This window comes from Lagopus muta, chromosome 7, assembly GCF_023343835.1.
Source record: "Lagopus muta isolate bLagMut1 chromosome 7, bLagMut1 primary, whole genome shotgun sequence".
Taxonomy (NCBI): Eukaryota; Metazoa; Chordata; class Aves; order Galliformes; family Phasianidae; genus Lagopus; species Lagopus muta.
Genome location: NC_064439.1, coordinates 8602546 through 8746343, shown reverse-complemented (window position 1 = coordinate 8746343; position 143798 = coordinate 8602546). Strand labels below are relative to the sequence as shown.

The window sequence follows — 143798 nt, the reverse complement described above, 5'->3', positions numbered from 1 at the left end:
ACATATCCCTGCCCTGAGCTATGGCCTGAGTCCAGTGATGTCAACAGAAATGTTCCTGCTCCACCTCACAGGGGTTTGAATCAGATCCTTCATGTAACAGGGTTTGGATGTCTGGCTGTGCTCTCCATACCAAACCTCCTAAATGCTTCCCAGCTGACCCAAAGATTCCCTAACTGCCCCATCAATTTATGTCACACTATCTGGGAGAGTAGGACAACCTACGCCTTTTCCTTCCAAAGCTGCAGTGACCACAATTAAACACCATCCTACCCCCCACTTGAGAATATTTGTCTCCTCTCCTGTAACTTTTGGGACCCACAAATGTGCTCCTAACTCCAATAGCCCCCCTGTCCCTTTTATAAGAGAAACATAATGAACTTGACTGTATCATGGATGTGGAAGTCAGCAATCAGATGTAGATATCATCACTTTAGATTGGCTGATTTTTATTAAAACTCAGAATCAGATTTGATACTTCCCAGAATCCAATACAGCTACTTCCTTAATCATGAGGTATCAATTTTACGTTCCTATTGCAATAGTTTGCCATTCCTTTGGAACAAAGACTTGCACTTGTCTCTTTTCCAGGTACCAAACACCCAGATCACATAATAAATACAAAACAGAAAGAGTATTCTGAACTTTATGGAGGAAATGTCTAGAGAGAAACCCGTTTGTGGATACTGGACTAGGCACCGTAGAGACAAATCAATAACTGAGAAGAAGCCAGAAACGAAAGCAGATATTCTTGTGCAAAAGCAAATTTTCCAAAAATCTGGTACCTCTGACCTTCAGACCACTAAGACTGATTTTAATGAAATTGCTCCCAGGTTGCTTAACTGCAGTTGAGAGGAGAATGAATCCATATGTCTTCACTTTATATTAATTTCTAATACTGTATGTAAGCCTAAAGGGCTGCCTCACTCCAGGCAGCATGCACTGAATGAGAGTGCAATTCCTGTCCTGACACAGTTCACACTTCTGCTTAATCACTCTAATCAAACTATATTTAGTTAACAGAATTTAAGAATACCTAGTTTGAAGGATAAAAGATATAGGAAAAGCATATGGTAACTTGATTTTAGTGGCTGAGTCTTCACCAGTTTGAAACTTTCTGGTTTGGGTCTGTTTGCATCCCACCGTGCTTGGTCAGTTTGGTATCAGGATGCATTAAAGCTGACCATCGGATAATGACTCGAAACAGGAAGAGAAAACACCACAGACAAAACCATACACTGCCCTGCCCATGAAATATAAATTAAAAGGGACAGAGACACATCTGAATCAAACAGATTCTGGGAATCCCCTTGATGGTTCCCGTATATTGGGGTATCCAAGCAGCATCAGGGCTTCTGCACTGCTTTTTTGTTTTGTTTTGTTTCAGTTTTTAAGTGCTGTAGAAGCAGTCTCTATTTCACTTAAGACTCATAAATCTGTGTGAGCTCCTGCCCAGACTGAAGGGCTGGGTATTTCTACACTGCCCATTGAAGACTACCTAGAATACAATTCTGGCCAGATTCTCTCCACATGAAGAGAAGGTTTTCAAGCATGGGTTGTATTTGAGCACATTCAGGGCATGAGAAATCCTTTGTACCCAAGGGATGCTTGGTCATTCATTCAGCATCTCACAGCAGGAATTCTCAGCCAGGCTCAGTCAAACTATGCATGGATGTCTTGCAGGCATTTTACATAGGAGCCATGTGGGGGGAAGATGCAAGGAAGTTGAGTGGGAGATGATAAATGAACGTACAAGCCACAGTGTGTTGGGTTAGTCCACCTATAAGCTGAAAAAACATCCTAAAACCAAAAATGGTTAATCTGCAAGCAAATCAGGTGGTAGTGGCATTCAAACAGCATCCAGCAATGTTCAAGGACCCGAACTGTCAGACTTCAAATTCTGTCATCCCTTCCATCAGGTTCTTGAATTCTGGACTGTACATTGTTTCAGGTACTATCTTCTACTAGGTGCTCGTTGGGCACTTTATGATGTGTTACTTGTTTTATCCGTAGCCTGGGACAGACTGAACACACCTAAGCAATCTGTCTGCTGTGTTTCTTAATTCTGACTGTTTTCTGACTTCCATAGCATTGGTTTTGCCTACTTCTATTCTCCAAAATCACTGTCTTTTAATAAAACCAGAAAGTATATATAGATATAGATATAATTTTTTTTACCTGTCATTTGTTTGTTGGGATCAGTTAGGGAGGTAACTATGAAAAGGTCTGAATTCAGGAAGGATTTTCTAAATGCATCAACAATGAAATTTTTCCTAACAGGAAATAAGATTCCTTAGATTGATGAGGTCAGGGACAAGTTCCAGTTCCCCTTCCTCATCTGTAACAGCACCTTCCACTGTTCAGACAGAACTGGAGATTTCCCACTTCATCTTTTCCTTTTGATGAGCAGAGGTGTGCAAACATCCTTCTCTGGGGATCTGATTTCAAAGCTCTTCCAAATTTTAATTTTGTGCATACTTTCACTCATTGCCAACTATTTTCTCCTTGTTATAGCTATTCCCAGTTCAAAGTTCCCACTGTCAGCTTCTGCCTTTTTACAGGGATGGCAATGACTCTGCGGTCCCAAAGTAAGTTCAGGATCCTCCTTCTACCTCCTTGTTAATGGAGGCTCCTTCCCACTGCAACTTTTTGCTGACTTTGTTGCTTTCTTTCTGAGCAGTTTAATAGTTTCAGGGTTTGATGGTTTTTTGCTCTTCTTGCCAAAATCAAAACCATTTAAATGCTGCCTTGCCTCTCTCAATGGAAAGAACCTAGCATGCTAAAAAGTGGGTTTGGGAGTTCAAAACCCAGGCAAGAGGAGATTGCCAATGCTTTAAAGTCATTCATTTCCAAAACAGAGGGAAAAGCAATTCTGTCATGGCCTGTATTTTATTATCCATCTTACATTTGCATGCCAGGAGGACAGAAGGGACATGTTCTCTCCCCTGGATTGGCCAGAATAACTCATAGTACTTTTTAAAATCAATTATATTACAGAGCAGGTTTTCAGCAGTTCAGCCTGGAGCTGCTGTCAGGTCTTAGAAATAGAGTTGTCACAGACCTTGAGAAGCCCTTGATCCAACCCCAAAAACACCTACGTAATCTCTGATTGATCTTTTGCTGCCTAATCTGCTAAAAATGATTTTGCTGTATTAGACCTCACGTCTCTCCTGCTTCTGTAGTTATCCCTTCGTGCTTTACCAGACCTCTGATGGTGTAATCCTAACTGTGATCCTGTTTTGATTCTACCCACAACTTTCCTACATTTTGGTTTGATTGTAAAGCTGGAATAAGAGGTCCTTTTAAAAACTTTATTTTTAACTGGAGCAAACAGATATCTAGCCTCTGTAAGACTGCACTAGAAATGAATTGCAGAAGTTTGAAAGACAAGTTTGCTGTCTGTTAGATTATCTTCCACATTGCTGTGGATAAACATGGGCTTTGCTTTGCTCCTACGCTGCATGCCTGCAAGCAGATCCCCTTCATGGTGGGTCAACTGAAAAGCTGGTTGTGAGCTTAGGTCTTAGAAATAGAGTTGAAAAAAGGCTGATTGTAGTGATCCCTGCCTTTCCTAACCCGTTTTTTCTTACAGGTGTGTTGGAAGGAGATAGCTTATGCAGCGAAGACTGCAGGTGCCTTTCAGTGTCCAAAGGGGGACTATAAGATAAAAGGGGACAGATTCTTTAGCAGAGTCTATTGTGATAGGGCAAGGGGAAATGATGTCGAACTAAAAGAAGGCAGATTTGGACTGGATATAAGGAAGAATTTTTTTACCTTAAAGGCAGTGAGAAACCGGCACAGGTTGCCTGGAGAGGTGGACGTGCCATCCCTGGAGACACTCAGGTCAGGCTGGATGGGACTCCGAGCACTGATGGAGCTGTAGGTGTCCCTGTTCATTTGGATTAGGTGATCTTTAGATATCCCTTCCAACTCAAATGATTCTATGAAAAAAAATGTAAAAACACCTAGAAGGGCTGTCAGTCTCAGCATGCGAGGAGCTGGCTCAGAGTGAACAAAGCAGCCCCACAGAATGAACCCTAAACTACGCATTTAGAAAGGAGGTGGCATTTCTGCTGGAGCAGCACTGGTGAACTGTGGTGGCCACTGGCAGCTCCCCTAAACAGAAATGCACCAGAGGTTTTGGGTGGCCATTCATTCCTTCTGCTCCTTATGCAAGGTTTCAAAGTCCCATGTTTAGTGAAGTAAGTTGATAAATGATAAATGGCAGCGAAGATGAGAATCCCAACTGTGCCTCTAAGGACAAGTGTTCGGCTCTAGCAAAGCTGTCCACCAGTGCAACCACATCTCTCCATGCTACAGAGGCTGCTGCTTGATGGGATATTTAGCAGGAGGGCGCAGTTCACTTTATCCACTATGAGGTCTTGGGCAGCCTGATCTGATGCCTGACACAGTGGCTGGCAGCTCTGCCTATAGCAGGGGGTTGGAACTAAGTGATATTTGAGGTCCCTTCCCATTTTAGCCAATTTATGATTCTGTGTTTCACTTGCAGAACAGAGAACTTGCTCAAGAGCTGACTTAGTTAGCAAGGCCAGAATGCCTCCAGATAGTCACCAGCACTTGTTTGTGTACGAAATCGTCATTGCATTACAGCAGTGGTTCTAAAAAAGGTTAATTACTTAGATGAATTGAAAAATCTATGTTCATTTACAAATGGACATAAAATGAAGACTCAATTATGATAATTTATTTACATTGTCAACTTAGATGAAAGCATATCCAAAAATATTGCTGGAAGTGGGGCCCTGGGGTCTGATCCTTCAAAGCCTCAGCTACACCGGTGGCTCTTGGCACCAAGACCAGTGTGTGAGGACAGGACAAGGCTTTTGTTTCACCGAGAAATAATATTGATCCTATTTAAGAATGAGATGAGCAGGTAATTCCTTCCTTGCCCCAAAGTCACGCATATTTGGTTGGGATAGTCAGGAGTGTTTTTGTTCTACAGTAAATTCATAGCAAATATAAATAGACGCTTCCCTATATTTATTACTCCCAAGAGCCTTGTAGATGGATTTCACCTCACTTACCATACCACAAGCAAATTATGTTGAAATCCTTCCAAGATCTGAGATGATATGTTTATAAATTCTCCTTATTGAACTCTTGGCCTCAAGTAACTTTATTATAATAAAACATTTTGGTGTTTATTTTATTTTTTTAATGCATTCTGTTTACTGTGAGAGATGTGGCAGCAGTTTGTAATTTCCCATTCATCAGCTGGTTTTTATGCTGTGAAACAGGCGTAAAGCATAAATGCATCAAATAATAAAATAACACCCCAGTGTATCAGATATATAATGAATTTCTGCATGTGTTGTTGCTTTTGTTATGCTGATTTACAGCCCTTTTAATGTACACGGTCTTCTTAAACAACTTAGAGTAGATTGTTCTGGAACTAGGCCGTGATTCAAGACAACATACTGGGTGCTTGCCAGGTTTAGAGAAGTTATCGAAATCCCTCTGGGGGTAAACAATCATGGACTAAAGAGTTTACGTTGTTCAACATCCCAAAGACGTTTTCTGTCCACTGAACCTGATTGCTCAGGTGCGGCGAAAGCAAAATCAACACCAATGGAGGTGGGGATGAGTGAGCACCAAGAAACCATGATGTACGTATGTACATCAGTGCTTTGCAGGTCACAGAGCAGCCCTGAAATGGTTTGGTGGTCAATGGCTCAATATGCAGATGGACACCAGTGACAAGTGGTATCCCTCAGCGCTCAGTACTGGGACCTGGCTCAGAACTGTTGCTGTTAAATATCTTATCAGTGACATTGACAGTGGAATTGAATGTATCCTCAGCAGTTTGTGGATGACACTAAGCTGTGTGGTGCAATTGACACCCCTGAGGGAATTGGATGCCATCCAGAGAGATCTGGGCAGGCTGAGAGTGAGCCCAGGAGAACCTCACGGGGTTCAACAAAGCCAAGTGCAATGTTTTGCACGTGGGTCACAGCATCCTCTGCTATGAGTACAAGCTGGGGGATGTAAGGATGGAGCACAGCCCTACTGTGGTCTGCACCAGAAGAGAGCTCTGCCTTTCCTTCCCTGAACAGCCACCTGCACTGCCTGAAGCCAAGCAGCAGTAAGTTTGGTTGATGCCCACATCTGTCTGTTGCTCCTCAGCACCCTCAGATTCTCTGTACTGTGAGGTGCTCAGCATCCCTTGCCCCCACTGGGGCTGCAGAATGGTGAATGCCTGTAGTCACACTACCAGTACTGCTGCACCCAGGATTTGCTGCCAGCAATGTAGCTGGAATTACTACGGCTGTTATCTCCTTTAATCTTATCTCTTCTACAGGCTTCCCAGCGAGTGGTAAGGATCGCAGTAACATCAATTACACGTCCATTAGCATTACTGATATCACTTTTCTTGCAGCATTATCGAGATACAGATGTATAAAATGTCAATATTTCCTTCCCCTGCACTATGTTAATCGCACTGGACGTCGCCGCATGGCTGCTCATCACAGGGGCTGGGATATTTATGCTCATTTAACATTTACAAGCCGCCAGTCTGCCTGGGCACTGCTCTCCACACAAACACGTGTGAAAGGCTAATGGGCTGGGCTGAAAAATGGGTCTGACTCCAGTAATTTTCTAAACACTTGAAACACATTAGGACTCTACGACACAAGGCCTGATTCTACTCATTTTCAACTGGTGGCAAAATTCCCACAGTGTTCCCTGAAAACCAGGTCACATGCTGTGCCCAGTTCCTTTAGAACCCTGGGATGCATGCTATCTTGCCCCATAAAGTTGTACATATTCAGCATCATCAGGTGGTCCTGGACTTGCTCTGCTCTTACCCTTATAGAGATTTTGCTCACCTGGCTCCCACGTAGAATTTCAGGGACACCACAGACATGAGAAGTCCGACTGGTCATGAAGACCAACACAAAGAACTCGTTAAGAACTTCAGCCTTCCCTATATCTGAGGAGGCCAGCTCTCCCTTTTCATTTATCAGAGGGGGTATGCTCTCCTTTGCCCATCTCTTTTGCCCAGTGTATCTAAAGAATCCCTTCCTGTTGTTCACATCCCTCACCAAGTTGAATTTTACGTGCACCATGCTTTTGTGACTTCATCCCTGCACATTTGGACAGCATTCTTATATTCTTGCTAGGCTACCCATTCCTTTATTTCCATTGCTTATAATTTACCTTTTTTTTCCCCCCAGCCTGACCAGCAGCTCCTTGCTCAGTCATTGTGGTTTCTTGCCTCATTTATCCAATTTCTTGTTCTGGTGGACAGAAACCTCTTGAGCTCTTGGAAAGACATCCCTAAAGTGCTGCCAGCTCTGGTCTGTTCCCTTGTCACTGAGGACAGTTTCCCAGGGGATCTCATGCAGCAATTCCTTAAACAGCTTGATGTTTGTTCTCTTGAAGTTCAGGACCTGACTCCACTCTTTGCCAGGCTCACATTCCTTGAGATCGCAAGTTCAACCGCAGCTGCAGCACAGGCTGCCTCCAATCTTAACTTCTTCTGCAATCTCTTCTGAGTTGGTGGCACCAAAGTGAGTTCCGTGTTGGTGATGTCCTTGTTCATTGCAGAGGAGTTGGGCTAGGTGACGTATGAAGGTCCCTTCCAACTCAAATTATTAAATGATTCTATGATCTCTCTTTACATTATTGTCCCCTTTTCAGGCCTCTGTTGCAGCCCATGTCTGGCAGATTTGGGGCCAGGGACTGTGGCGTGGATGTGTTTGCCCACTACCAAACACACTATGGTGCTGAGCCATCACCCTGATCCATCAGTTATCCCAATAGCTGCTACTGCTGCTGTCAGAGCTTGTAACAGAGCTGGCCATTAGTGTGTTCTTTTTTCCTTATGGGAAAGTAATTTCAGTTGACATTGCTTAGTCTAAGTGTTGTTATCGTGGTATCATCCTCATTTTGCACTTATTTCACATAGTCCTGACATGATAACAATGTCCGCGTAATCTTGCATGGAAATTCCTTTTCAGTGTCCGTTGGTCTCTACTGATTTATGTGGACACTGCTTTCTTGTGTCACCATGAACTGCTCTCCATAGATTTTCTGTGTCATTGATTTGCCATCATCTCCACAATTCAATACAATTTTCCTCCGCTTGCATTTGATATTCTCGTGTTGACACCAAAGACCTACCTCACTAATATTGTATTAACATCGCTCTGACACAGGGACAAATCCTCACACTAATAACATTTACTGATAATAGCATCACCGTAATGCAGTTACCAGTAATTTGCTTCCATAGGATTCAGTCTCTGGACTTCACATCCAGACACCCTCTCAGAAGCAGTTGCATTGAGCGCTGCCAGCAATGCAGTGCTCTGTCTAAACGAGGAGCAACAACTGCACACCGATAACTCAGCAGATTAGATCTTCAAAGACCTTTGAGAGAAAATGTTTAAATCTGAAAAAAAAACGGAGAAGAAATAAACTTCCCATTCCGTTGCAGAATAAGCCCAGGGAGTTTTCAAGTTTGCTTTATGAAAAACAAGCAGAGGATCCTTGGAGCAAGCAGCCACAGCCCGAGGGTTGTGTCAGTTATGGGAGATCTCCAAAGTCCATCCTATCCTCCACCTGACCCAGACGGAGCGCTGCCCTGACCTGCTGCCCGCTCCCCATGCAGGGACCTCACTCTGCTTACAGCCAGAAGTTCTGGCTCAGACCTCAGCAATCTCTCTCAGCAAAATTTAATCAGTACTGATACGTTCCCATGGAAAGTTTCAGTTTCAATAAATCAGCATTTTCCAAGAAAAAACAACAACAACAACAAAAAACCATCTAGTTGGAAAACTCCCAGCACGCTCAGATCTCTGCTATCAGCTACAGAAAGTCAATATTGTTCTCCATCACCAGAACTGCCTCTACACTCCAATTTTGAAAGAAAGAGAAGCTAAGATCCCAATAGAGGGTATGATTTCTTGTCAGTACTGCCTACATGGATAAAGACCCGGGTTATCTCATAGGACATGTGCTCCAAAGTCACTTACAAGCTTTCAAAAGCTGTTTTTTCAACCCTGTGTCAGGGGGATTGGAACTGGATGATCTTTAAGGTTCCTTCCAAGCCAGGCCATTCCATGACTCTATTATTCTTTCTGCATCCACACAGGCCATTATGCTAACTGCAGAGAACCAGCTATTCACTGAAGAGCTTTAGGAAAGCTCAGTATTAAACTGTCATTTTGTCAATAAAACATCATTTCACCAATGGAACGTCCAGGTGTCCCAAATCTTTCTGCATAATTAATTCTCCTGATGCATTAAGGAATGTTATACACAATATTAATCAAAAAGTACTGTCAATATAAGGACCATATATAAACCCAGCTTAGAAAACCGCAGAACAGTTTGAAAGCTAAGCTCTTTTTTTTTCTTTCCATGATCCTTTCCATGATGATCCTTCAATCCAGGGAGATGTGCTATCAAGAATGCAATTAAGAAAATGGCACGGGGATCCATGAAACCAGCAGTGCAACTGAAAGGCTGTGAGTATTTTGTTTATTTCCCCAGAACCATTTTCTTATTGGCGGGGCTTTGCTGGGACCTGAATTTAAACTGCAGCTTCTGATACATCAGAATCACTCAGACCAGGGATTTGGAGGGAGCAGAATTTGTAGTTTGAGGGAAATTGTATGATTTTGGCATTTGGGTTTGTTCTGAATAAAAATAAATTGCCAAATGGTGTAAAATTTACTGAGAACACCTTGTCAAAGCAAATAAAAGCATTTTCTCTCTGCTGTAATTGAAACTCTTGGATTTTTCCAAAGTCACTTCTGCAATGAGAAGAGAGCATTGCAATCCCAAGCTCCTCTCCAAGCCCTGGAGAGCACAGCTGCAGCCTCTCCTGCAAGGCACTGCTGCTGCTTCTTCCCAGTATCATATCTGTCCCCCTACTGCCCTCTCCAGCCTTTTCCATCCCCATTCCTGTCTTTATTCTTATTCCCATCCCCATCTCCATTCCTATCCCTATCCCTATCCCTATCCCTATCCCTATCCCTATCCCTATCCCTATCCCTATCCCTATCCCTATCCCTATCCCTATCCCTATCCCTACCCCTACCCCTATCCCTATTCCCATCTCCATTCCTACCCTTATTCCTATTCTCATCCTCATCCCATCCTCATCCTATCCCATCTCTGTCCACATCCCATCCCCATCCCATCCCCACGCCATCTCCATGCCATTCTCATCCCATCCCCATCCCATTCTCATCCAATCTCCATCCCATCTTCATTCTATCCCCATCCCCAAGTCATCCCATCCCATCCACATCCCATCCCCATCCATCCTCGCCCACCCATCACTGTGCAACGTCTTGTTGCTCTCTGCAGACAGCAGCCAAAGGGAGGGAAGCATCCTCACATCCCAAGCAAAGATGAACCTTAGGATCTGGGCTATAGAGCTCACAAAGTTTCTGCTTTGGACAGTTTTATGACGTGGCCCAGGGCTGGGTTTGTGGGGTCAGTGACAGGAGGTGTGCCCCTGTGCCAGGGGAGCTGATCTGCTGTGTGCAGCCATAAATCATGGTTCAGCAGGCGTGCAGACACCACACCGATAGGGCAGGGACTGCGGTGCCATTGGTTCTTAACCTCATGCCTGCAAAGACCCGAGTCCTCCTTACTGAATTTAAAAATGATAAAAAAGAATCAGGCAGACATTTCAGCTCAGGAACTTCAGCCCTTGCTGATCAAATCTGGTGGGCTCAGAAAGAGGGAGAAGCAGAAGGGGAGTTTGGGGGATATTTATTGACAGAGCATGTTGGCAGCTCTGCCCACAGGAGCAGTAACTCAGACAGGGGAGTGCTGCCTCTCTCACTCCTTACAGACACACACGACGCTCTGGGGAGTGCTGTGACGGGATCTACTGGAAATACTTTGAATTTAATCCAAATGTATCAGAATATTTTGAGAAAACCTCCCGCCATTGTATTTACTTGGATCCCTCTGGCTGTAGTCAAGAAATGCATAAGCAAAGCAAATCAGTTCTGCCCCTAAAATAAAGCAGTTAGTTCCAAAATTAATAATATGAACTTTAAATGACTTTCTAGCCTGCTGTAAACAAGTTCATGTTCCACAACATCTTCATCAGAGATGGTATTAAATTCCATTACCTCCTTGTAATTATTTCCCATCCTCAGCATAGGAAAATTGATGCTGTGGTGCTATCTGCCCCCAGGAGCTTGGAGGTGCCACAAGTTGCCATGCTCTGCACAAAGCAGCCAGCAAAGCAGGGACACCGCTCCGATTTATCTCTGTTATTTGTGCTGGATATTTTCAGCATGTCTGCATTCTAAATGTATTTTAATGTAAAGGTTAATGGAGTTTTAATAAAGGGCAGATGGCCACTCTAATTGCAGAACACCCTGTGCACTCTTTTAAAAACCTCTTTAGCTGGCTAGACAGGTATTAATAAGTGTGAGCGCCATTAGAAAATAGCAGAGGTTTGAATCAAATGCTTCTTCAAAGTTGAATTTATTATTAAACCAAAACTGCAGTCGTTGCATACATTTTGCAAAGAAAAATTGTATCGCCAATATATTTCCCATCAAGCGATCCTGTGGATTCTCTATTATCTATTATCTGTACCCAAATTACATACAGTAAAGCAACAAATGTCGAATTCCCAATCATGTACCACTCCTTATCCAGATGTCACCTTTCAGCCTTTCTCCTCTTTATTTTTCCAGCCCTTGCAGCCCTGCACAGCCTCCTCCCCGCTTCCCCAGTTTGATCTTTTTTGCAAGAGCGCGATCCCGGCTCGCACAGCATTATGCATGCACATCACCATCCCTGGTATGCGGCTTAAAAAAGAAGAAAAAGGAAATAAAAGAGCACGAGCTATTTTGAAGCAGGCCTGGTGCCAAGCAGAGCCTTCAGCCTGCAGAAACCCAATGAGTGCAAAGTGTCTGGCTGAGTGCGCTCTGAGCAGCGAGCCAAAAGCAGAAGGGAATGGAGGAGCTACAGGTATCTACCCTGTAGGCTCCATCACCAAACCATTGCATTTTTCAAGTGCTAAGAGCCGAGGTCCTTGAGTCAGATCAAATCCCGTGTGTATGTGAGCGAATTGTGATGGGGATCATAGAATTATTAAGGATGCAGAGCCCCAAGAATTGCATCAGGCAGAAGCAGCACTCGGGGACTTGCTGCCTCCTGCCCATAGGGGCAACTCTATCTCATATTATCGGGTTTCTGACCAGTGCAAATCTCTGCATCTCCCCTTGCCCATGTGGAATGGAAGGATGGAGGCTTTTTCTGACCCCACAGCACCTGGAATAATTTAGAGCAGGCAGCAATTTTCTGCTTTGGAAATAATTTCTCTAACCTCTTCCTGCCCCCGCTCCAGACCCCTCTGCACAGCCCCATGCAGCCCCATCACCATCGCCCTCTGCAATGAGCAGTTACATTAACACGGGTGTGAAATATGGGCTGGGACGTGGTTTGGGGACGCATGATAGAATAGAAGTAAGTTTTCTATCATTTTATGAAGGGCATTAATCAATGCTGCATCACAACGAGAGCCCCGTGGAATCATGTCCCACTGTCTCCTAAACTCGCTGTGATTGATGCCACTCGGGTGACAGTGGGTACAATTGATGCTGGGAGCGGCCAGCATTGGGGATTTGCTGCATTCGGTGCTTTCTGAGCCTCCATGAATGGGAGGAACCCTCAGAACCCAGGCCAGGAGACAACAGCTTCTGTCACGTTATCAGTCTGCCCTTATGATTCACCTTTTATCCGGGGTGACATTTATGCTGCCCCTCTGACACGCACACGGGGGCCCCAGCAATCCCAGGGCTGGACGATGTAGAGCCCCAAAAGTGACACTGGGGCAGAGCTCTGCGATGGGACGATACAGCCCAGGCGGGGGAGGGGCTCAGTTGGGACATCCTCCATCTTTCAGAGCAGCCCTCACATCATCTCCCGTCACAGCCCGATTTTCCCAAAATCTCGCAGTTTCTTCCCACCTTCAGCACCGCCCCCGCCGCGGTTGGTCGCAAAGAGCGGCGCAGAGCCATTTCCAGAACCCCCCACCGCTCCCTTAAGGCTCCGCTGAGCGCAGCGCCCGCGGGCGGGACTTGCGCGGGGCGCGCAAAATCCGCGCAGGGCGAAACATCCGCGCCGCGCTCAAAACCCGCGCAGTTTGCGACATCCGCGCGTTGTGCGACATCCGCACCGCGTTTCCCGACGCTGCGCTCGGGCAGATGTTGAAGACGTATGAGCGCGGAGTAGTTAAAAGCCGCATTATATAGTTCTGCCGAGTCTAAAATCGCATGTGCTGACCCATATATTTTAAACTGTAAACGGACTCCAGTCATTTAAAATATTGCAACGTCGATAGGACTAATTAATTGGAAATAAGAAACGAAAGAATACAATTAAACGAGGAGAGAATCATTTTCTAATTTAATAGCGGGACATTTATAAAGATCACGAGCTAAAAGGCGGCCGATGATCCCATCGACGCGGCGCTAAATCAGCGCAGCCCGGGGGGGGGATTGAACGGAGGGAAGCGGCCCCGGCCCCTCCCGCGGGACCCCGCGCCCATTGCGCGCCCGCGGAGCAGGAGCGGCTCCCCGCGTCCACGCCGCCCTCCGATAAGGGGATATTTTATCGGTCCCCATTTCCTAACCGTAATTTATGGCGATAAAACAGACACCCGGGGTCCTCTGAAATTGTCTTTTCATAATGAATAAATTTAAGGCGGCTAATTAATATATAAACTAACCCAATTTGTCAGGTTGATTTGTATTTTAGTTAATTGTGAAAGTAATTACCACACGGGCAAATTAACAGCTTTCTGGAAATGACCAAGGCAGGGGTTTTATTTCCTTCCTGGGTGAAGAAAATTCATTTTTCCCAGCTCTTGATGTGATGAATAAAAGCCATAAATCTGCGTGATTGGTGCAGGCAGAGTCTAAATGGCTTCATATTTCATTTTAGGTTTAATAGAAATATTCATGCTCTGTTTTAATGAAATTAAATTGAAGGGGGGTGGACTGCGGGGCCGGCGCTGGGCGCTTAAAGGGGCCGCGCACGGGTGGGGGCTGCGGGTGGGGCGGGGGGAGAGCAAGGGCCGTCGGGCTTCGGTTAGTCAGGGAAAATAAAATAATAATACAATAAAACAAGGAAATTAAGTAAAGGAATGGCATTCGGTGCGGGGATTGCGGCGGGAGTAGAAATAGAGGTGCGATTTTGGCAACGGGGACGCGATTTTGATAACAACGAAATGATTGGGGTTTTTTTGCCCGAGGTTGTGTGAACGGTGAGGAGCGAAACTGTGGAAGTTGGTTTGAAGGAAAAAGAAAAAAGAAAAAAAAAAGGACATGCAAATAGATAAATAAAATACTTTTTAAGGGAAATATGCCAATACCACGGCCTACCCGCGCAGGGGCCGCTTTTTCTCCCAGCAGACGGATGCGGTGGGAAGAGGACGGGAGGCTTTCTAGCGGCCCATTCGCAAACCGGCCCCTTTTTGCAGGGCTGACACCTCCTACGTGTCGTTTTCCTCGGAGTGGACCCGGGAGGGAGACTCATAGAAGGGAGAGCTGAGGAGGAGGACTCAGAGATGGGACCTAATAGGACCTGGGGGGGGACACCGGGAGAGGTCACGATGCGGGGGGGACCCAGGGAGTGAACCCAGGAGAGAAACCTGAGGAGGGCACCGAAGGAAAGGACCCGTAGGGCTTAGGGTGGACCCAGGGAGAGCGCCCGAAGGGGGACATAAAGAGGGGACCCGGGGCTCACCCAGCCCTACTCCGCCTGTCCCACGCTTCCCAGTTCCAGGCAGACCCCGCCGGCCGTGCCGTGCCGGGGAGCTGAGCCCCGCACCCCCCGCAACTCCCCCGTAGAGACTTGTTGATTTCCCTTGAGCAAATCCGGCTTTGATGCAGTCGTAGCGAGGGCGGCGAGCTGATGAATTGACAAAAACCAATCAGCTTTATTGGGAAACAGGTTAAGGGCAGCGGAGTGTCAATAGCTCTCCGCCCGCCCCGTCCATTAGCCGAGCAGCCTGATTACACCGAGCAGACCCTGCGCTGCTCGCACCTAAATTGCTTTCATAAACGCGCCATTACCAGCAGTCGATGCGGGCGGCTCATTTAGAGCCATCCCGGGGCTGTCACATCTATCGGGGGGGGTTATGCATCATTATCCCACGTACGAAACGTCGCGGTATTTAGGCACCGAAGGTGCGGAGCGGCTCAGGGATCCGCGGGGCTCCACCAGTCCCAAGCGGGGCTGCGGCCGTTCCCACGGGGAGCCCTTCGAAGGGAACGGAGGGGTCGGTGTGCCCCGGGCACGGGGGGTCAAAGGGAGAACCGGGGCGGGCCGCTATCGCCGCTGAGATAACGGAGCATTGTTGGGCCCCGGGAGGGCGTTGGATCAACACAGGTGGGAGCTGCGGGAGTGCGAGGTGTCCAGAGAGGGGGGAGAGGTGGGGAATGTTAGAGAAGGAAAGGAAAAGGAACGAGAGGAAAGGGAAAAGGGGGAAAAGGAAAAAGAGGAAAAGGGGGATAAGAAAAAATAAAAGAGGAAAAAGAGAAAGAAAAAATTAGAGAAAAAGAGAGGGGGAGGGAAAGGGTAAAGGAAGGGAAGGGAAAGGGGAAAAAAAAAAAGGGAAGGGAAGGAAGAGAAAATAGAAAAATAAAAAGAAAAAAAAAGAAGAAGAAATAGAAATGAAGTAGAAAAGAGGGAAAGAAAAAAAAAAGGAAAAAGGGGGAAAACAAGGAAAAGAACTGAGAAAAGAAAGAAGAAAAAAGGAGAAAAAGTAAAGGGGAGGAAAAAAGAAAAAGGGAAAAAGAAAGAAAAAGGAAAAATGTGAAAAGAGAAAAAAGGAAGATGAAAAAGGAAAAAAATGGTGGGGAGGAAAAGTGAAGAGAAATATAAGAAAATGGCAAAGGGGGAAAAGAAGAAGAAAAGAGACAAAAAGGAAAAGAGAAAAAGGGGGGGGGGGGAAGACGAAAAGGAAATAAAAGGAAGTGGAAGAGGAAAATGAAAAAGAAAAATAATGAAAGGAAGGAAATGGAAGGAAAGGGAAAAAAATAAAGGAAATAAAAAGTGAAAATTGGGAAAAAATAAAATGGAGGGGAAAAGGGTGAAAAGGAAGGAAAGGGAAAAAAGAAAAAAGGAAAAGAAAAAAAGGAAAAGACGGGGGAGGGGGAGAGGAAAAAATGAAGGAAAAAAAGGGGGGGAAAAAGAGGCAGAAAGATGATATTGTTCGATTGGGAAAAAATATCTGAAGAATCGAACGCGCTCTCTGAACACGGGCTGCGCCCTCGGGTGGGGCTGCGGGATGACCCCGATGGGGCAGGAGAGGGGTGCGGGCCGGCGCCGGTGCGGGTGGGAAGAGCGGAGGCGCTGGTGCGCGTCCCGGCCGTCTGCAGCGGGGAGAGTGGGGGACGCGGAACGGAGGCGATGGAGGTGAAGGAGCGCAGCGGGCACCGCGCCGTGCGTGGCGCTGCCCGGCGCCGCCGTCCGCCTCCCGCCGCAGGGTCCCGCCGGGGCGCGCTCTCCCCGCGGGCGCGGGGCCGGGGCGGGGCGGTGCCGTCGGTGGGCGCGGCCCCCGCCCGTGACAGGTGCGCGGCGCGGCCAATGGCGGCCTCCGGCTCCCGCTGCCGCCAATGGAGGCGGCGGCGGCGGCGGCCCAATGGGAGCCGCCTGCGGGCCTTGAAGGGGCGCTCCGCGCCGCGCGGCCGCACTCCGCCCCCGCCGCCGGGAGACGCGGCCCGGGCCGCGGTGCTTCCCGCTGCCGCCTCCGCCGCTCCCATGGAAAAATCCAAAAATTTCCGCATCGACGCGCTGCTGGCTGTCGATCCCCCCAAGGCGGCGGCGCAGAGCGCTCCGCTGGCCCTGGTCACCGGCGGCTCCGGCGGCGGCAGCCCTCCGTCTTCGTCCTCCTCGTCGTCGTCGTCCTCCTCTTCTTCCGAGCTCCCCGCCGACTGCCCGCGCACCGACAGCCCGTCTCCGCCTCGCCTGCTGCCAGCGCACTGCGCGCTGCTGCCCAAAGCCGCCTTCCTGAGCGGGGGGGGGCCCGGGGGCGGCCATCCGCAGCACCACGCCCTGGGGCTGCACCCCGCGGGGCCGGGCGGGCCGGGCATCTACGGGCACCCGGTGTACGGCTACCCGGCTTTGGGCGGGCAGCACCCGGCGCTTTCCTATTCCTATTCGCAAGTGCAGGGAGCTCACCCCGCGCACCCCTCCGCCGACCCCATCAAGCTGAGCGCCGGCACCTTTCAGCTGGACCAGTGGCTGCGGGCGAGCACGGCCGGCATGATCCTGCCCAAAATGCCCGACTTCGGCTGTGAGTATGCGCCGCTCCCTCCCCGTCTCCCGAGGCTTCCTTTAAACGCTCCCTATCGGGGCCGGCTGTATTGTTATTACTACTTTAAAACGATAATTATTATAACGAGGGGATATCCGTCCTCAATCCCGCGCTATTCTTTCCTATAGGATTCCCCCCACTTCTTCCCATGCGCGGAAATGGCAGCGCGCCCCGACCGCTCCGCGCAGCCCCAGGACGCTGCAGGGGCAGCTCCGGGCATCCCCCCCATATCATCCTTGTGCTTATTGGCTTTTTTTTTCCTTTGACTGATGGATTTAAAACCCCATCCTCTGAGCTCGGGGAATTGCGCGCAGAGCGGCACCCGCGGTGTCGTTTGACGAAAATCACGCCAGGAAAAACTAGTCGCGATTTTCAATATATATGAGGTGTTTTTTTTTTTTTTTTCTTCTTGCTCTACGCGCGTTCGTGGAGACAAAACCTCATTGTTTGCTCTCGGATTGGGGTTGTTTGGACTGCGGCGTTCAGGGACGGGGGGGGAGCCCACAGAGGAGCGCTGTCCGAGCACTGCCCTCAAATAGAGGTGGAAGGGGGAACGGGGATGGTAAAATCGCACCGCGGTGCGAAAATAGCCCCGGGCCTCCGCTGCCCTCCCTGTTTTCTAAACCGAAGGAGCGAAAGTACCAAACTGCGGTGAGAACCGCGCGGTAACCCGCCGCATTCTTTTCATTTATTTTTTGTTAATGAAATCCTCGATTTGAAGCGTTATTAAAAGGGGGGAATGGGCAAATATATGGAATATAGAGAGTATGTATTTTTTTTTTTCTCGTTCCAAGGCCGTTTCCCGGCTCTCTGCCCTTATCGGTGCGCTCCCGAATGCGGTCGCTGCCGCATCCCGTAGCTCTCGGTTAGGGATTGGGGTTAACCAGCGTATCCCGTCCATTAGCGTTAGGATTAATTAACACATCCCTCTAATTGCCGCCGCCGGGATTTGTTAAAAGCAACAAATCGCCGCTCCCGGGAGATGCCACTTCGCCGCGATCCCCGGCAGCGTTTCGTTGTGCGGCCCTCAGGAGAACGAAGAGATTTTTTTTTAAATTATTATTATTTTTTATTTATTTAAACGACTTGTTTCACCCCCCCAACACACGCATCTTTTCGGCCTTATAAGGGATCCCCATCACCACCGCTCTTCTGTTCCCCTCTCGCTTCTCTCTCTTCGCTGCTCCCCCCGTCCCACTCGGGGCCGCCGTCGGAGCCGCCCCGCGCTGATGGCCGCGTTTTCCCCTTCTTTCCCCCCTCTCCCTCCCCCCCTCAGCTCAGGCGCAGTCCAACCTCCTGGGGAAGTGCCGGCGGCCGCGCACCGCCTTCACCAGCCAGCAGCTGCTGGAGCTGGAGCACCAGTTCAAGCTCAACAAGTACCTCTCCCGGCCCAAGCGCTTCGAGGTGGCCACGTCGCTGATGCTCACCGAGACGCAGGTGCGGAGAGAAATAAGGGAAAGTAGTGATAATTAAAAAGGGGAAGAAAATTTAAATTAAAAAAAAAAAAGGGATGGGGAGGGCACGGAGGGTGACACACCGAGAGGCGGTGGATGAGGAGGTTGTCTCCCGTTTCTAGGTGAAGATTTGGTTCCAGAACCGCCGCATGAAATGGAAGCGCAGCAAAAAGGCGAAGGAGCAGGCGGCACAGGAGGCCGAGAAGCAGAAGGGAGGAGGAGGAGGAGAGGACAAAGCGGCCGAGGAGCTGCTGCTGCCCGGCCCGGAGAAAGGCGGTGGGAGGCGGCTGCGGGATCTGCCCGACAGCGAGCCCGAGGACGAGGAGGAGGAAGAGGAGGAAGAAGAGGAGGCCGAGGCCGGGCGGTGCTGCCCCTATCACTCCTCCGACTGCTCCGATGCGGACGAGGAGGACTCGCAGCCCGGGGGACGGCCCGGAGCCCCCCCGCCACTCCCCCCCGCACAGCCGCAGTGAGCCCAAGGCCGCTCCGTCGGGGCCGCCCCCGGCAACGGAGCCTCCTGGCCCCGCTCCCCATCTCGCTCTCCCATCCCTCCCTGCCCGGAGGGGGACGCGGAAGGCGATCTCCCGTCTGCAGAGCGGGAGGGAGGATTCACACAGTGTTATTATTGACTGAGAAGCGGCCACGACTTGAGCCCCCGTCCCCTCCATGCCCTATCGGAACAGTTTCCTTCTTACTCTATATCGGGAGAAGTGTTTATGTCATGAACGTTAAAACTGCTGCAAATCTCAATACTGTCTTTATTTTTGTATATCGTATTTATAAAAAAAAAAATGAATTCCTCTACTTATGCATGCTAAATTATTACCCAGCCCCTCCCGCTGTGAGGTGGGGGGGAGGAATATAAATAAAGAGCGTTTTGTACTGTGGGGACGTGTGCGGCTCCTTGGGCCGGGGGGGCTGGGGCTGTCGGACGTGCGATTTCCACCCGCTTGTGGGGCTGCAGATCCAAAGAGGCGTTAATTCGCCTCCTGAGAAAGCGAGAGAGGTTGTACGAAGGGACGAGGGGTTCCCGGGGCCGAAGAGAGTCCCTCCGAGGGCCGAGCGAGGCCGTTCCGGGCTTTCTCTCTCCAATAAATCCGCGGATCAATCGGTTCTTGTCACAGCGGCGTTTCCCCGGCTCAATTAGAGAGCATTTAAATACAATCAACCGCCTCGGCCCCGCCTGCTCCCCGGGGCTCAACCCCGCTAACGAACGGGGGAACCGCGTCCGCGCAACGTGCGCGGGGAACCGCAGCCGCGCACCCGGGCGCAACCGCTTGTATGGGAGAAAAGGGGCTGAAGAACCTCCGAAACGCGTCCTGCTCCCCCTCCGACGTTTTCTACATAGATCTATGTCACGTTTTCATTTTTTTGCATTTAAAAATCATATATACTTCTATTCTTTTTTTATTATTATTACTGTTGTTCTTTTCATTCTTATTTTATCATTCTCGTTATTTTTAAAGCATCTTTTCACAATCCCTCCTTAACCTTCACTTCTCCCGTTCCGCGGAGCGCAGCCCCAGTTTTCCTCTGCACGCAGGAAACCCGTTCCCGATCCCGGATTGCTTCAAGCGTTGCTCCCCGGGATGGGATTTAGCGGCACTGCTGTTATTTATGACTTTACTGCCCGACACTCCTCGGGAATACGCTGTAATTCAAAGCCGCTCCCGGGGTAGAGCATAAATCTGGGTAGATCCCAGGTGTCAAAAACCTGATCGGGGGAAACTTGATTTAGGCTGATCGATGCCTGCTCCCCTTGCAGGGAAACAATCGAGTTACGGGCTCTGATTTAAATCGGTACAACGATTTCCTTTCGTTTGCAGGCCGCGGGGTTTGGGGAATGTAAAGCGAGAAAAAGGAAAGGAAAGGAGAAGAGAGATGGGTTTGCGATTTTCAATCTCAAATTTGCGATTTTCAATGCACAACTTCGGCGCAGCACCGCGGCTTCTCTGCCTACGAGCCCAAATGTGCCTCTCTGGCTGAGATCCATGTGCTCTTCCCCCGAGACACCCGAAATCGGGCAACCTGCCTCGTTATCCTGAATAATGGTAATAATAATCATAAGGAGAAAACAAGAGTAAGAAGTTAAATTTAAATATATATATATATATATATCAAGGGCGACCTGAGATCGCACCCTCAAAAAGAACTTCACTTCATTCATTAATTACCCAATTAGCCCCCCGCTAATGAAGCACACCGCGGAGCTGTGTGCCCGAGCCCATGGAAAAGCCGCGCAGGGTGCGGGCAGCCGCTGCCGGGCTCCGTATCAAAGCGCTGCCGGTGTATTGTGTCTGTCTCAATAAAATTAATCTCTTTAAAGCCCGGCCCCTACAAGAATACCTTCAGTGTTCCAGACTACAAGGGCAAATATGTTTTTCAGATTCTGTTTTTATGGACGGATTAAAGTTTATTTTCCATAATAGGGCACCTAATAAAACTCATAAAGCTCTGTCAGTCTTACAGCTGGTGGCCTCATTTAACACTTTCACTTCGTAAATCATTTTACAGCTTACCAGGTGTTTCCAAAACCGAGAGGAGAGGAAGGGGGGAAGAGAACGAGGAGGGGGCACGGAGGAATTAAACGCTCTGCAGTCACCCGGCGGCCCCTCTCACGGTGGGATGCAAAGGTGGTGATCCCGGTGGGGAGAAAATCCCTTTAATTGGGATTTTCCATGCTGAAGGGACGAGGCTCATGAACAGAGTGATAAAAGGAACGTGGAGATGGATGGGGGGGGTTGTGGGACCCCATTATCTTACGCTTCCCAACTGAGCATCCCCGCATACAGCCCAGCACGGCTCTAACCCAGTGCCCAATAGTGACCTCATCGCCCCAGTTGTGATTTAATGGCTCTATTTGTTCCCCCACCCATCCTCAGGAGGTAACAGGGCTCTTAAAGCCTCTCTGCCCTACTCGAGGAGTGGTGAGGTACGAACAAGGACCTGAAGAGAACGTTTTCCTTTAAAAAAAGCACCGTGCTTTAGGCATGGATGTCATTAACTGGCAATTTCATAAGCATTAAGTGCTAAAACAAAAGAACCCAAATAGGAGCCATATGGTCGAGATAAACCTGCTAAAAGTCTTTCAAATGGGAAACCATAAATATATAATCCCCCATGAAACTTCTGGGGATGGAATTCCTCACTAGCAGAAGGACTATTGATTATTTCTGAAGCCCAAACTCCTCCATTCATCCAAAGCTAAATGGATTAAATAAAGTTTTCATGCAGTGCTCAGGAGGATCCCATCCCACACCACATCCTCCTGCAGTGCCTTTTCCCCTTTCCCCTGCTGCTGGCACCCACGGCTCATAGAATCATAAAATGATTGGGGTTGGAAGGGACCTCAGAGCCCTGTTTGAATCCTGGGAATGGACATATAGAATGAATGATGGAATGAAAAGCTGTTGGGGAAACATGGTCTCTCTTTGGCATTGTGTGGGGTGACCAAATTCCATTCTGCTCATAGAATTCACGTCTGCCCATAACTCAATAGCAGCTGAGTGTGGTTCTGGGAGTTGGTGACCATGGTACAGCAGGTTGGTGTTGTATTTTTCACTGGTACTCGCATGGTCAGCATTCCAGCTGAGGGTATTGGAGTTATCCTGGATGAGGTAAGGCATTTTGGCCTTTTCTGGGGCTTTTTGATGTCACAGAATCACATAATTGTAGGGGTTGGAGATCAAGTATTCCAACTTCTGAACTTACTCTTTTGCCGTGAAGAATATGCTCCAGGAACTGAACAGCTTCAGCTCGCTGAGCCCTGGGGCTGTTGGTGAAGCAATGAAAGTACCTTCATGGATTGGAATCGCTCACAGCATTTAGGAGCTCAGAGAGATCCTTGTCTGATCACAAACTATCAAAATCTGGCTGCCAGCTTCCTTTTGGTAAAGACACAGATTTCTCTGAGTCATCTCTAACTGCTAACTAGCTGATGCTCTCCAACATCAGCAGATGAAGAGAACAACGAGCTCTTGCTTTTGTAAAGCCCCACAGAGCTCCTCAATGTGTAGCTGAGCTCCATTTTACTGCCTGCAGGACATTTGCAAGCACATCACAGTTTCCTCTAATTAACCCATTATTTGAATTATTATTCACAGGACCTCTGCTGATGTTCTTGGACAATTGCAACTGCTGGCAGCTGGTGCTCATGTGTGCAGCAGCACCCCTCGCTCTGCCTCCCCCTACCCACACCATAGGGATGGAGAATTCCCATCTCTGTAAGGGGCTGTGATTGCATCTTCCATAAGCACAAACCAGAGCAGGCAGCACAGACTGCAGCCTGGGGATGGGGCACAGGGCTGAGCCCAGCTGGGAACCCCGAGTCCCCCGGTACCTTTTTGGGAAGGTGAGTGGAAGTCTCCCCTTGCTAATTTCTGCAGTGTAACAGCAGCTGGCAATGTGCAGCACCCTGCACACAGCTGATGGCTCATTCCGGGCTTCGACATGATGAATCTCTAGAGCATGTATTGCTGCAGCAGGTGGGTGCAATTTTAGAAATGTTAATGAGTAATTACATAAAGGTTGTCTGCAGTCAGTGATGTTAATCACTGTGCTTTTGCCAGGGGTAATTAAGCCAGCAATCCAGAAACACAAGACAGTGGCTCCCACTGTCTGTGCTGCCTTCCTCCCTCCCCAGCTCCCATCTCTTGCTCTTCTTCAAGGATTTTCCTGCTTCTTTCCACCTTTTGGTGCCCATCTTCCCTGAAGTGCCCGATTGAGGCCAGAGGATGTCCAAGCTCCCACTTTCACTTATTCTCGGGTATGAGGAGAAGCAGACTGGGGCAATGCCAGGCAGAGAGCTGCTGCCCCTGCAGTCCTGCCCTGAGCATCCCAGCACCAAGCTCTGCTCTGCAGGCACTCTGCTGGGACAGCACGTGCCTGGAGCCTCACCTCTCCCTGCCCTCCACTTCATCACCCAGCTGCTATTTCCAGCTTTTTGTGCCTTTTCCTTTGCCTTGGTGACCTCTGCTGAAAGGATCACGGCCACTATTAATCACTATCGAGGAGCTGGAGTAACAGCTATGGCAGCATAACGTCTGTTCTTACAAAACATAGATTTTGTCCACGTTTTAACTTTCAGCCCATACTCAGGTGCTGTTCGGTGGATCTGGAGTGGGTGTCCCAACCATCCAGGAGCTCTGACAGGTGCAGGTAGTTCTGTTTTTCCACTGACCATCTGTCAGAGGGAATGCCTCAGTCATTGTACAGGCCCTCGTAGTGCTGGTTGATTTAGGGTGGTGCATGGGGACTGCTGAGTCACGGCCTGAACCTCTGATTGATCACCTGAGGTGAGCCATGAGTCAGCCAGAGGAGCACAGGTGAAGGCAATTCAGCTGTGTGCCAGAAGATTGGTGGAGCCTTGCTCCCCCCCTCCTAGACCTATTTAAGAGCTGGCTACCTGGGGGAGGGAAGAAGAATCTCTTCTGGAGATCTGCTCTGCTGGAGTTTTGTGAGTGAGCCCAGGATACGCGTAAGCTTTCTATCTATTTTTTTTTTTTTTTTTGTGGTTATAATCTGCTTTGCCTAAGTCTCTTGTTTATTTTGTAATTATAACATCTTAATATTCATTGATTATACAGAGTGGGAAGGTCTTTTATCAGCTGGGAAAAGGCAAAATGCCTGAAAGTGGAAGAGGCACTCTTTGGCTCTTCCAGAACTTCCTCTTTACTACACCCAGAACTGATATTTGAGCATCCATTTTAGCAGTAGAGGAATAATGCTGGAAAAGCTGAACGTGCCTCAGATAGCTTTGCATCAACCCTAGGCAGCCCCAGCTCCTGCCTGCAGGAACCATTTTGGGGAAAGCATCACTCAGCATCCATGGAGGTGTCAAAACTTGGCCAAGAATAAAGGTCTGCTTCTCCCTCAGCAGCCCAAAGGAGAGCTCGGAGAGCTCCCAGACCCAGAGAAGGGCAGTGCCATAAGCACTGGGTTGTGATGTTCCCATATTGCCTTTAGACTACAGACAAAAAAGCCAAAGCCATTTACTGCTGCAGCAGCAGGCTGCTGCCTCCATCTGATCTAACCATTTAGGTGGGGAAATCTGGAAAGTAAGAATCATTTCGTTAATGCTTTTAGGGCAAGCTGAAATAAAGATTAAGAAAAAAAAATCCATCCAGAACGTAAGGCTTTGGCTGAGGAGGGGAGATGATTTTGTGTATAAGGTGGAAGCTTAGAACATGAAAGCAAAACGATTTTCTTTTCCCAAGGTGAAGCTGAGTACATCTGGATCTCTTGTCTTTGTAGCAGAGCCATGCGCTCCCCTCTTCCCAGCTGAAGCTGATTTTTAGTGAAAACTGTGCCATGCTCGGAAACCTTTCACATTTGGAAATGAAACATCTATTTCATTGCTATTGACAGCAGGCTTTAATAGAACCATTCATAAAGGGTCTCTATTCGCAGTGTTGCCGTGCACCTTTCCTTCCATTTACATCATGTTTCTTTGCCGTTTCTGAATGTTTTCATTTTAAAGCCTTCTATCCATGCACTGGTTTTCATGAGTCAACCAAGCTTTTTGTCCTAGCCTATGAGTTTTAAGAAATTTTGGTACCAGTAGGGATCCATGAGTGTCACCAGAGGGTGAAGGGAGCTCCTCCAGGGGGTGAAGTCACTAGAAATGGTGGATGGTGAATGTCACATCTCTACTTACGATTTCTTGAAATCCATCCCATCCAAATCGCCCATGCCTCTTGGAAAAGTGACCTACGAATCTAATTGTCCTGCCAAACTTAATCAGAACAAGCATCAGATTCTGGACCTGGGATGGGGTAATGAATGTATTGGATATTAGTATGGATTATGGATTATTGGATTAGTATGGATATGTACAGACTGGGGGATGAGAGGTCAGAGAGCAGCCCTGGAGAAAGGATCAGGGGGTTGTGGCTGTGGGCAGGTTGGGTCTGAGCCAGCAGTGTGCCCTGCAGCCAAAGGGCCAACCGTGCCCTGGGGGCAGCTGGGGAGGGAATTCCTGCTCTGCTCTGTGCTGTGCAGCCTCACCTCCAGCGCTGGGTGGGCACCACGTTATAAGAAACTAATCAAACTATTACAGTGTCCAAAGGAGGGTCACAGAGATGGTGAAGGGTCTGGAGGCCAAGGGTGTGAGGAGCACTGAGGCTTCTGGGTTTGCTGGGCACAGAGCAGGCTGAGGGGAGGCATCATGGCGACTGCAGCTCCTCACAGGGGCAACGACAGGGCCTGAGGGAATATCATGGAGCTGTCAGGGGAAGGGCAGCTGGGGGTGAGGGAAACGCTGTGCCGCACTGGGAGCTGCTCTGAGAACAGGGCTGGGTTTGGGTGCTGCTGTGGGGCCAGGGTTGGACTCGGTGATCCTTACGGGTCCCTTTCAATTGGCACTAGTCTGTGATTCTGTGCTGACACTCATGGACTCGTTGTGCCGAAAGCTCTGCCGTTTGCATTTGGCAGCTGCTCCCGGGCTACAGCCCCCAGCACACAGAGTTCACAGTGCAAACCAAGCGATCCCAGATGTGCTGGGAGCACGGTGTTGAGTTGCACACCTTTGCTAACAGGGCAGACCTGCTTGCGTTTGCGCTTTCGGAGCACGGCTGCTATCAGCTCATCGTCCCCCCTGCGCGGGACAATGGAAAATGGGAAGTTCAGAAGCTTGGAGAACTTGGAGAGCTCAGGTGCAGAGCTAAAGCCCTGCCAGAAGGACTGGGGATGATTTATCAGCCTCACGCTCCGGCCAAAGCTGAAAACCAGACTTTACTGCCCTGTTAATATTGATACAAAAAACAGAGAAAGGGAAAAACATCACTGGTCAGCTTAAAAGAAAACAACAACTGAAGCAGTGATAATAGCTGTGAGGGGGTACTACTGCGCAGTTTTAAGTGGGAAACTTTCTGCTGTATACCTAAAAACAAAAACAAAAAAACCCTAAGCATCCGGCTAGCAGCTAAAGGCACCTAATGCAAATCCCACTGTTTTCCACCAGCTTGTCACATGTAAGGATTGGTGCAGCTGCTCACCTTTCCGGTATGGGATATTTATATCAATTCAAAGCCCTCTTCTGCTTCATTAAGAATTCTGCAGCATCTTTCTTAGTATGAAAAAGGGAACATTTCTTACAGGAGTTTGCCTGCAGGAAAGCTTCTCTAAAAGTCTCTTTCTACAGTAAGGGTGGTAAAGCACTGGCACAGGTTGCCCAGAGAGGTGTTGGATGCACCATCCCTGGAGACACTCAAGGTCAGAGTGGATGGAGCTCTGAGCACCTGATGGAGCTGTAGGTGGAGCTCACTGCAGGGAGTTGGACCAGATGACCTTTAAGAGCTCTAAGTGTCCCTCCCAGCTCGTTCTATGACTGTCTGCAAGATGCATTTTGTACATGTGCTGCTGAGCATCTACCCTGTGGTAGACAAAGCAGGAAGTATCAAAGCTGTCATACACTTCCTAGCTTCTTTCCTTATGTTCATCCTGCAGTTCTGCAGGGAGCTGTCTGCCAGCTCAGGCTTGTTGCTGTTATAGGGGCTGAGCCCAGCCATAAGAGGAGGCATGCTGGCAGGGCTGCCTTTGCTGGGGATGTTTTTTTTCCTCCAGGGTTTAAAAGAAATGTATTATCATCTCAGCTTTCCTTTCCACATGTGCCTTACCGCCTCAGGATGCAGTGGATTTTGGCTGCTTTCCTTGGACATTCAGTTTTTAGGAAAAAAAATTTATGTTTGTGCATAAATGTGATGCTGCAGGCAGGTAAAGTCTGCTTCCTTCAGAAAGAAAGCAATAGCTGTGAGTTAGAACAAAACACAATAGATGTTCAACATAAATAATAAGGCAAGTATGCTTTAAAAAAAAATAGCAATTGTAATTTTAGACTGTAAGGTTAAAGACATCTCCTCTAATTGCACAGCAACACCTGCACCGCCTCAGCCAGCTGCAGTGAGGGAATGGGCTCAGACCCATAAAACACCAGGCAGTGTTTCCACAGGCAGTGGTGCTCAGTTCTGATCACCGAGTGAGGCACACAAGCAGGACAGCCTGCTGCATTGAATTCCAGGGAGATGGATCGAGATCTGCCTTCAAGAGCAAAGCTGCCTCAACCACCTTCTTAGAGCAATGCACTGTATGCTATTAAACCACAAACAAGTTGAAATGCTGGACCCTCAATCCCTGCAAAAAGGTAATTAATTGGGTGGCTGCTGCGGCCCAGAGGGAGTGACTTTTTACCTGTGTCCCATGCATTCCACAGCAGACACAATTTCTAGAGGCTTGCACGGATTTTCTCCCATGCCCAGCCTCCAAAACTTGACCAGGTTTACCACAGTTGTTTGCAAAGGTGCTGTTTATGGGGACACCTCAGCATTCTGCCTTCTGCGTCACACAGTCCACCAAAACACTTCTTCTAATTAGTATGGATTTTGGAAAGACTTCATACTTTTCCTTCTTTTGCATCTAAGACCCAATTGAGCAAAAATGTGCATTCTAAGTGGTTAAAGCTGCCAGCGGTCTGAATCGGGCTAAAAAAAGCATCTTACTTTGCTCATTTTTTTTTAGTTATCTCTTATTTGTAAACTGTGTGCAAGCATAATCTGTGATTTTGAAACTGAGTCTCTCCAATCCCAGGATAACCTTTAACCAGTCTGCCCCCAGAAGAGGAAGGCCAGAAAAACACCTCCCTGCTGGGAGATGCAGACCTCCTCCCAAAAGTGTGTCTCACACCAAGCAAAAAATTCCACATTCAGCTCCAATTAAAAACAAGAAGAAATGTTCTTGTAATGCTAATTTGCTGCAGAACTCAAGACTTCCTTGCAGATGCCTTCTGGGAGAAAATTTTCCCAATGGGAACAGATCCAAAGAAAGAGAACAAATCAGTGGTAACAAATGGAATTAGGAAGCACTGTAACTGATGGGTCTGCTGAGCAGCTTGGGGCAAGACCACCATAGAAATTAAGCTGGCAGCCCTCATACAGGTAAACACAGTACTTACTACGAACTTAGGGAGTGCCTCCCACATTTCAGGTCACTCCCCTGCTGGAATAAAGACAAAATGAACAGCAGAACACTTCAGAAAATCAGTTTCATGTGTAGTTGTGGGGTGACAAAATAATCTGAGTGTTACACAAAGAAACATACACAAATTTGTAAGGCATTTGAATGGGAAGTGGAAACAAACCCTTAAAGAAGATACTCCCTTACTAAAAGACTACTATCATTCATGCCTAGAAAATCTGATCAGCACAAATAATAAGACTGGTAACTCCAATTTTATAGCTGAGTAAAACAGGTTAAAGGAGCATAAAACTGTATAATCTGTACACCCAACATAACTGGGCAAAGTCAGATCCCCAAGTCTTTTTACTACAACAATTCACAGAATTAGCTGATCAATTCAACACTTCAAGAAAAAAGTGTTCCCCAACTGACTCATCAGTACTTGTGCCATCTAGTGGCTCACTCCTTCACAAAAATGCACTAGTAGTAGGTTAAGCAGCCTGTGGTTAAGGCTGTTTAACATACAGTGGTCAGTCTCCTGAAAGCCTGAAATATGCACTGCTGAACACTACTGATGACCAGGAATACAACACAATAGAATCCAACCTCTTCTCCAGATACTTGTCTACACGAAGTACCCATACTTAAAGGGACATGACAAAAAACCCACCACATTTTCCCTCTCTTCAGAAACACCTTGTATCGCCTTCAGTTACTCCAGTAACTAGTGTGCTGAGCACAGTTTCCATCACAAAAATGGATACAAGCCTCTCCTCATTCCCAATAATTAGGGTCTGAAAGACTAAAGCTCGGCAGCTACATGCAAACCTAGTTTTTCTGCACGTTTTACTTGATAAACAGAACTACAGTTTGAATTTGGATTCTTTTGCTTGCAAAGCTCTGCTTGCAAGTTCCGCTCTGTCTTTTAACAAGCCAGTTTCTTCATCGCTGTTTTGGACTTGTGCATTTTTCAGTAAGAAGTGGGTAAGGAACAATTTCAAGCCTTCCCGTAGCATTCCCAGTTTGGGATTGTCAGATATCCTGTAAAGATACAGATGAAAACATAATATTAGACTTCTACATTGCAGATAACAAACAAACAGACAAACAACACCTCAGAACCAAACCAAACACTGAATTTGAAATTCCTCGTGTTGCAGCATAATGGCTGAAACAACTTCCTCCTAACTTTATCTGACATTGTGACTGCAATACAACTCACTTCCTGGAGTCAGTTGTAAATTATGGCTGTCTCCACTACAACCAAAATGGTGGAAGTCAATTTTAGATGGCTGTTTGCAGGTATGTTTAGAGTTTGTAGCAGATTAGGTGAAATGGAAGCATCAGGACGATATTTTAGTCCCTTCAAAATAACTCATGTCTTTTGAACACTGTGGAGAAGGACCATAAGGAGTTCCCTGTCCTGTGTATAAAAATAACATCTTCTACACAACGTTCATTAAAAAATAATAATAAAAACAAAACCTTGAAGCTTTCCCTCATTAGTGTGAGAAGAAAGAAAATAATAAGGAAGAATTACTAAAGAAATCTACTAGCAAAGAGTGAAACTCGGTGCACACAGATGGCAAAGCAATAAGGTATTCAGGGTTACAGAGCTCTGCTCATGAAAATCCTATGAAACGTACATAATAAGGCTTTCAGATATTCGATGTAATACTTTTCACAGCTGCATGTATATCACAACCTGCACTAACAAACAAGTGATACCTGCTGCCCCCCACCTTCCAGCTTCCCCCAGGCAAGGTTGCTTTTCAAGAGTGGATGTCTGGCCTTTGAGAAAGGCAGTGTATAACTCCAAACAAAATAGGCACAGCTCTTATCTTTTTTTAAATTACTACCAATGAAAGATTCTCTGATGACTTACCTCCCAAAAATATCATTAATGTCGTCATCATCAATTCTGACTAACAGCGTGCTTAGTACTTGTCGCAAGAAACGGACTTTGGGTTTATCTAGATCACCAAATTCAATTACCTGGTTTAGAACAGACAAAATTCATTCAGCTCAAGTATTTCAAACAACTGAATCTTCTTCACAGTGAGCAGAACTCTTAGCAAGCCTGCTGCTCCCATATACACCGAGTCTGAGGTTTGGCACAGAATTACCTGAGCACACTGCTTCCATAAAGCCCATCAAAAAGGAGGCAGTCAAGTTTCTAAGGAATAACTTGTCCAACAGTAACAGAGTACAAATATACACATTTTCAATTAGATAAGTACTTCAGAAGTACCTAGAATAATCTAGAATATTGCCTGCTTACCACATTGCAATCACTCTTCTAAATAAATTCTACAGTCTTCTAATTCTGAAATCCAAGCACTCTGCATATTTCTTCCTGGTCTAATAAAAACCAACAGCAACTAAAATGCATGGCACAAAATCCAAAGCCTGCCAATGAAAGGGCCTCAGTTCCAAATGTTACAGATGTTCTACATATGGAATTCTGCAGGGATTGTAATGGTTTGTTTACCCTGTACATATAGTGGGGATCCAGTAACACTGCCTCTGGCAACAGTCATGAGACTGAAATCACCTGTTCAAGGCAGCTTCTCAGTTTGGGAGAGCAGCAGCACTGGTTCCCTGGGTTACGTCAGTAAGACAGATGCATCCCCCATGAATTAGGGACTGAAGGGCAGCACAAAACATGAGAACTGTGAGTTTGGTGCAGAAGCCATGATGGCAAGGCAGTTACCCAAGCCTACTAGGCTCAATGGACTGAGTACCAGATAGAAAGATGTTTCTACATTGTGTTCTTCAGGATTTTTGTATGTCTTGGCCACCTCAGGCTCCCTTATCCCCAAAGAACAGCATTAGCGTAGGCAATGAAATTAATCTGCTGATTTTAGAACAACCTTTCATCTTTATGATAACAAACAGCTAGAGCACCATCTAGGTAACAGAGAATATACATTCTACACAGAACCTGTAAATGCAATGAGAGCACACAATTATTTTGAAGCATTTTAAAGTAAAATACACCAACCTTGAGAACTGAAAGTGGCAATGACTTTGTCCTTAGTAAGTGAACCAACAGTGATACCAAATTAGAGATGGCACTGGCTGACAGGTTTCCCAAATCTCTGATTTTGTCCCAAATACTAAACTGAAATGTCACCTAAATATTAAAAAGAAAAGAAAAGAAAAGAAAAAGAAAGAGAACAACCAAATCAACCAAATGACTGTTTAAGTGAGAAATAGCAAAATCTTTGGATCTTCTATTCTTTATGAGTCCTCTGTTCACCAGGAAATGTTTGATCAGACTGTTCAATTCCTTTCTAAACGTGCAAAACAGAAGAATGCAGACCTTCTGCAGAAGAAATTTTGTTTTCTGTTCAGAGCTGACTCAGAGTATACCTTACTGAATGCATCCATATTGCATCCATATGCATCCAATGCATATCCATACAGTGAGAATTTTTCCTCAGGATAATGAGATCTCAACAGGCATGCATCTACTGTCAAATGCCTACTTCTGTCTCACTACAATAAAGCACTGAAAGTAGAAACTTCTTTACCTGAAATCGTCTTTCAAATCCACAAAGTTTGCTAGCCAAAAATGCATAGAAGGGGTTATATGTCTTCTCCTGTAAGCAGCAATAAAGGACAACGTGAACAATTTCTCTCTCCTGCTGATCTTTCAACCCAAGCCTAAAATTTAGGCAAGAGAATGAAAATAATTTAGTGAGGGGAAAAAAAGACACAGCAGTCAACATTTTTAATACCTTCAAAACAAAACAGCACAAAAAACCCACAAACAAATCTAATTCAATTCTAGCTGTTGGGAAGTTCTTGAATAGAATCAAACCCTTTAAACTGTAAGCTAAATCTTTTATTTTTATTTTATTTTATTTTGGTAAGGCAACATGGAAGTGTTGGAGCATTAGTGGTGTTAAAGAAGTGGCTGCAAAAGCAACACCAAAGTGGACTGAGATGGAGTGATCCAAGTATAATTCCTTCCTGGGAAGGGAAAAGTAGCCCATTCCCTGTTTGAAGCTTTCCACAAAGGAAAACAGAGATGACAGGTCATCATGGAGTCTGTCACTGTTTGCACCTTTGAAAGCAGAAATACTGCAGTAAGCACTGCAACTCAGCGTACCACTACAGAGGATCACAGAATCACAGGGTTGGAAGGGACCTCAAGGATCATGAATCTCCAACCCCCTGCCACATGCAGGGCCACCAACCTCCACATTTAATGCTAGACCAGGCTGCCCAGGGCCCCATCCAACCTGCCCATCCACAACCTCTCTGGGCAACCTGTTCCAGCACCTCATCACTCTCATGGTAAAGAATTTCACCCTGACGTCCAAAAGGGATAAAGTATTGGTACTGTAGTATCAATCTATCAAAACAAAAGCAAGAAAACAGTATCAGTAAGAAGTTACACTGTCTGTCTCTTAACATCAAGGCCAAGGACGAATAGCCTTCCCACTTGAACATTTGACCACTCTGAAAGAGGGCTGAGGCACTTTGGCAAGGAACAGCAACTAACTCACACTGCACCTGTTCTTGTGAATAATATGATTTAGCTTCCAGGGCTGTCAAACACTTGGCAGCATTAAAACCAATTAAAATGAAGAATGCTTAATATTATAATCTGAAAAAATGTCAAACAAAATTATTTTCATTGCTTCAAGCTCAAGTTTCTTATGGCATTAATATAACTCAAATGTATTTTCTAACTAAGTTCGACCTCACTGGAACTTGCTCTACAGTCTGTAGAGTACAGGCTGTCACAGTTTGAGTCTAACAGCCATTGGCTGTATGCTGCTCCAGACACCTGCCATTACATTTGATCATAGATATGTACCAGAAAAAAATACTGTCATTGAGCCAAAGAATAGAATTTAAGGTTTTACAACTGAAAAATTTAGCATCATTTCTAGGTTGATTTCTAACAAGCAGTGAAAACTTAAGCCTGTTTTCCCAAAACAAAACAGCACTGTAACTGCTAGGTCTTGGATATCATTTATTTGCTCTCCTATCAGTCAAAGCGTGTCTGAGTTGGTTACAGAAGTCTTTTCAGATCAAAATATACAGGTTCTCAGCTACCTGGACCATACCTAAGTGATGAAGTTACACTGCAGTCACTCATTTGGTACAGTCTCCTTTTCCTTATTCGTTATCACTTCTAACATGACTTAGGTATTTTGGAAATACTCATGTTGCCAAACAGTTGTAACCAAGTAAAACAGCACTTTGAAATATGGTTTTGTTCTTATCTTCACTTGTTCAGAGACCCAGCAGTACTTCTTTTCAGACCTCGAACTCCTAAATAACTTCAATGCAAAGCTGTACAGATTCCAGAAGCCTGGCAATTTTCAATAAAGAAGCTGCAATCACCTCAACCATTAAATCACTCAAGAAGTACAACAGCCTCATGGACTTGCAAGTCTTGATCACTTTAAAAATTTCCCTCTATATATGGAATAACTACCTCTACAGTAGATATTTTATCACCAACATAAGCCTGCCTCCAAGCAGGTTAGGTACCATCAGCTGAAGCTCACAACTATCATAGGCTCCAGATCAAAAATAGCAACATGCAGTATCACCTTTTAGAAGTTGATACAGGTGATTACAGTAGATACAATCGCATACTCATTATTCTGAATTGCACAACACAGTACAACAGGATATCTAAGACTTCCACATCTCCTTCAATTATTTTGTGAAATGCAGAGCATTTTCAGTCTTCATGCATATGAAATAGTTTAAGAAATAGCCTGTTCATCAGATTTAAGCAGCACTCATCACATGAGTATGTGATTTGGTAAGGATGTGCAGCCTTTCAGATAATGAAATGGATCAAGTCTCACTCCGGCTCCAGTCATGTTCCCAGCACTCACATGTTGAGCCACTTCAGGGAGCTGTTCTGGCTACAAGCTAATGGCTTGCTTTTGTTGAAAGGAGAAAGAGAAGCAAGTTACAGCAGCCTGGATTTAAAATGGTTTAAATCACCATTTCACCACACCTCAAGTCTGCCAGACACCTAGCAGCAGATGAATCAACAAGTGCAATTAAAATACATCTTTATGTATTTCTCATGCTCTTCTTCAAGAGACTGACATCAAATATATGAATGCACATTTCCAAACACTCTGGAAAGCATGCTCATGTTGAAGTTAATTCCTTCAGTGACAATTCTGTGTACTTTGCCTTATACTCTGCCAGATGTGGGCAGATTTTAAAGTCGTCCTCTATCTGCATTTGCTGCATAAAAATCATTATTGATGCACATCAGGCAATCTGCAGACGTAGTTCTTCTGACAAGCCTGTGTGTATACAGATTTGTATACTAGTTTAAATAGCACAGATGAGAGGCAAGGATCAATTTGCAAATTGAACTACCAGGCCTTGGCAAGAACTGCAGCAGCAGCAGCTAATTTCTTTTAATTGAACAAGGCCATATTAAGATATTGGAATGATTCCACCGCAGTCTTAAATCCAAGCTGTGTTTTGCAGAAGTGGCATTTAATCAAATATTAGTTGACTTTATTACAGAGTCTGTTTTGGTTTGGTTAGCAAATTAAATAATTGCATGCCATCCTGGTAAAACAATTCCTTTGAATTACAAGGCTGCAACAGGAAAGTTCAGACCTGATCTCCCCCTTACCAGTTACTAAAGACTTGCAATTAATACGCTGACAGACACAAAGAATAACTTAGTTTGAGCTTTTCTCTGATCAGTCTTCTAAAAAACTGTTTTCTAAGTGTTGTGGAACTGGTCTTAACATGATAATTGACCCTGGAGCAAATCCAAAGCTAATGAAGTCTCCAGGATGGAATACATTCTGCAGGAGGGGGGCTCAGGTGCTAGAGCACTACTGCAAGTATGGACAGAGATGTACAAGGTGGTAAGAGTAAGCCTGCAACAGACTGGGACCTGCTAGACTGGGATCCATATTTTTTCAATGGAAAAAACATAGAGTCTCTTTAAATCAAACGATGATGTCTATCACAGTTCTGAACATGAATGCCAATAAGAGCAGCTTACTTCTTACTTCTCCTGATTGCCAGTTAGTTCTGCCCAACCCCTAATAGTCCTTACAGAATTTTGATTCCCCTCTCAACCTTCTATCCATCCTCACGTGCATTCCTAGTTACACACTTCTGTGATCACATTATTGATTACATGTTGTTAAGCCCAGACCAGCAATGTTAGTTTTCCTACCCAGCTAAACGTCAGTTTAGTTTTAGTTCTGGGCTTTCCTCTGACTAAGTCAGTACTTACTTAAGTAGCTTTTCAAAGGCATCCATGAAGTCTTCACTTGTCATCAGTACACAGAAAATACTTCTTCTGATATCAGTGTTCATCCTCTGCTTACGAGCAAGCTCCATTATCTTTGAACTCACCTGAAAGGGGAAAAAAAAAAAGAAAAAGCTTTAAGAGAGTTATTTCTGTGCAGCCTCCAATAGGAGCATTAATGAAAATCTCCGGTAAACGGTAAAGCATGAATCCAAGGGTCCTGAACTTTTGTCCAATAGAGGTATAGGCGTCATCAGGAGCTTTTTCAACTACGGAAATCTACTTAATTGTGCCAATTACTTTTAAGAAGTGCTTCTCTAATGTATGGGACCATGCCATTACCATCTCAACAAATTACTTTTAGAACCAGCTTAGATATATGCCATCCATGGACAGACAACACTGCATAGAAGAATTCAAATAATCAAATTCACTTTAAGTGCCTTCTTCCATTTCACATAACAAGTTACTTTTGCAATGCCACAGTTAAAATTGCACAGGATAAAAAGAGAACAAACTATAACAAAGTATGACAAGAATAATAGCTCTTACCAAGGTCGTGAGTCCAATACTTTGAAAATTTTAAGAGCAGAATTTACAATTCAGAAGTTTCACCTTACAGGAGTCCACAAAGTGGTTTTTGTGGGCTCCAAAATGAATTATTCACCTATCTCAAGAACATTCAGAAGAACACAGACAACAATTAGATTTATAACCAGTCCTGCTTGAACTTACCTTTCCAATATGCAATTTTTGCTGAGTCTTGCTGTCTGTGTTATTGATCATTGGTGCTCCACTCCAGGATGAGCCTATGATCCACCAGCGACCAACCTGATCTGCGTTGAGGAGGGACTCCAGGGAGACACGGAGCTGTGTTTCTTTTCCAGAACTACTGCTGTGAATCTTCAAGAACAAAAACAGTGTTTTTGAAGACAATTTTAAGATACTTTATCTACTTAAAAATTATTTTTAAATAAATGTTATAAATAAACACGGAAAAGTTGATCTCCAAAGGATCTTTAATTCAATTCCACCATCTGTTCTTCCAAGCAGCAGCCTGTAGAAAATTTAACAATTTTCCTTTAGCTCTAGTTTCTTAAAGATGAAGCTGATCAAATTTGAACTGAAATCAAAACCAAATTGTTTTAGACACTATCTACAAGGCTCCCAAATATGAAAATAAGGGAAAAAAAAAGCAACGCATTAAAGTTTTCAGAGCTTCCAGAATTATGGTCAACTTAAGAGCAGCATCTGTATCTATGCATTAAAAAAATCTTCAGAAAAAAATAACTTGTTCGATGACTCATTCCTTCTACACAATCATTAAACGTTCAACAATCTCTGTCATGGACAGAGACGTGGACTTTGCCTCAACGCCTCTGATTAAGTATTATGTATTTTAGCAGATTCTTCTGCAGAAGGCTGATTGGCAAGAGACTGTTCAAGTCCTAAAGCCATTTTTGACCACAAGAGTTGAAGATTGTTAAAAGGATTCCCAAATATTTACTTTTATATAAAGACACGCACACACACAATGTACATATATGTATTCTATAAACATAACTATCTCCTATGCTACACATCACAGTTTATTGCACATCATCAAGCTGACATAAGCCAGAAGTAATTATCTGTAGTGTAAGAGCAGCTGTGCTCTATCTGTCAAGAAAGTTCTCACCAACGTTCTTTGCAATTTGCGGAGTTTTTCAACGGGTTGAGGATCATAACCAGGAATCTTACGCATGTCATTATTCCTCAGTGCCAACATGGTCTCTAGCATAAAACGAACCTACAGGGAAAAGAAATAGTTGTATGAGTTACGTGCTGCAAGTTTGTTTGGTAAAGAAGTAGAAAATGTGTTTTAAAAATACTGTTTTGTGGGGATAAGGAACTGATCTGGCAACGTACTTTGAAATTCAGATGGCATGGATACAAATACAGAGAAGGACGTTTACTTTAACTCCTATTGTATTCATCTGGGTTCAAGCTTGAATTCAAAGTCTTAGATGCTAAACACCAAACGTTTTGAAGTGTAAAAGTAAGATGAAACAGAGGAATTATCCATTGCATAATACACACAACAGCTCTAGTTTCACCAGTTGCTAGACAGATAAGGAGAAAGTAAATAACTAAATGCAATGATTGAGCTCCAAATGAAAACCTGGAGTGTAGCAGAAAGCATTTTGGTAAATTAACACATGTACCCAAATACTTGGCAAAGCTGATTCAGAAAAGAAAATCCATAATATACACATACCCTAGTCTGATCCTTAAGTTTCTTCTCTGCTGCGTTTGCTTTGCCCTGGGCTTCACTGATCAAGTCCTTCAAAGCCAATGCATCATCTTTTCTCAAGGAAAAGCCCACGTTTTTCAGAAGAAACAAAATGAGTTCAATATCTTTTTCAGTGAAACTGCTAACAAGTTTCTTCAGAATATCAAAGATCAGCAGGCAATGAACTACATGAAAGTTATAAAGATGGGCGACCAAGGCAAGCAGATTTTCACATTCTTTCCCTTCAGCATCACTGCGACTGAGTTCATCAAATTTCTTCACCACAGCTTCCAAAAAGTGAGCGCCGACCTGGCAATAATCCCATGAAGGAAAACAATAGTCAGCATTTCAACACTGGTAGATTTCACAGACATCTGCAACACACTCATTTCGGGGACACTGACACTAATTTTAAAGAAATATTGTTGTTCCCGTCAACAAATATGGATGTACTATACAGATATCATTGTGTCACATTTTCTTAAAGCATATGTTACTTAACTCATACATGCCACACAGATGCCTTTTAAAGTCCATGCAAAAAGAAGCAAGTGCTCTGAAATTACAGTACACACACATCACAATTTGCTCACACAGTTTTCACACACATCTTTCTGCTGCTGGACTGGCACGTTGTTACTGCTAACCATTCATCCAGTAAAAGCTGCACGTTCAAAACCACATGCATCATAGTTTAGCATTCCAAACCAAAGTATTTAATAGGTGGTGAAGTAGAACAAACCCAAACATAACAAGTTTTCACTTGCAGTGCATGAGCTTATGCTGATTTTAAAGTGAGAATAAGACTCAGCCAGCTGTCAGAGGTACAGCTGAAAAAAAAACCAACCCAGAATCTGTATTTAAGAGGAAAAAAAGAATGCTAAGGATTGGAATTAAAAAGCATACCAAAGCATAGTTAGGTAATTGACAGTAATGTTAGGTAAATAACAGTAATGAACACATTACTGCTAGGGTTCAAACATGACTCCCCTCAGCCCACTCTCCTCACCATTACTATTGTGTTAATATTTGCTAGTTGTTTGTTGTTTTTAACTTGTTTTATACATAAGTCCTGGCAGTAGCACTGACTTGCATGCCAAACCTCCAGTAACTAAAGATTAAACTATCCAGCAATCCCACTGCACAAATGTGTACACCCAGCTACTACAATCTTAACTTTTGCACTGACCAAGCTAATCCAAAATGCAGCTGTGTTACATTTGTGCATAATGCATACACTATTTTATGGAAAAAACCAACCCTATGGCACTTCATAACATAGCTAAACGCTACAAACGTATTGAAGAGGAACTGTCAGGACACAGCTTGCAGTGGTGATTGAGCACCTGGTGAAGGGGTGCAGCTGGCTCAAGGAGCACAGGTAAATTGTTTGCACCTGCACTCCCCACTTGATCAGAAGGGCAGGATGCAGTTCCACTGGGCTCATATGAGGACCAGCCACTGAAACAGGAGAGCATCTCTCTGACTTGGGTTGCCTCCTCAGGAGCGCTGCATAGCTAAAAAGCCTCTTCACCAGCTGGGTGAGCTCTGTTCTTCTTTCTGTATATGGCTATTAGCCTACCTGTGAAAGCTTTGCCTAGTATTGCTGAGAACCTGTCAGAAACAATTTTGCTACTTCACAAACAGAACACTTATCATCAAAGATTTTGAGTAAGAGGGTCATTACTACAGAAGATAGGCAGCTGATATTCAGACTATTACACAGTATTCTAGTAAGTTTCATCTTCTGAGTGGATTACATTTCTTCTCGTAAAGTGGCATTGTAATAGTATCATGCATTACTTGTATTAACAACAGCCTTCCAGGAAGCAGAGAAACAAAAAGTTTAAAGCAAGGCTGTGTAGGGAAGTTGGTGTAACTGCATTCATCTGGTATTTAATATGGTTTCAGAGATCAGTTGTTAACATCAACACAGTTTGTGCACTGGATGTAGGATGAGAATGTAATTAGATGGGAATACTCTACTGAAACACCTCAATTCTCTAACAAAAATGTCACTGAAATTAGTTCAAATACTTCCTTTGTAATTTCAGCTTCCTGACACTAAACAAGACATATTATGCCTCAATCATCCAATAACTTTAAAAATACAAAAAACCTGAACTTCTGAGAAAGCTGCCATAATTCCTTAAGTTTTTGACATTCTGGAGTCCTTACACCTAGTTACAATTTGCACAACTGAGCTTTAAGAGAACCAAAGGGACTTTTTCCACTGATGCAGAAGGACTCCTGTAACTGCAGTCATTCTTACCTGTATACACACAGTGCACAAATGTTCTCCTAAGCATGTGAGAATATCTGTTCAACTACAGATTCTATTTAGTGACACACAATCAGAAACTAAAAGGCACTCCAAGTGGAATATGAATACGTTCCCTAACTTGTATCATTGAACAGTATCAGTCCCTGCCACAAGAATTACCTCAGTTCCTACTGTATGGTGAAGAACGCTGACCAAAAGGACATGTTCCATCATCAGTCTTGCAGGCATGGCAACTGCAGTAACACAAGCATTCATAAGGATACTTGTTAGAGTTTCATTCATGTCCTTTCTGCTGTTGGCCATGTAGAGCTCTTCCAGCTGTCCACTGATGGAGGACAAATTTGGCTCACTCAACCTGTCGAGAAACAAAATTCAGTGTTTGCTATTTTGTCTCTCTGCACGGTTCCACCATTCTCAAGGTATCTAACTTGCAACCTGTTTTATAAGCCCAGCTAGCTCCTCTAAAATGAGCAAGAAGATGAATGTAATGGACCTCTTCTATTTTGCTGTGTTCACTAAACTAAAACCCCCAAGTTTGTTTTATTCAATTTTAACATGGCATACTGGTGGGGGAATAGTAGGGGTCTCCCATTGCAAGGTTGTTGTTTTTTTTTAAATAGATGTAATGAAATTGACACTTGGAGAATTATAGCTAGCACTTGTGGGCAGCAGCTGTGTGGAATTCAGCCCAATCTTAAATTTATTTTCCAGGTCTTTCAACTTCTGTAACTACCAACTTTGAAAAATTTCTATCAACAAAGATAATTATTATTAAGGATAGCAGACACAGCTGCCAACTTAAAAACACTTTGCAAAGACAAAAGTTCACATCCATGCCACTTTTCTTTGAATGATGAGCACTGTCACATAGAATCAGAAAGATTAATGACTAGTCCTTATTCCATTACCTATTAATGAGACCATTCACCATTTTCTTTAGTCTTTCCAATTCTTCTTTCTTCTTGCCATCGACAGCCTCCTGAGCTTTTCTCACTTGAGGGGGAATGTACTTTGTAGCACTGTGATTACGATCCTTATAAAGAAAACAATCAGCAGATGAAATTAGTATTTAGAACACTTGAACTTAAGTATACATTTCAATTTAATATTCATATATCAGACTTTCTGAGAAGCATACAGTAATGCCAAAGGAACAGCCTCATCAGGAAAAAAGCATGCAGCAAGTTATTGCTTACGATCAGCTTGAGAGAAGCAAAAGAACCTACCTCTCCCCTTCCCATGAAGTTTTAAGTAAATCACTTTTAATAAAACGGACATCTTAGGTTGCTAGTTTAACCAGACAGACAACAGAAACCCCCACACGTGAAAGCCTCAGCTGCACTGGTGTTCTCAGATTAATTCAGTGCTACGTGGCTAAATGATGTTTGGCTTCCACTTCTCCACTTGCACTACAAAGCTAAAAACAAGCAAAATATCTGGGATGCACAGGAAGAAGGAAGTCCAATTTCCAATGCGTATTCATTGTTTTATGGGCTTTTTATGATCACAGGGAAGTGCTTAATCTGGCTCTGGTATGGTGACACTATTGTTCCTTTTATTTGTTGGTTGTGTGTATACAAACAAGGCTTTGTGTATTAGGCTGCAATGTGCCAGCATGTGCCTTTAGACTTGGTAGAAGCTCCGAAGTCAACGCTGCTGCTGCACCCAGCGTGGTTTTCACCATCGCCTCTCCACACTGGTCAGACATCAAACACCAGCGCTTTGCAGAGGTGACGTCAGATCTGCTTTGTGCGTACTGTGAAAAGCAAGTCTGTGTAATTTCAAGCCAGCTCCCTACCTCCTGCTCTTCCTCCTCTGGGTCCGAGGCCTCACTTCTGTCAGGCACCCGGCCGTCCTCGCGGGACAAGCTCTCACTGTCCCACCGCCCTTCCCCATCTGACCCCTCGAAGTCGTCAGAGGCCTCCACCAGCTCCTCGGGGTCCTCCTCAGTCTTCTCAGGGTCCTCCTCAGTCTTCTCAGGGTCCTCACCGCGCCCCCCCGGCTCCCGGTCTTCCTCCTCGTCGCTGCTCTGGCAGAGCCCTGCGAGGCCGGCGCCGGAGCCCAGGGCGCCCAGCACGTAGCCCAGCCCGTCTCGCAGGAAGCTCTGCGGCAGCTCCTCGGACGCAGCCTCCCCCTTCTTCCTGCGGCGCTTGCCGAGCCTCAGCTGCCGCTCCAGGCGCCGGATCTCCCTGTCCTCCTCCTCGTTGGCCTCCAGCAGCGCCCGTTTCCTCGACAAAGCGGCTGCGGACGGCCGCGGGGCCGCCACCGATGGCCGCGACGCTTTTGGGGCCGGTTTCTTCTTCTGTCGCGGCGGTTCCGGCTGCTTTTTCTCGGTGGCGGCGGACGAGGCCGGAGCCGTGGGACGGGCAGCGGGAGCCGGCCGGGCCGCAGCGGCAGGGATGTCCCCCGTGTCTCCGCGTCGGAGGAGGCGGCGGCGGCTCCGCTTCAGCCTGCGCTTCTCCTTCCTCGCGTCCCGCCGGTTCTTTCCGCTCGGCCTCTCCGAACCTTTCAGCGGGTGCGGCGGCGGCGGCTGGTCCCCGGCCGCCTGCACGAATTCCCGCACCGCCAACCGCAGCCTGTCCAGCTTCCCGTCGCCGCGGCGAGCGCGGCCGGCCGCCCGCTTCATCCTGCCCCCAGCCACGCCGCGCCTGGGCGCCGCCATCTTGGGTAACAGCGGTGCTTCGCTTCCGCCTCTCGGGCGCCGTTTGGGGCTGCAGCGCCCCCTGCTGGGCCGGCGCGGGGCGGGAGCGGCGTGTGCTGGGGCGCGGGGCGGCCCGTTGGCAGTGCGTTCCAAAGCTGTTCAATCCGTGACGGTCACAGAACCGAAATCACAACATCGAAGGGGTTGAAAGGGACTTCTGGAGCTCATCTAGTCCAGCCCCCTGCTGCGGGTCGGTTACACAAGTGTTTATCATAGAATCATTTTAGGATCGTTTGAATTGGAAGGGACCTTTAAAGGCTGTCCCTGCAATGAACAGGGACACCTGCAGCTCCATCAGGTGCTCAGAGCCCCGTCCAGCCTGACCTTGAGTGTCTCCAAGGATGGGGCATCCTCCATATCTCTGGGCAACCAGTGCCAGTGCTTCACTACCCTTATTGTTAAAAACGTCTTCCTTATATCCAGTCTGTATCTCTCATTTTATTTTGAAACCATTTCCCCCTTGTCCTGCCACCACAGACTTTGCCAAAAGAGTCTGTCCCCTTCTTTCTTACAGCCCCTTTAGATGCTGACAGGCTGCTCTCAGGTCTCCCCTGAGCCTTCTCCAGGCTGCACAGCCCCAGCTCTCTCAGCCTGTCCTTGTAGCAGAGGTGTTCCATCATTGGATCATTTTGTTGCCCTCCTCTGGACACACTCCAGCAGGTCCATTTCTCTCCTGTGCTGAGGACTCCTCATCTGGAGGCAGTGCTTCAGGTGAGGTCTCTCAGCTCAGAGGAGGGGGCAGGATCCCCTCCCTCTCCCTGCTGACCACGCTGCTTTGGATGCAGCCCAGAGTACAGTTGGCTTTCTAGGCTGCAAGCTCTGCTGGCCCGTGTCCAGCTTGCCATCCACCACCTCCCCAGGTCCTTTTCAGCAGGGCTGTACTCTATCCTTTTGTCCCCCAGCTTGTATTTTTTCCTAGTATAAATATGTTTGGTCCTTTCACTACAAAAGGGAAGCAAACAATTCCTCCCTCATAACCATAGTTCAAAGCCCTGCCACCAGCAAAGCAGGCAGGAGGTTCCTGTGGCCTCTCAACACATAGGAGCCCAGAGTTCAGCATCCCCAGGCTCACCACGACCTTCCCCATTCCTTATTTAAAACTTTTTACCACACTGCTCTTTCTGAGCATGCCAAAGGGCAACACTGACATCAGCAGCCAATGTCACTGGGGCACTTCCCTGATGGCAGTGGGCTGTGATGATGCCACTCCTGGGGATTGGTGGCCCAAATCACAGGCAAAGTAGATGCAAACTTGTCTGTCATTTTTGTGATCAGAAGGAATTAGATGTCCTGTGTCACTTTGCTGCTGTCAGCAGGAAAACCAATTGGCAGCTTGATCTTATTTTTAGTCTCCTTTTTTTCTTATGTAATCTGCTGGGTGTTTGCGTTTGGCCCCATGACTGTGTCCTCTCCTCTAGCCAGCTTTGAAATCTAGTGCTCAGTTTCAGTCGTGTTTGACAGTTCCCAGTTCAGTTCTCCAAAACACAGACTTTCCCCAAATTTTATGATTTATCAGATTTTCCATTGTAGGGGAAAAAGTTTCTCAGCTAAACAAAACTTAGACAGTAATATACATCACAGAAAATCCAGGCAAAGAAAACCCTGCACACGTGACTGAGACTCAGAAGGAGGATCAGTCTTGAATCTCCTGTGAGTACCAAACCTATAAGAAGTCAGGCTTCATTATTTTTCTCTCTCTTGTTGCATTCCTGAACTCTCTTGAGCAATGAAGTACTGGAGAGAACTTCAGTTTTAGCTGAAAATTTAACATGGTATTATTATTCTGCAGATTATTTTTGCTTTTCTATGCATGTTTCCATACTCTCTCAATGACATCATGTGTCCTAGATGACCCCGTGCTTCAGAAATCCAGCATTCTCAAGGCTGATGTGTAATGAATCTCTCCCTCGCAGTGACAAAATATGTTGCGTTGATTTGTCGAGGCACTCCTTTTGCTACATTTTAAACTATATATTATGCTCAAATTTATTGCTGCTCTGCTTTTTCTTCATCCACAGACAGCTCACATGCATTTTGCATCCTATTTATAGATTTATTGATAATACTATTCCATCAGCATGCCAGAATGGTAGATAGATACAGCTGAATATAATTTGAGCAAATATTAGATGCTTTTAAAACTAAGATTTGCATCCTTCTTCTGTCTCATTGTGTAATTTGTCATCCAGGGCAACAGAGCTTTCCAATAATGGGATATCTCATATTTCTTCAAAGAAAGAGAATGGCAATATTTGTCACTTACATGATCACCAACAGTTCATGCGCCAGAGGAAAACATTTATTTTGCTGAATACATAATCCAAAATTTGGATGAAATTGGACATGCTACTTCAGCAAAAAATACAGAAGTAACCATCACTTGCTACAAACACTTTCTAAGAATCAAGGTAAAGCAGAATTTGAGAGAAAATCTAAAAGTAATCATCAAGAAAATGCTATGCTGGAAGAAATAACAATCTGCGTAGATTTCACATTTAGATCTCTGCATCATATCAGCATCGCTTAGCAAATCTGAACTCAGAACTGGGTGAACATTTTATAATTCTTTGTTTTGACAGTGATCCCGCAGCAGAGAACAAGCAGTAAGGGCAGGTTTCCTATTCAGAATTAAATTGAACGTAATGGCATAATTCATTGGAAATGAAACTTCGTATAGAATTGTTGCTTCTGGATGTTTTTGCTTTCTGCTGAGATAACCTTTGTTAGCAGATGTCTTTTGCTATTAAATTTTATCCATGCTTGCTTTCTTTTTTTTTTTTCCCTTGCAGAATGATTTGGACACCCATCCTTTAGCCACCTGCCTGCTATTTTTCGTGGTCACCTCCCATAAGTCATGAATATGTTATTTAGTGTCTGTATTACACTGATAGGTAGGTATTTGCTCTTTTGTAATTTGCCACTGTTGAGAACATATTGCTATTTATCAGCACAGGAAATATCTATGTTGTTCCAGGAAGACTTTTAGGTTGATTTCATAGGGTCATTCTTTGTTCTTATCAATGGAGAAAGCTGCCTGATTCATGTAAAAATTTCTCTTTAAATCCAAAGCCTTTTTTGACTCTACAGTTAGTACCAGGATGAGTTTATTCAGAGCAAGGAGACCAGCAGAATAGCGTGAGCTTCCTTGAGACAGTTGTGACATCCTATGGCACCTGCTTACTTGATCTGCTGTTCACTCCATGTCATATTGCCACCACTGTGGTCAGCAGAACTGACATTTGTTCTTGTGTGAAAAAGAAGGGCTGGGAGAGATTTTCTGTGAGAGGATATTTATCCTTTGGAATATGTTTTCCAAAGTCTCAGATCAGTACAAAGTTGATGGCTCTTCGGTTCCATCTGTCTCAGAAGTTACTGGTGGGTGAGAGAAGTTATTTCCTTATTGCTTTAAAGACACATCTCTGTTGCTGAGATTTCTATTTATTTTTTTTCTTTTCAGAACAAAGTCTTACAACTTAAGTCAGGCATAATTAAAGTTGAACTACACAAATACGCTGTCCTGGTAGTTCCAGAATTTCCACAATCTTTGTATCTGGCCCTGGGCCAGTTATTATTATTATTATTTTTAAATTATCTTCCATCATTCTGACACTGAGACCATTGAAATGCCTCCTCCTTTATCACCAAGTTTGCCAGCAGAAGTTACCACCTGCAGCACCTTCACATGCAGGTGTGAAGGTATAGTACTTCCTCTTTTTTAGGCTGCCCCTACAGATTTTCTGATTAAAAGCTGTTTGCTGAGTTTTCCATATCATTTCTGTCTTTTAGTCCCTGAAATCAATGCCCTCTCAGTCACTGCTGAGTGGTGATACTCATTAACAACTATCTACAGTTTATGTAAACTTATACAGGCTGTTTTAATTGAAATGAACTAGGAATTAATTATAGGAGCAGCTCTACAAGTCTGTAACTCCCCCCTCACCCTCCCTCCAAAAAGAAGTAGGAAAGTAGGAGCTGAAAGTGGTAATCTCAGCAAGCAAAATTAGATCAGGGAGAAGATGTTTTCACTGACTTTAATCATTAATGTGTTTTAGTTCATTGGAAGGAAGGAGTGGGTACTGAAGGTTATTATTTAGATAAATGATCTGAAAGGCAAGCATAAAAAGACAGGTATAATGTGTGAAAGCAAAATCCCATTTCCCCAATCCATTAGCATTTTTAGTTTTAAACTATAAGGGGATTATCTAATACGTGACATGGGGATAACTGAAAGAACGTGATCAGATGACTTTCTTGTTATTAAAAGGAAAAGGTAGGTTGCAACTAAAATGAGGTTTTAAATTAGTGCTTTGTGCACATCACAGTCCAAAAATACACAGTTATAAATCAGGATAACATCATTGATCAAACTCCCACATTATGGTACTTTGCATTTCCTATATGACATTTATATAATCAATGAAATGCCTTTATAGAAGACTTAAAGTCTGTGCTGCAAGTTGACCTTACTTAAAGAGCACTTGTATTATGCTGTCACTGACAAGGCAATTTTCATCAGAGATGAAGTAAATATTTAACAAGGAACATTTCTTTTTTCCTCTGTTGTTTCTTCTTCTTTTTTTTAATTACTTAGTTTCACTGTCTTGCTTGTAACTCTCTCCCCCCGATCAATCTGTGCGCATTTTTGTTGTTTAATTCCGATGGGGCAACTTGAAAAAAAACACACGCTTGAGAGTAGGAATGGTGCCCTGGAATAGATACGTATGACTGCATGAGTTCAACAAATCACCTTTTTCCTATTCATTTTACTGTAAAAAGTGAAAGTGCTGGCAGTAATAAGTACCATGCCACTCACAGGAGCAATTCACCAATAGTGATGCTCAGTGTTACTGTTCATTCCACTGCTAGCACTGTCTTTTAACATGCAGGTTAATTGTTTTAAGTTAATTGTTTTCAGAGACAGTTTCCAGCAGCTTTTCTTTAGCTCAGAGGGTATTCTTAACTATTACCAAAAGTCTTACTCCATTATTCCTGCAGCTCTGTTAAACGTACAAAACATGATATGTATCTGAGTCAAGGTGCAATCAGGTACTTGGAAGCCTTTCCATGATGACAGCAAACTTTGGATCCAGTGACATGTGCTGTAACAGTAAAACCAATTTATACTTGTTGGTTGCTATTCCACACCTTAATATCTGTTCCTATAGTATATTACGTTATTGTTCTTGACAAAGCAATTTATATACAGTTCTAATTCAGGAACTCTACTTGCCAACTGTAACTAGAACATGGCATTTTAGTTAGAGACTTTCTTCTCTTTGCTTGCAAGCAAATTATGAGATTTATGTCTATTGCAGTTTAAATAGAAAGCAGAGAGCTCAGCAGAGCCTTAAGCAAATCAAAGTATCTGAACTTCTCAGGCTTTTCCCAAGATTGGATTCCTAGTCTCCACATGCCTTGAAGATGGAATCTTACCAGTTAGTTTTAGTTATCTGTGAATAGATGTTTACAGTTAAGCAAATTAACCTAGGGTCCCTCTTGACTCAAAGGAAAGGAAAAGTAGCTTCTAGAGGTGAGGAACTGTTTTAGAAAAAGATTAATCACTGTGTAATCTACAATGACTGTTAAGAGAGGCTGCAGAGATCAATCCAGCTGAAAAATCATTGTAGATATCTGCTGTTGAGTGAGATTAATCCAATCTTAGTTATGTTACATGTAAAATGACTTAGAAATATCTTCTTGTGCTTTGTGATGTTACGCCCGCTAACTCAGGCCTCAGATCTCTGCCTGGGAGGGCTAAGTGAGATTCCTCTGGATACATCCAGGTCAATTCCATGCTTCAGTGTGCTCTGTGAAAGAGTTTTTTCATAGACTGTATGCACCTTGTTTCCTTCTCTCAGCAGCCACATCTTCATCCACCTTGTGATGGCCGGTTTGTACCTCTGTCATTTTGGGATAACACCCTGTGATTTGCTGATGCAACTGTGACTGTGCTGAAAGCTGGATTGGTGAGTAGTTGTGCATTATAATAATACTTCTCATAACGTACTCATGAATGACGTTATAATCACCGCCAGTTTTAATCCATAAATCTATAATCTAGAAAGTCCTCACAAGACATTGATAATGTCCACCATCATCAGAACATTCCAGCCTGACAAAGCCTTTTCCTCCCTGACTGTTCCCACAAAGTGCTTTGAAACTGCAGCTCCAATTTAGCTCTGCCAGACAAGATGGAGTCACTTCAAGGGGAAAACTCATCTAACTCATTTTAAACTTCAGTTTCAGAATGAGATGGACAGCACCCCAATCTCCATTAACCAGATGATGAGATCTCCACTGCTTCAAGAGGCAGCTTTGCATGACAGTTGCAGACAATTGTTTAAGGCAGCCAGATAGTATTTGGCATTTTGCTGCCCAAAGGACGGGGCAGTGAAACAAAACCATGCGTATACAAATTCTAACAACCTCATGAGGTTGGCACATACCTGACTCTGGAAGCCACTCTAATATACTCCTATACCTGGTAATGTCTCTTTCAGGCAATCTTTAACTTTACAGATCAACTTATTATTTTTTTTGCAGCTGCTACAGGATAACATCATTCTGCCTTACTTGTCCTGGCAATACATTTCCTTACCCTTCTTTATGCTAACACCAGGACTTATGGCATAATTCACCAAATCCAAGATTTGATCCAAATGTAATTAATAAGTTGTTATTTGTCCTGGATCAGGGTTTTTTTGTTTGTTTGTTTATTTGTTTTTTGGCTGCAGAAAGAGGTAGACAGCAATAGGAAGGGGAAGTGCCCTTTCCAATGGCAGTACAGGCTGCAACTAGGCTAAATGAGTTATGAAAAGGCACCATTAGCAGATTACAAAAATGTACTGTATCAGGAAATCCTGCTGGTGGGACAGTTAGTTCCCATGTTGATTTAAATGAGAATTCATTACTTTACAAGTACAGCTGGTCTTTCTGCTGTGCCCATCCGTATTAACACCTGTGCCACATATGAAATAGATTCTGAAACACAGGTGAAAATAAGAACAATTACAAAACCCCTTTTAATATAGTTGCAGTGTTTATCATGAGCTTTCTGTCTCTTGTTCTCCTGAATTATTTTGCAAAAATAGCATGCTGACAAGTAAACTAATATAAATAACAAGGCTCTATACAACTGTGTGTGTGTGTGCACATCTGTATAGTTGGAATTTCTTTTCTCAGTATGATTTTTCTCCTTCCTCACTGATGAGTAAGGTAAGATACTTATTTTTAGGACAGTGCATATCTGTTTGGATTCACTTACAGAGCCACACTGCTAAACTTACTGCACTCCTCTCCTGTATATAACCATGGGAAAAGATGGTATGTGTTAGTATCGTGCAGAATATTACAGAAATAACTGGAAGGGTTTTATTTTTGATCTTACACTGGCAGTTATAAGTTCATTACTGTAGGTGCCATATTTTCATTAGGCATTTCTAAATTCTCACAATATGGAGACCTGATCTATTATGGGAGGATTCTGCAGTCCCCTAATGAAAAAGAAACAACAGAGAGAATAGATAATTGTGCTTTTGCCTATAAGATATGCCAAGATGTTTGCTTGAATTTACATTTCTTTAATTCCCCAATCATGCATGCATATAGAGTATGCTGTAGAGGAAGGCGAGCATACTGACAATTTGACCTTTTGTTTCAGTACAGAGGGTAACTAAAGAGGGTAAACAAAACAGCCAATTATTGATGCTATTTGTCTACAGGCGAGCTACCTACATGCAGGAGATGTTTCCCTTCTTTGGCATTCACAGAAATAGAACAACACAGGTTATACGACTCTAATGCTGCTTGGTAAATTGATCATGGCTTTTTCTCAATTTCAATTTGAGTATTGTTAAAACTTGATCTAATGTATTTGAACACAGGATCAAAACAAAGGTCAAACTGAGTTCCAGTCTTGCCATATTAACTGCCTCTTTGTAGTCCTGAGCTTAATCCCTTCGTTTGAATTTACGTTTTCAAAATACTTATAAATATGCTATGCGTTAACATGCACTACAGTGATGGTGAGAAAATTGTTTAGATGTTCTTTGTAAAGACTGGCAAATAGGAAGAGTGCTAGGCAAGAAGTGTTACGAGAAATAGATCTAAGCAGCAAAATTCAAGTTCTGAACCTAATTGGATTTCCCTAAAGATGAAGAAGCACTGGGATTTTTCACTGAGGGGGCATTTAGGTACTGGCATTGCTGCCCAGAGAAGCTCTCGATGCCCCATCCCTGGAGGCATTCAAGGCCAGGTTGGGATGGAGCCCTGAGCCTTAGCTGATGGGTGGCAACCAGCCCATGGCAGGGGATTGGAGCTTGATGATCTTTGAAGTCCCTTCCAACCCAAGCCATCCTATGATTCTATGATTTAGGGTTCAATATGACCATGATTGTTTTTGATTAAGAGAAGTAAGCATTTGATCTACTTAGATGGACATTTGGAATTCTGTATTTAACCACAACTTTCACATGCTCAAGTTCAACAATTGCTGTTTCTGCTCAGTAGAAAAGGTCATTCTCATTAGGTGACAATGCAAATTGGATACATCACATCTGCATATTTAAATATGCATATGAGTGTTCTCATTTTTCTTTGGAACTACAGACCTTTGAACCAAGTGGAATTTGTTCTACGCTAAGCTTGAAAGTGAACTTCTATGCAATAAAGATGATTGGGTGTCACAGGGCATCTGACATATTTTGTCTAATTGTGATTCCAGATATTTGATGGCAGACAGGAAGCTCGTGGCTGGATTTCACAAGAATGAAAAATTAGAAGTCAGCCTAGATTCCAGTTTTTGTGTTGGAACAGAGGTGATTAAGCAAAATTATTAGACCTATTCAAGGCCAACATCAAAAATTGTTTTAAAGACCGGTGTTAAAGATTGATGTTCGTACCAGCCTCTTGATGCAGACTGGGAATGCAGCCATGGAACAATCCCAGCCTCCAGCAATAAGGAAACAGATTCAAGGTCACTGCAAGCCTAGGTGCTTTATATAGCACATTTCAATGCCCACTTGGATTCTAGGCTGACCAAGGGATTTTGTAGTACCAAGCATTGACCTTTTAGCAGGTAATCATTGAAACTGATTATCAGATGAGAGAAATCTTGGCATCATTATTTGTGATGGACAACTCGGTATTATTCTGCAATAAAATTTCAAAATATTGTCACATTTTATTCTTTAGTAACTAGTTGGAATAAACACATGATCCAATATTACTCTGCAGTTCCTTCAAAAATAATTACATGCTAAAAATTGTAATATATCAAAAATTAATTACATTAAAAGTGCTTACTAATGTTTTGTTACTGCTCTGCTTCATCTTGGCATCTGCATGCCACCCATTAATTTATTTCAGTAAAAACTACAGGTCACATTGTGAAGTTCTTAATATATTTCTGTGTAGTTCAAGTTCCCCCTTTTTTTTCCATAGCGTGTCTTTGGTAAAGACCGAGATTTGGGGTGCAATGACTGTGTGAATGCACTTATGCAAGTAACAAGGGGAAATAGCTAAGGTAATATTTTACCTGTATTTCAGTAGAGTATTTTTTCAGTTTGTATTATTTAAACTTGCCAGTTTTTAAAATTAACTAAAACACGTTAAAGAGCTTAAACTGCATTTTTCTTTTGCTTTTTTTTTTAGCTATATACACATGCAAACTCATTTAAAAGAACACTATAAGCTGCTGCTTCTTTACAAAGGCAAAACCACCATCCGTAGTAAAGTCAGTAGATAGTGATTTTGTCAAAGAAACAAAAATAAATACCTTAATTCAAATTAACTCAGTGTAGCTATCAGTGCATTTTGATGCTTGTAGAGAAATCCTGTGGAGGACACTGTGCAATGCAGTATTCCGTGGCAGTTAATTTCTGTTGCAGGATAACAATGTATTTCAGAGAACTTTAAATAAAAACAGGCATGCACACACACAGATGTATAAATACACATCATTTATAAGTATACACACGATGTAATATATAAACATTCATAAAATTTTTTAAATGTACACTTTATAACTTTTTGCAAGAGTGAACCTTTAAATAAATTCTTCCAAAAATGCCATCAGCTTGTCCTGCTGACATTGTGTGTAACTATTTCTTATTCCAGGTGAGGACAGGAATTATTATTTGAAGTTTGTAGTTATTTCTTGACTCATGAATACTCTGTGAGGACTAGATGTGTGTAAAGAAAATGGACAGTATAGTTTCTCACACTTTCTGTTACTCTCAGTACTTAACATGGGATAGGCCAGACAGAAAAACAAGTTTGTGATTGCTTTCAGTGTAGGGTGTAGTTCACAAGCACTTTTCTCTGATAGCTGGAGTGGATGGATAATAAAGATGGATTAACATCTTTATTAATGATCTTGGTGAGGGGATTGAGTGCACCCTCAGTAAGTTTGCAGACAACGCCAAGTTGGGAGGGAGTGTTGATCTGCCTGAGGGGAGAAAGGCACTAAGGAGGGACCTGGACAGACTGGATCGATGGGCTAAGGCAAACTGTAGGAGTTTCAACAGGGCCAAGTGTCAGGTCCTGCATTTTGAACACAACAACCCCAGGCAACCTTACAGGCTTGGGGAGGAGTGGCTGGAAAGCTGCCTGATGGAAAGGGACCTTGGTGTATTGATGGACAGTTGGCTGAATGTGAGCCAGCAGTGTGCTCAGGTGGCCAAGAAGGCCAATGGCATCCTGGCTTGGATCAGGAATGTTGTGGTGAGCAGGACTAGGAAAGTAATCCCACCCCTTTGCTTGGCATTGGTGAGGCCTCACTTCAAGTACTGTGTTCAGTTTTGGGCACCTCAGTGCAGAAAGGACATTGAGGTGCTGGAGCAGGTCCAAAGAAGGGCAGCAAGGCTTGTGAAGGGCTTGGAGAATGTGCCCTATGAGGAGAGACTGAAGGACTGAAGCTTTGAATTGCACAGTATCTTTGGTGGGATTACTTTGCAGGTGCCAAATTATGTGATACGTTTCATAACATGAGCAGACAGAATAGGCTTTGATTCATTTATAGTTCTTTAGACCACAGAGTAGAAATCTGAGGCTTCTGTCAGTTATTTGACTGAAAAATAAGAACGGAAGTATGTACCAGTGAAGGGTGCAACTGAGATAGGGTGAGGAGAGTCTGGAAAGGTTATGAAAAGGAAAAGTTATGGAAAGGTTTTGATAGCAGTGGTAATGGGGGGACGGTTGGACTAGATGATCTTGTAGGTCCTTTCCAGTCTTGTGATTCTATGATTCTATGATTCTATGAGCATTCTAAGATTCTGCCTTCACCACTGCAAAGGAAAATACAAACAGTATAATTTGGGAAAACAGCCACATTCAATTATTATTTCCTTCACAGATTTGTGGAATGCATTTGAGATGAAATGTCACTTTGGTAATAGATTTGAAGAATGAAGAAGACTCATCTGAAAGAGGTTGTTTTCTTCTTTTGCTGATGAGAACCAGGTGTTAAATGCATAATGGGGCAGCACGTAGGTCTGAAATAATTTTCTATTTATGATAACTCTGGGATCATGGAACTCAATGTTTTACCAATGCCTACAAACTGCTGAATGATTTCCCATGGCTTTTACTATTCAGGATGAAATAACCCATTTCTATCAAAGTTTCCCAATGAAACCTCAATAACTTTGTACTATCCTTTGCATTTGTGATTAATAACAGAACAATATGATTTAGAAACAAAAGACCATCTGTCTCAAACATGACTTCTTTGTAACCTTAACAGCATTGAAAATAGTTCAAATAGATGCTGCAAGCTTATCAAGGTAACCGCTTTGAAGGGAAAAAGCTTCACAAAATAATGAATGAATGCTGTACCTGCTTTAAAATTGGAGAAACGTCTTATCTGTGTGCCCCTTTAGATGCTCTGCAGACTTCTGTCCTCTCATAGATGATACAGAGTCAGTATGTTGTGGTGAGCTCACCAGAAGCTCTTGAACTTGTCATGTGATGTGTAGAGCTTTATGTATTTTTCTGGCTAAGGTGGGACCAGAATTTTGGAAAAATCTGACTGCAACAGCCATGTCAATGTAGATTATGTAGAAAATGGGGAATTAGCTAGGAAGAGGAAAACCAAAGGACACTAATGCAAAGGTAAATGTATTATTACCTCCTTGGGCTGTTTGATGGATTAGGTTAGGAATTGGTTGGCTGGATGCAGCCAAAGGGTTGTGAGCAATGGTTCTGTGTCAGAGTGGAGGCCGGTCACAAGCAGTATTCCTCAGGGGTCTGTCTTGGAACTGGTGCTCTTCAACATCTTCATCAACAAAGAAAACCACCAAAACAACCAAAGTGTATACTTTGAGTACAATGTATGGTTTACAGGAGCTAAAATTAGAAATGTGGAAATATCTTAGACTTGGATGAGTCACAACCTATTCCTTGTTCTATCCTCCCACTAGGAAGACAGTATGAAATCCCTCTGTCCTTCACTCAACTACTTAGAGACACCCAAACACTTTGGTTTCTATTCACCATAGATAGGTTTTGCTTTATATGAATGCCAGAAGACTGTGCCAGGTCTTGAAAATCCTGCCATATTTTCATCATTTGGAGGCTATTACTTTACATAAGAAAGGAAGCTAAGCTCTTAAAACTAAATGAGCTGATTTGATATTTTTGGTAAAAGGTCTGCAATATCTGAGGCCTGTTACTGAAAATAAGTGTTGGCATATGTTACATAATTATCTTTTCCTAGTTTCAGCGTTTCCTGATAGACCACTGGTACAATGGATGAATGTTGTATGTTCTGTTATTAAATACTGATGATTGGAGCTCAGCTTGAAGTATAGGCTTTGACGGGATAACTGCACAAAGTCCTGCTGGTCAGGAGACCTTAATTGCAGTGGCCCTTTTGGGCCTTCCAGCCTCTGACACTAGCAATGACCTTACGCATCAAATTAAAACTTCAGCATGGTAACTGGCAGATATTGTGGAAGTCCATTTCATACATGGGAAAGTCTACTCTATGTATGAGTAGTGCATGAAGAAATACCTGCTGAAATTTGTTTGGAATGTCCTTGAGCAACATTGAATTCTCCAAATTATATGGTGCCTGTGGAACAAACCTATCCATTTTGCTAATGAGACAGAGGAGAAAGATAAAGATTTAAAAAACGCCTGCATCATATTTTATTAGTCACCCAATATTGACAGGGATCGAGGCTGTTAAATTCCAGAAAAGGATTACTTATTATCTTAACACTCCTGAGATGCATTAAACACATTTGAATTTAATTAGAAATGAGTATCCATGATTTAAGAATAAATCTTGCCCCTATTAATTTTAGAAATTAAGATGATTTATTCCCTTTAAAATTCCTAGCATTTTGGATAAAAGTCCTTCATAAAAAGTGCAGGGCTTTCTGTCAAAGACAAAATTTATACGTGTGATTTTGTGAACCTAACTGAAAAATGGTTGTAGTTTAATACTGGATAGATTTTTGAAATGCCTTCCATGTGGTATTTAACAGTACAGTTATCTTAGTCATGATGAGTCAGATACTAAATTTAAGAGAAAAAAATAAAATGGTTTAACTAATAGAAAAGTGGCTTTTATGGTTTAAAGATTTGGCATTGCAATCCATTTTCTCAAAAAATTGTTGTAAAATTGAATGCCGAAAAAATATGGAGGTAATGAAAAATAATTTGAGAATAGTTCCAAATAAGCATGTGGTCCTGCCAATTATTTATCTATTTATTTATTTTTAAAGGACAATGAGTACAGCCATGTTAGGTAGTCAGGAGATGATGGTATGGGTGGACATTTGCATTGCATTTATAATACAGCTAATGCATGGTCAAGTTTTACAATCAGTACTGAATTGCTGTAATAAGAAGTCCAGTGAAATGTGTTGAATGGCTCAAAAATCAAAGGAGAATATTAAAAAAACAGAGAAACAATGGAAGATAAGCAATCAGCAAAACTTGCAAAGAAAGCAGAAATCTAATGATGAGTGAAACTCTAAAGCCAGTGCAGAATGTTGTGTAGATGTAATGTTATAGTGCAGTGTGAGTAGAGCAGAGACTGTTTTGTTTTTAAATCATGCAATGTAAGTGCTTTAAAGATGAGAACTAAACACTGAGCAGAAAGCATATCAGAATAGAAAGCATGTGTTGGGTAAGAGCAGAAAAATTGTTCGAGATTGGTTGGACTGACATATGCTGCTGCTGTCATTCCACTAGTGGTAGAACAACACTAAAGCTTCTAATCATTATTTGCTAACACAGAAAATATTGGCTTCACTATTAAATGACTCTTTTGGATACTGTTGTAGTGTTGCCATGGAGCCAACACATGATATTGGCAAGATCATATCCCATATGAGCAAACAACATTTCCAACCAGTACAATAAGTATTATGCATACTTACTACTTAAGGAAGTTCACAAAGATGAGAAAAAGTATGAGCAAAACTAGATGAAAATGTAGAGAAGGAAACAAATTTTTTTTTTGTGCAAGTATTTATTCCAGTTGATAAACTACTTACTGCTAACATCACTGGCAGATGATACACACAAGAAAGAAAAGGTTGGCAAACACTGGAAAATAACAGAGAGGTGAGTTACAAAGATGATTATTATAATACAATTATTATTATTATTGTTGCTGTTGCATTATAATAATAATTAATAATAATAATAGTTTATTATATGTAATAGTTATTATTATTATTATTCAAAGTAATTATACAGAGAAATCTGAAGTGTTTGGGAAACAGAAAATAGAATGGGTTCAAATTCAATTAAATGTCAATGGATGCACGAAGAACAAGGAATCAAGATCTTGCCTATTGAACCAGAGATATTCCAGGAAAACCATGATTCAGAATAGAAATTATGGATTGCTGATGGTTGATACAAGATCTCAGTGAGGAAACACTATATTCCTAAAATGGATGTAGTGACTCCAACTAACCTGAAGGGACCACAAAACTTCCCTAGCTTCCAGGTCCAAATGCTCAACAAGATCTACCTGCAAACCACTCTTCTCCTCACAGATGGTAGGCATTCAGCCTATGTTTAAAGATTGCAAAGAATTCAAGGAAGAAAGAAAAAAAAAAACAACACATGAGTTCATGGTTGAAAATAAGGAGTAAATTTTCCTAGAACAAATCTTTTAGTTGACTGAAAAGGAGATTTTGAGGTGAACTGCTATGATTAACAGGAAATACCAAGTATTAAAGTTCTTCACTGTACTTGAGAAGGACAGAACAAGAATTGTAGTTAGAAGCTGAAGGCAGTAAAATTCAAATCAGAAGCAAAGTATGATTTTTAATGTAGATGGTAATTAAATATTGAACATACCATGAGGAGAAGTAGTGAGTTTTTATTATTTTGATCCATCCAATCTGGCTGCATACCTGTCAGAAACTAACTTCTGAGCTCAAAATAGACAGACTGATGAAAGCAAGGCTTGTCTAGAGACTTTGTTTTTCTTTTTTTGTTTGACGATTTATTGACCCTGGCAGACTACTGATAAATACAGAGTAGAGGGGGAGAAGCCAAGAGGGCCAACGGCATCCTGGCCTGCATTAGAAATAGTGTGGCCAGCAGGAGCAGGGAGGTGATCATCCCCCTGTACTCAGCACTGGTGAGGCCTCGAGTATTGTGTTCAGTTTTGGGCCCCTCACTACAAGAAAGACATTGAGGCCCTGGAATGTGTCCAGAGAAGGGCAACAAAACCGGTGAGGGGTCTGGAGCACAAGTCTTACGAGGAGCGGCTGAGGGAGCTGGGATTGTTCAGTCTGGAGAAAAGGAGGCTCAGGGGAGACCTCATTGCACTGTACAACTTTCTGAAGGGAGGTTGTGATGAAAAAGGGTCTGGCCTCTTCTCCCAGGCAAATAGTAGGACCCGAGGAAGTGGCCAGAAGTTATACCAGAGGAGGTTTAGGTTGAACATTAGGAGAAACTTTTTCTCTCAGAGGTGGTCAGGCACTGGAATGGCTGCCCAGGGAAGTGGTGGAGTCGCCGTCCCTGGCAGTGTTCAAGAGGCGCCTGGATGAGGAGCTACGAGATATGGTTTAGTAGCTTGTGGTACTGGGAATGGGAGGGTGGTTGGACTAGATGATCTTGCAGGTCATTTCCACCTTGCGATTCTATGATTCTATCATTCTATAATCACCTCCCTCAACCTGCTGGCAGTGCTCTTTTTAATGTACCCCAGTACACCATTGCTCCTCTTGGATATGAAGGAACATTGCTGGCTCATGACCAACTTGCTGTTTCCCTCAACACCCAGATCCTTCTCTGCAGAGCTCCTCTTCAGCATGTCAGTCCCTAACCTGTATTGATGCACGTGGCTATTCCTCCCAATTCCTATTTGTTGAACCTCATCAGGTTCCTCTCCGCCCAGCTCTCTGGCCTCTCCAGGTCTTGCTGAATGGCAGCCTGCTGGTGTATCAGCTTTGTATCATCAAAGCTGACAATGGATGCTATGCCTTCATCCAGGTCATAAATGAAGATGTTGAACAAGACCAGATCCAGTGCTGATCTTGGGGAACACTGCTTGCTACAGGCCTCCAACTAGACACTGCACTGCTGATCACAACCCTCTGAGATCTCCAAGCCAGTTGGCTCTCAATTCACCTCAGTGTTTGCTCATCTATCCCACACTTCCTAAGCTCACCTATGAGGATGTTATGGGATACAGTACCAAAAGCCTCACTGAAGTCAAGGTACACTGCATTCACTGCTCTCCCCTCAGGTACCCAGCCTGTCATGTGTACCCTTGTACCATGTACCCCGTCATGACATCCTAAAGGACTACCAAATTTGTCAAGCATGATTTCCCTGTGGTGAATCCCTGCTGACCACTTCTGACAATCTTCTTGCTTGGAGATGACATCCAGAATAAGCTATTCTATCAGCTTTCCATGCATGGAGGTGAGGCTGACTGGCCTGCAGTTTTCCAGCTCCTCCTTCTTGTCCTTTTTGAAGAGTGCAGTGACAGTGGTATTCTTCCAGTCCTTAGGCATCTCTCTGTTCTCCATGACCTTTCAAAGATGATAGAGAGCAGTTCTGTCAGCTCTCTCAGCACTCGTGGGTGGATCCCATCAAAATACATGGATCTGGGTGTGTTGAATTTACCTAGTTGATCTCTGACCAGATCCTCTTGACAAAGGGAAACTGTTCCTTTCCCCGGCTTTTTACCTCTGGGGCCTGGGATTCCTGAGGGGCAATCTTAGCAATGAAGCAAAGAAAGCATTCAGTAACTTCACGTTATCAGTGTCCTTTGGTAACAATAGTGCAGATATTTTACTCTAATGTTCATTTTGAAAGCCTATGAAAAACCATATTACTTTGATGCGTTTTTTACATTTTACTTTTGGGGATAATATATACATACATATACAAAATCCAGCATGTACCTATGTGGATCTGTACTGAACTAGTTTATATCCAATTTTTGTGATAGCATTCTCATTTTTAATTTGAAGTTCTTTTTCTTGACTGTATCAATTTTACGCCATATATTAGATGGGGAGCTAATGCTACTGTGTTGACCAGTGAAAAGATGCAGTCTGGGAATATCTGGAACAACAACAAAAATCACACTTGTTTCATAAAGAAAAAGAAAACAAATAGAAAATAGAGAGACGGTATGAATAAAAATGAAACCGGTCAGCAGTATTTGAAGTTGAATCCAGATTCAAGACTGATTGATCTTGCTTTCTTAAGTTACAATGTAATGACTGCTGTGATTTAGCTTACAAAATACATACTTTGCAATGGCCAAGAAATATTCTTAGTGTGCACAATAATTATATACATATATATATTGTTTTATACCACTTTTTCTAACTTTTCAATCTTTTTTTCTCCTCCATAAATAGATCTTGAATATGTAAGGTCCTGGGTATCATCTGTGGCATGTGTCTGCCCCAAGTTCCATATAAAATCAGTGATCATTCTCAACAACATAATAAGTTGGGCATTAGGCTTCAGTCTGGCCAATTCTTTGGTAGCATCTGGAATATAATAATGTGAGTAGTCATATCAATGGACAGAATAATGCCCCATTTTCTGTTTATTCAAAACTGCATTTGGCTGAATGATGACGAAAAGAAGCATCACTTATTCCAATGTTGCTTGGTAAATGGTACCAATTCATATTAACAGTTAAAAAGGGTGATCTAAAATTCATTGACAAATTCTATGAGAATGTTCCCAGTGAAGCAGTTCCAGCTCTAGTGATTTCAATTTTAGCCAATTCAACTTATTAGCTTGAATATCCCAGCATCTTTTCATGAGTATCTCAGTTAACCCAGTGTACATAAAACCTTCATTTAAGATTAAGAATACCAGACACTGTATTATCTTGAGGTAGAAAAACTGTTCTGAAAAACAAGGTAGAAAGCAAGGCTGAAAAAGAACAAAACAAACAATCTATTAAATCCTCTCAACTCTTACACACAGGGGTTAAGCACTACTACGAGTCAGTTTAATAGAAGTCTGCATTTCATTACTCTTTTTGGGTGTGCATGTACTTCTACATTGGCAACTTGAGAAAAATTTCTTGATTTTACTTAGAACAAACTAAGGTTCACTGAGGAGGTCAAAAGAATCACTGAGGACAGTTCCAACACTGTCATTTTTTTCTCTGTGTCTGAGGTATGGATGAAAGCCTCCAGCAGTCTTTTACCTACTCATAAAGGTACCTCAGGCTTCATTTTGTATTTTGTGTTTTTCTTTTGGTATGCTTCAAATATTACATTCGTACTGATGAGCCTACATCAGTGTGTTTGTCGCTAAACATTCTCATCAGTTTGTTACAGTAGCCTATACAAGACTGCGTGTCCTTTCATATAAATAGCTTTTGCAGTGGTGGCTACTGTGACCTTCCTTTGTGGAGCAGACACCTTGGAACTGAGCAATAACTTCTGCCCAACAAAGGAATTAAGCTATTTTTTTTCCTGCCTTTTCAGCAAATATAAATATGTTTCAAGTTTCTGATGATGCAGCTGCTAGAAATGGAAGAAAGAACTTTCCAGCCCATGATATGAAACAAATTACGTCCTGTATCTACTTGTTGGGTGAATTTCAAATTGAATATACAGCTGGAACTTCAACCACACTCCTTCTTCATCTTCATATCAGTATGTGTACTTCTTACCTGCTTACTGCAGGCCTAATCTGTGATTGTTCTCTCTAGTCTGGAGCAAGCCCTTCTCACATGCCAAAGTCTCATGCAAAAGTCATCTTGGCAGCTACAGATGCTTTCAGCACAGAGTATCCCTAGAAAAAGAGATGACTGAAGATAAGGGGGAGTAGTTGAAGAAAACACAAAAAAGTAATTACGTTATCTGTCAGATACAATCTATTGCTGTGGACTGAATAGCTTGAAGCAGGACAGCTTTTCCCAAGAACTGTGTCAAAAATGCTGCTCTCACTGCTCCTCCAGATGTATATTTAGTGGTCCTTTTGCACTGCTAAGGTCTCAGTAAGTACTGAGACACTCTCCCTGCACAGGCAGTGGACTTCAGAAGGACAGGTGGGATTTTTCTCACCTCTTACACTCACTTTGCGATTCTGCCTGCAAAATTCGTGTGTCTTTGAAAGTGCGGAAATAACCAGGATGAAACTGCAGCTGTGCTGAAGCAGAAGGGAGTTCTCTGTAAACTCAGAACTTCAAACAATGCATCAAACAGTCGAAGATGACTTTTCATAGAATCATAGACTGGCTTGAAAAGGACCACAATGCTCATCGAGTTTCAACCCCCTGCTGTGTGCAGGTCGCCAACCAGCAGACCAGGCTGCCCAGAGCCACATCCAGCCTGGCCTTGAATACCAGCAGGGATGGGGCATCCACAGCCTCCTTGGGCAACCTGTGCCTCACCACCTCTGTGTGAAAAACTTCCTCCTAACATCTAAACCAAACCTCTCTTGTGTCAGTTTAAAACCATTCCCCCTTTTCTAACGATAAAGTTTAATAAAACACTTCGATGTGTTCTTTTAAGCAAGAAAACGGGCCAGAGGCTAGGAGAGAAGCGTACACAGAACGAGTTTCCACAGATACCACGCACGAGAGCAAACAAGAGGTAAAGCCGCCCCGTCCCCGCCCAGCTCCCGCCTTCCTGCTAGGCAGACTCCCAAGCACAGCGCCCTCCTCCTGTCAATCAACGCGGAGCCCCGCCCCCCTTCCGCCCACTGGCTCCTCCCCTCCCTCGGGCGGTTCGGAGGTGCGGCCGCGGTGTGCGCGCTGTCGCTGCGTGGTGACGCAGCAGGAGGAGCTGAGGCGGCATTGCCCGCCCTTCCTCCTCCTCCTCCTCCTCCTCCTCCGCCTCCCATCGCACGCTGACAGAGCTAGCTGATCGTCGCTGGAGTCTCTCGATCGCCGGCCGGGCTCAGGGGGAGCAGCGGGCGCTGCCACCGGCCATGGTGGCCCGCCCGCCGCCGGGAGGACAGCAGCAGGCGCGGCGGCGGCGGCCGCCATTGCGAGCGGGGGCCGCGGGAGTATGAAGGATGGAGGCGGACGAGGTGTCGATCCGCGAGCAGAACTTCCACAGCCAAGTGCGGGAGTACACGGTACGCGCCGTCACCCTCGGCCCTTCCCCCTCCCGACCCTTCCCGGGAGCCGCTTTCCTCGCAGCCGTGCTGCCCTCTGGCTCGGCCTCCTCCGTTCCCGGCCCTGCGCCGGGCTCCCCGCGGCATCGCGTTCTCTGTGTGCCTCCGGCAAGGCGGGGCAGCGCGATGTGTGAGCGTGGATGCGGCTGTGTGCGTACAGCTGTGTGTAGAGGTGTGCTTCTGAGCAGCCCGTGCGTGCTGTGCTGCGCAGCTCAGCCTTTAAGTGCAGCCTTGTGTCCGTGAGGGTACGTGTGGGTTCCGATGGCGCTGCTTGTGCTGCTCGCACCCTCCTCCGGTTGCAGGAACGCGCATCCTTCGCAAGCGCTGTATAACCTTCACAGTTGCTCACATCTCTCAGGTCCGTCTCTGGGTGAAGGAATACAGCCCATAGAGCAGCACCTGTGCTGTCCCATCTTCCTCAGCCCTGCACCTTACATGCAGATGGAGAGAGCTGTTGTGGTTTCCTCCCAGATTGCCTCATCGTTATGTGCAGGGCTATTCAAAGCCCTTAGGGGTGTTCTGGTGGGGCTTATCTCTTGCTGCACATAGGAGGCAGTGTTTTGGTTTGCCACATACCATCCTAACTGCTGGGTTAACTGCATTCTTTTTGCAGATACTGTTGTGTGAGTATTAGGAGATTTCTTGAATAAAAATATAATCTCATAATTTAGTTTTGAGTGTTTTTCAGCTGTATGAGGAAGCAGTCTTAAATGTCACTGTCAATTTTGCCATAGGCCTACGTAACTCAGTTATTTAATAAGAGACTTGACTGGATCCCTAGTATGATAATCTCTATCTTTAAAATCCATGTGTTAACACTAACTTTCTTGTGCTGTGGTATTACACTTTCAGAATACCTTTTTCTTGAGAGTGCAACTCAAGTTGGTATGAGGAGAGCTGTTGTTTTGGAGTGTTTTCTGGCTCTTCCTGTTTGTGTGAATGATGTTAGGTATGTCAGGAGAGCCGTGACCTGTGAAGGAGCACTGAGAGACTAATACTTCTTTGTAAGGAAGTATTTATGTCCTCTGTAATGAAAGCAGAAGTGTATACACAAATCTTGCTTCTCTTTTGGATGCTAGAATAGTTTCCCAGTGTACGTTTTACCATTTGTGTTTTTTTTTGTGTGCTGAATCTCATGCTTTTGTCCCCAAAGTCTTGTTCTGACACCTTGTGTGCTATGTACAGTTTATGTACGTAGGGAACCAATTCTTTTCATTAATTTATTGAAGTGTATTGAATTCTTAGAGAACTAACTAATGCATACTGCAGCTACTTCTGTGAAGCTTTGCAGCTCTTCTAAGAGCAACTAGTCATTCTTCCTATTGGTGTAGTCATGTAAGTATTCACAAGGGAAAGCAAGAATGCACAATTCAGAAGTGCAGTGCTGCTGCTTGTGAAGAAAAAATACTCTGCAAAAACTTCTTCTCCAGCTACAGTTTGATCTTTGGTTTGGTGAATACCTTCTACATTATTGCTTAATCAGTGAGGACAGTAAGTTTTCACTTTTAAAACACACACAGTGTTGTGTTCTTGCCCTTAATTTCTCTATGAAGGCTGCAGTTGTGTGCACCTTGTAGCACTTGCACAGCTGCAGATGTGTATTGCAAGAGTGCATGTTGTCTGGCCTCCTGTTGCTTGTTAGCTTACAGATAATGAAATACACAAAGTATGTTGTTTACATGCACCATTATGCTTACAGCCCCTGCAATTAGTTCTGCTTTGGCTGGTCTTGAAGCTGCATGGTGAAAATCATGTTGTCAAACATGTAGATGAACATTTGTGTTGTGGATAATGGTGTGGGCCTTCACTGAAGGAGGGAATGTGTTCTGCTGTCTGATGTGCATGAGGCTTTTGTTCCAGCTGCAGGTGGAGTGGGATCACTGGGGTGGTAAATGAAAGGATTGAAGTTTTTGCAGTATTGAAGTGGAGGAAACCTGTATGTTGACAGAAACAGCTTGAGCTTATGGAATGTGTTGATATTTTCCTGACTTTGCAGACCTTGTTCTGTGGCATGACCTTTACTGGAAGCCAAAATGATGCATTCAGGAGAGGAAGGAAATCAGGGCAAGTTTGACGTAGTTGAAAAGAAAACTCCTTTCTCTTCTGTTTTGTGAATTGTATTCATCCTCTTTGAATGGTTTTGGAGTTTCTAGATCGTGCTTCCCGAAGGACTCCTAAAGGCATGCAAACCTTTACTTCAGTGAAATGCTTCATTTCTCTTTCATCTGTGTTCAGAGCAAGCAAGCTTCTGAGTTCCCATGAAGTTTTGCTATGTAATGTAAAACAAAGGCTTGTTGCCCTTCAGCTGGCAGTGTTTGACTTTTTTCTGTAGGTGCCACCTTCTGATAATTTCTCCATTGAAGGAGAAATGTATTTGATGTATGTTTATGGATCAAGCAAGTATAATTAAAGACTTTTCAAAAAATAAAATAAATCTTTAATCTGCTTTTGAGGTGACCTTCCCTGTGGTTTAACATGTGATTAAATTTAGGTGCCTCCACCTCTGAGCCACTTGTTTGGTGTGTCGGGATGGTTTCTGGTTTTTCAGGAGTACCTGTCTGCACGAGAATAGCCTGCCTTGTTCTGTTGCTTCATGAGGATGATCCCTTCCTTACAAGAGGTCAGGTCTCTCACGTTTCAAGAATCGTGCTGAATCTGGGTTAATCTGCTGCTTGTAGGGCCTGTTGTTTGGAATGCTTAATGGAGCAAACAACTGTCAGTCTTGTAGTTAGAATTCTATAAGGTAAATGTGGAGATTGATGACCCAGCATTAGAAACATGAGACATGACAGAACAATGGGTTTGCTCTAAGTCGGGTAAAGCCCTGCCCTCACGGAGCTGAACTCTGCTCTGTTCTGGTTGCATCGTTCTGCAAATCAGCAGAGCATGGCAGCATGCCTTCTCTATTTGATCAGCATGCATGTGCAAGTATTGTAATACGTAAATGCCAGGTAATGTGTGCTAGTCTACTGCTGTCTTTGTTGTACGCTTAGTGTACCTTTCTTGATCCTTTGACTCATTTCTTGTTTGCTGAGTTCTTGCACATCCATGGAAGCTATGTAAGCTTTTGGGGCGTTGATTTTTCCTTGTGTCCTATTTTTACATCTGTTTATACAACGTAATTAAAATGTCCTGATTGCTGCTGTAACTTTTCACAGCCAAACTTGAAGTAGTTAAGTGGGGGGGTTCAGTTTCTTTGTTCCTCTGGCTTTGAAAAATATTTGTTCCCATTTTGAGTTTTCTATTCTGCAATATTAGTTGGCTTTTTTTTTTAAAGTTTGCTAATTCTTGATAGCATTCTTCTGCTTAGAAAATTTTCAGTTTATAAAACCACACACATGCACTTGGTTATGAGGCTTCCTTGGCAAAATCAGTGGTGTGCCTGTGCTTATGTATAGAGTGAGGGGAAAATGTAGAGGAAAATAACTAGGTGACTGTGGAGTCATTAGTTAAAAAGCAAAATAGATTTGGAAATGATTAATTATACTAAATATGACATTAGGGGGGGAAGTCAGTCCTGGTAGAAGAAGTTTGAACACAAAAATGCTATTTTAATTCCTTCATGCAGGTATAAGCAAATACTGAAACAGCTTTGTTCTCTTGCTTTCTATTGACACTTTCTGTCCTCTTGTTGTGTTTCAGGGTAAAGAGGTGTTCAGGATTCTTCACTAGGATCTGGTGTGTGGCTGCTGCTGGTGTTTGTCCCGTATGTGGCTGTCGGAAGAGCGATTCCCCGGAGTGCTGTGTGCCTGCTGGCAGCCTGCTCTTGTTTGTGACCAGTTCTGCTTCCTTCAGCTTCTGCTCTGGACAATAGCTGTGGTCCTTGCAGAGCGGTGTTTATGCCAGAAGTGATGATATTCTGGTTGTGGGCCAAGAGGAATATGCTGACTAGCAGCACTGGTAATTTTTAAAAACAGCTTATTAAAAACAACTGATGTTTTTGTTTTTTGTAAAATGTCTTCTGGTTTGTTATACAGCCATATAGGGGACAAATGCCAGCAGTAACTGCATTACACTAATTCATGTAGAAGAAGAACCTCAAAGTTTATGCAAGTTTATTTTATTCACTAATGTTTCTTCTTTTATCCTTGCAGTGAATATTTGTGGAGTACATTATAAGTTGAACTGCTGCTTGCATCTCAAAGATGATTTTGCTTAGGTTTCTTAGTATTGCCCTTTTTCCAAAACATTCTTGGGGGGGGGAGGTGGGGGGTGGGAAGAGAGAAAGGAGTACTTGTGGCAGTGGCATGAGAAACAAGATAGAAGATTGCGCATAATAACATAATTATATATATATATATATATATACATATAAAATGCTCACAGCATTGTATTATCTTAAAAGTACACTTTTACTGGTAAACATGTGTGCTGTTTTGTACTTGTGAAGCAGTGAATCATCCTCTGGCTGCTGATACTGAAGATCAGTGGTGGTGGATCCATTTGGAATCAATAGGTATCTCTGAACTTGGCTTGGATGAGCAGATAGAGATGTGCTTATTCTCAAAACAAGCAACTTCTGGACAGTTCTGCTTTTTCTGTTTATACAAAAGGAGCAAGGAAGACGGAAGTGTTAGACGTTATTGCAGTTCAAAAGAATTCCTTTAGAAAGCTGATATGTTTGTTTGTTGTAGTTGACCAAAAGGGAGGCCAGTTTTGTGGCAGGAGTCTCTTTAAGACTTTAGATGGACTTAAATTCAATATTAAAAAAAATATATATATATCTGTATGGGAAACATAGACTTGATAATGTCAAGGTGCAGGTAGGATTTGAGACGAAGTTAAGAAACAGTGGAAGAACTGACAGCAAATGAGCTCTGTTGCTGATTATGACCACAGGTAAGTGTACCCAAAGTTGGGTTTTGTTTGGATAGCTGGTTGTGTTACACATGGACTGAATGAGATGGCAGGATGCATCTGAAAGAAAGGTGTGAATGTTTCAGGCTTTGCTGTGATGTAGGGAGGATGCTGGAACTTGTAAGTCCCAGACCCTCTGAGAGAAGTGTCTCCAGGGTGAGCCAGGTGGTGGTGAAAGGGAGAGGTTGGCTCTGGGTTAAAGAAAACTATTTGAACTGTACTTTTAATGCAGTGTAAGTTTGCTAATTCTATTTAAAGGTTTCAAGTTATCTATTAATTCATGTATTTTTAATGTGTTTTCACCTTTCCTGTATTGTCTTGTTTTCATATTTGATTTGGTATATATCTTTGTTTTTGGAGGTTAGTGATGAGCTTGTTGAGAAAACCTTAACTTCTGCAATGTCCCTGCAAGGCTGTAAATGTATACTTCTGTAAATGGCTAGAGGCACTGATTTCTTGGTAGTTAGTAGTGTGCAAGCATTTGCATGATGTGTAAGGTGGGAACGGGAGAGACTTTAAACATCATGATTATAGTTTGCTTTTGTGCATATAGCAATTAGCAGCTTTGGATGATGCATCACTATAAAAGCAAAGCATGTGACTAGGTAGAGATGATTTGGTACTGCTGCAGCTGACTTGTTGGTTGTTCACATGACAAGAGGTGGCTCCTATGTTCAGCTTTGATCCATCTCCACCTGTGCTTCCCGACTCTTAATTCCTGCCATTCTTCCCAGGTGTAAACAAAAACACTTGCCAAGTGGAACAGTAGGAGGAAGGTTTTCAGTGGCTGTGTGGCATTTTAATGCACATTCAGACACGATAGCAGCAGCAGGATGGATGTGTAGTGCTGTGTTGTTTTATATTACGAAAATTGAAACTCAGTAGTGTAACAGAATCACAGAAACACCAAGGCTGGAAAAGACCTACAAGATCATCCAGTCCAACCATCCACTTATCACCCACAGATCTCACTAAACCATATCCCCCAACACAACGTCCAAATATTCCTTGAACACCTCCAGGGTCGGTGACTCCACCCCTCCCTGGGCAGCCCATTCCACTGCCTGACCACTCTTTCAGAAAAGTTATATTTCCTAACATCCAGCCTAAATCTCTCCTGGCACAGCTTGAAGCCATTCCCTCTGGTCCTATCACTGTTTACACGAGAGAAGAGACCGACCCCCAGCTCACTACAACCTCCCTTCAGGTAGTTACAGAGAGATTCAGAGAGTTACAGAGAGCAGTGAGGTCTCCCCGGAGCCTCCTCTTCTCCAGACTGAACAATCCCAGCTCCTTCAGCAGCTCCTCATAAGGCCTGTGCTCCAGACCCCTCACCAGCTTTGCCCTTCTTTGAACTCGCTCCAGGGCCTCAGTGTCTTTCTTGTAGTGAGGGGCCCAAAACTGAACACAGTACTCGAGGTGCGGCCTCACCAGATCTGAGTACACAGGGACAATCACTTCCCTGTTCCTGCTGGCAACACTATTCCTGATGTTTTCAGCCAAGCATCAATCAATATCCCCAGGTCCATTTCCTCTACACAGTCTTCCTGCCACTCTGCCCCAAGCCTGCAGCATTGCCTGGGGTTGTTGTGGCCAAAGTGCAGGACCCGGCATTTGGTCTTGTTGATCCTCATCCCATTGGCTTCAGCCCAGCTCTCCAGCCTGTCCGGATCTCTCTGTAGGGCCTCACTACCCCAGGCAGATCGACAGTTCCAGCCAACTTGGTGTCATCTGCAAACTTACTGAGGTTGCACTCAGTGCCGTAATCCAGGTCATCGATAAAGATATTGAATAGTATTGAATTAATGCTACTACTTTAGGTAACAGTTGGTCAAGCAAAACCACCATCAGTTTAGTTTTCAACTCTTAAGCATGTTCTTAAATGTGTTTTGCAGGGTGGTGTTGCATGGTGTATTCTGCCTTCTCTTTCTTTCTGTGCTGTTTTTTCTATTTAGGGAAAAGGATATGTTGTCATGTAACAGCAGGAAGTGGAGGTACTCTCTGTTATGTCCATAGCCTTTTTCTTGTGTGTGCTTCACCTAGAAGTGCTGATGGATGAGTAATAACAGTGGCTTTTCCATCTGACATAGTTGCTGCTTTGAAGTTATTTTCTTCCTTTTTGTTCCATATTTCCTTTTTCATTTCACTTGAGCACAGTACAACACTGTCTTCTCTGTTTTGTTTCTCCAGGTTTACTTTGCCTACTTTAAGTACTGGTATGCAGTTAAGTGAGAAGAAGTGATCATTTGTCCATTTGGATGCTTTTCTAGTGAGAAAGTTACATATGTGTTAAATCAAGAAAATGTACTAAAGACTGTGAGCTCTTTAAATTAGAGTTTTGTGGTGGTTCCTTACTGTTAAAGCACTGTGTTCTGTAAGATACCCAGTTTTTTCATAGCAGAAGAGCATCACTGGCTAGAGTTGGGGTAGTTAACAAAAGAGTATGATGGTTTTCAGTCCATGGCATGAACTTTAGCTCCAAAGTTTTAGAGGTCATCAGCATGGACAAATTGATGTCAGCTGATCTTTATAAGTATTGGGATATGTACAAGGTAACTTGAGCTACTTCAGACTTTTGTTACTTGTGTTTAATATTAGACTGCAGTGCCAGCCCCTCAGATGCACGTAGCGACAAGCTGAAAAGCATGCAGTTCATCTCCAGCTTCATCCTCACAGGAACTGAGCTGTCTGGTACAGATCCAGAAGTACGATTTTCTGTGGAAGAGCTGGATATAAGACAACAAAGTGCAGTGCATCTCCAGAAGTGGTTTCTCTTCGTGTGTCCAGTGTCTAACCTCAGCAGGAGCAGAGCACTTTGTTTCCTAAATGAATGTGAAAGACCTCCAGGAAAGGATGGGTTTCTTTGCTTGTTGAGCCAGATGGTTTTTTCTTTTTCTTCTATGCAGAGAAACACAAATGAATTACTTACTGCCAGTTAAAAGGAAGACCCTAGATGTGGCACCACATCCATGTGCTTTGTTTTCAGTTGCTGGGTGGTGTTTAGAAGAAAAAGAAAACAAACAACACAAATTATTTTGCATAACTGTTGGGCTCTGACAATAAAAATTCTTACATTCTTGTTGGTTTCCTTTGCATTTGGGTACACCTGGTCAATCAAAGATTGTGTGCTTCCTTTGTAATATGAGAACATGCCATGGTTAGCTTTGACATAGCTTCCTAGGAGCAGCCTAACTAAAGCAGCACGATGACTGCTTTCTGCTTCTGTAAAATTAAAATAAATTTAAGGAACTGAAAAATCTTAAAGTCATAAGGTTTTTAATTAATGCCATTGGTGTCAGGAATCCTCATTAATCACAGCGATGTACATTCTGTCTTCACTTTCCCTTTGCATCTGGACGCGCTTAATTTGAGCTCCAGTGACAAAACTTTGCAGAAGATTTTAGGTTATGAGCAATACAACTTGTCCCAGATTCACTGCATTTGCAGCATCCTCACCTTTTGTCAGATCTTCTTGCAGAGATGAATGATGGCATAGAACGCTGTTTCTTGATGGAAAACATGGCTTGCAGCATGACTTGGATTTAATAGCATGTTGTGGTGTTAGCTTATGTATATTACTGTCATATATAATACTTTTCTGAAGGAAAGCTTTTTTTTTTTTAAGAATATGGGTTCTTCCTTCACTAAAGATACCAATGTACTTTTGTGCATGGTGTGCTTTTTAGAATGGTGTTCTATTTCAGTATGGCTACCTGGATGCTTAAGAGCTTTGATTAGAAATAAAAGTTATATGTGGAGTTGCCCTATTTTTAGTTTTTTTTTAAAGGGGGGAAAGAAAGAGTTGCTAAGAATTATTTTTCAAAGATGCATGACTGTTGTTAGATTGTTTCCTCTGCATATGGTAAGGGCTATATCCAGAGAATACATATAAATATGCTTCTTAAACTGAGTAGGTACGCCTTTGTAGTGGAGCTTTGAAGTGAATAAGGAGCTGGTAGTGTCTGTGACAACAGATGTCACATTAGGAAAAATGTGCTATTCACTTTCCTCAGGTCTCAGCAGGAAGAGCATTCATGCTCAGCTTTGACCACGAAGAGAACTCTTGCTGTTGGGATGCACTCGTTTCTTTAGGAGATCTGGTAAACACGCTGCATCAGTGGAACACAGCGCACAAAGGACCTGGCTACCCTGAAATAGAGGCAGTAGAGATTAAGGTGTGGTTTCTAAAAGGGGTAAAAAAGAGGTGGTGATGCCCTTGAGCCCTGAAAACAAGTTTCTATCCTGTGCTGAGAGCTGCTCAGCAGATGGGGAGAACAGCAGGGATGAATTTGGTGATTGGAGGATAACTCAATTGCTAACGTTTTTTGGTGAACAGATTGAAGTATTTTGAGTGCAGAAGGGATGGCGTAGTGCTGCTGGTAGCCATGCCAGGCAGCCATGAGCCTACCTGGAGCACTGCATGCCAGCTCACTCACTTGTAATTAAGAAACATGGACGGAAACTAGAACAAGTATGAGCAAGTACTCTTTTTTTTTTTTTTTTTTTTTTTTTTTGCTGCTGTCCAAAAATACCTTGAAACAAAGAGCAGTGTGAGGAGTAAGAGCCCAGGATTGCAGCATGACAGGACAGTGGAGTCTATTCTTTGGCTTTCATGGACAAACACATTCCTTTTTCTCATCCTAAAGGAGTTCTACTCTAAAAATAGTTAGGATGCTGGCTTTTGCTGCTCCCTTTGGAAAGCTGGTTGTAAACAGCTTCGTGGGTTCCACTGGTTATAAATTGAGACTGGAGACACATTTCTGAGTTTCCTTGACTTCTTTTGAACAGTGCGTAGCTTTAACTTGTGAACACCCTTACTTGTTAAGAACCTGAAGCTTCTACTGATGAGAATTTGCTGCTTTCTTTTCTTTATTTTAAAAATTCGATGTATTTTCAATAATAAACACCTCACCAAATATTTACAATGGCAACATTTTTTCTTCATTCTGACAGAAGTAGAAGGGTAATTACACCAAGATATATAGTTACACATTACTGCTGAGTTGTTAAGTAGCTGTCATCTAAGACCACAAATGCAGCGTTTGACAGTTCATGTTACTGGTCAGCTTTCTCCTGCTGTGCCCTGCAAATAGGTCGGTTATCTCACGGCTGTCTTCTAAGTACAGACCCACATTTTCACTGTAACCTTGCAATCACAGCTAGAGTAAAGGGCATCTATTTTATTTGAGATTGCAGTCATAGTTGTGTTTTTTTTTTTTTTTTTTTTTTTTTTTTTTTAAATAAAAGAGGGCTTAACAGTATTCTAGACAGAAACAAAGTTATTTGGGTCTTGTGGATTCTTTTCAGAATAATTCTACTTGACCCCGTGTATGTCATACCTAATTTTCCAAGGTGGATGCCTAAAATTAGATGCCTCTGTCTGCAGGCATGGTCTAGTTTCAAAGGAACTGGAAACTTAGAGAAGGACTCTTTTCAGCCCTGGCACTGCGTCATCTCTTACTGACAGGATGGGCTGTGTTGAAGTGCTCTGAAAACCCAAGGTGCTTCTCAAGGTTTTTGCCCTTTCCAGTTCAGAAGTATACCAGCATATTATTACTTTTCTTTATTAAACCACTTTCCGTTATTGAAGTTGCTGTCTTTGAAGCAGTCTCTGGGAAGCTGGGGCAGTGAGCTCTATTTGGATGAAATAGTTGAATTCAAACACATAGTTATGAAATCTGATTTTTAGCATCAGTATTTTGGACGTCACCACTGTGTGTTATCAGTTCAAAATGAGCTCAGTTGTCACTTCAGACCTATGGCATGGTACTATTGCTGGGGAGAGCATGTAAGGAAACTACAGCCATGCTCGGGCTCTTGGCTGTGCTTTGATTCTTATCTGTCTGGCTGCTTGAGGGAAATTACACCACAAGTTTACTTTTATTTGTATTTTTTAATAAGTCCTTCTTTCCTCCTAGGGAATTGGAACTTGATGATATTCAAGGTCCTTTCCAAGCCAAGCTGTGCTATGATTATAGGCAACAGATCTTTAAAGAACCAATTGAAGAAGTAGTTTAGGTGCTGCCTTGTGAAGCAATTTTGCAATTTCAGATCAAAGTGAAGATTAAAACTCAGTTTGGAGCAAAACGTATCAGTGTTCTAATGTCATGATTTGCAGATGCAGGCAGAACTGACTGAGAAGCCTATGCAGGCAATAGGGTGAACTCCCTTTGTTCATAAAACCTCCTAAAACAATTTGGGCTTATTCAGTTAACTCTGTGTTCTGAGACCTTGGTGACTGCTGGTATTGTGCACCAACAAAAGGAAATAGAAAAATAGTCTTAATCGTTAGGGCTACTTCAAGTAATTTCTCAGCCTTTGTGCATAGCTACTGTGTTTGCAAGCTAATAAAAATGAACTACACTGCTGGTATACAGCACCTTACTGTTCTTGTTCAAGTACTAAAGAAGATTAAGGGTCACATCATCACAGAGACATGCTTTACTGTCTTCTGACTGACTCATGTTTTTAATAGGCATCAGTGAACTAGATTAAGGAAGCAATGCTGAGCTGCTGAAGTCTTCTTCAAGAGACTTGATTTTTTTAGTTACCCCCTAAGACATGGAGGATTAAAATTGTCTTATCATTCAATTCCTTCCCTCTCAAATTTCTGAAGTATTTGTAGCTGTTTTGGCCTTGTCTAATTGTATTGAAGTTCTGGTGCCAAATCTTAGAGACTTAAAGTCACCCCAGGCTGCAGGTATGTCTGACCTAAATGAGCTGTCTGACTTGTGAGGAGAGGAGCTCTGCCCTTGGCTTCAGTGACTGTAGAGGAGACTGTTTGACTGGCTCACACATGGATGTCCACTGTGGCAGTCTTACTGGTGTATATTGTTGCCTAGAATTGGCTGGGCTCAAGATGTGATGGAAACAGCAAACAGCTGCTTTTTTCTTTATGTATGTTGATAGCTTATTCTGTTACAGATCTTCAAAAGCCCATTGTACAATTACCCCTATGTTAAATGTGTTACTGCTCTTTATATTGTCATAACTTAGATGGATTCAAACTTGAAAACAAACAAAAAAAGAAAACCCACAACCTGCAACAAAAGAAAAACCCCAAACACACACAAAACAAACAAACATAAGATACTGCTGCTGGTAGGGCTTTTTTTTTGTTTCCATTTTAAGGCAAAACCTGATGGACTTGTGGTGGATTACTATAGTAGTATTACCTTGAGTTGTTCTCACTGGTTTAACTTTCTATTAATAAGATGGAACCCATAAAACCAGTGCTAATTTTATGATAGTGGTACCAGTGCTTCTGTTGATCTGCATTGAACTTTAAATTATTGATACTGTATTTTCTTATTTTTTTATTATACCCAGACATTTTTTACAATTTAAAAAACACAACTTTTTTATTTCAGATCTGTTTTCTGCTATTTGCTGTTCTCTACATAGTGTCCTACTTCATAATCACAAGATACAAAAGAAAAGCAGGTAAGCATGAAGTTGTTAATATCTTCAACGTTTGTTTTATTTTTTGAGTGAATAGGTGATTCCTTTCCTCTCTGCTTCCACGAGAACAGCAGAAGAATCTGCCTGGATCTCTGATGAAATGTGTTTCTCTGACTGCTGTATCATGTCATCCTGTGCTGATCTGTTGGTATACGTTGCTGTCTTACCCTTTGTCTGCTCCCTTTGTCTCCAAGCCATGAGTTCTCCATCCCTTCTGTTGTGCCAGCTCTAGCACTTCTTGGAGCCTTCAGCGTGCATTAAAGGCAACAGATCTTTAAAGAACCAGTTAAAGAAGTAGTTTAAATGCTGCCTCATGGAGCAATTTTGCAATTTCAGATCAAAGTGGAGATTAAAACTCAGTTTGGAGTGAAGGGTGGAAACACATTGAAGTGTCTGTAAAGATCAGTTTGTGCCACAGCTGGTCCTTCGTGATTGAGTGAGAATATGTGGCTGGGGGGAGGAGGTGAGGGTGACCACAACCTGTTCCATTATGGCACTGTGGCAACCTGGATTTTAACTGTTTTGAAACAGAAGAAAGGGGAGAATTTCAAGTGGGAAATTCTGCTTCTATTGCCTTCAGATCTTGTTCTCCTTTCACGTAATCTTTACTAGAATCAGTGTCTTTTAGTGTCAAAATCAACTTCAGAACTCTAGCTGGTAAATGAAAAGGTTGCCAGTACTACTGAAGGGAAGTAGTAGATTTAGTGTAATGATTTTGCTTTGTTCAGGTGTAGTTGTTTTGGTGTTCTTCCTTAATCTGTTCTTTATGACCTCCTCACTGAATTCTTATTCCTTGAGATAATAATTTTTTCCCTTACTTTTGAAACGCTGTATGTCTGAAACTAATCTGTAATCTGTAGGGACCCCTGTCATTTTCTTCTATCTCTGCTAGAGGCAAATACCATACAAATATATACAGCAGCAGAATGTTTGACTTTCGATGGCTTATTTGGGACTTGATGCACAGTCAGTCATGCTGGAAAAACATTTGATTGCTACAAGATGTTGATGCTTCAAATTTGGGTAGAAACTGATTGTTGGACCTGTAAGAATAAAGTTTATTTCATAGATGGACTTGTATACAAGATGAAAGGTAAAATATTAAATAAATTCAGTGTTGTTTTTTTTTTTTTTTAAATGATGTATGCTCTTTAAACATAGTGAATAGTTAAACAAGTGAATAAAATGTAATGACTTGTTATCCTGGTATGTATCCTGGTGTGTTAGAAATCTGCTGCTGTTTGGAGGTGTGTAGAAGAAAGGGGAGAAAGAATTGTTATGACAAACTGTTGGCTGTAAGGATGCTTTTTCCTTTTTTGGCGGTTGATCTCATCAGCTAGTGAGAAGAAATGCTTGCAGCTGTCATTACTTTTTGGAAGTTTTGTGACTGTTCACACAGACAAATTTCATTTGCTTGCTGGACTCTTACCGATAAGTTTGTAGAGTTAGCACTTCTGGAGTTTTTTTGGAAAAGTTGCTGTTTGTACAACTCTTCTAGCCAAAGTAATTCATAAGAAATCCTGCACTTGATCTCTGAAAATGCTGTAAGATTCCCATCAAAACAGCTTCAGATTCTGCTCAAAGAAATGGAAGCAAAACTCCTGTTCTTATGAAATTATTCTAGTACAGAAGTACATGTGTTGGTGACTACACATTTAGTTTGAGTGTCCATGACTTAAGCTTGAAACACCTGGTTTGTTTCTTCTTAAGTTGAAAAATATTTTTTGAGTAACCTCATGGAAAACCTCAGACTTTAAAGGAAAAAACTCACTCTAAGATGGTATCGAATGCATAAATAACACCAAGAGGTACAGAAAAGGGTATAAAGAACGGAGGAAGGGTGTAAGTGATTGATCTCTTTTATTTCAAAAAAATTGGAATGTACAACAACAGATTTTCCTTTGCTGGCTCCAATTTATTTTTTTATTTTTCAGATGAGCAAGAGGATGAAGATGCCATAGTTAACAGAATATCGTATGTATAGCTCTCTTTTTAAGACTTTTTTTACCTGAATATATGATAGGAATTGTGTATGCTTCCAAATCAAGTAAAAATCTATTTGAAATGTGATGACAAATAAATGGTGCTTTCATGGGGCAGAGGAAAAACATTTGATTATGTGGCAACTTGCATTCTGAAAGGTGTAATGACAGAAGGCAGTTTGGTGTAGGGCTTCTTTCACCTGTGCCCTTCCTGGTAAGCACTGTGTTGGTCAGAAGGTTACACGAGGACCTGATGCTAGAGGTACAGGACAGTGCAAGGGTTGCATCTAAGTTAAGGTGTCTAAAGTGTAGATGTCTATATATGAAGTATGTCCCACTGTTCTACTCAATGGCAATCTTGTCAAGGGGAGCAGTGGGTTCTGGGGAGCGACTTCACTCTTAATGAAGCAGACATCTGCATTTGATCATCTGAAGAGTGCTTATAAAAGAGTAATGAATGGAAGTGAAACTCTTGCCAGGCCTGCTGGTCTGCCAGAGACTGTCCTCTTCCTGTTCTTTTTAATAAAGCTAGATATTAATCTCTCCTATTTAGATATATCTGAAGATTTAAAGAACATCTGTAAGCTATTGCTGCCCTCTCAGTTTTGTAATTTGCAATACTCTGTGGGTTTGCTACTGACTGATTATAATGTTCTTAGCTATTCTGTGGTGGTACTGTCATCTTGTTGGAAGGAGAGCTTCATTGCATGTTTTATTGATTTGTCTTGTACTCTGGGAAAGTGCCGAGTACATTTGCAAGCTGTTCACTTTTGGTTGTGCACTTGTGGCAAGCTTGAAAGGCGCACAAAGATGAAACAAATCTCAGACATGCTCTGCCCACTGATGTCTGATATTTTTCTGTGAATTTAAAATTCTCATTTGCCACAAGGCCTTCAGATCAAGAGAGGTAAAAACTACCTACTTTTCTAGCGTAGGAAGCTCTCAGCTGTAATTTAGAGAAAAGGTTCTCTCCTCTGCTTTAAAACTGCAGTGAATTAAAACTCTTCTAGATTAATGATTTTTGTGACAGCAGTGATCTTAGCCACACTGAATTTTTCAGCATCCAAAGAGTAAAATTTGTCTGGTAGCTGTTATGTCCCTGCATCTTCTTTCCTAGTTTAGCTTATAACAAATATCAATTCTAAATACTCTGTACTTTATAAGACTGCTGTGTAAGTCAGGACAGCATTAGCACTTCAGTATAATATCTTTTCAAAGAAAGTGGTGGGAATGTTATTTTTCAGAAAGCAATGACTGTCAATCATGCAGATAGGTATTTGTTTTCCCAGCACAGTTTTCAGGACTTAACAGGTGAGTTGGGGAGAAAACAGTCAAACTGCAGTAGCATCTTAGAATATAGTGTGCTAGGTTTTACAATTCTGGCTTAGAATAATTCAGTATCCTTAAGGAAAAGAAAAGTAGTTCAAACCAACAACAAAAGCATATAGCATTACCTTCTTCTGAAATGAAATTAGCCACACTGACTTTCTTCTGCAAATTAAGTACTGTGGACTGAATAATAGATTTGCAGAGACTATTATGGAAAAGTAACATTTCTGTAAGTAGCTTATTGACTTTCCTATTATAAACTCAGATAATTCCCAATTTCTTTGTTATGCAGCTTTGTTCTATCAGTGGATTTGTTCTGTGAGAATGTTTTTGCCATTTTTTCTGAAGAGCACAGTTCTTTCCAATGCCACAAGATGGCATTTCATTTGAATTGCATTTGATCTGAAAGGAATAAGATTGAATACTTTACCTAATCCTAATGATGCCTCTGTATTGACTTCACAGTTACCAAAAAGCCCCAAGCTGTGACATGATGTTCAAATATCTAATTTGTGAAAAAAGCAGCAATTATTTGTTTGATGTTAATATATTTGTGTAATTGTACCCATTTTGTAGACACTAAAAAGCTGCTCTGCTTTTAAAAAAGTATGGTAAGAATTTAGGAGGAAATTAAAAGGAATTATCAAAAGAAACTTCATGAATTTCAGCAGTTTACCTTGTAATTTTGAATGCATACAATTCCAAAGAGGATTACTAGTTAGTTACTAGCAATTAGTTACTAGTAAGTATTTCAATATAATCTGTAAACTACTTGGTATTAGAATTTGCTTTTTTGATGTGAAATATTGTGGAAATCACAGGATTGCCTTCAGATACCAATTAATAGGTAGCTAACTACTTTGTTTAACCCTGTTCAGAGCATGTTGATGTTGGTAACAGTGGTACATTTCTTTAAATTTCAGGCTGTTCTTGAGCACCTTCACTCTAGCAGTTTCAGCTGGTGCAGTCCTGCTTCTGCCTTTCTCAATAATCAGCAATGAGATCCTGCTTTCTTTTCCACAAAACTACTATATTCAGTGGTTAAATGGCTCACTAATTCATGGTTAGTACTCAGCATAATGTAATTAAAATGGATATCTTCATTATTTTTAAACTAATAACACTATTTTCATTTGAGATGTTAGATGAATTGTTGATATTTTCCTGGTTAGTTGGGTTTGCTGCTGGATTGTGCATCATAAAAATCTGTTTTCATTGTTCTGTTGTTTAATCCCTTCAAGCCTGAGTAATTCTTTAATAAACCAAATTGACTGCTTTGAATACGGTTGTAAATTAGACTTACCTGAGCCTAAGTAACTTGAAAACATTCTGTTAAACTTCCTGGTGTGTAAATGGAAATTTCATAAGCCTGTTGATGATGATAACTTTGTATATAAAGGGCATATTTCATTTGAAGAAACATGCTAGCTGTGAGCAGTTATGATTAGATAGCTAAATTCAACTCTTAATTGTTTGTAAGCAAGGAAAATCAGAATGTAAATGCATCAAGTGTAATAAAGAGGCATGATAAAAATGCAACTTGTTTTCATTGAAACAGTTCAAGAAGAGTGTAATTTCTGGAAACATACTTGCAGGGATGATGCCTTGAGCTTTGTATTCTTTCCAATACTGATGAATGTGCTTGAGTGTAAGAAAATATATGTAATGAATACTAACTAATTAGAAAACTTTTTGCACACCTCTACGTGTCTAGGGAAATAGCTAGTGGGAATGTGATGTTCTTCAATGCAGTTGGTAGGTGATAGGAGATAATGTGTTATTTCAGAGTATTAATTTATTTCAGAGGTACTTAATCTGAAATCATAAAATTATGGAATCACCAAGTTTGGAAAAGACCTACAGGATCACCCAGTCCAACCATCCACTCATCACCAATAGTTCTCACTAAGCCATGTTCCTCACCACAATGTCCAAATGTTCCTTGAACACCTCCAGGATTGGTGACTCCACCACCTCCCTGGGCAGCCCATTCCACTGCCTAATGAATGAAGTTAAGATGGTAATTGGGCTCTACATGAAATCGCATGAAATCTCATTTTTTGTTTGGTAATACACTTCAGTAAGACATCTGATAATATGCATAGCAAATTCCTGAATTTCCCCATCCCCCAACTTGGAAGGTTTCATTAATGAGAAGAAGTAAATTTACAACAGATTTAATGTGTGGGTAGGTAAAGCCAGGAGATAAAGCATATCATCTGTTATCTTTCTGAAATTAGTTGAGTATTATTTTTTTTGTATGATCTAGATAGCAAAACAAGAAAATAAGAGAAGTTATGGGATAAAGACATACTTTAAGGGAATGGACTCTGTACTGTTCAGGAAGTGGAATGTCGATGGAGCATGCCCCAGAGACGAAGCAACCCAGGAGAGATGCTTATTTCCAGGGATAACCTCCTTAAAGTGCTGTAAGAGTGCACCTGCTTGTGCATGACAGCAAGTAGGTGTGGTGTGATAGAGGCTGATTTGGCCTAATGGGAACTCCTGAGGTCAAATCTGAAGAGGAGTTTCATGGATGGTTGAAGTGGGGATGAGCTGCCTAGGAGGAGTATAGAAATAGCACCTGTGCTAATATTCTAGGGTGAAATTAGGGAAACCTGATTTCCTAACTGGGACATAGGGACACAAACAGCAAGATGAAGGAAAGCATCATCCTGTTGTTAACTTGAGGTAGTTCTTGCCTCAATCTTTGCTAGCAAGGTCTGCTTTAGGATTTCACGAGTCTCTGTGCCAAATTGTGGCACAGAGAAGGAGGCAGGGGAGGATATGGGCCCTGAGTGTTGTAGGAGAGGATTGTGCTAAATAATAAACGGGAACAAACAGATCAGTGGGTTGCATCCCTGGGTGCAAAGAGATTCTGGAAAACAGAAACCTCAGGGAGCTGACTGCAGTATTTACTGACCTACATGGGGATGGAGAGAAAAGAGCCAGATTTTTTTTCTGTTGCATGCAGTATGAAGCAAGATGTGTGCATGGATGGATAAAAGGCCATCCAGACAGACTAAATCCTTGGAAATTTTCCAAAATTTAACTGGCTAAAGCTTTGAGTAGCCTGACTGGACCTGCTGGTTATCTATTTTAAGTGAGAGATCAGGCTCCATGACTTTAAAGTTAGTGACACTTGTAATAGGGTGCTGCTAATTTAGCATGTCTCCTACCTGGTAATGGGCTATTCAGCTGTTCAGGCAGTTATATTCTTCTCTCTCAAGCATGGTAAAAGAGACTGTTTTATAGAAAATAATCTTTCACACTGTCTGAGTTTATTTTGGGGAGAATACAGTGTTGCAGAGGATGAAAGTTCTGTAGTGAGCAATTCTGCAGTACTCTATGTTAGAGTTCTTTCAGTACTTCAGAAAATGCAGGTTACTTGGAAATTTGCTGGAAAAATGTTGTTTTCAGATAGGAAGGCCTCTGAATTATCCTGTGATCATCGTCTTTTGATTTAATATGATAGTCATAGTCACAGAGTGGCCTAGGTTGAAAAGGACCACAATGATCATTGAGTTTCAATCCCCCTGCTATGTGCGGGGCTGTCAGTCACCAGATCAGCCTGCCCAGAGCCGCATCCAGCCTGGCCTTGAATGCCTCCAGGGATGGGGCATCCACAGCCTAAAGTTGCAGTGTTTATGCCTGCACGATGTCGTGTACATTTCTAAGTCCAATAGCAACGGCCAGCATGAGAGGCATTCACCACCAGTGTGTTTCCAAGTTTGATCAAAGCTGATGCTAGTGGTAGAGGTGACTGAACTAAACCAGGATTTACCTCAGTTGGTGTGAAGCCGTCAGAATTTCACCAGGTTTCAGGTATGACGAGGGGCTTCTCAGAACTTGGGAACAAGTCGGTGTTTATTTCAAAACTTTACCTTTGGAAGGGGCTCCCTCTTGTGGCATTCACTGGGTTTGCAGAGTAGTGTTGCTTTGCTTTGTAAAACCCTGTTCCCGTGAATGAACAGTCTACCTTCTTGAAGTGATTTATGAATAATATGTCCTGAGAGCTGATAGAGAAAATGTTACCATCTCTGTAACTGTCTGGCATTGCTTTTATGTATTTATTACTAACATTTATTATTAAATGTTACTGAATGGGAAAATTGGTATTGCTTTAAAATGCTTGTGTTAATTTATCAATTGCACGTGTAGTGTGAGATACTTAATTGTAATGTTAAGGTGTGTTGTTTTTACTGTTGGCTGTTGCTTTAGTTTTGTCATATAGGATGATCCCGTAGAATAAAGTATATGCTTTCAATTTTGGAAACTAGGAAGAGGGCCCTTAGCTAGGCCCAGATTAAATAGCCTTAACTAATGTGTGTTGAGCTAAACCCAGACAGGGTTGAGCTTCTAACAGCTGTGAAGTGTTCACTTGTGCTGTTGTTAGGTACAGCCACCAGGTGGAGGTAGAATGCAAAGAAACTGTCATGAATCAGAAAAGAATTGCTGAGGCTGTTCTATGGTTGCCAAAGACCAAGTTTTTAATTTTTGTTTTATTAACTTATTTCTTTGGGGATTTTCTTAAGTCACTGCAAAAACTTTTATGAAAAAAAAGGGACCTTCCCCCAAAGCAAACCACTAGAACTGCTTAAAGCTTTATATATGTTAAGATCTGCAAACATCTTAGGCAGTTTCATGGTAAAATCTATATAATAGTAACTGTTTATTTTCAGGGTGTATTTTAATTTGATTTCTTATCCTAATTTGTTAACTTAGAAATGTAATAGGGGAAGAAGGCCCTCTGTTCAGTCAGTGAAGTAGGTGGAAAGAAAGAAAAATGAGAACCTGTTGAAACGTATGCATATATGTTTATATATACATGTGTATGTATGTCAGCAGCACTACAGCACTGTCCTTACCTCTCAAAATGGTGTATTTCTGGTGTACCTTTGCAGTTTAACATTGTGTATCAGCTGCTAATGTGTAAATTTTAGTTTTCAACTTCTTAGGCATCGCTTGAGATGTGTGCCACCATCCCATCTCTTAAAATGCTCTGTACTATTATATGCATCCCTTAGCACTGTTTTGATCTGTAGATACATGTAACACAGCTGATGAAATTTTGACAACTGTGTATACAGTTTTAGTAAGCTCAGTTTGTTAGTGTCAGATGTATTTTCCATTAGAGAAAATATCTAAATTAGGAAGACTCCTACCTCCCCATCCCTCCCCAAAAAACCCAAAATCGGGTAATATTTCAGCTCAGAAACTCCTGTGCATTTTCTGGAGGAGTGGGTGTGTATATATGTGTTCATACATACATGTATATAAATATATACACATGTAAACAGAACTCTTGTTATTGTATTTCTGATAAGGACTTATGATTCTGTTCTTCCTGATGTTGTTGTGTGTTAATTTATGTTCTTTACATGGTAACAGGAGCTTCCTGACAGCAAATTCTAAAGAGAAAAATCCCCCTCTTTGTTAGCTAAGTTTAGCCACCTTCAGGCAGTCTGTTTTCTTTAGCATTTTTCAGTATTGTATTTCATGCATCTTTTGGGTTTTTCTTGTCTTATTTGTATCACTAAGCTTGTGTCCTGGCACTACCAACTGATGAAGTACGTTCCCTGTCATTTTTTTTTCTCCTTTAAATTTCAGTATTTTACAGGGAAAAAACATAAGTCCGGTGAAAGTCTTTTTTCTTCTTTTACTTTTCATTTTTGTTTCTATTTAAGGTGCAAGATAACTTCTAACCATTTCACATTTTGAACTAAATACAGGGATTTTATTCCATAATGACTTCTCATACCATTAGTGCACACCTCTTCCTATTTTTTCCAAACTGGACAGTTTTTAGAAAGGAAACAAGCCTGTTTGTAAGAAGGAAGGTGGTATTTTGATTTTTCTTTTCTTTTTTTTCTTTTTATCATGGAGGATGTTCTTTTTTGGATTTCAGATGATAAACTAGTCATGTAGAATTGTGGATATGCATGTGTTTTTCTCAGCTGCAAAACAGAAGCTGTATTTTCAGATGCAGTACTTGTAACACTAGCTAAACCTGATAGTTACACTAGTATGAAATTGCAGGTTAAGCTGTAATACTTAAGAAGAAACACAGCATCATGTAAGCATCTGATAGGGTGATGTTGATGACTGTGTATTTGTTCAGAACGTGCCCATATCAGAAAATCTTAATAAAGTAGATAGCCTTAATGAAGATCAGTTATCACTTCAGATTGCTTCTTAAACCTTTTCGCTTCCTGCAGATGTCACGTGTTTTACAGATGTTCTAGCAGTAGTCAGTTGCTGGCTTTTCTTCTAAGTCAGAGAGGTTGAAGTTGGAAGGGACCTCTGGAAATTGTCTTGTCTATGCCCTGCTCAATGTAATCTGTTGGAAAAGCTGCTCAAGGTAGTGGCCTGTTGGGTTTTGTATATCCCTAAGAATGGAAATTACAGAATGCTTATGGGCAACCTGTTGCAGTGCTTGACCACAATGGCAGTAAAAAAGATTTTTTTTCCTTCTTGTTTTTAGTTTGTGCTTGTTGCCTTGTCTCCTTTCACTGGAGACCACTACGAGAAGTCCAACTCTGCTTCCTTACCGTCTCCCCCAACAGATATTTATATACATTGATAAGATCAGCTCTTCTTTCTTGAAGATTAATTATTTTTGGGGTCCTTTGGGCTTGTTAGAATATATTCCCATTTGTATGGAGGAGCCCACAGCTGGATTCAGCATTCCATCACCTGTGCTGAGTAGAGGAAGGGTTACCTCCTTTGGAGTACTGATAGCACTTCTCCTAATGCAACAAAGGATGCAATTAAATGTCTTTGTTGCAAGAGCTCCTGTTCAACCTGGTACCTAACAGAACCTTCTCTACAAGGCTGTTTTCTCACCAGTTGGTCCTCAGCATGCTCCTCCTGTTGTCACTGGCAAACTTGCTGAAGATGCACTCCTTCCTATCATCCAGGTCATTAATAAAGATGTTAACCTCAGTATTCCAGGGGTGCACCAATGGTGCCAGGCTTCTAGTTTGACTTTATACTGTTATTCACAACCTTTAGATCACAAAAGCTCAGCCAGTTTTCAGTCTGCCTCACTGTCCAGTTGTCTGTCCCGTATTTCATGAGCTACACCATGGGAATGTTCTGGGAGATAATGTTGAAAGCATTATTAAGGTTCAGATAATCTACTCTCCTTTTGTAACTGAGAAGCTGCTGTAGTTGTTACTGCAGTCTTTTACTTTGGAGGTAGTGATAATATTTCTCAAAATGTTCACAGTTTGTCTAAGTTTCTCTGAAGGAAAAATGTGTGAGATAGTGAATACATAGAACTGATTTTTTGGTATTTGTTTGTGGTAAAGTACTTTTCTCCTGAAATTTATTTTTTGAATACACCAAAACGTGGGATATAGTGAAAGTAGTCAACCTGATTTTGCAGCCTGTTTCCCAAGATTTCACCCAGTTTCCTTCTTGAACTTGGTACCCACTTCTTGTTCAAAGCTTATAATACAGAATGATTCAAGTATTTTCTTTTTTAAGCAGTGACCCATAGATAGATATGTATCCATTACACTCTGGCTTCTGTTAGTACTTAAATGTTTGCTTTGTTGTTGTATGTAACAAAGGAAAATGTAACATAACTAACTTCTAGTATAGAGAAACTTGTAATGTAAACTTTTTCTTGTTCATTTCAGGTTTGTGGAATCTTGCTTCTCTTTTTTCCAATTTGTGTTTGTTTGTATTGATGCCCTTTGCCTTTTTCTTCTTGGAATCAGAAGGATTTGCTGGCTTAAAAAAGGTAGGAAAATGCTGTTAAATGCACGTGGAGTATTTGCAGTACATGTTCCATTCTCAGTCCTCATTTCTAGTGGAACAAGTTACAGATTTGGGAGGACTTCTGTGCTGCGCTGTGTATGCTTTTGTGAATGTGTGTATATAGATGTGCCAACTTGAACAAGCAGATGAAGTGAGTACAATATATGTGGTTGTGAGTAATCTTTAGGAAAAGTCCCGTGTATGCTGACATCAAGAAAACACAAGAAAGTGGTTTAACATGTGGTTTGTTTTTTAATAATGTTTTAACTGAGGCTTTTTTGAGGAAGATAATTTAGTGGGGATGTTTTTTAAACAAACAAGTTCAATCAATGCAGTAGAAACAAAGCAGTGGGAAGAAGTACAGGCTTCTTCTTGATGGCTGATTAAACAACATGAACTGGAGAAAACTGAGAAGTGTGATGTGTGAGTTCTAAAAGTCAGAATGTTACAAAAAAAAAGATTTTATTTAGAACAGTTCAGTTGAAAGAGAACTCCAGAAATCATCTGCCTGATTACTACAAGGCTAAGTAAAAGTTTAAGCATTTTGTTAAGTGCATCATCCAAGTGCTTCTTGAGCACTGACATGCGTGGGGCATACTGTGACCAGCATTAACCGTGTGTTAAGAAAGCTATCTTAAACAAGTAGAAAATAACAAACAATTTTCAAGTTTATTGAATGTAGTAAAGTTGAGAGGACTGACTTCTGATGAAGCATGGAACTTGGGAAAGCAATTTCTCAGTAATGTGATAATAATAATATATGAATAATAATAATGTGATCTAAAGAAATGAGAGACACAGCAAAATGAATTGCAAATGGTGAACATTAAATGACTGAAATGAGAATGACTATCTAGGGACTAGTTGAAGCACGTGCTTTTTTTAGTTTTCATCATCCAAAAGATAGCACTTTGGTTTTAATGGTACTGTGCTTGAGGGGATAGCACACCCTTTGGATGACAGTTAGTAGCAAAGGACTTTGGAAAGTGCCCTGAAATAAGGAAAATGAAAAGAATGAGCACAGAAGACTATTGAGATATCAGTGGTTTGCATGTAAAATCAGCAAGGTGACGATTGTGGTGGGGAGGAAAACAGAATTCTTGGTTGCGTTGACAAGGCCATATGCACAGAATTGAAGTCACTGTTTTGTTCTGGTGGAATTGGGGAAGCTTCCAGACAAGTGCAACATTCAGTTTGGGATTGTTGAGTTCATATAGATGCTTGAGGGAACAAGGGAAAACAAAGTATTCTTGGAAAGCATAGCATGAAGGAAACTTCAATTCGGAACAAATAATGTGAAGAGTTAGGGAATGTATTCTACAGTTGAAGCTTCTGGTAGATTACATAGACTGAGTAAGATAGCTCTGTCAGAATGGACCTGTGGGACCCTACTGGGATGGTGTATAAATACCTGTCTGGTATCCTGTTTTACTGACTGAACTGTAGATGTATGCAAATTACTGCAGTGTAAGCATGGATGACCACGCTAATGAGTTCAGTTCTGAAGTCTGGCAGTGGATTAACTGTTGTCTGTATTACTGTGTTTAGTTCTGCTTACCCAACTTTGACTGCAGAACGTTCTGCTTTCCAGTCCTTCCTTCTCTTTTGATATTCATAGGCCTTAATAACACATTCAGCAGCTCAGTTTGTCCTTTCAGTTTTCAAGTGGAGAGTGTTCCATTTTGCTTTTTTGCCTGTGTCTAGCTATAGTTAATGTATTTCAGAAGTAAGTTGGCTAGTCTTAGTGAAGCTTGTTCTTGGTTGGAGTGCTGACAAGAATTATTGTTTTTCCTTCAGGCGTTATATGTACAGTGTGTTCCCTTCACTTGTAGATTTCTGTTAACTGCATTGTGTATCCTAGCTGCCTTAGACTTGGAATTTACATTAAACTTTAAAAGTTATGTGGTAGCTGTTAAACATATGAATGAGGTTTGTTGGTAGCTAGTAACAAGATAAATAGGGTCACCTTTACATGTGTACACTTGGAAGCATTTACAACTCAAGATGAGATAAAACCATAATCTGTCTGTAGATGTCAATAAAAGAGTTCCCTTATATTTTAACACATTGGTCAACACTTTCTCTTCAATGAAGACTTTGAAACCATGATTGCCTTGTAAAATTGTGGTACTTTAAGCCAGTTTCTTAATACTTGTGCAAGTCTTGTCATTCATTGCATTATACTAATGGGCCAGAGAGGTTTAAAAAAAAGGTGCTCAAATGCTCCACTGAAAGCTATTACGGTTAATTGACAAAATCAGATTTCAGTGTTCTTCATTTAAAGGAGCATTTCATGCGTGTAGCAAAGATTGCAGCATTTCAGAGAAGAGTGAGCTACTGTAGATGTGAGGATGTTGAATAAAGAGGTTTGGTGCAGAATATATAATCTTTATTCTTTCAGTTGGGAGTTGGATATGTGGTATGGGGAAAACAGTTGATTTTAGATACCTGCTCAGATCTAATTTGGATGAAAGGACTGTTTCACTGGAGGCTTTTATGGACTTTACTTTAAATGGATCATTGAATTGCTTTTGTTATGATGAATCTTTGTTACAATGAGTAAGTAGGTCCTCTGGGATTTAGGTGTACAGTTAAGCCATCAATTTGAAGATGTCCTTGTAAGAATTACATGTTGGATTTTAATAGAAGCAATGAAAAATGAATAAGAGGTTCAGTTCTGAAATAGACTGATTTTTTATTTTGCTATTGGATTTCTTTGTTCAGCTTATACTGTGACAGTAATGTTTGTTCTCATTACATATGGGCCTGAATCCCTAAGTTTTATGTTTGTCTGCTTATCATGAATTATGCTAGAAGTTAATTTTAATCTATTTGTTGTCGCATGTTGCAAGCTATATTTCAGATAGCACAGAGGTTAGTATTCCAAGCTCTGTATACTTTTATTTCCATGCTCTTTTATGGAAGCATTGCCCCCTTAACTATTTGAAGTTTCATGAATCTGAATGGGTTTGATTAACCATCTTCCAATTTACTATGTCTTTTTTCTTGGTCGCTAGTATACTTTCTAAATGGCACATGGCCCCTCTTACAGACTCATTGACTTCCCTAGGGCAACAGTTTAAAACAACCAACCGCTTGCATATTATGCAGAGGAGAGAAATACGGAAATTAGACACTCACCATGGGCGGATGCAGCGCTGTACTGAAAAATCAAACTGATTCTCTGCTTAGCTTTTAATTAAAACCACTATTTTAATTCAGAAAGGGTATTTGGGGCCTAAGGGAGGGCTGACAGTGCACTTTCAAAGAGTTTAAGTGCTCTTTCTTGCTATAGTTTATTTCCATCTAATAACAGATGCTGTTATTATCTGGAATAATGTGTGTGTGTGTGTGTATACATCTACAGAGATGTGCAGAACTTTACAGTGTGAATTTGTGCACACATTTACATGTAAACAGGTGTGAATTAGGCTTCTCAAGACTATTGAAGTAATCAGAGTTCATTGTGTCATTGTAACATTTTCCTTAGCCAGTGCTATTAACTGGAATAGCCTGAAGTACCTTCAATATCTTGCACTAGAATTGAAAACTTCTGCATGGCTTTATAAATTTTTTGTCTTTGTAGAGTCTTTACATCAAGTTGTATTTTGTGTTTAGATCCTCTGGCAGCTCTTTGTCATGGGCCTTCATGTTCTGTAGTACAATTGTGGAACAAAGAAATGTCAGCTGTGTTCCTTTATGTCAGAGTTAACCTTGTTCTGTAGTGTTCTAAAAGAAGAAACTTACTTGTAGTTGAGCATCTATAGTTTGCAGTGCTGATGTTTCCGTGTGCGATAAGGCTGCGCAGAGAGTTACACGAATGCTGCTGTGTGAAGAAGGCAAGGTTTTTGAAGAGATAATTGCTGTACCTTCCTTGACCTTAAAATGTGCTTTCTCTTGATGTAACTTCAACTGAAATTTGTATTTGTTTGAAGATGACAAAGATAAAGATGTTTAGGAGTAATTTCCTTGTAAGAAAATACAGAAGTGCGATTTACCACCGTGAGAAACTGGTATAACTGGGTATTGCGTAATCAGGAGTGCAGAGTTCTAAAAAGGCTTTATGAAGTATTTTACCTTAATACTGATCTTTGAACTCGAAGTCACGGCATAAAGTTTAACATGAGCGACAGCAACATCCTGACCAATTATCCAAATTATCCAGACATCCCAAAATGTTCAGAACACAACACACAGAGTCTTTGGATTAAGAGGTTAACTCCTGGAACATCAAAGTAGTGCATGATAATAAAACCAAATAGTACAAAAATTTGAGGTAACTTCCTTGCTTAATTAATTAGGTAGACCAGGTGGAAGCGAAGAGGCCAGAGCTGGTGCTCAGAACGTCTATAAAGCTGAGCAACATGACAGCACAATGGAGGAGGAACAAAGATTTTTTTAATATACTTCTATCCTGTGTCACAGTTTGAAATTGTCCTGGTTTATGTCCCTTTTGGCAAACTTACATAAAAGTGACCCTGTACTGTATTTTATGACCAGATGACTTTTTTCCCAGTGGCTAATTTGTATCAGACCCTCATCTTAAAGACACACAGAAATGAGTAGGAAGTCCAAACAGGTTTGTCTCAATGAGCTTTCATTGCATGCTTTCATTATTTTTGCTCGTTTTTTGCCACTGATCATCCATAAATTGTTGGAAATGAGTGATTAAGGAAGTGCTGCTTAGTGTTAGTGGCACATGCACATTCTTGGTATGTTTTTTGTGGGTGAGAGGAAATCGCGTACTGCACAAACAAAAAGGAAAACTCCTGCTGGGAACCTTTCAAGGAAATTTAACTTGCATAATGTTTTGATCTTGGTGTTTATTACAGAAAATAAGAGTAATATTTCACCAGCTATTGTTATGTGTCAGCTAGGCTCTCCATCTGCTTGCCATTCCTTGATATCTCTTCCCAAAGTCTCATTTAGTTTATTTTAGTAAAAACACCACTTAAAAATGTAGCAACATGTTCATATGCTTAAGGCAGGTGAGATGGGCCGGTGTTCTGAACAGTTTATTGCATAGTGCTTGCTACTGTATTAAATTCAGTTGCCGTGGCTGCGAAGTCCTGGTTGTATTAGCAGTTGCATTAGCAGTTGCAGCTTAGCCCTTGAAAGTAAAACTTGGGATGTATGTTCCATTTTAATACTGAAATTCCCCGGTTTTCGCTAGTAAAGGCTGATTCTTCCCTTCTTGTGCCTTTTCAGAGCTCAACTTTTGAAAGTGTCCATTGTAAATATAATCACTTATGGGGGGGGGGGGGGGGCAAAAATGTTGGGACATTGCAAATGAAAGTTGTTTTTTTTTATTTCTGTAAAGATAAGCTGTTGTAACTTGCTGAGGAGCTATGGTATATACAGCTTACCAACATTTGAGTTGGTTGATATGCTTGTCATTGCTATTGATAGATTTTCCCACTCATGTTAGATTTAATAAAGAGGCTAAACTCTTCTTAAATGTTGCATGCTACGTGTTACAGTGTATTGCATTTCAAACTGGAAATTGTAATTTCCTTGTTTTTTCCAGGCTTAATATAAATAAAACATTCCTAGTTTTTTTATTAGTATTTACAGGTCTCAGATTTTACTGTAGGTGGAGAACACAGCAAAATATTTTTGGTAGGTGCTGAAAATAGAGGAAGTCTGCTCACAGTTGGTTTTGAAGTATTTGCTTCTAGAAACTGTTTTGCTAATCTCAAGAAGTATTTCATAGAATGTGATTTGTTTTTATAGCAAACAATCCTGGGGAAGCTTGCTTGGAAATCCTTCCTAATATGAGATGGTCTTGAGTTCACCAATCAGTTTTCTGAATTTATCCCACTTACTCTGCAAAAGTGAATGCAAGAGACTTGTACCTTAGTGGAAAACTTTTGACTTCATGTTTTGTGCTTATGTGTACCTCTATGGCAATAGCCATGGGCCACTGTGTGTAGTGGCTCACCAAATAGTCCCAGGGTACCCTGTTAGCAGTGCATGTTTATTTGGCATTTAAGCTCATATTTATTTGTCTATAAAATCATTCAGCATGAACTGAAACTTTAGGGCTCTGATGTCTATGAAATGTTTACTAGTATGTAACTGAATTATTGTACATTATATTGCAGCCCATTTACTCTTTCCATTAGTAATACCAGAGACAAAAGTTGTTTAATCAGTCACATCAAAGGCAGCTGTTTGGTTTTGTATTTTTGACATAAGCTAACATCTTAGCTCCAGATATGAAGGCTAGTTTAAATCTTTGAGTCATTTAAAATGACACCACTTAATGTTTATTAGACTATTTTTGATGTTTAGAAGCAGATCCTGCTTTTTTGGGGATTCTGATTTGGCAAGATCAGGGCTTCTCCTCCCTTACTGAAATAAAAGCATATTTAACTGGCAGTTATACAAACCTATAACATAATCAGTAAGATGCAAGGTGGGTAGCAGTTAAGGAACATATTTAATGGTAAATCCTGCAAAAAGAATGTGTGTCTTGACTCTCTATATGCCTCCTGCTTTCCTTGAAGTCTCAGAAACAGCAAGTGAGCAGTGATATGTGGTGATTTCATTTTTGATGTAGAAGGTGATTCAGGCACATTTAACACTGAATATGAGAAGTGCTTTTAAAATGACAGGAAAAAAGTAGATGAGGAGGATTAGCAGGCCAGTTAGCATGTCACATTGATGAGTATCTGCACTAAACTGCCTGAAATCATATTGAAATTGCAGTTCTGTAAAACCAGATCCTTTACTTGCAGTTCTGCAGAGGAAAGGAAAATTTTTTTCCAGCAAATAAATCGAAAAAGACTGAGGTGAGTGCATGGATTTTTGAGGACCTGTGATTGGAATATGTCACTATACTGGAGATTAGTAGAAGATTAAAATAGGTTTGTCTATTAAAGCGAAGCAGGGATCTCTGCTACCTGATCAAAATAAATGTAGGTAAGGTTAAGTTAAAGACAGAACCTGAGAAGTGCTATGTGTAGGTCAGAAAGAGCTTGGGAGTATTGGTTCTGTTCGTTTTTGTTTTTCAAAGTCTGGAGTTCCGTGTGTGTAATGTGTCTGTATTTAGACACGTAGGAACAAAGATTATGCAAGACAGCAACTTCTTGGTAGATAACATGCATTCCTCACACCCAGTTGTGTTTCAGTAAGAACAAGATAAAAACAAACTGGAGAGTCGGTGGCTAGGATGGAAAAAATTGTGGCCATTGAGAAGGAATGGCTTAATGAGAATTTGTATTTGTAGACATATAAAACATTTCATAAGGCTTTGTAAGACTTCTTAACTCCTTCAGGGGCATTACAAGCAAAATCTGACGTTTTTGTCACCATAAGGAGATCCATGATTTGCTGAAGGTGCGTATCAGTTTTGAATCTGGAGGCAACTGAGGAGGGGAGTAAGTGGATGTTGCTTGTTGCACACATTGGATCAAGATGTGAAGAGATGTGATCTGTGCTCCGTTTCACTGAAGCAGATAAATGTCAGTTGGTTACTTCCATAAATTAGAATGTACTTCTTTTTAAAATGCCTCAGAGCAAGTTACAGAAAATAGGGTAACCAGACATAAACGAAAAGTATACTTCACTCTGCATTGCTTTTCTGTAATACCTGCCACACTGTGACTTCAGAGCTGAGCAGTGATTCTGCTTTTCTGCAGTAGTTTATGGGTTTGAGGTTATAATTACTTTTTTGATGAGCTCTTCCACGTAGGCAGAAAAGCAAATTGTGCTGGGTTAATGTATGGTTGTGTAGAATTTTCGTGTTTGATCTATGAAAATCAATAGGATAACAGAATGAAACAGTGTTAGTAATATTGGAGTAAAAATGCTTTTTAATAAAAATATCAAACAAGTTTAGTGTTATTTCAAAAAGTAGATTTCTGACCATTACCTCTCTAGCATAGTGTGAGAAACCATATTAGATGACCCCTGCATGAGTAGATAGTCATCTGTGAAACTAATCAGGCTCCAGAAGTTAGCACTGGAGAATTAGCTATTCCAACTCATCTGAGCCAGGAACGAAGTGCATTGCTGAACTTTTTGCTCTCCCCACTCCTACGTTGTTCTGAACTTGTACAGTGCAGCTGTTACAAAGTTCTGCTGTACTTAACGTGATTATATTTTTGTGGAATTTCCATAATTCTTCATTAAAAGCTTTAACATGGAGCTGGAAATAAAATAACTTGTCAATCATTGCTTTCTTTAGGAATATATCTTCTGATTTTTTTGTTTGCAGTTTTTCTTTGAATTTAGGCTAATTTATGGAGTTCTGTGTAAATAAATATACACATGTTAAGATACTGTTTGTGAAGTATACAGATGGTACAGCTCTGTGTGGAATCTCTTTAGATTGTAAACTTGAAGCAGTAGGTTCTAGAAATATTGTAGTCCCATGGGAGCTATATTTTTTTGTTACTAAACTTTTTGTGTGCCAAAGTGTTTAACTTGGAATTGGAATTCTTTGAAATGACATTTTGGGTACTCTTTTTTAAGGCAGAAATGAGCAGTTCAAAATTATTTGAATGGGAATGTGTAGGAATTAAGCATGTCTGAATTAAAGGCTTCAAGAAAGCAGTGAGTTTGTCTCCCATCCTAGGCAGCTTCCACGTTATTTGTTTTCATGCACTTCTTAAAACGTTTCCCAGTTTGTTGAAAGGAGCTTCCAGCAGTCTGGTGCTCTGGTCAGTTCCTAGAAATGTGCTTTCTTGATCTTACTTAGCTATGCCGTGATCAGCATCAAATAAACCCTTCAGGTTTAATTTTATTTTAGAGCTTTAGTAGCAATCTGTATTCTTCTATGTGTCATTTGCTTCAGAGAATTCATCTTTATGGCTTCTTTCCACCAGACCACTATTATAAGTTCCATGTCTTCCTTTATATTTTCAGATGACTTATTTTCATCTTCTGCCAGCTACAAAGAAGGTGGAAAATATCTATTTTTCTTCCTATCACTTCTGCGTAGCAGGAAAGATTCTTATCCAAAAGTAAGTGATTGTAGGGAGGCTCACGCTGTCAGAAATCCCACGGCTCCCTTGTTGTTGCTGCAGGTGGCTTTGGGAAGTCTGGGAAACTTGGTAGGCGGAGGGAGTGGAGCACCAAAGACCCAATTAGTGAGAGCTGAGCTGGCCAGTGGAGCAGCAGAGGAAACTTGTGGAGGAAAGGGGCAGCACGGCCAGCCATTGTTTTACTCTATGTATCCTTTCACTTTTCTTCGCCCAAAAGTTTTGGCTTTGTGCTTCTACTACTGTGTCAATAGGAGATCTGCATCTGTCCTTTTTAACATGATCTTTGACGTAGTTGAATGATGCCTTGATGTGGGAAGAGTCAGACGTGCACTTTCCTCGAGTGGTATGAGTCCGTGTATTTGAAATAATGCTTTAGCTGCCAGACACCAATAAATCTCATGTTGCCATTCTTCCTGATGTTTGACTTGTCTTGGGTAAGTAAATAAAACCTAGGGTAAAAAAAAACAAAAACAAAAAGTGAGTCAGAACTGTCTTCCATCCTGATGGTGAAGATGCAAACCTGCAAGCAGTCCATTTAGCATCCTAGGCTAGTTGAGAGATGGACAGTTGTAGAGCTCAAAATATAATGTAATAAAGTGGGTATGATACTCTTCTGGGTCAGCTGAGAAAACAAGAGTCGTGACGGAGAGAGTCACTCCAGTGGGTGCAGTGGGTTTACTGCATCCAGGAGAGATGTCTTCACCAACCTATTAAATAGGCATCTTTTCTTGATCTCTGATTAGGTAAATTTGGACTTTTGTTTCCAGTATGGTGTAGGCCACACCTGTAATACTGCATTCATGGTTTTAGCTGGTACCCCAAAAATTGTTGATTTCTTTTTCCATCAAGATCCTATAGTTTTCACTTTGTTTTTATTTTCTGTGTTTCTTTTTTATAATCTTGATATTTTGTTAATTATACTGTATAACTATAAGCTTCTACAGAGTAGAGTGATTTCATCTGCCTCTTCTAGCTCCATTGGAAGAATGGTAACCACAGTAATCGCTTGGGAAAAGATACCAACAGAAATCAGCTGAAATTTGCTGGCAATGTTTTACAAATATGTAATTTTAAGGTTTGTGCTGTACAGAAAATAAATCCAGATTTTACTCTTGCTGTGTCGTGAAAAATGTTCATTTCAATCTTTAAATTCCTATGGGACAGAAATGCAAGGCAAGAAGCAGTGTTGGAGGAGATACGGTCTCCATTTGATCAAGTATCAGTATGTTAGATTTAGTTTATTTCTTTGTTGCCTGATGGTATGGTTCTCTTTTATTTATTAGGAAATATGTTTCTATGCTGTTCTGAATAGGCCAGAGCAAAGGATGTTTAAAGTATAGTTTCTAACTGTAGAAATAGTTGATCACTTTGCTAATGCTCACAGACCAAGAAAGAAAGGAGGTATGAGGCGCTAAAAAGGTAACATATAGAATGTCAAAATATAACATTCTTCAACCTGATGCCTTCCATAATTCTAATTCTGTAGTGCTTCTGGTTATGTTTGCAGATGTTAGAGTGGTGTTTGTTGCAGCCAGTGTCTCAACAAGCACATCTTAAGGTTACTAGGACTCTTTTGTCACATGAAAACAAAAGGTCTCGTGTGTATTTTAAATGTGCTGTGATGGCAGAAATGTTTCCCAGGCTTTTCCTATGGGTGAGGGCATAGTGTAGAAAAGAGAAGTAATGTTTACCTACCTTACGAGAGGTCAAGATGTCCATGGGGAACTGTGTTTAAATTTTCTGCACCATAGAAACATTGTTAGGATTCCTTGTGTGTAACACATTGTGATTTTTACTTCACTGATCATTATCTTTTTCCCCTGTAAAATCTACCCAAATCCATGTAAAGCTGTGTTTTTTGTAATGTACTTCCAGAAGTGTTCATCTTACAGGAGCTATAATTTGTTCACCAAAATTACTGTAGCCAGGAAGTGTTTTGGCACAAAAAACACTTCTTGGGATAGGCAGTGGTTCTTTGGTTTGGTGAGGAGTTCTGCTATTTATGGAAAGTTAAAAATAATGTTCTGCACTTTCTTCTGCTCTTTAATTGGTGTTAAAACAGAAACTCTTGGCAAATTTCTATACAAGCATGTTAAAACCTGTATTTTTATGAATGAATGCTTAAACTGTTGGGAAAGAATAGTTTTGTCCTAATCACAACTGAAAGATCAAAAATGAGCCCAAACAGGCTTTATTGCTGTCGTTTATATAGTGGTCCCTCTAGCAGATGTACCAGTTCGTGTGTTTCTGGCTCTGGGTTGGAACCAGAGCATTCCTTGACCATATAGTGCGTGTTTTGTTTTAGTTTTGCAAGAATGGCAATCATCAGAGATGTTCTTTTAAGCCTTTTAAGCCTTTTAGATTTTGTGTGACTCTTAAATGGACAGAGGAGCAGACAGCAGCACTATTGCATGGTGGTTGCTAGTTATGCAGACTACCCAAAACCTTTTGGACAATCTTTGTGGAGGAAGGTCTTCATTTGTTATGTATGCTGTCTGATGACAAAATGTTTTGGATGGTATAAATGTAACAATACAAAATTTCAATAAAGAAAATAAGAATTTCCTGTTAGCTGAGACAGTCTGCTGAGTTTTAATTTTCATTTTAAATTCTACAACTATTATCAAATGCATTCTCTCTTCTGCAGTAAAACTCAGCCTCTGGGTGTTGTGTGAACACACAGTGTGCAACAGATCTTAATGTGTTGCAATTACTTAACAGTAATCCCATTTAATACCTGTTTACTGAAGAGCAGAAATGAATTTTTTCTTAGCAATTATATATTAGTTTTGAATTTCTTATGATGTCTGTCATCTTTTCAGAATGCTTGTTGCTCTTTGTACTTCATTGGGCTTTTCAGCACAAATTACCTCTTCTGTCCACATGCTGTTTTTCATACATTTTGGATATTTGTTATCCGGGATGAAAGCGACATGGTAAGATTCTGATGATGCCTTCCAGAGTTGCAAGGAAAAAAAAAGATTGTCAGAACACTTAGAATAATTAAAACCTTTCTTGTTAAAACACAGCATTTTTGGAAACATGAACCCCTAGGCCCGCTGCTACAGGCAGTACAAGTAGCTCAGGATTAAGCAGTATAAAAACTTCAGAATGTCTCAGCAATTGAATTTTAAAGAACTGGAAGTCTGAAAGTCTGATATCTGCAAGGCTTTACAAACCACAAGATCCTCAGAATTTGTTCTTAGGACAGCTTTATTGGTACGCATGCCTTGGAAGCTTCAAATGCTTTTTTTGTTCATCTTTTGGCTTTTTTTTCCCCTTTCGTTAGAGTACACAGAAGATGACAGATATTACTAGGCTTCTGGCAAGTTCCAGGCTGCTGGGATTGATGTGTTAAACATCTTTCTTTAACAAAGTATTTCACTTGGTTAAGTGCACACTGTAAAGAACTGCGTGAATTTTGAAAATGCTGTGAGTAAAGGCATAGGTGAGCTTCTGTCTAGACTGTGAAACGTTCTTTGAAGTTGAAAAAAACTTAAAGGGAGAGGTTAAAGGATATCATCTGCCAGTCTTCCTTCCCAATTTTCTTAATAAAGAATTTAATTGTAATATCTGAACTTGTAATTAGTTTCTAAAGTTTTTCTTGACCGCATAATTTTCCATTCTCCCTCTGGAAAACACTTTGTGTCAGGTTGGCCTGTGTGATGCCAAGCTTCTCCTTTCCTGACAACAGGGAACCATGCAGGTAATTTTCTTAGAGAAGTCTGTTTGTTTTGCTTTGCAGATGATCTGAAACTCACTTGAGGAAATTGCAAGCTGTTTGATGTGTTTTGATTTCCTGTTCAGCAATTATCAAAGATCATCATGTGCTTATAAGTGTTGGAAACAGTAGTAATGGATCTGTTGTCAGATAACGTTGTGGATAAAGATTTTAGATTGGTCTACCAAAACTAAAATCATTGCCTGACAAAGGAAAGGACATTTTCCTTCCAGTTGATGTTTACTGTTCCTAAAGGATGGCTCTGAGTAGGTGAGTCTATACTGGGGGAATTGTTCCTCTTGTTTTTGGGCCTACAAATTGAAGACTGAAGAACAGGATTGGATTCTTCTTCCTGATGCTTCTAATGTGTTCTTTGTATCTCTTGTTATTGCCGTCCTTTCCCTTTTGGGCTTTATCTTTCACATCCAGTTCATCTTTCTCCTTTTTAAGGTTTTATATAGTTTCCCCTCGTTCCTGCAGTTTCCTGAGGCGCAAGATCAGCAGCTACACAATTCAGGATGCTTCCTGATCTCCCTCTCTTGTGTGTTTATCTTTTGAGATCTTCAGAGAGCATCTGAAGAACTAACTATGATACATATCACTTCATCTGTTTCATTATGAGGACTGTTCATCTTGGTCAAAGATGGAAATTTTCTAGTCTTTCTAACTGGCAAGTTGTCAATTCATTGAGAATCAAGCATGGCATTAGAGATATTTTTTTAAAAGGGAATGAATTGTTTTTCCCTGGGTATTCATACTTTCCCACTCCTGCTTATGCCCACAAATGGAAACTGAAGTCATGAGGTCACAGTGCTCCTCTTGCTGCAGAGCAGTGAAACTAGGAATACCTTAATGTTTATTTCCGTTCACCGGTTTGTTTTATTAGTTCAAGCACAATTGTATTTCATGCAGCTTTTTTTTTTTTTTAATGTTTTGTACTTGCAACACAGTTAAAAAAAAAAAAAAAAAAAATTAAAATCTTTTGTCTTTGCAACATAACCAGCATCCCAGCAATGAATTGACCAAGAGAAAGCAGGGGATTGATTTGACCTCCTTAAAATTGACATGCTGATAGAAGTACTGCAGGGATAAAGCTTGTCTTAACGCAAGTGCAGTATGGAGCTCTCTCTACAGTTGTCTTATTGCTGTATTTAACAACAACACAACTTGGCCTAAGGTAGAAGGGAACATGTTTAATTATTTCGAAAGGTTGTGAATGTGTTCATCTCATAAGTCTACAGCATGGGAATATTACTTAAGGCTGTGTGGTTAATGCTGTACTGAAATCTGAGTTTGATATCTTAATTGGCTATCTTTAGTTCATAGTGCTGTTAAGATTGTGCTCTTAATGCCCCTTCTTACAGGCTCCACAGATACTTACAGAAAAAAAATGCAAACTGAAAGAAGCTATTGAATTTTCCTTTATATACCAGAATGTGCAATAGATACAAACCAGTTTTTCTCATCTTTGATGTACCCTCTTGGCTCTGAATTGTTTTCTGTGCACGGTTTGGAAATAAATCCAGAATTGCAGATTGAATTGAACTGAAGTAATTAATGAAACAGAATCGTGATCTGCGTATTTTTCTTAAATCAAGGACACCACAGGAATTAGTATTTGTATTATCATGCAGGCTTCAAAGTTGTGATACTGAGAAACTTTCTAAAAACCCCAGTGCAAGGTGGTTGGTTTCATAGTCCTTCCTTTTCTTGTTCTTACCTACCTGACAGAACCATCAGGTTCCAGGTGAGGACTCAATATCATCATTTTCCCTTGTGAAAACAATGCAGAAAACCAAAAACATGAACAGTTTTCCCCTTATTCTTTCTTGTGATCAGTTGAGTTTCCATGGGAATGTTAAGCAAAGATTACAAGTGTAGATGAGGCTATTTCTCCCAATTAAACAATTGAACTTGCCCTAACCCTGTGTGTACCTGCACATGCAGCTTGCTGGTAGCTCACCTCTGACACTTGTACAGGTTTCAGCAGTTTCCAGTTGCACACCAGAAAGAAATCTAAAGAACACGTCCATGTGTGATACAAATGCAATCACTACTTCAACGTTCAGATTTAGCACTGTGCAACTGTTTTTTCTTTCATAGTTGAAATGCTAGCGTGAAGTCGTCTTGTATACCTGCATTTCTCAGCTCTGTACTCAAGGCAGATATGATGCAGACTGAACATGAACAATGAATGTACTCTTACAAGCTGCTGTTTCAGGTGGGTTTGCGGCTGCTTTTGAAGCTGCCAGAAACTCCAAACTTTCCTTTGCTTAGAAGAAGAGACTTCAAGCTTCTTGTAAAGCATGGAGCAGGTCTCTTCCCATGTATCCTTGAATGTTTTGGTTTTCTTCAACCATTGTCTTTTTTTCTGCTGCAAAGCAAAGCCTGTGTATATCTGTCCTGTAGTGAAAGAAGGACAGATGCAGGGAAGTGTAGAAGATTTAACATATTTTGTTTACCTCTTAAGGTTAGGTCACTGTTTTAAGTATGCTCTCCAAGTCTGTAAGATGTTTGTGGTGTGGGGTTGAGTAACCATAGAGATTGAGCTCTAACGCATTGATTTTCTGGTAACCTATTGCTTAAATTCACAACTTTAGTATTTAATATGTCTATGGAATATATTTAATCTTTAAATATGTGTTTTGCTTATACACTCGACTTGAAAATAGCTCATGGAAGTAAAGCAAGTTTTTGAGCGCTATAAAAATTACGTTTTAATAAATGACTCTCAAAGCCACTTCTACTATATGTAAAATACACTGTAGGATTAAGTTAACCTCTTATCCATACTACCTCTAATATGAAGTTTGATGTTTGAAAGCCTTGGTGGGCGTTTGTCTCCATCTGCCCACTGAAGCCTTAAGGGAAATGTTGTGAAGGTCTCGAGTTGTCTGGTTTTCCCTTTGTGCTACCTTCATGCTAACCTTCTGCAGGAGATTGATGGCAGGGAGGAGTTGGTGGTTATAGGAAATAAATGCATGTGATTAAGATGTCCTAGGTCTTCATTCATTGCTTGATGCTGTAGTTTTATTGAGAGCCTAATTTTCAAGGTAAATGGTACTGTGTGGAGTTTATTACTCTCTTGTGATAAGCATGGAGAGAAAGGTTGGTAACAGTGGGCAAAGAATAAGGTAAATCTTCCTTCTATGAACTGTGATGTAGATTTTCAGTATTGTCACGCAAGCTGGGATATGAGAAACAGGAAAATAAGTTTGTCTGTGGAGGTGCATATACTGATAATTGAGGAAAAATAAAATGGCAATTTGAACAGCAGTCTGAAGTTGTTAATAGTGAGGATACTTGAAGATGTTCTGACTGCTCCATTGCTTAAAATAAGCATTAGAACACAGTGTGTGTATGCATGCATACTATAATATTGTGTATTATAGGTGAAACAAAGCTTTTTGGCATAGATGTGCAAATGTAACACTTGGCTGTTGGTGCGCTGTGACATTTTTACTCACAAACAACTGTGACAGCTCTGCAGGCATGTGTTGTGTGTGCCTGCAGAGCAGCTCGGCTCAGCACTCATGGCTGGTGCTGCTGGAAGCAATGCAGCAGCAGTGTGCAGGCTGACTGGGAAAAGGAGCACTACTGCGAGTGTGCGCTGGAGGGCTCTGCAGACTGTGAGGAATGGAGCAGAAGCAATTTCGGTTGAAGAATGTATTTTAACTAAATTGGTGTGTTGTACCTATGTGAGGTTTAATGCTTGCTGGGCTATTTGCCATAATTGGCTTTCCATTCCCTTGATTGGAATCATAGATAAAAATTTGCTAATCCACTTTCTTTGCTGAAAGTATTAGAAAAGTAATCCATCTTTTAAAAATGCTCAGACAAAATCATGCGGTATAAAGAATATTTTATGAAATAATGAGATTAATGAGAACTGTGAGGCATATGCAATTTAAAGCAGTTTTCTATGGGGAGCATAAAGCGGGTTTTAAGGGAAAAAACTCAACCCAGGCATTCTAAAGCCATAAGTACTTCCTTTTTTATGCACACGGAAGACTGTATTTTAAAAGCACATTACATGTTATCCTTTTGTCTGTGCGATAAAATACAAGCATATATCAAGGAAGAAGAAACTGCTATTTATTTGTATTTTTCTAATGTTTGAAAATGTCTGATTGAAAGTCTCTGGCTTTTCTCCCTTCCCCCTCTTCTGCCTGCAGGGGATCAGAGCACGCATTCTAGAGACGCTGGTAATGCTCATACTTCTTGCACTGCTTATCCTTGGAATCGTATGGGTGGCTTCAGCTCTCATAGACAATGATGCTGCCAGTATGGAGTCTTTGTACGGTATGGAATTTTGAAGAACAACCAAATAAAAGACTCCTTTGCATTAGCTTTTATTCTGTACACAGATGTTTTCTTTTAAATTTATTTCTACGAAATGCTATCTGACTATTACACAGATTGAGAGGTTGTATTAATTTAGTCAATAACTTTTTTCCCTTTCAATAAGTTTATTAGACGAGTTTTCGGTATGCTGATACTTTACATGCTTGGGTGGACAAGGTGTTGGATGTGTATGATAAAAACAAATGATTTTAGTGGCATAGGAATCAAAGCTGAAGATATTTTTCAAGTTAAGTGCTACAGGATTTTGTTGCCTGCAAATTTGTTAACTGAGTAATTCTTAGTTTACACTTCAAAATACAGAAATTCTTCAATCCTGAGGAAGAAAGCTAAGGGAAAGGAGTTACTTTGGCTGTATTTGTGACATAAGTAGCCTATTTGTAATAAGCTAAAGCTGTGCCTATTGTATTTCTTGCAGACCTCTGGGAATTCTACCTCCCATATTTATATTCCTGTATATCACTGATGGGATGCTTGTTACTTCTCTGTAAGTATTTTCCTGATTTTTTTTCAAAAGTGTAATTTTTTTTATTTTTAAAGATTGAAGGAAACTTTTTCTTTGTGAAAGTTGGATGTGAAAAATTGTGTATTTTTATAAGTTTAAATTTTGGTTTAAATTTGATAAGTTGGAATTCGGAAGTTTGTAAACAAATGCAGTGTTGCATTTGCACCTGCAATTGTAATTTCTTAAAGCAGATGTTTGAAAAGGAGGGGCTTTCATTCTGCTTATGAAAACACAGTTTTTACATGAAATGTCAGCAAAACATCACCAGTACAGAGTGAAATTAGAGCACTTAGTTTGTCCTGTGTTCAGTAAACTATGCTCTTCCTGTTTTTAATTGAAAATATTCCTGTAAAGGCAAAAGTTGGAACATAATACAGTTAATCCAGGACTGGTATCAGGTCGGTATGCAGTTGTATAGCAGACCTCCAGACAAAACAAGCACAGTTAGAAACCAGTCTTATTCCAACTAGTCCTAGCAGAGTTCCATCATCCCTACTTAGGGGAATAGGGAGGATGACAGGATGCTCCAAATCAGACTTTGCGTCAGGGCTCTTTTCACCTCCACTGCCCACATGTTCTTTCTTTAAAATAAAATGAAATAGAGAGTGTGGGGAGAATCAGGACATCTCCCTTGCTATAAATTGTGATTTCACCTGTTCTCTGATTTTGAGAGGTTGGCAGTTAACATTTACAGAACTGTCGTTACAGAGAAAAGGTGGGGATTGGTACTTTGAGACATTTGCTTAACCAAGAGTGTCAGCCTGGGAAAGATATTGCTTGGAGAACTTAGTGGATCTCCTTAGGTTCTTTGTATGTGGCGATTCTGAATCCCATGTTCAGGGAGTAGGGAGTGAAGGTGGGGGAAATAAAACTTGTGATTCTGATTCTTGCTCATGAACATTTGGGATATTTGAGACGAAATCTTTCAGTGGGGAACTTGGCTTACAAAACTTCCTATGTGTGTCTTGCAGTTTATTTCAGTGGAGCTGAAAACACAGAGTGTGTTCTGGGAATACACATCATAATAATTGGGATTAAATGCCATTTTTTGGAGTTATTTTGAATTCATAGAGCCAAATCACTCCAGTTAGTCACAGCTCTCCAAGCTGTTATGAGCGTAACAGGAAAGGGCAACTTTCAGTAGTTGAAACATGGTAGATGCTGGGGTAGAGCTTCATTAGAACTTCAGGTGGTCTAATTGCTGAAGCAGTGTACCAGTAAGGAAATGACAGGCTTATTGCTGGGATGATTTGCAGCAGTGCTACTTTTTCTTTTCTCTTTTGCCTGCAGGCTCTGTCTTTAGTCAAGGAAGACCAGCTTAAGTTAGCTATTGTGAATGGTTCTTTATTTCTGTGATATATAGTAGTTGTAGTGTTGTGCTAGCTAATGAAAGCAAATGTAATCTTCATTATAACATCTTGTGTGCTGCATTTCCCTTTTTAACAACATTTATGATAATGTAAACTATAAATGTCCAAATTTATGTTGTTACATACAAGTCCTTTCCATCTCCTTCAGCCTTCAGTATTTGAAGGCTAGTCTTCCTAATACTTGATAATAAAAAATTAATTGAATAAAAGTCAGATTGAGCCTTTCTCCCAGGAAACTTACATGCTCCGTATCTGGAGGCTATCACAGGTGATCACTGTCAAAAAGGAAAAAACTGTTATTTCGTAGAAAAGAGAGCTTAAAATCTTACATCTGAGCCTACTGTCAACTGAAGTTGCAGTGTGATTTTACATCTTTGTGATCTCTTACCTTACAACTGCACCTGTGAGAGCAGATTGAATGTCTGATGTTCACCAGCACAGCGGCCACTATGTCATTCCATCCACACAAATGACATTGCGTTTTCTAGAAGCTGACTGTATGCATATTGCCCCAAGGTAATGGTTCCTAGGCTGCATGAGCTCCATGACTACCTGGGAATTGTTTGGGAAAATACAAATTGGCTGAGGGCAAACTCATGGTAGAGATAGTTAACAGCAATTTACTTGTGTAGACAATGTACCCTGAGCACCCAGGAATGTCTTCTGGCGCTGCTGATTTCACTAGAATGGGCATAGCCTTTGCTGTCATAAGTTTGCTCACAGGATGATTTATTCAAGGCATAAGATCTCTCACTATAAGGGATTTCCATGGTGACAGAAAATCAGTTGTGCCCTTGAAGGAGAGATGCTTGTCTTGTTCAGAATTGATATAATAGCAAAAGGTTTTAAAGCTCAGAGTGTAGTTTGAAGATCTTTCAGTGACCTTGAAAACTGTATGTGGTTGCATGTGGAGTGTTAACATATTTCATGCAGAACATGCAAAGAAAAGCTAGTCTTTCACTTAGAAATGACTGTTTTATGTAATGTTCCTTCCTCTGCAGTATGCACGCCAGTGGGACTTTCACGGATGTTTACAGTAATGGGTCAATTGCTGGTGAAGCCAACAGTAAGTGTTACACAAATCTGTCCTTGTGTGCTGTCTGGGAGAAGGTACAGTGGCATTTTGCTATTTTCCTGCAGAACACTTGTGCTGCTATATAATTCTCTCTTTAGTTTATCTGAATTCCTATAGTCATTACCTATATACTTGTTCTCAGTTTTTTTTCTTATAGCACAAGAGCCTGCTTTTCTCAAAGAGCTTTTTCTAACAGTATAGACTTCCTCTGGTGTTAATATTAATGCACAAGTGCTAATATTAATTGCCAGTATAGCCTACTAGTGCCTGAAAGGTGTCGTCTTGTTCTGAGCTCAAGAGATAAGGATACAAGAGCAGAGAGGTACCTGGGGGCACACTTAGCTAAGAGAAATTGGCATTGCCTGCAGGTAGCTGGCAACTGTGAGGAATTCTTAAATGTAGATACTATATTGTAGTTGTGCTGAATGATGTGAGGGAATGGAAAAAGTTTGTACCATGGGCAGATGCTCTAGTGACCTTGCTGTCATGTTTCCTAGTTTGTGTTTACTAAAATCTGGGTGTGTTTAGGTCTTTCATTTCTTTTCATTGGTCAGGGCAACTTTGAAAATATAAAGAAAATGTATACGTCTGTTTTGCTGCTTGTAAGCTTTAAATTCAAAGTGCCTGACATTAATATAGATAGGCTTCTTGGAAGCTAGAAACAAAATACAACAGCAATTTATTTGCTTAAATGACTGGTTTTAATTTACTTTTTCAAGATCTGCTGTTCATTTTGTTTAAATCGAATTGGAAGTGAAAGTCAATAGGTTGTGAGCGTAGGTCACTGTAATGTCCCATTCCCCTAATATCCTTAGGCTGAGAGTAAATGTAAGAGTCTTAACCTGAAATAAAAACGTAACAGTTTGCTTGCAGCAAAGAAACAGATACGTAACAGAATGGAATCATCTCCTATGGAGTTTTCTTGCATTGATGTTTTTAAGTTGTAGAATATATATTCAAAATAAAGCTTACTGGAACAAAACAAGCCTGAGTAAATCAAAAAGGTGATTCTTTCTGTTGATACTCAATCAATTCCTATTTCTGTTTCCAAATACAGATTCTTGAGGACCTAGATGAGCAGATGTATATCATCACTTTAGAGGAAGAAGCAATTCAGAGGAAGCTTAATGGTATGCTTGTTCTGCTGCTGCTTAAAATACAGAATTTAGAGTACAGTGCTCCTAGTTATGAGTATTGATCTCAGTGTTAGATAGGCTCCTCTCTCAAAAGAATTTGAGATCTTAGTACGAAACAGTCAGTATAAGCTTACAATTAATTGCTTACTGTGTTCAAGATTAGCTTGTGTGTTTTGTTTGTTTTTAACATATTCATCAGTGCTAATATGTTAATATTCAGAATAAGAAATGAAACAGAAGTTGACCAAACCTACCACCCTTGCTGTAAAAATAATTTGGATTGATAACCAATTGTATTTTATCCCTTTGCAAAGAGCAGTAACTTATTCTGCCATCAGAAGGCTCGATGTCTTACACTGTCGGTTCTGTTTATTTGCAGGAATTTTTGTTGTTGTTGTTTCAATTGTTTAATTAATTGTTAGCATAGAATCTATGTATTGTAGGAGTTCATTATATTCTAGGAGCTGTATGGTTAATTTAATTGTTGCTATGCATCCATTAATGAATAATTACAGAGAATAAATTATAAATATTTAGAGCTTTTTGATGTTAGTATTACAGTTCTGCCATTCTTGACAAAGTGTTCATGTTTCAAAGTATTTTAAAAGCAATGTGAAACTTTAGCTTCTAAGATAAAGAATATTGCAGCATAAGAGATGCAAGTTATGGAAAAATGTGTCAGTTCTAACTCTTTAAATCTAGAAATCACATTCTACATTTCTTTTCTAAAATGCTGTTAGCTGCATGGGTAAGTTATTGATCCACAATTTATGCAGTTGTTTCAGTTTGGAAAAAAGATTTTTCATGTCATGGCTTTCATCTGCTGTTGTCTTCTCTGGAAGATGTGACTTATTTTAGCTTTAATTTTCTTCATTTCTTACCTTTCTTTTCTACTCTTCAGTGATACCTCGATCTTTTCAGTTCTCAGTAAGTCTCTGGTAAAAGTTGATCAGGGAAGGGATCTTTGATAACAGTAGGTAGTGGTCCTTGTTTCAACATTTAAAATGGGAGGAGGAGTAATCAGGCATCGTTTCAGTTTAAAAGTAACATTTGCATTTGCTGTTCTGGAAGTTACTGGTTTTAATACTGACATGTATGTATGCATATATATGCATATACATACAAGCATGCAAAAAGATGCTTGGAGTGAATATCTTTGAAGCTATGATGGGATAATTATAATTTTGTGTGTTTGATGTTGGCTAGCACCTGTAAAATATTTGTTACTGAATATTTTATGTTGTCATGGTGATGGTGCTTATGGATGAGAAAAAGCAATACACAAAATGAACAAATGAAGTTATTCAAGTATCTATTATAAGTAGTGCAGAGTGGTTTTCACCACTGAGGAGGAGAATGTAATTTAGATGATGGCTGTTTTTCTGTGTTGATGTCTGTTGCAATCACTTCTGAGATGGATCTACTAGAAACCTTAATTGGACCTACATTTTGGTCTTCTTGCTAAGGAAGTCACCTGTGCTAGCAGAAAGATTGGGTCTTTTTTGATGAATTGTTTGGAATCCAGCATAAAGTAGAACTGCAATCCACTCATATCTCATAGAGCTGGAGAGATGAATGATGAGATGCTTAATTCTTAGAAGAGGGAACTGAATTCTTCTGCTTCACATGCTGAAGGAATGATGTTGACACTGCTGTCTGGAGAAAAGCTCGAGAACATATGCTTCAGTATACAGAGAAAAATAGTGGACTTAAGATTTTATCTGCTTTTTAGCTTAACTTCTAAATAGCGTGGAGGTGGATGTTACATGCACAAGGCATTCTGCAAGATTTCTGTGAGTAATTATTTAAGTAATTAACTACAGTTCTCATTTATGTGGCAAGGCTGGAAAGCTTCATCCTCTCTGCCAGAAGTCTTTCTAAGACACAAATTACACTGGGAAAATAGAGTCCATATTTCAGAGGATCACAGAATCATAGGGATTGGGAGAGATCTCTGGAGATCATCTAGTTCAAACCCTTGCTAAAGCAGGTTCCCTAGAGAATTTCTGTGTTCCCGCCAGAGCCATTTGCTTCTTCTTCTGGCACTGGGCGCCACTGGGAAGAGCCTGGCCTCATCTGCTTGACTCCTGCCTGTTAGATATTTATAAGCATTGATAAGACCCCTCTTCAGTCTTCTCCAGACTGAACAGCCCCAGACCTCTTGGCCTTTCCTCACAGCCTTAAACAGTACTTGGTGGTTATCAGTGCTGATTATTTTGTGGTGGAATAATTGCTTTCACACCTAGTATTACTGTGGTCAGTCCTAATTAATGTTTCCTCAGACAATGCCAGGATGTAGTCAGGGGTTAGCATGAATCTCTGTTCAGACAGGGTTGGCTGGGTAAAACATCTCTTGAAGAGTTTGGCTGTGTGAGCTGTGCCCTTCTTTCTCAGTGTGGATGTAACTATTGTGGCTGTGGTGTAATTGATAAAATTTTACGTAAACCTCCTCTTATTTGAACACAAATCTATCTGGGAAACTGCTTGTTTTCTTTGTGAAAATTAATTTTCTCCCATCTCCAGTACCGAAGTGAAAATTGGAGGGGGAGAGAGGGAGGGGTTTGATCACGTTATCTACCCTAGTATTTTTATCTGTTGAAGAGATACTGGGATTTGGGAAAATGTTTGTTTCCAGTGTATTATATTTCAGTACCCACATCACTCCTACAGTTGAAGAATAAAGCTGGGACTTTTTTATATTAAAAGAAAAAAGTTGCCTTCAGCTATTAGTTTTCCTGAATCCAAAGAGACGGGTGGGGTAGGATCAAAAATACTTACTTGATCAAAGTTATTGGCTCTGAAGGTATCCTTACTTATGTAAGAAAGATGAAAGGTGTTGTTTTTATTGCACGCTAGTAACAGTGTAATTTTGAACTAATTGGTGTTGAACTGCCAATCACCTAGGGGGAATGCAAATAGATACTCTTACAATTTCCTTTGAGGTACTGAAATCTTATGTCGGGGCTGGAAGAAAAACAGAATAATACCGTTAAATTGACCTTAAATGAGCTGCTTTGTGGCTTTCTTGGAGAATCCCTTCTAACTTTTCATTGCTAGTCCAAACAAGTCTTGTCTACCAATTTGATTTATTGGCTAGACAGCGCTGACATTGAACTTTGTGCCTGTTTGAAATAAAGCTAATGGTGTAGAGCTTTTAAGAATTTAGCTGCATCCTTTTCAAACACTCTTTTGACTGATCTGAAACTTCACCTTCCCTGCTCATAAAATATCCTTTTGTATAGTAACCTGTTTGCTACTTTTAAGGAGGAACCACAACAGCACTTAGATACGATTCAGAATATGTATGAAAGTGTCTCATTAGAGATCTAATTTGATTATGCTGACTTTGTTGGAAAGACTCCCATAGATATCAGTCTTGAGCTCTGAGTACTTATATTGAAAGGGAAAAAGCTGCATGTACCTCAAATAAAGGCTTCCCCTAGAGTCCACTAAGTCAATTATGGAGAGGAGAATATTAGATGCCAACTTTTCTTATTTTAACTGCTTCCATTAAGGTTCTGGAAACTTTTTCCACTGAGCTCTAAAGCTGTGTTCTTAATTCAACTTACAGTAATTAGTTGTTCCACAAAACACTGTCTTAGGAGTAGGAAATGCATCAGCTTATTTTTATAATGATGATGAGACTTGTTTAAAAATTAAAACAAACATGCAGAGCAACCTTTGTTCTTAAAAAAAAAATCCGACACAAAACACCACCATATTTTGATGACTGTTTCATTTCTCAACATGTATTTTAAATAATGACCATTGCAGACGCTTCAGTTCAAGTCAGTGAAAATTGTTAGAACAAACAGCATTTATACATCTCTGTGGTAAGTTCTAGGATTCAAGATCTTTATAAGATTCGAAGCCAATATAAATATTATCATATCAGTGATACAACGTGCATAAGAAAGATAAATTCAAACATCACACACTTTTGCATATAACACATTTCCTTTGTGTTAAAGAAACATGCAGTGAAACATTTCAGAAATGGATTTCTGAAAGATTTTTGTGCTGAAAATTTCTGCATTGAAAAATTCCTACTCAATGTTATTTTAATGTTCATTTAGCATGTCACATAGCAGAATACTGCAAGAATATGAAGGGTGGAGGATGATAAATTTATCTTCTTGCCTTGTACTGAAATTGTTAGACTGATCAACAGAGAAGAGAAAATAAGGAAACAGTGAAACTGGACCGTAAAGTAGTGTTAGCATGCCAGCAATCTATGTGCTATCTAGTTTTTGTAGGCAAATTACTGAGATATGAGATAAAAGCCTGTTCATGCTATTAGTCTCATGGAAATTTATTAGCATTAAAAAAAAAAAAAAAAAAAAAAAGCCAGCTGGAATATTATGCTATTGCAGGTTAGCCTGCCATCAGAGGTGAGGCCAAGAGATAGCCAGCAATTGGAGTCAAGGGTAGAAACCTAAGTGTGCTTGCACTGGGAAGTTTGATTGGCTGAAGGAGAATTGGAGGTTGAAAAGGATGGAGAGGAAAGATGGGCTGACTTCCCTAGACCTTCCTGGGGGAGGGGAGAAAGACTTGATGATTAACCTCTAGGCAGAAGATGAGCATGTCAGGAAGTACTGATGCTGTTGCCAATTTTCAGCTGGTGTAGAGGAAGGAGTTTGAGGAATTAGTTATTAGTGACACGTATAAGCTATAAACTAAGGAGTGTGAAAGAATGGAATCTCATGGGCGGCTGTGAGGAAGATTGAATTGTTGTTGTTGGCAGGAGCTTTGCAGCACAGAGTGGCTGACTACAATGGGCTGGTGGTAAAATGGAGATAAGGGCAGAAGGTAGAACAGCAGTATGGAGGCTGAGAGGCTAAGAAAGAGGAAGGAGAGATAGAAGTTGAAACTGGAGGTCCAGTCACCACCTGGCTTAATTTGGGGCAGAAGTGCATTTTGTCTTTAAATTGCTAAATAATAACGCTCTTGAAGGACATCCAGAGATTCTTTGCTTCTTGATATGGTAGTCGTATGGAGGCAAAAGAATGAGGCATACTAGCAATTCTATGTCAGGCTGCCACACCACTAGTGATTTTTAAAAAGTTGTTGAAGAATATCAGAAAGACAGCTGCAGCTTGAACCCACAAATGTTAATGTCTCCTAAATCTGAATATTCACAGTATGTCCTGCAGTACTATATTTGGTCCCATCCAAAACAAAATAATGTCTTGTGTTTTAAAAGGGATATCTTCCACATTGGAAAACCAGACAGTAGAGTTGGAATGGGAGCTTGAAAAAGTGAAGTGCAAGAAAACAAATCTAGGTAATATGCTTTTCATACTGTTCCATGTGGATTGCAACTTAAGTGACTTTAAGGTACTATGTTCAGTTTGCAACAGTCACCCGATTAATTCCGATTGTTTCTAATTAAATATGTGCATTTTCAGTCCTTTCAAACTGCCGTTGGTTCTAGAATTGCCTTACATGGAATCGTATCTGTCTAACAAATGTTTTAAAAGAGAGTCTGATTTGGATCTTAATTTTAACGCAATTATGAAGAAATTGTAATACTTGGCATCCTGGCATGGAGATCAGTAGCACAATCATTTTTGTGTATTGTGACATTTGTGACTATTTGGCAGCCACCCAGTAGGAGTCTCCTTACTTATTCACAGGCTTGCAATACTTTGCATTTATCAGTGTGCAGAGGTAAGACTGCAGTAAGAAGCTGCTGACTTTTCTTTTTGGTCGTATTGAATGTCAGTATATCTAAAGTATGCTAGTCTCCTATTTTGTCATTTATGTGATAAAAGAAAAAAAAAGTTTAGATATTTAAATTACCCTTGAGTTCACACTATAATATACATACAGTTCTGCCCTTTTTTATGTATCTCAATATTCAGTGTAATATTACCTTACAGAAGCACGGCCATTATCTAGAAGACTTTATGAACTGAGTAAACAAAGTGTTTTTAAATTCATTGTAGTTTAACCTCTGCATGCCAGGGGAAAAAATGTTATGGTGGAAATACTGTCAAACAAGAAAGAAAAATTTGCTTCTGTACTTCTCCCTAACTTTTCTCAGAGTAGTCTTCATTTTTGGGCATTGCTTTGTACCTCTCTTCAGAGTGGTTAATATGATGAACTGATTGTGGTCAATTTGAGAGAAGATTACTTTGTTATCTGCATGCAAGACTTTATGGAACCCTAAATAATTGTTGTTTGTTTTACTCTAAGCTGATCGATGTTAATATGCTTCTGTGTTTCTCTTCTGAACAGAGCGTCGGAAAAAAGCTTCTGCTTGGGAGAGGAATTTAGTGTATCCAGCTGTTATGATATTACTACTGATTGAAACAGTAAGGATTCCAATTTTTAAAAGGAAGAATAATGAAGAAATCTTCAGTCATTTGGGGCTGTTGTTTTAAAAATTCTGGGTGATATCTTTAAGCAATAAACTCAGTACTTCTCCTGATCATTTTGAAAGAACTTACCATTGTGAATTCCAGTGAGGATATACATACTCATTGTTCAAATGTGGAATCTTTTTAATTAATTAGATTGTTTCTTCTTCTTCATAGTCCATCTCAGTTCTATTAGTCGCTTTCAACATTCTTTACCTGTTGGTGGATGAGACTGCAATGCCAAAAGGATCAGGGGTAAAGTAAACTTTTCTTACGCAGTTTCTATAGTCTTGGTAACACTTTGGAGACTTTACAAAAGTGCACTTTGAAACTTTATGAAGTTGCTTCTGGGTTTCAGCTCTGCTGAAGCATTTACTACACAACATGATATAGTGAGTTCTTAATAAAACCAGTCCATAATCTTTACAAACATGTAACAGTCAGTCAAGTAAATAACTGATTTGGAGTTTTGCATTTTTCTGGCATGATCTACTTTTATACAGTCTAGAAATGTTCAGTTTAAGGAAAAAAAAAAGGTAGTAAAGAAACTATACGAAAAGCCTTTCAGCCTTTCTCATTGTGTTCATCTTTCAAAACATGTTTTTTCCTCCTTCATAATGAACAACCAAAAAAACTTCAAGAAAGTAAAGGATAGCATACTGAGTAGTAGTCCTTTTAATCACAAGGGTACGTAAGTTGGTGATGCTTTCCCCTGCCTGTAGCTATATATGAGGTTGCAGAGCTGTAAAAGGCATTCAGTTTGTTGGCTGTGCTGTTTGTTGCATTGTGAACAGCTGCTCGTCTTTAGCGATCTCCTATTTTAGTTTCTGGAGTTCTCCACTAGTATGGTGGATAGATGCAACATGCATGAATTGCAAAACTTTGTAACTTATGCTGCATTTCACTCAAGTTTGAAAGCTAGATGATGCAATTGCAAGGGATGTGAGGCTTGCAGGTTACAGAACATCAGAATGATCCTTAAATAATTAAGAAAAAGGTTTGTTTCATCTAAGATGTATAACTGAACTGTGTATATATGTTGTGTGTATGTTATTAAATTATGCAAAGTATTTTTCTCCTAGGGACCTGGAATAGGAAATGCATCCCTATCCACCTTTGGTTTTGTGGGAGCAGCACTTGAAATCATTTTGATTTTGTATCCTTTCTTTAAGAATTCTGTCTGTTAACAAGCATTCTGTCTAGTTTTCTGGGACAGTGGTGATTTATTAAGGCGTTTGGAAAGAAGAAAGAGATAGGTCAGTCTTTCTCAAGCACTCCAAGTGTTGTTTTTTTTTTTCCCCCCACTTCTGGTTCTTAAGACTTTTAGGAGACTGCTGAGGACTTGAGTGAAACTTACATTCTTTGGAGGTTCCTTTTTCCTTGATTCTCACAGCTATCTCATGGTATCCTCTGTCGTCGGCTTCTACAGCCTTCGTTTTTTTGAAAATTTCATTCCCAGGAAGGATGATACAACTATGACAAAGGTAAGGTAAACTCTGTGATGGTGACAGCCCCCTCCTCTCTCTTGCCACCCAAGACAAACTGACTCTTTTGGTTAGTAATTGCCCCGAATGGCTCATTTGCAGTGATCATTATTTGTTTGTAAGCTGCGTAAACACAAACTGGAAGATTTTCAAAATGCTGAATGAGTGGGAAAAGGGATGTGCTCTGTTTAGTTTGGATGGCATCCATTCACTTGTTAACAAGCTCTGCTATTCCCAGCTTTTTACCAGCTATAGAAAAGCTGGTGAAAGAACTTTTTTTCAAAGGAAATGTATTGCTAATGAGTAACTTTGATTGTGCCTAACTGTACTTCAGGGAGCTTGTTTGAAATCTGAAGAACTTGGTTGCTAGAAGTAATACAGACAGAGTAATTCAAATTTGAATAATTAAACTAAGACTGAGGAGGTCTATTCAGCAACATTTTGCAGTTGGAGGCTAATTTGACTTTCTGCAATTTAGCACTGGCTTGAGTACAACAAATGCTGTTACCTAATGCTGAAGAACATGTTTTTTTGGGTTTGTTGTTTTTTTTGCAAAATATTCCCAGAGCTGACAAGGGGAGGTGATCAGTAACCAAGGAACAGATGTTGTATTTAATTATATATCAGTGTGTTTCACTATGAAGAAAAGGTATTGGATAAAAATGTTTTTGCCATAAATTATTGGAAAGGGGGAAGTAGGTAAAATGGAGTGGTTATAGTAGATTACTTAGGGAGTTAGAATATTCTTAATGGTTGTATAGTTTGTTTACAGTATACAAAAATAGTATAGAAATAAGTAGTGATGCATGAATATCTACCCTCTTTTAAGGTGTTTGGAGTTCTTTAGAATTCTGATAGAGTTGGGGCTGAAGAAAGTGATCCTTCCTGAGAGAAAGAAGTTTCAATTACTCTTTATAAAAGGCTTTACCAGAACTGGAGTAAAATGTAACAGCTGTGATTTTTTTCATACTATTTAAAGTGGTCAACAGGCATTCAATTGAAAGGAAACTCTTTGTTGTAATTTTTTCAAACAATTCTAATCCTGCAAGCAGTTACATACAAAGCTTAAGCTGATGTATCAGTCATCTACTTAAGCTCATGGAATGGTTCTTTTCTAAACAGTTTGCAGGAATTAAATAGTTGATGCTTTGCAACATAGTAGCTTTGAATCTTAATGCTTTGATTAAAAATAAATGAATACATATTTGATTTTTTTTTAAACTCTTGGATGATCAATTGTGCAACACCATGTGGAGAGGTGTTACAGAGGTAATCAAGACTACCAACAGGTTGTAGAATTCTTAAGATACATTTTGAACAATATTTTATGCAATTGTTTTTCCTATATCTTGACCAGATTTTCTTGTTTGTTTGTTTTGTTTGTTTGTTTTGTTTTTCATTTAACGGTCCTGTTTATCATCTCAATGCTATTTGGCTTATTCAAACAGATAATTGGAAACTGTGTCTCAATCTTGGTGCTGAGCTCAGCTTTGCCAGTGATGTCAAGGACACTGGGTAAGTGAAGCGTAGAATGTTGTAATACAAAATGTTAGAATAAAGGGCATTTAATAATGGGTTAAAAAAAACCCAAACAACTGAGCAGCAAGACGTGTAGTTGTAACTCTCATGCTGTTGTCTGTGTTTGGGACCCTTTCTATAACATGAGCTGTTTATTATTCTGACAAACGTGCATTTAAAAAACAGCAGCAGTGCATTTTCTGGAGAATACTTTTAAAAAGGCAGGTCAGATTTCAAAATTATTGAAAGGAGATGTTGTGAAGAATACATGGTGCATACATACATACACGGTACATACAGGGCAGAAAAAATAGTGTCATGTTCACTGTCAAATTACAGCCCTTTGTTTTTATGGAGAAAATACATTTGAGGATTTCAAATATAAAATGAAGTAATGTTAAGCGGACTTGCCTTCTAAAATAATCTAATGAATCTTTGTTGATTAATTCTGTTTGGCACTGTGATAACCAGGCTGCTTTCATTTTCACTGAATCTTCTTGCACTTTGCATTCCTTCAGTTTTAAAATGCAAATCACACGACTCTAACATTGCAGAATTGAAGCAATTCTCATGTTGGTTTTTTTTTTTTTAAAGAATCAGCAGTAGCATTCAAAATGAACAACTTAGCCAGTTGGAAAGACAACATGTTCAAGATGTTTTGTATCTTAGTTTTGTTGAATTTGTTCATCTTCAGCTCGAATTCCAAAAGTTAAAGGTCCACAGAGCAGCAATTTGTACTCAGCAGTTCTGTAGCTGATTATTTCCAACCAGAATACAGTCAAATCAAGAGTAACTAGTATTTTCACTAAGCTATACTGTATAGTTTTGTGGTGTATATCTACAGATGAGTGTTACGTACTAAATCAGTTCTTTAACATAAAGAAGCGTAACATGATGGATGAGTGAATGACTGCAGTGTAATGCATGTGGGAATGTTGAATCCTAAAGTATGCTCTCTAAAACTCACATCTTAAAAAAAGAAACAAACACAAAACTGTAGCAAAACTTGAAATAAATAAGGGAGTAGGTCAGGTATTTAAGGCAGAGTTAGCACACAGCTAGTTTAAGACCTTTGTACAACACTTCCAGTGCTGAGGAAGATTGTGTTGAAAAATTAGTGTATTAAAATAGAATTGTAACATTAGGATTGTGTTCGCTGCCTTACTGCAATAATCATTTCTTTGTTAAAAAAAATCATTGTTAATGATCTATGAGATTAAGGGTTGATAATAAATGGTTTCTGTGGAAGAAAGTATACATGCTGGGTGCATTGTTGTCTCGTAGGAAACAGATTAATGGTAAAACTCACTTAAAAAAAAAAAAAAGGCCGACAAATGAAATTCCTGAATAGTTTGCCATAGAGATAAATAAAAGAAGAAAAAAGATGGAACAATTAACACACAGCTAACAAATGCACAGACACAGCTGTCCAAACAGGATTAATAGAGTGTGTTAGAGTACAGTGAGTCATGTGGAGCTTTGCAAAAATATCAACATGTGTTGCACTACATGCTACTGCCCTGTGGGACTGAGAAGGTGAAAAGAAAGAAATATGTTAAGCAGATTCATCATCTTTTCAGATCATTAAATAAGTAAGTTTCTAGGCTGTACAGAAAGCACTAAATATTATTGTTATGTGAAAGATAAAATAGCAAAAGTTATCTGATACGTGTATGGGACCTTCTTTAAGTCTTAAAGATGGAAATAGCAGAGTTTTTTAATGTTAAACAGTGTGCTTATGTAGATGAGCTGTCTCTAATCTTAGTCCGTGATAGCTTTTACTAAGCTAAACTAATTTTATCAGAGCTTTTCAGCAGTAGTAGTCCTGCTTGAAAATTGTTTCCCACCAACACTGTATTGCTATGAGGCAAATGGAGAACAGGGCACTTAACAGACAGAAATATAGAAACAAAGAATTGTGAACTAAATGGAATTTTCTGATATGATGAAAGCTTTCCCAGAATTCTTCTCTTGCTTGTAATGGTAGAGCAAAACACCATGTGAAACTCATTTGCAAATATAATTTAAAATAGTGTTTCTTTCTTAACCTGAACAGCTTTTTTAAAACCTGATTTTTTTTTAAACCTGAACAATTATTTAGTGCTTCATTTGGAAAACTGTTGTGAACTTTCATGGATAAATGTCTGCTAGAGCTGCAGCTTTCAGTTCCGAGCAGCTTTTCAAGTTGTGGTCTTGGGAACTCTTTCTTTTTTTTTTTCTACAGGCTGTGTAGATTGTGCTTCTGAGGAGTCACAAAAGCTTGTTAACCTTTTCCCCAGCACGCCTACAGAATGATGCTGTCTGATTTTCTCATGAGCAGTGACTTTTTTGTATTTGTAAGGGGAAAATGTGTAGCTTATGTTACAGAAGTGTTGTGCTTCATTTTTGTTTGTCCTTGGAACTCCCACACCATTGCCAGCTATTCTTCTGAACCCCTTTGTGTCCAGATAAATTCACCCAATTTTCAGCCTGTTTTGTTTCTTTTCCTTTGAGGGTCTGGAAGTCTATACATTCAGGTTTGACTTTCTCAGTTTTCCTGTAGCTCTGCAGCCTGAGTAAAACACACTGCTGCTTTGAAAATATTCTTAAGGGCACTGTTTGGCTTCAAGTGTGAAAACAACTGTTATTTTTCAACTGTTTACCACTTATTCAGTCAGCTTGTGCTTCATTTCTCTTGCTTTATTTCTACTTGCTTCTCTTTTGCTGTTTTGGTCAACTTTAGGTTGATTTTTTTAAACCTCCTTTATCCTTTCAAACTTTTTTCATTTTCTTCATTGTGTCATGTTTTGCTTGAACCCAAAAGTTGATTCAATTTTTTTCTTTCAATTTAAATGACTGAATACAAGAAACATCTGCCTTCTAATATGATGATGGCTGGCTGAGGAGCCTTGAGGATCTGAACCTAAACTATGGCACAGTGAGGTTTGTAAGTGCTGAGCTTACCTTTGGAAGGAAGGCAGCTGACCTCTCATTCTGTCTCTTCACTTAGTATTGCTGGTGAAGTTGTAGTTCTCAAAGGCCTCAGTCTTTTCAAAAATAAGATGATAGAAAAATATTCCAGATCCTGCAGGACCATTTCTAGTTTATGATGCCTTTAGTTCTGGTACAAGGTTTCCTTCCTTCACAATGTTAGTCTGAACAGTGAGAACGTGTTGCCATGACATTTTCTGAGTTGAGTTTTTAGGTATGTAACAGCTCATTGATCCTAGACAATCATTTGTGTATTATAAAGTCATAGAATGGCTTGGGTTGAAAGGGACCCCAAGGATCACCAAGTTCCAACCCCTTGCCACAAGCAGGGCCACCAACCTCCAGATCTGATACTGGACCAGGCTGTCCAGGACCTCATTCAACGTGGTCTTCAGCACCTCCAGGGGCAGAGCGTCCATAACTTTTCTGGGCAGCCTGTTCCATCACCTCAACACTGTCCCTGAAAAGAATTTCCACCTGACATCCAATCTAAACCTTCCCTTCTTGAGCTTAAAACCATTCCTCCTTGTCTATCACAGTCTACCCTTGTAAAAAGTTGTGACGATGACCTGTCGGTGCCATCTTTCAGCCAGGCTCTTTTCCTTCTGTGAAAATAGAGGCGGATAGCTCTGGGAAGAAAGCTGTGGTTGGAAAGAAGTCTTTAAACTTCAGTTTCAAAAGCAGATGCTCTGAAGAGCACAGACATACAAAAGCTCAGTGTTGTGGTTCTCGTGGAACCTGTACTGCCTGTGTTTTTCAACAAGAAAGTCCACAATGTATTTTAACGTTTTTTCTGAAACAGATTTCACAGAAACTGAAATTTCAGGCATTTTTCATTCTAGTGTTGGCTTTTCCCAGTTATTTTTATTGAAACTGTAAGGGCAGAATTCTTATTTAGAGTAAGGAGTTGAGCTCTCATTATTCAAACATTTTGCTAGGAAACCTAAGAAAGCATTTTGCTAAATGTCTTAGTTTTATGGCAGTCATAGAGGCAAGTGACTTGATAGCACTTTCTTGTCTATTTAACCAGGTCTTACTGTGTGTTGTCTGAAACTACTTCACTTCCACAGGGTGATAGTTGTGTGTTTTTCTGAAAATGTAATCAGTGTTTTAATGCAAGTCTCAAATTCAATTTTAACAGGAATTACTCGATTTGATCTGCTTGGAGACTTCGGAAGGTTTAACTGGCTGGGAAACTTCTATATTGTATTATCTTACAACTTGCTCTTTGCTATCATGACAACATTGTGTCTGGTCAGAAAGTTCACTTCTGCTGTGCGAGAAGAGCTCCTGAAGGCATTAGGTAATAATAGCACTGGAAATTTAGTTTGTACTTCATATTACTTTTCTCTAGCATTGATACCTTGTAGTGTTACTTCCATGTTGTGAAGGCATAGAACATATTCTTTGCTGCTCCTGAGCATGCAGAAGTCTGAATATGTATCAAAATGTGAGCAGTGGTTGTCAGTAATTCTTAAGGGGAACTTGGCATTTATTGACAATTGGAAGGCAGAAGTAAGAGATTTTAATCTTTCTTCCTGTCTTTTTACCCTGACAGAGACACCTAATCCTTAAATTCTTGTTAGTGTATTATATTGAGCTGCTTTCAGATTCTGCATTCCAAAATGTAAATGTTCTGTGCTGTGTTTGTTTGCTTTTCAAAGCAACTTATTAATTCACTAAAAATAGGTTAGTGGAAATCTCAGCTGCTTTGTTTTGATGTTTTTTTAAGTGCTACATGTTTACAAAGTCCTTGTACAAAATGTATGGGATCTTAATAACTGGCTGAGTAACAACTAGAGTTGATAACAGGATTTTGATCAAATCATGCTTTCATGTTCAGGAATTTGCAAGTCTGGCCATACAAAAAAGGTGAGAAAAATATTTGATACTAAGAAGTTGTTACTGCATCTCATGTCAACTAATGAATGAAGCTCCTTTTTACAGAATAGTATTTCCTTGAGTGGAATGGGCTAACAGTGAGACTTCAGGGTTTGTTTATAAACATGGACTCAATTTGTAGTGTCTAAAAGGTACTTGTGTTAGTTTTCACTGACTACTGCTTTCCGAGTTGGGAACTTGCTGAACAAAATCCTAGAATGAGCCTCTCTTCTGGAGGCAATTAAGTTAGTTTCAGAGCTACTACATAGGGCACTGCAAAATGACTGATACTGTAGGACTAACAGAAGCCATTCTGTCTTTTTTGATGTTGAGTTTTCAAGCTCCTGGGGAACAGGTGACTAAAGAAGTAGTGTGTAAATCTATCCATTGATTTTTATGCTAAAATACTTTCAGAGAAGTTGCACAGTTGATTTGAGAGAGTGCTTAGTTGAAGCAGTTTTTAGTCTGCATGTATTTTTCTGAATAGCTGTATGCATGAAATTTGGAGGAATCTCACTTTTTTCCTTATTGTGTAATGTTTTTCAGGATTAGATAAACTTCATCTGTCAAACAATCCAAGAGACTCAGAGACAAAGCCATCTGCAAATGGGCATCAGAAAACACTGTGATTGACAATCACCTGCAATCAACAGAGCTGAAAACATCAACCTCATGGCATTCCCGACATCTCATCAGCTTTTTTATATTGTTCTCTTGCTGATAATCTGGGTCCAGCCTTGTCTCATTTCTTGATGCTGTGTGCTTCTGAGGAACTTAGCTGTATCAGATTCTTCTCTTTCCAGTTAACTTCTGGTCTGCTTGTTTATTTCCCAGTAAGTTAATGCAGGAGGTGCCTTGAAGACTGGAAGCTGAAGAGAATAATTAATTTCTTTTTATTGACAGTCTCATATTCTTAGATACAAACCTGCTAGCCTCTGAAAGCATAGTATCTCCTGTGTAATGCAGACACAGGTTGTAAAGAATAACTTTGGGACTTTAAAAAAAAAAAAAAAAGAAAAAAAAGAAAAAAAAGATACACTTGAAGCCCGGTATGACCCTTATTGGAAATGTAAGCTACTTGGAATGGGCATCCTTGACAGTAGATAAGCAGTTCCACTAAAAATGTTTTAAAAAAGAAAGTTACTGATAAAGACCACAGATGATGTTGGACTCGGTCTGATAGCATGAAGCTTTCTTGGAAGGCCAACGTTTTCAGTTCTCTGTTCCCAGCTGTGAATGCCAGTTGCTTTACTGGAAGTCAGGCAATGTCTAATGAAATAGTGAGCCACACAGTGAAGATTTACTTCAGTGTTAAATCTGAGCCTAGTGTGCTTTGGAGGAAAAAAAAAAAAGCTGGGTAGACCCCATGTCACAACTCTTACAATTCTGTAATGATGTGGTGCTGTGGAGGTCACTCACCCTACCAAGTACATCCCTGTAAAATTCTGTATGAACTCCTGTGTATAAGTAGTACTTGTAACTCATGCAAGTTGCACAAGTCTAGGAGGCTGTGGTTGTAGTTGTTTTTTTTGTTTTGTTTTGTTTTTTACAATCTTCTTTAATTTGAAGTAAATTATGTCTCTGGATTTATACTGTAGTTACGAGGATTTCTGTTCAGTGGCATAATCCACTATCTTTCACTAGCCTGTTTTTTAATGTACACACAAACATGTATGTAGGACTACATGTGTAGATACCATAAATTAAATCTAAGCTTATAGAGATGGCATAGTTGGTTTGATAAGTAAAGCTTGTGTGTTCAAGCTTGGTAGTACAAATTTCTGTGATGTTACAATTTAACTGCCCAGAGGCCTTACATTCAGAATGGCATCAGTGAGTGTAATGTAATTTTTCTTAGCATCACTTCTGCCTTAGGAATTCTTTTAGCAGTCTATGGTAATAATAAAAAAAATATAAAAATGGCAAAACCAGCACCCACCAACAGAACCCCAGCTGTTCAAACTCTAGTTGCATTTTTGTGCTGCTCTGTTACAGGTAGTGTTCAAATGGATTGGAATGAGGACAACTTCAGTATGTGCTCCGTATGTAGTGGATCAGTTAATATTCCTGATTATTCTGGTTGCTGTTAAACTGAAGTATGTCTGTTTGTGGCTTTAGGTCATGAGTGTGATGAGGCTGTGACAGTTAACTCTCCAGCAGGGTTCTGAGATAAACTCTGTGTCAGAAGCTGTTGGCTGGTGTCTACTGAGATGGCTGCACTGGGCTGTAGACTTACAGGTGTGTGTGAATGTGAGAGTTGTTTTTTTTCCTTTGCTTTCTGAGACAGTTTCAAAATTCATGCTCCAGTGTACCTGAGAATTTCTTGGTTTTTTGCAGGTTGCCTTTTCTGACTTGAACTGGGGCATAATATGAATACTGCTGTAGCAAATATGCTGGAGTTACTTTTTGTGTGATTAGTATAAATTCAAGGGTTATTAAACTGACTGTTGATGCGTTGTACTGAGTCTTGGAGGACTTAAAGTAAAAGTGCTTGATTTTTTACTAAGATTTACAAGCATCTCTTTCTGTTGTTTAATGCTCTTTCAGTGAGAAAGGTTTACTGAGTCAGTTCCTCAGCCAAGAACAGGGAGGTATAATTAGAATTTGCTTGAGAATGTTTACATTTTAAACACGGGGAGTTTTCTTATTAGGGCCATAATTCAGGTATTCTCAGAGCTTGCAGCCTTATGTGTTATTATAGCTAAAAGCATCTGAAATGTATCCACTCGTCTACATAAGTGATAGTATGACTAAAGTTGTCCTAGTGTCTTACTGGAGCAGGTGAGCTGTGAGTGAGGCTAGTTAGCTTTGTTAAAGTATTTCTGTTGCAGCTTTGGCATTTATATAAATATGGTCTTTGAGTGAATGGATTTGAGGGTGCATCAACATAGGTCTTGGTGTTCACACTTCTCTCAGTAGAGACAGAACATTTCGGAGATGTTTGTCCCAGCATCCAAGAAGGCAGGAAGAGATGGGCTTCTGAGGTGTGTGTGGCTTCTGGAAGCGAGTTGGACAATTACTTAAGCTGAACAGAGGCAGCTCCTGCTCATGAGCCTGCGAGGTTCAGGCAAAACTTGAAAACTCTTTCAAAGCGAATGTTACAGCCGTGCCTGCTCCCAGCCCTTCTGGATTCTGTAGTCACAGAGATGGGTAAAGCCTGTAAGAGAACATTTTACATTGGAATATGATAGATGCTTAAGGATTGCTGTGTGGTTTCCATGGTGGATAAGAAATTCAGAACTACCCTGTGCAGTTAGTGACAGTGTTTTGTTTAAAAACCAACTGTTTATATTGTAACACTGTCTGCATTATGATATGTTTGGCCTTGAAAATAACATGCTTATGCAGAACTCCTTACAGATCCAATGGTACTTTCAGATATCCTGTGTGTAAGATACAGGTCACTGTATACTTTTCACAGAAGCATATGGTCACTTAAATACACACAACTGGTAATTCATTAATGGATGTGATGATGCATTCCTAGTATTTTGACTCATGTAGAGTCAGGTGGTCTATACCTTCAAGGTATATACAACTGATCTTAGTAACATTAACATCTGCCTCACTTCTTAGGAGGCAAAAAGCACATAAATGCTTCCATCTTCAACTAGATACCACACAAGACCAAAAAAGTAGATGTAAATTCGGTGTTTTAGATCAGCCATTTCTTGGCTTTATTCTGTGTTGGTAGCACAATATTAAGTGCAGTGGCAGAGCTGTAATATCGTGGGATTTCTTCTAAGTGTAAAGCACACTGTCAATATTTAACACCTTAAAATGATAAATAGCAGTATTGGTTACTATACAGTGACAGTTTTTGCCTTCGTAGGAAGCTTTGTTTACTGTTTGTAATGTGATGTTCATCTTCGGCCCTGCTCCTCCACTGTCTTTTCCCCTGTTGACTGCTTCACGGTGTCATAGAAATTAAAGGATTTGACAAGTTGCTCTCCTTGTCTGGTTCCAAAGTACCACCTTGGGTGACACGCGGGGGGCAGCTGCGTGTGTGGGCAGGACCTCGTGCAGCCCTGTGCTGAGTGGGACGGATGCACACAGTGCTGCAGTTGGACGTGTTCTCCTCCATGTGACTGACGTGTGTGCCACCAGGAGCAGCAGCTGTGAGAGGGCTGCAGCAGTCCCTCCTGTTCCTCACCCATGTCTACAGCAGCTCATCTGGGTCACTGCTGCATAGGAAGGACAAGCTGGCCCTTTTTGCAACGAATTTACCCTCTAATGTACAGGAAGAAGGTAAAAAGCAAAGAGCAATCCCATCCATCCAACTTTCTGTGAATTTGTTAAGGTTGGCCTAATTTCTCCATTCTTTTCCTCCTCTTTCAGAATGTTGGTGGGCTCAGGCAGTGCACAGTAGTTGAGTGTTATCTGTTCTGTATTTAAGCAGTGTGTATAACTGGGAATGCCAAGTGCAGGAGTGCAGCTAGATCCTACTATTTTGTGCATACTCTGATTTTTAAATTAATTCTTTATGTAGGTAAAGTCATTTCAGTGGGGACAACTCACTACAGCCAATTTTATAACCTCTTTAAGAAGAAATAAATTTTGTTTTGTTTGATCAGAAAGTCTGTATGATCTGTGAACCTTTAAATGCTTCAACTAAGGCTGTAAGGTCCCCATGCCCTTCCTGTTGGTATTTTTTCATTTTAGTGCTGACTTGAAATAACGTTAAAGGTTGTCTAAGGATGCAAATATACCTGACTCTTCTCACCTGTACCTTTCAGGACCTAGTATCTTGTGCTCTTAAATGTACTGCTGTTGGTTAACTCGCAGTCTGTTCTAGTTGCATTATTAGCATTTGAATGTTAAAAAAATTCTGCTTTTGATCTCATCAAGAGAGCAATCGAAGCTGACAGCTGCTTTGATGTGGATTCCAGACCAACCTGGTGTGCAGGTGATGTCTGCAGCTGGCAATAACCTCTGCCACCTCTTCCTGCCTTGCCCAGTGCCCTTCATTCAGATGAAGTCTCTAGCACTGCCCGAAGAACCTGTGATGCTCCTCCTTTCTTTGAGGCATGAGGAGCTTGGCCCATGGGTTGTCCATCTGCTACACAGTTCTAGTTGCTGTATTTTTTGATCACTTGTGATTGATGTTCTCAGAGTCTGTAGTCAAAACCATGGGAAGGAGTTTGCATCTTGTGTGAAATTAGGACTGAATGTAACTTTCAGAATCCCCACTGTGCACAACAGTTTTAGGAAACTGGAGCAGAAATGTTGGGGAGAAGGCTGTAGCTCACCTCTATGCTGACCGTCTTCTTTCTCTTCCATCCTTCTCCTAGTTGATCTTTAGAATTGAACATCAGAAAAAATCCTTATTTTAAATTCAGTTGATGACGTTCAAGGGCTGATGAAACTGTGCTACACTTGGCCTTAATTATTGGTTATTGACATCTTTTCAAGTCCACTTATGAGCACCACTGGAGATGCAGTGATGATGTTCTTCAGTCACGAACGGTTTAGTATTTATTCATTCATTTGCACTTCATCTGTTTTCTGCTACTGGGTTCCATTAAAACAGTCCTGTCATTAGAGTGTGGCTGCTCTAAGAAATTACCAAGAGATCTGAATTTGGAGTGAGATGGAAATCCTTTAGTCATGCTTTTGGCTTCCAGTAATGTGAAGGCCATCTACCTGCTTTTCAGTGCAAGAAGCAACTTCCTTGTACCTGAGATCACGCAGAAGGATGTTCTGTTCTTGTGAAGGAGCCGACGTATGAACATTGCAGACCTCCATGTGAAATGACCATGAAGAAATGCAGCATGATGGCAGTTCCTGTGCTGGGAATGTAATGGTTGTGTTTAAATGCCGAAGGAGGAAATGAGCTGATGTATGGCATGTTTTCCCCCCAGCCATGGGTTTTCTCAACCTGGGCCAAAACACTTGGTTTCACAAAATCATTGTGGCTGTTTCCACCCTGACTTTATAGTGTTTTACAGAACAAATTGGAGCCTCTTCATTTTTATTTTTTTTTTAAGATGTGGACTTCAAAGTACTTTTGTCTAATTTGGACTGAGTCCTGTTGCTTTAAAATAAGCGGACAGAAAATGGATGCATTTGGGTCAAGAATCTGAAATCTTAACATGCACAAAAAGTACATGTACACAAAAGGAGGGTAGGTGTCCTTTACTTCCTTGGGCTGAGAACCAAATCCTACATTACCTAGATAAAAAACGTGCATTACTCTGAAATGCACTGTCTCTAAAATCCCCACTGAGGAGACGAGAGCACCACGGTGCTGCTGGCCATCCATCACACCTGGCCTCCTTCAGGTGGCCTCTGCTGGTGTGTCCATAAGAGTTACAGCACTGAATGAGTGTTCGTGTTGATGTTGCTACTGCTGTCACTGTAAGAATGGCAGCAGGTACTTCTCCTCAGGCACTGCCAGTTTTTTCCCTGTAGTGTTACTCATTTAGATTGGTCTTAGTTTTTCTAAATGGAAAAAATTGCACAATCTTAACTGTATGCAAACCTGAGTGATGTTGAATGGATTTAGTTGTACTTTGTTGGTTCAGTTTGTGCTTAGAGCTTTGTTGAGTCTGTAGTCTTAAGCAACAGCTTTTCTCACATGGTGGTATGTTGGACCAAGGTAAAACTGCTGAAAAATAACACTCTCCTTGCTAATGCAAACAGAACGATATTCTGTATGAATACCTTCTCCCCACCAAACCCTTCTTAGAGTATCTTAGGTCAACCAGAAATATGTTTTGCAGTGTTCTCAGTTGTGGTTACTTTGCTGTGTTACAAAACTTGATGAAAATAATTCTTGCTGCCTTGGTCAGGTTGACTTTTTTTGGTGTGAAAAGCCATGGTTGTAGTTTTTTCCCCATTGTTTGAAATGTTACCTCCAGTGTTTTGTAGGAAGAAGCTTTTTTTTTTTTTTTTCTTTTTTACTGTGTTTTCAATAAAGTGTGATTCATAATGGGGTTTTGATTCTATTATTTAAAGCCATGAGAAAGATCTGTGGCATCCCAAGCATTCTGAATGGTTCTGTGAGTAGTTGGTGTGAGTAGCTGCATTCCCTTCCATCCCTCCTGCATTTAATGTATTTTGGGGATTCTCTTACAAAAAATTACATGAATCTCCATCACATACCACATATCGTGTACACTCAGAGGAATGACAGCCCTGCTCTTAAAACAAGGATGTGATGAATTCCAGCACTCCAAGGAAGTGAGGATTGTTCATGGAAAAGTATCCAGATTGTGTGATGTTAACAGTACGACTGAAGTGCAATTCTTAATTTCTTTAATAATGTGACGGTTCTTAAACTCTTTGAAACTCTCACTGGAGACTGCAGTGTTTTCTTTAAAAGAAGTCCAAGAATTGTACATTTGGAAAGGACCTGCAGACACCTGAGCCATTCGACTGCACAGGATCAAAAATACCTATGTTAGTCCCTAAGATGCAGGTTAAATACCAGGAATATCTGTGACTTCTGACAATATATTGTTGTTTAATTGTCCAAGATTCCCTAAATATGAAGTGTAAGAGGTCCTTGCAACGTTTGCAAGCTTTGCAAAGCCTTGCAAAGCTTTAATTTGGTTCTCAGGTGTCCACAGTAAGCAAGACAACTCTTCTGCTTGTGTGAGCATTTCCAAGGTTCAAAGACTGTATTTCCCTTTGTCTTCTATTCAACAAGTGACTTCCCTAGTTCTCTCAGCAGTTTGATGCTGTCCTCTGTAGAAACCTCTTACCTAAGGAACTCCTAGCAGGATATTGATCTATTCTAGCTCAAGTCTTTAAATGCATGTGATGTCTGCCTCACTTGATGCTTGACACAATCTGATCTTGTCAGCGTTATTTGAAAGCTCTCCATTTGAATAGTTAATCAGCCATTCATTGCCTTTTTGTGCAAAATGATCTTTCTTGTTACTTTTATGATTCGCTTCTGTGGAATGGTCTTTGTGCTTAGACTTGCAAGTTACACGTGGTGACCTGAATTGGTTTCAGCAACGTACAGCTGAAAATTCATAACCATATTTTTATTCCTGCTAAAATAGATGAGTACTTACTGGTTCCTTAGTTCTAAGAAGTTCTGAAGTGATCCTTGGGCTTTGAGGGTCATTTCTTATTTGCAAACAGCGAACTGGGATTGGTCACAGTTGTTCAAGCAGAAGCAGGAGCTGGGGTTCTGGTTGGCAAGCTTGGCTGAAGGAAAATGTGTTTCTTGCAGTGACCCCAGTGACCGTAGTGGTTTTCTTGTGAATGGGAGCCTGTGCTACCACGTATCAGGCATAAAACCAGAATGGTAAAGGATAATGGGGGTTCTGCTGAAGGAACACAATGCCTAAATGCACTGTGCCTCATCGCTGGGAGAGAGAGATGAAAATGAGGGAAGTTGAAAGTGCCAGAGGGATGGAGACAAAAAATGCCGAGAAAGGTGAAACTGACTGTTAAAGTAGAGCAACAGCACTCAACTTTTATTTCTCCAAAGACAAGGTGAATGCCATGGTACATTTAAAAAAAAATTACTTAAAAGATCTGGATCTTAAGAGGTTCCCAAGTTAGAAACATGCATGTGCATTGTCAGCCGTGCTCTGCTGGGAGGTACTTCACTGAGCTGTGGGTGTCAACACTTGAGGACCTTCTTTTGATAATATGAGCGGCACAAAGGGCAAATAGGTTGCACTCCCAAGGAAAACTCTTCAAACGCTTCAAGACAGGAATGGTGAAACAAATGTGAACAAGAAAGCAGAACGGTCTGTCGGGAGAACGGATTGCTGGTACCAGAAAAAACACAGGCAGGGTGAGCAGGAGGGCTGAGTGGCGTGATACAGATAGGACAGTCAGCTATCTCCTGCCGAAATGCCTAAGTAAAGACAACGACAGATAAACCTCTACAGTAGTGAAGCAATGTAAATATATCAATAAAATTACTAATTAAAGCATTCAAACTTTATGACTGGTGTATTTTTGACAAATGAACAGCATTTTCACTCTCAATAGTGTCTTCAGTCTCCTTGGGCTCTTTAATTGAAAAGAGGAGAGATGCTGCTGAAGTAAAACGAGACTTCTGAAGTATAAAAGCTTGTTAAATGTTCCTGATTTAGAATAGGTTATATTAAAAAACTGAATTCCCCTGTCCTCCCCAAAAATCTCAGTTGTGCTGAAGACTGCCATGCCTTTAAAGAGTGTAAAAGCTGGTAAGTTTGGAGTTCTTAAACAAACAAAGAAAAAAAGCCAGCCAACCTGCATCTGGATCCTCTCCCAGTCATTTTCACTGAGGAGTATTTCTTTTCCTTCCAGCTGCTGAAATGCATCCCGACATGCAGCTATAGAAGAATCTATCTTGTAAAGAAAATCATCCAGGTTTATGTCATAAGAACTCAGGAGCCGACTGCTAATCTGTTGAACCTGAAAAGAAAATGGATTGCTGTTAGATTGAAAACTTAATTGGAAAACAGCTGTTTTTCAGGGAGGAGGGGATGGGAAGTGAGGGGTGGGAAAATAGCAGCTGTTAGGTCAGTACCTGAATACCTTCTTACTGTTTCACTTCAGTTTTGGGCAGTTTTTCACACCAAGACATGTGCTCCCCTTATAACTGCTGAAAGTGACCTTCATAGCTTATGATGGAGTATTCAAAGTGAACTCTTTTAGATCTGATAGAAGCAAGAAGCCAAATCCAATGGCTACACAAATAATAACAAAAGAGAAAAATCCAAGCAACAAAAAAAACCCAACCAACAAACTGCCAACACAAATGGACCGACCACAGAAGTATCTGAAAAGCTTGCTTAGCATTTAGTTTTCAAACTTTCAGTTTCCCATTTTCTTCAAAAACTACGAAAAACCTCACAGTAGCAGTTGATGTTTTCTAAAAAAAATATATATATACACATTCATGTAATGTGCAAGTATGAGAATGCTTTCCACTGAAAGCTGTAGTTGTAGAGACTTGAAGAGGACAAACATTAGAAAAAGGCAGACAAGAAATACTGAAATCCATAACACGAGAGAAGTCAGTTGGTTCTTGATGATGTTTTATTCTTTTAATAGTTTGATCCACTGATAGCTAAGACCTATTATGTCTTATTGTGTTCAAAAATGATCTCAGGCGCAACAGTATGTTGAAAAGATGTATCTGCATGTTAGCACCACTCAGCTTTAGTTACTAGTGCAAAGTAATGCTGATGTGCTAACTTGGTGTAGCCAGCTAAAAACAAAATCCTGAGGAGTGTATTTAAATCACAACATGATTTGAAAAGCAGCAAAGTACAGAACTTCCTGTACTTTGTAGTACAGGTTTTATATCTGGCAAAGATTGGATGGATGTTCTTGTGCTTCCTCTATGATTGCTCACTGACGAGAAAGAAAAAAATTCCAATTCTATCTCATGCAAACAGTGATTTTTAGTGGTATGTGTGCAGGAGGAAACAAACAAAAATCCCACTGCACTCCTCCAGTATTTACACTATGGGGTTTCCAAACAATCCCAAATGATAACTGAGACACAAAATAAGCTGATTAAAGTGCAGCATATTGGTATATCTTTAATGGTTTGTTGTAAATCTATATTCAGTGAAGATTACTAGGAATGTCACTGGTTAATCTGAACTGCTGTCACCTAAGTTCTAAAACCGGACCTGCTCCACATGGTAACATTAACTGCTCTGACTTCTTTTTAAAGCCAGACTTCAGAAGGTATAGGATAAGATCATAGAATCATAGAATGACTTGGGTTGGAAGGGATCACCAAACTCCAACCTCCCTCCCCCGCCAACCTCCATATCTAATACTAGCACAGGCTACCCAGGGCCCCATCCAACCTGGCCTAAGATTCCACCTGAACCTTACATAATTCCCAGTTTCTGGTCTGCATCGAGTCAAAGTTGATCGAGATGAAAATACTTTATATCCTGATTTATGCTCGATCCTCATTTATGTCAGCATCAAACACGAACAGACCTGAACTGTTTTGTAAGAAAGCAAAGCCAGGGCAATGTAACTGAAAGCTAAAGCAGCCGCGAAGATGCTTTAACTTTCTCTGTGAGCCTCTCAGGACCCAAAACTTGGGGAAAAACAGCTACATTTTAACTCATCCCTGATCCAGTGTCTATTTCTGTGAATCTGAGAGCAGCGCAATCAGCATGCAGTCAGTTCCAGGACGCAGCCTGTCTCTGTGCACTGTGGGATGATTAGATCGACTGCTGAGTGAAATTAACCAACGAGAGCTGAAAGCAGGAGGCAGAGAAAGCGGCTGGAGCTGCATTAAAGTGAGTCGTGTCCCCTTTCTTCCTGTGCTGTGCTGTTTGTTCCTTTTCCCTCAGCAGGGAGAAGCTCCACTTCTGCCCTTAGTGTGCACTTGTGCCTCTCTACCCCATTTCACTGAGTGATCCTGAGAGTCCCCTCATGAGCTCCTTTGCACAGACACTGTAAAGAAGAGAGAGGAAAATTCTTTTCCTGCCTAAGAGGACTGCATTCTATTACGTTCCCTGCTGCTAAGACACTATCTGCTTTGAGCTGCTCCTGTATTTCCTGCAGCATGGCCTGACCCAACCCATATCCCATGGATCAGCAAATTAAGCCTAGGGTTGAGAAAGAAGAAATTCTAGCTAAAATATAACCCCAAATTTATGTTAACTGGCAAATCTATACTATCAAAATAAAAAGAAAGTTATGAGCACTTTGTATCATTTGTTAACCTTATGTTAATATGTTCTAGGATTTAAACATTAAATCCTGCTGTGTAACACCCAGTCATTTCTTTTTCCAGATCTGAAACTAACAATTTATTTCTGAAAATGCCATACCTCTACTTCGTCTGTAACTTCTTAAAACATGAATAGCAAAACATAAGCAGAGGATTTGAAATACTCTGTTGGTATGCAAAACTCTTCAGTTTTGCTTCAGTCATCTGCAGGGCAGCACAAGGCTATGATAAAACAAAACGGTGAAACAAAGCACCGGCATGAACTTTGTCCACAGGGAAGCCTTTTAAAGTGATCCAGTGTCAGCAAATTGCTTACTAATGTGTTGACTTATGGCAACCCTCAAAAGTAAAATGAAAAGGCTGGAATTTACAGCATATCAATGAATCAGTTGATAAGCTTTTACTGGTTTAATATCCTCCTCGTTTGGCTGCTTGGAGCCACTTCAAGTTAGCAACAGAATGTTTACCATCTCCATGTGATAAAGGAAGTCAAACGACTAAACAAATTTTAGGACCATTATACTGTTTGGTGAGATTTAAATTAAAATCGTTGGGAGAAATCACATAGAGGGGGAGAGTGAACCTAAAGTCAGCCACCCCATCTCACAGTGACTTACCCAGCTTACTAAACAACGGTCAACACATTTAGCAAAGCTGGAGATAATGTAATGCGTTTGAAAAGATTTAATTGCACCAATAAAAGGCTATGCCTCAATTAAATGACGTGCACAAGTGACATTTATGGATAGGATCAAAGAAATTTGCTACCTCATATGCTGAAGCAACGCCCTGTTTCTGTGTGCAGTAGTGCTAAAAAGTAGCACGCTTTGGTTTCTGACCTTTTGTATCTCCTTTGATCTGAGATATTAGAAATTTTAATCATAGGTGTAATAAGTAATATCACACTAAAATAAGTGCTAATATTTCAGACTTCATTTTTTATTTTGTGATATTTATCTAAGAGCGGGAAACTTGGCATTTAACCTTTGTGATTCTTCCAGAAGAGGCAGGATTATTAAAAAATTGACTTTTTTTTTCCACTTGAGGTGCTGTTTGATTATGCTAACATTTAGGAAGTGACATTTTAAAAGCGCCACAATTTTTTTGAGGCAAAATTTATTTTAGAAAAGCTTTTTAACATCTGGAAATGGATGGATTCTCGTGGAAAATTTCTTCATTGTTTTCTTTGACCAGCACTTAAATGTGTAAGAGTTAACTCCAGGAAAACTCATCTGTCATCTGTCATATATCCTTTAATCATAATTGGCACCAAATTCATTTAAACCTAGCTAATCCAGGTTTAAATGGATGTTGTGGATGCCCCATCCCTGGAGGCTTTCAAGGCCAGGCTGGATGTGGCTCTGGGCAGCCTGGTCTGCTGGTTGGTGACCCTGCACATAGCAGGGGGTTGAAAATGGATGATCATTGTGGTCCTTTTCAACCCAGGCCATTCTGTGATTCTATGATTCTATGAATCCATGTGTGACAACTTTATACATTTATTCTTAAGTGAAAGTGAAAAAGTAGCACCCATTTTGTTCCCTACAAATCCTGAAATACCATGTATGAGAATGATTTCCCAATGCTGTGAATGATACATGAAATTTATGTTAAAGATTATCCTATGGTTTACAATCATCTGATGAAATGTAAGCAGTTTTATCAGTTTGTTTACCCCTAAAAAGAAGTTCTCTCAGATAGGGGCTCTATAAGCTAACACTCTGTGGGTAGTTCAATGACATCTACTGTACACATCTGTACTCAGCTGAAATTTTAACAAGTGATGCTCAGCTGGAACATTCAGCATATTTAGAAATGTTCTTCAGCTTCCCTTTACTGAGACAAGGTATGTAACTAAGGCTGGTATTCTGAGCCCACCAAAAGTGGGCAGCCTTGTTGGGGAAGAGGCAGACTTTGTTTCCAAAGTCATCCATGCAGAAAAATCTGTTTCTGTTGACTGTTATCATGATACTTGTGGACAGTCACAGTATACTGAAGTATTTAGTCACTTCTTCCAAACATAAACGTTGAAGCACCCTCCATCAAATCCACCTCCAGTGCTGAAGGACTCCCCATCATCAGCCTGAGTCGGGTTAGAGCAGAAGCTGGAGAAGAGCAAATCCACAGAATGGAGCCACCCAGTTCAGTGCCATGTGAAGAAACAATGACAATGCAAAGAAGTGATGATTGTTTATGGATTAATTGATTTCTTCTCTTACTAAACCATGGCCCCTCATAGAAAACAGATTACTGTGCCTAATCACAAAGAGGAAAGAAATACAGAGTCTCACAAAAAGCCTTGCTATACATACGGAACAACATATAGTATACTACATATTAAGTTAGGCCTTAAGAATCTAAATTATTTTCCCTACTTTTACACCGAAAATAGGGTGGGATGAGGAGACTAACAGAGTGTCTCCAATGCTGCTTGCTTGATACGAGTGACAAGGAATAAATGAAAGGGTACAGAGCTGACACTCAAGAGTTTAGACTTAAGGGAGCTGAATCAGATCAAAGAATGGACCAAAGAAGCAAATGAAACATACCTTTTCCTCAAAAAACTGTTTCCTTAGTTTGCTGTCTTTAGGAGGCACTGTTTTTCTCAAGTTTTTATACCATTTTCTAACAACGTATCCCCTCCAGGAGGCTTGAATTCTGTAAGAAACAAGATTGCTCAGGAGGAAGCTCAAATTTACTTTATTTGACTGTTCAGTTTTTCTGTTCAGTTTCTCATTAAAGTTTTAATTCAGAATATTATTTTGAAATAAATATTGCCCAGTGATGGCTCCTCTTACCTGACTGCACACTTTATTTTATACAAGCGGGCCCCGTCATGTATCACTCTGGTCTGGTACTGCTTTTTCCTGCACATAGGACAGGACTTTTTGCCCGTAAATTTTTCAAAGGCTTTCAGACATGCCTGAAAAAATCATGGCAATTATCTACTACGTATTTGATATCACTGGGAAGAATGAAAGTGGTTAGATTACAGAATGTAAAAAATGTTTATTCGGCAAGCCATGAACACCATACAAAATGTATATTTTTATAAGGGAAATGCTAAAAATATTGTAAATCAATGTATATTCTCATGATTTTTTTGTGTGTTAGGCTGTTCTTGTTTTGTGTATGTAACTCAGTTACAAATGATGTTTTCCCATAAAGTTTTAAAAAGACAATACAATGGGATAAAGAACCTCATCATTCAATAGCTTTAAATTATACTTCTTATCTTAAGAATCTGGAATTAAAGTTCCTTTTCAAGATGGTTACATGAATTCACTGAGATATTAACTTAAGTAACTTAAAACACATACTGTATGCCTGGATTGTTAAATAAAAACATACTCACTTTATGGAATACATGGGAACATGAAAGCAACACCTGTTTTACAAAGAAAAAAAACCAGAGAAAACTATCTTTAATCCATTCTGAAAGCTGAAGAGTAAAAAAATATTGACAACAAGGAAAATCCTGACTGCCTGAAAGCTCATCACTTTCTTCTGGTGACTAGTGCATTATTTCTGGTAAAAATAACATCAGTCTTCTGTAGGAATTACTTAATAAATTACAGCTTAAACCAGTATGTGAATTCGGTGTTAACAATACATGGAGTGGCAGAAAGTGAGAGATGCCAACTGCTCTTAACTAGAGCAAAACATTCTAGAACAAGTATTTAAAATGAAAGGTGATTTTCCCCCCCCCTTCCCCATAAAAACATAAAAGTTCAAGAAGTGATATAAATCAAATGCAGCATTTCATACATTAAAAAAAAACACACCAAAATACACAAAAAGATGAAAAAACAACAAGAAAAGGGAAAGCATGTTTGCGGGCTACAAGAAAACTTCACCTTTATCTGACCTAAGTTCCCACCAAATGCTGATGATCTCCATCCTCACAAAAGATAGAGTTGGACAAAAACAGCAGTTGGCTCTTAGAGGAAGGGAAAATTGGGGAAGGAGTGGAAACCAGAACAAGTAGTTTGCACTATTGAGCAGGCAAACACAAAAGGATTAATGGCTAGCGGCCAGCTGAAGGGAAAGCTTTCAGATACAGTGGCTTTTTTTCCCTTGAGGGAGGAAAGCTAACAGAAATTCCGAGGACAAAAAAAGAATTCCAGAGGCATTTCCCTTTTTGTGCCAAATCTAAAGTAACCTTCTTAATTACTGCTGTCTTTTGCTCTCTCTCGTCCAGCTTTAGACTTCTAGGGTAGAATGGTCTTTTGCCAGATCTATCCCACCTGTCTTTGGACAACTGTACACCTACAGTTAATGTTCACGTAGATGGAAGCAAAACCCTTCCACTTAGGGTTTGTGAGAGCAGCACTCCTCCTCAGTCACTCACCCCTTTTGCTTCACATTTTCAAGATGATACATGAGAGGATCTAATAAAGCACGATGGATGTGCTCACGCTACATGCGTGGCATTGAATAAAGACACCAAGGTAAAATGTTACCTGAAGAAATGCTCACGTAACTAAGAGACTGAATAGTATTAAGAGCACACCCACTTCCATTTTCCAAGTGGAAATAACTGCTGAATTAAACTACAAAGTAATAAAACTTGTGAGAAAACAAAATATAACTTACATTGATGAATTAATGCGTATTTATAATTTTGATTAACAGAGCCAAAGTTCATATCTAATGGGAGTTTAAATGGAGCAAAATATAGCCTATAATTGCTTTGAAAAAATATAGCAAAAATGCTGATTACCTTTTCCACTACTGTCATAATCGCACCAGTGAACAAACATTACCAACCATTCTCTACCATCCCACTTGCAAAGTACACCAGAGTTGACCAACATTGCAATATACTGCTTAATACTAAATACTTAATACTAAAAGCTGCTGAATACTAAATGGCATCTTAAAATTGAACCTCTCAATTCTTTCTTCTGTACCTCCAGCTAGTGACATTTAGGAGTAACTCTGGAAAATCTTAGTTAAATACAATGGTGTAGTCCACGGTTACACACGTACCTGAGGCTGAAGTGCAAACTCTTCCCTGCATATTGCACAGGGCTGGATGGAATCTCCATGCTGTATGGATCTCTGCTTTATTTTTGCCCATTCTTCAGCAGTTAGCGGAAGGGAAGGGGGCTCAACTAGTCCTAATTTCTGAGCTGCAAACAGTAAGAACAACAAATCACCGGATAAAATCCACTGGCAGATGCAGATAATGGATGTTTTCCTTGCAAAGTTCATTGATCATACATTTATTTAAAAATAATGTGTACAAATGCTTCATACAAATTTATCATCTCACAAACCACTGGCTGGCAACATACTTCCTAATAATGGCTAGCTGTTTACTAATTTCCAGAACTTCTTTTAGATACAAGATTTATATAGGGATTTTTTAATGTAAGCTTCTATTTGCCAAGTAATATGAATGTGATACCTATTCACAGCTATTAAGATGGGGATTATTAACTATGCAAAGTAACAATGCACAGTAACACAATTTCAAAGTGTCAGTACAAACAGAATCTGTTAGAACATGTTCGTAAAGGTTTATTTAACTTTACATTTCTGCATTCTTGAAACAAAGAAAAATGAATAAAGCGGTATAATAAAAAAAACTGATGTAAAATGTGCTGATGTAAAAATGTAACATGAGACTGTGATGGATAAAATAGAAGGAGCAAAAAGAAACAAAAGAGATGGTCACAGGACACCAGTTGCAGGGGCATTGTGAATGCTCAGCTAGGCAGTCTCAGATGATAACTGTGAAGTATCACGCTGAATGTCCATGATAAATCTGTCTTCTCAGAGAAGGAATTTGTGAAAATACAATATTTCCCCCACTTACGGGATATAGGCCAGGATCAGTAAAAGAAAAATGCTAGTTGGTACAGTCAAGAATAGACCTATGCTGTTTTGAAAAGCAGAGGAAAACTCTATGGGCTGAATGAAGATAGTGGAGAAATGCCTGAGGTATGTGCAATAACCTAAAACATGAGTCCATGAGGGGGCATCCATTATATTTGCTAAAATCAGACAAGAAGAGGTATATTAAATAGTTAGAATGTAAATCAATGATGCTGAGTTATAAGTGGGAAAGGGCCAACTCTTTTACTTGTACCACAGAGCAGATCCAACCAAACTCTTGGCATAAAGCGTCCTCATAGCAGAGAACATCCTTCAAAGACACCCAACAAAACTGATTTCATATCTTATATTTACTAAAAACAAAAATCAAGTTTCACTTGACAATAGCATCTAAGAGTATCAGTGGATGAGTATGAAAAGAGAATCCCATCTGGATGGTCCAATAGACAAATGTGGATAGTCTTTACAATGATAGAATCTGGATACACTGCAAACCAGTCACAGTGGAAGACAGCATTACAGAATAAAAATGCCTTCCCTTTATTTTCTTCTAATCACTGTGGTCAAAAACTGTTTTAGGGAAGACAATGGGATGGCACTGGGGAAGCCCTTTGTACATGCCCGGAGTGAAAAAAAAAATAAAAAAATTAAAGAAAGCTTATTAAAAACTTCCACAAAAAGATGATTGAAGTTGCCAAATAGGAATTGGAGGCAAAACTTAACTTCTAAATAATATAAACCAGATGGGATATTTGTGAGGGACAGGTTACACAGGTGTTTAGAAAGAAAGCTATTACACAACACAGTTGATGAAGGAAAACTGGCAGCAGGACACAGAAGAAGTGATATGTGATTGATGTAAAAGGCTCTGTGAAGATATTTTTGAAGCAGCACTTGGAATAAATATAAGTAACGAAAGCCTACATTTATCACAGCTCAAGAGATCCAAGAGTTTTCATCCTTATGCACTGTTCAGGAGCCCAACCTGCTTACTGACACACTCACTTTACAACCGAGCTATTTATCCTAAAACGAACATTAGCAAAGTAATTACATACAATAACCTCTAAGCCCTTATAATTAGCTTTTAGGACGCAAGCCCCCGTTGAGAAAAATTTAATGACCGAACCCTCGGAGGTTGTTTGATTGCCTACAAACTCAAGAAGGAAAAAACGCATTAAATTACATTTTCAAAGTCGCTTCACAACTTAAAGGTTTAAAACACAGAGTTCTTAAAAAGAGAAAGTCTGACACAAGCATTACACATTAATGAGAGATTACAGGTGAAAATACTAATAAGCCAACACAGACACAATGGCAATGACTTCTTAAAATCTTTCAGCACATTCTTTGGAATCAGTTGCACAAACATTCATATGGGATCTCTCAGTCAGTGCTGGGATTTAAGGAGAAAATACTTCGCCTTATAGTTGCAGAGAACATGCTCACACTTGGTCTGCATTTTTTCACCACAACCTTTAGCTTCCAGAATCACTCATTATTTGCATTTGCGTTAACCCCAGTAGCTCTCTGCTGGCTTTGCCCCCGGAATCCTCTCCTCTTTCAAATTCCTCTTCAAACGGAACCAAAGAAAAAAACCCTCCCATCTTTAGAAGTACAACCAAGCAAACATACTAATAATCACCTTGTCTTACTACTTTTGTCCAAACGCTTGCTACACTCACTTATTGTGTATTATCTTAAGTTACCCTCTCAACCTCACTCTGATTCCAAAAGGCAGATGCCTGTGCTTGTATGGAGCCTCATTGATTTACATGGTTCTCTTTAGAGCTTGGACTACTGTGACAGCTCCTCCAGCAAAGGCAACATGATCTTCAGAGAGGCCCCAGGGCGTTTTTATAAAAAAAAGAATAAATAAAACAATTATTAATGATGATGAAATTCATGACGTTTAAAACTGTAAATTGTGGAGCCGCAAGACTCTAAGAAAAGACTAATGAAGACAATCAAAAGGATGGAGGAGAGATGATCAAGGCAAGAATACCGTAGAAACACTTAAAGGGAAGCAAAGAATGGAAACTGATTGCTAGGAAGCACATTTGGAGCCCTGCTCTGCTGAGACGCTTCATGGATTTCTGTGTGTTTTTTTTTTTAAAGCAGTATTATCTGTCACTGCTGTACAACTGCGTTATTATAATACTATTTAAAAGTGAGTTTTCTCACCAGGCATCATTCCAAGCCCTCACATCTGTGACTTTTATCTTGTTGCATGTTTGTTTCTAAATTTGAAAAAGGTATTTAGCTACAGGTGTTAATTCTTCCTGGATTTAGCCCCAGGACCATAGTAAAAACAAACCTTTTTAACTTTGAGTAAAGGTGGGTATATATTAACAGAATACATTTAACACAGCACAAGTGTCTTTTTATTGAATAAGGAATAAAAGAAACCATTTCAAAAACACATAAAAATCATCTTATTCATACTGCAATCTCCAAAATAAACACAGTATTCTAGCTTAAGATGCGAATATAAGGTAATGAAAGTTACCATAGTCAATATGCAAAGCATATTAAAATGGTGGAAAAGACTTCCTGCCCTTTAATGACGAATTCTTCCTCAAGTTGCTCTCAGTTTTTTGTTTTTTGTTTTCTTTTTTACATTGACTGTCATAAGAAGCATAAGTCTTAATACATTTCTAAAGCTGTATTCAAGCCACTGATGACAATTCCACTGCTTAAATGATCATTCACATGGCAGCCTAAATGATCAGATAATGACAAATTTAAAAATAAGAACTTATGCTGTTTAGCACTGAATTGCCTTATTCAGTAAAAAGACTGGATACTTCATGTTAGTTATTGTAAATAAAGACAAAAAAATCACAAATGAGAATACACAGAAGTTTACCTAAGGTTAGCCGTGGAGGATTGGGATCAAGAACATACTCCTTTTCCTCATCTTCTTTATTCTTCTGGTGAGTGCTCTTTTTTCGTAGCCCAGTATCTACCACTGCTTTGACCGTCTCTTTGTTCACAAGTCTGTAAATGTTCCTGATGTTCCTTGACTTAAAAGGATCTGCTAACGAAAGACCTTGGAGCTGATGACTGTGTATTATATGATCCTGCAAAGCAACTGCAGAAACTGCTATCCCCTCTTGTTCAGAGGCGAGGCCCTAGCAAGGAAAAAAAAAAGTTTCCATAATTATTATTGCAAATGATCTATAAAGACATACGTGATACTAAATTAAAAGAAATCTCAGCCAAAGTGTTTGACTTGTCAAAGGCTTTTATCCACACGCAACTCGCTTACTTGAAGCCTAACATACAATTACAGTGACACGAAGTCTGAGATTGATGCTTCTGACACATCCCAGTTTTAACATACAAAAAGTAAAATGATATCTTTGATTTGTTGTTCATATTAAATAAAATAGAAGTTTTAATTATGGAGTCCATAATTATTGTATGCAATAAACTCATCATGGACTATAAAAGTCTGGCGTGCCCAAGCACATTTAATTTCAATTAAAAACAATCCCAAGGGTAACGTGGTTTTCCAGAACACTAAATATGAGAGATGCTCTGAAAGTAATGCCTCCTATTTTATTTTGTTGGCCCAGAGCATCAGAGGTGGATGTTGGTGATATGGCAGCAGAGGCTGAACCTTCCTGCCAATATTCTGTTATGTTTTTTTTGCTTTGTGACAGACAGCACAGAGGG

The 143798-nt window shown here is 40.7% G+C and overlaps 4 protein-coding genes and 1 long non-coding RNA gene across 7 annotated transcripts in view; 3 read left to right on the top strand and 2 right to left on the bottom strand.

The window, feature by feature from the left end:
* Positions 1-16707: 16707 nt before the first annotated feature.
* MNX1 (motor neuron and pancreas homeobox 1) lies at positions 16708-19667 on the top strand. Its single transcript, XM_048950985.1, has 3 exons — positions 16708-17305; positions 18603-18763; positions 18903-19667. Exons 1-3 carry the CDS (start codon positions 16771-16773, stop codon positions 19251-19253), a joined length of 1047 nt encoding a protein of 348 aa, XP_048806942.1. The 5' UTR covers positions 16708-16770; the 3' UTR covers positions 19254-19667.
* A 6825-nt stretch (positions 19668-26492) lies between these two features.
* NOM1 (nucleolar protein with MIF4G domain 1) lies at positions 26493-43263 on the bottom strand. Its single transcript, XM_048951708.1, has 11 exons — positions 42356-43263; positions 41466-41590; positions 40717-40912; positions 38259-38582; positions 37680-37790; positions 36737-36904; positions 35987-36108; positions 32268-32400; positions 31736-31867; positions 30617-30726; positions 26493-29772 (listed from the first exon to the last, which is right to left on the bottom strand). The coding sequence occupies exons 1-11, from the start codon at positions 43217-43219 to the stop codon at positions 29595-29597; spliced, it is 2463 nt and encodes an 820-aa protein (XP_048807665.1). The 5' UTR covers positions 43220-43263; the 3' UTR covers positions 26493-29594.
* A 2013-nt stretch (positions 43264-45276) lies between these two features.
* LOC125696256 (uncharacterized) lies at positions 45277-50075 on the top strand. The gene is made up of 4 exons (XR_007378249.1): positions 45277-45666; positions 46048-46149; positions 49117-49224; positions 49499-50075. It is a non-coding gene; the product is annotated as an uncharacterized LOC125696256 (long non-coding RNA).
* Positions 50076-63451: 13376 nt separating this feature from the next.
* Positions 63452-126557, top strand: LMBR1 (limb development membrane protein 1). 3 transcript variants are annotated; one of them, XM_048950614.1, is made up of 17 exons: positions 63452-63802; positions 76069-76141; positions 78094-78133; positions 80394-80533; positions 87117-87220; positions 104124-104250; positions 104729-104797; positions 107187-107251; positions 108318-108390; positions 113600-113680; positions 114637-114713; positions 114936-115013; positions 115841-115914; positions 116152-116242; positions 117691-117757; positions 121872-122033; positions 123158-126557. In XM_048950614.1, exons 1-17 carry the CDS (start codon positions 63740-63742, stop codon positions 123238-123240), a joined length of 1467 nt encoding a protein of 488 aa, XP_048806571.1. In that variant the 5' UTR covers positions 63452-63739; the 3' UTR covers positions 123241-126557. The 3 variants fall into 3 exon arrangements, with proteins under 3 accessions (XP_048806571.1, XP_048806570.1, XP_048806572.1); XM_048950613.1 differs by lacking the exon at positions 63452-63802 and adding an exon at positions 72718-72873; XM_048950615.1 differs by lacking the exons at positions 63452-63802; positions 80394-80533 and having other exon boundaries at positions 76071-76141.
* Positions 126558-129473: 2916 nt separating this feature from the next.
* Positions 129474-143798, bottom strand: part of RNF32 (ring finger protein 32) — a 14850-nt gene continuing 525 nt past the window's right edge. The window contains exons 2-8 of the mRNA XM_048950616.1: positions 142987-143251; positions 139266-139408; positions 137629-137661; positions 137072-137196; positions 136823-136931; positions 131813-131977; positions 129474-131432 (exon numbers count right to left, since the gene is read on the bottom strand). Of these exons, the coding sequence (XP_048806573.1) occupies positions 131193-131432; positions 131813-131977; positions 136823-136931; positions 137072-137196; positions 137629-137661; positions 139266-139408; positions 142987-143251 (1080 nt within the window). The 3' untranslated portion in view covers positions 129474-131192. The remainder of the gene's footprint in view (positions 131433-131812; positions 131978-136822; positions 136932-137071; positions 137197-137628; positions 137662-139265; positions 139409-142986; positions 143252-143798) is intronic.

What these genes read in the sequence shown, in the direction of transcription:
- MNX1 (XM_048950985.1), top strand. Translation starts at nt 16,771, where the DNA reads ATGGAAAAATCCAAAAATTTCCGCATCGACGCGCTGCTGGCTGTCGAT. An exon ending in CAAAATGCCCGACTTCGGCT is followed by an intron (nt 17,306 to 18,602) that starts GTGAGTATGCGC and finishes TCCCCCCCTCAG; the next exon opens with CTCAGGCGCAGTCCAACCTC. An exon ending in TGATGCTCACCGAGACGCAG is followed by an intron (nt 18,764 to 18,902) that starts GTGCGGAGAGAA and finishes TCCCGTTTCTAG; the next exon opens with GTGAAGATTTGGTTCCAGAA.
- NOM1 (XM_048951708.1), bottom strand. Translation starts at nt 43,219, where the DNA reads ATGGCGGCGCCCAGGCGCGGCGTGGCTGGGGGCAGGATGAAGCGGGCG. An exon ending in ACCATACAGTAGGAACTGAG is followed by an intron (nt 38,583 to 40,716) that starts GTAATTCTTGTG and finishes GATTATTGCCAG; the next exon opens with GTCGGCGCTCACTTTTTGGA. An exon ending in TGCCACTTTCAGTTCTCAAG is followed by an intron (nt 30,727 to 31,735) that starts GTTGGTGTATTT and finishes GTTCTAAACCAG; the next exon opens with GTAATTGAATTTGGTGATCT.
- LMBR1 (XM_048950613.1), top strand. Translation starts at nt 72,733, where the DNA reads ATGCTCAGCTTTGACCACGAAGAGAACTCTTGCTGTTGGGATGCACTC. An exon ending in GCCATAGTTAACAGAATATC is followed by an intron (nt 78,134 to 80,393) that starts GTATGTATAGCT and finishes TTTAAATTTCAG; the next exon opens with GCTGTTCTTGAGCACCTTCA. An exon ending in ATGATACAACTATGACAAAG is followed by an intron (nt 116,243 to 117,690) that starts GTAAGGTAAACT and finishes TTATTCAAACAG; the next exon opens with ATAATTGGAAACTGTGTCTC.